Source organism: Apodemus sylvaticus, chromosome 3 (genome assembly GCF_947179515.1).
Source record: "Apodemus sylvaticus chromosome 3, mApoSyl1.1, whole genome shotgun sequence".
NCBI lineage: Eukaryota > Metazoa > Chordata > Mammalia > Rodentia > Muridae > Apodemus > Apodemus sylvaticus.
In genome coordinates this window covers 158,572,581-158,716,759 of record NC_067474.1, presented here as the reverse complement: position 1 = coordinate 158,716,759, position 144,179 = coordinate 158,572,581, and the positions used below count along the sequence as shown (strand labels likewise).

Below are 144,179 nucleotides of genomic sequence, written 5' to 3'. Positions count from 1 at the left end.
TGTAATAGGTGCACTGAGAGACCCAAAGTACCCTACAGTACTCTGACCACAAACTGGGACTCATTGCCGTTAGGATGGATCATGGAGAAGTCTCTTCCACTTTCTCCTTCTTGCCAAGACATTAAAGTGGAAGTTACATTGTATCCCACAGGGCACTGTAAAACTCAGGGTGATTATAAAAGACACATCACACCCTGATTCCACTCACCCGACTAGAATGTTCAAAAGTCAGATGGGCCTGCCAGAATGACTATAGGTGATCTTAAAATTACTCAGAAGGTAAATACAATTGCAGCTAATCACCAGCTGTAACATCTTCTTTGAATCATGTAAACATTGCCCGTGGCATATGGGAAGCAGTCATTTATTTGTCTGATGTCTTTTTCTCCAGACCAGTTAGGTGACAGAAACCAACTTCCTCTAACCAGTAGAAACAACAGGAAATCTTTGAAGCCTTAGCTCAGGGCTTTCTGGTTTCTTCCCTAATAGAGTGTAGTCCTCAGAAATCTAATTGCTTTGACATTGCAGAGGGGACTACTATAATCCACTATGTTTGAGTTGTTGGCTTACAGTGTACATTATTCATGAGTACATGAGTATAGAATGCCATAGGGAGACTTATGCAAAATGAAAGAGGTGAAGTCAACCACAACTCTCAGGGGATAGTGAGCACAGTGAGGCTTCTTGTAGTTCTACAATGTAAGCAGCATTGAGACACATCCTCAGGGCAGAGGATGAGCCACTGGACATAGTACCTCTCATAAAAATAAGTGCCAAGTGCTGTGTGTGTGCACACACATACATGTGCATGCATTGTATTAGTGTGTGAGTATGTTCAGATTTAAGTGTGGGTACACTCACCCATGCATATGTATGTGGGGAGTTCAGATGTTGGCATGGGGCATCTCCCTCCATCAGTTTCCACCTTACGTTTTTTTCTTATTTAGTTTTATTTTCCTTATTTACTTTTTATTCATAACCATAAATTAACTTTGCAATCCAGCTAGACTTGAAGTGGAATGAGGAAAAAATGGAACCCAAAGAACTTCAGCGAGAGCAGAGATTACAGGGTATTGTGAGCAGATGGGGTGGGGACGCTCTCCTGAGCGATAGAAGGAATGGTATGATGGATAAAATGCCCACAAGTCAAAAGAAATTAGAGTTGTCCACAGTCGGAAATGGTGATCTTCTTGCTGGTCTTGCCATCCCTGGATCCAAAATGCCCCATGGCTTCCACAATGCTCATGCCTTCTCTCACCTTCCCAAAGACCACACACTTGCCATGCAGCCTTTCAGTCTTGGCAGTGCAGATAAAAAAAACAAAACAAAACAAAACAAAACTAAGAACCATTTGTGTTTGGCCCAGAATTTGCCATGGACAAGAGTCCAGGACCTGTATGCTTCAGGATGAAGTTCTCATCCTCAAATTTCTCTCCGTAGATGGACCTGCCACCAGTGCCTTTATGACATGTGAAGTCACCACCCTGGCGCATGAATCCTGAAATCATTCTGTGAAAGGAGGAACCCTTATAGCCAAATCCTTTCCATCCAGCGCTCAGGGCATGAAAGTTTTCTGCTGTCTCTGTAACTTTGTCTAGGAACAGTTTGAAGGAGCCAGCCATGGCCCAAGGGCTCATCATAGGCCATGATGTCGAAGAGCACGGTGGGGTTGACCATGGCTGCAGCAAGTGGCAAAAAGCAACAGTGGCGTCAGCAAAGCCCACCTTACTTTTTGAAATGGGCTCTCTCACTGAACCTGGGACTCACGGTTTTGGCTAGACTAGTTGTTCAGTGCAGCTATGGGATCAATCTTTCTGCTTACTGCTCCAGTGGCATGGCTACAGCCATGACACTGCACCAGATTTTTTTTTATAGGTGCTGAGGATGTAAACTCAGCTCCTCATGCTTGTTTAGCAAGCACTTCACCTAATATGCTATCTCCCCAGTCCTCTGATAAATGTTCTTTACACCTTTATAATACAGGCACAGAAGGCATGTTGGCTGATTCAAGCCAACAACAAATTGCAGTCTTCCTGCTTATTTCAAGTGGGAACCAAATGAACACCAGGCTCTGTGTCTGGTTCTGAATATCACAGAAGCAACACAGCTCCCTGAGAATCCTTTAGTTTCAGACAAGCCAGTATGCTTATTGGATGCTCTGTCAACCTGTATTCTCCAAGCAATGTTCCCACTCTGTGAATGCCATAATCTCAAAAATCACTTCTTTCTCAAGGCTTGTGTATCTCTGAGCTTGTACTGGTTGTATGGATATGGTGCTGTAATATTCTGACAGTATCTCTTACAACCTAAGATACTGGAATTTTTGCTGGACCTCACAGCCAGAGTTAATAGTACCCCTTGAAGTTACTTAAGATTTAAGAGTGCTACCCTAAGCCGGGCGGTGGTGGCACATGCTTGTAATCCCAGCACTCTGAGAGGCACAGGCGGGTGGATTTCTGAGTTTGAGGCCAGCCTGGTCTACAGAGTGAGTTCCAGGACAGCCAGGGCTATACAGAAAAACCCTGTCTCGAAAAAACCAAATCAAAAAAAAAAAAAAAAGAAAAAGAAAGAAAAAAGAAAAAAGAGTGCTACCCTACTGTGTACTCAGAATGTTTAACCTGCCCTTAAGAGAACAATCTAACAGGCATTTTACTTACCATAGATTTCCCATGTGGTCAACTTTTATATCCTATGTTAATGCATAACTAGAATCTTAAGTTATATACTCTTCTTGCTCTTAACTCAGGAAACTCATATATATCATTTACTAAAAGCAATAAGTATAGAAGTTGAAAGCAACTTCCCAAACATCTTCTATAAAGGTTGAAAACAAACCAGTCATGGATACTAGTTGTTAAACAGTCATGTTTGTTGTCTGTGTCAGTTGGTATCAATTGGATCTAGTAACTTAATCCCTTGTAAAACTCTGTTAAAGATTTCTGTAATGTTTCCCCTTCCTTCCTCCTGTGATGTTTTCTGTGCTGTCCAGTAAATACGAAGTGAAGCCCTTTATGAGGAACAATCTCAACATTGACAGAGACTGCACTCACATTTACACACACACAGTTCATACAATAGCTAGAAACCCATAGAGATAGATATGCAGACATGGGCCACTATGACCATCTGGATAACTTTTTATATAGTTCCAGTATCTATGTACTATTGACTGGTGTGTGTGTGTGTGTGTGTGTGTGTGTAGACAACTGTGGCTTCCTTCTCCAGGGAGTTCACAACCTGAGACTACCTTCAAACACCTCCTATGGAGACTAACTAAACCCTCCTCCTCGATATACCTAATAAACATGCTGAGGTTCCAGGTTCACAAAATATCAGTAGTATTAGCAGAACGCTATCAGATTTCAGCTTTGTTGTACGTATGTCTCCTTTCTTCGTGCCTTCTCTTCCCCTAACCTGAGTTCTGAGACTCAAGACATGTGGGTCTTAACATTTCGTCTATAAGTAAAAAGAAAAAAATGCTTTGAATCTAAGCTTGATGTCCATGTATTCTCAATGTGTCTGTGAGACTGGAGTCTAATTTGGTAACTTTCAAGTCAGTTAAAAAATCTCAGATTCATTTTGAGGTTCTCCCTTGACATCCAGAACATTGTTGAGTTTCCTCTGGAGAGGAAGCTGAAGGAATACTGGGAGGGGTGGGATATTCTTTCTGATTGTGGTGTGCTGATTTCCCAGGCACCTGTAGTACATGATTCTACATGATTCTCTAGCACTGGGATCCTGCTGCATTAGCTTCTCCAACTGTAGGTCCTACATAATTAATTCCTTCTAGTGTCCAGCTCCTGAAGCATACTGCAGACATGACATTCAAAACTGAACAGCCTCCCTTGTGTGATGGTTAGTGTTAATTGTCATCTTGACATGCTCCAGAAGCATGTAGAAGCTGGGCTTCTGGGCATGCCCATTTGGAGGGTATCTTAATTATATGAATTCATGTGGGAAGATCATCTTAATTGTCATGCCCATTACTTGGGGAGGGAATCCTGGACTCTGCAGAGGAGATAATTTGAGTTCTAGCATGGATACATTCATGACTCTCTGCTTCTTGAGGAAACATGGCCAGCTGGCTGAAGATCCTGTTGTTTTGTTTTCTCTGACCATGATGGGTTTGTACCTTGAACTGTGAGTTAAAACAAGCCCTTTCTCCTTTAAGTTGTTTTCATTAGAGTACTTATCACAATAAGGAGAAAAAGTAAGATGCTTGAGTACCACTCAGCCAGGTTTGCTGCAAACTGAAACTACTTTCCCAAGGCACACCTAATTCTAGATGACAGGATGTTGACTTATTGATGGTCATGATCCTTTTTTCCTGAGAGTAGCCCCTGTGCCTTGTATCCAAGAATCACTGTCTACATATATCTTCTGGGTGGAGTCTAATTATTCTTCCATCTAAAGTATTCACTATTTTCTCTTTATATAATGGAAACCACATAAGGTCTTCAGTGCAGCAGAGTGGTATAAGGCTTGATAAAGGGCCATCATGGATTCTGCGCAGTTTTTCATGGGACAAAACAGGACAGACAGACTATATCTACAAGTGATGCAAGACTATGGTGATGCAAGACTGCAAAGACATGCTTCAAGGTCTGCTATGGAGAAGCAGATAGTTTTTCTCTTACTAACTGATCTAGAGAAAAAAAGCACTGGACAGGTGGCCTGGTGCTTTTCCAAATGCCTTGCACCATATTTACCTGACTCAGTGGAGACACCACAGCTGGAGAGCAGCTGTAATTGGAATCACTGCATGAGTATCTCCAGGATCATCCACACTGATTCCCCAAGGTCTGTTAGACTTATGAGCATTGCAGATAGATGAGTTAGAACAAGGAGTGATGTGTGCTCTTGTGAAGATTTTGTGGTGATCTTGACGTTTGCAGTGCTTTGTAGGATACATCACTGATTTTCTTTATCATCTGTGCAGAGAGGGTGAGACCCACATGACTCCTCCACAGTGACTCCCATTCCATGACCAGAGTGTTAGTGTGCCATTCTTTGATTTTCCCAGTATACCTATTGTATGGACAATACAGCCAGCAGATGAGCACACCTATGAATTCTGTCTGTGGGTCAAGAAGACCAGTTGAGGCTAGAGGTTGCCCATCACCCAATCACAGTAAGCCCTGCCTTCATCTCAGTAGACTCAATAGCCATGTTATTCTTCAGGATTAATATCCATTCAAAACAGATGCCTACTGCTTCCTGGCAACTGGAGTATCTTCTTTTTTGCCTATGTACATTCAGTCTCTAAACTTCTCAGGATTTTCACTATGGAGATTTGGAGAGGACTGAAAACAGAGGGAGAACTGGACAAGGCAGTCACTACATGTAACAATATTTCCCAAGAAAGCAAAATCAAGAGATCCCCAAGTTCAAGGCCAGGCTTACCATCATAGTAAAATGCTGTCTCATGTAATAGATCAGTTAACTAAAAAATAAATTCATTATTGCTGCAAAGATTCAAGGCCTTCCCTTATGGAGATTTGATTTGTATTCATCTGTAGGAAGTTGAGTGTCATCTCATGGCTGAAGTGGAAACTTCTGGCTTGTTTGGAAAGGCAGTTATATAAAATGATGTCTTGCTGAGGCACACAGGTGAAAGGATGCCTTGGTAAAGTAACTCTGAAACAATGCTTTTGTGAAGCAGACACAGGTGAAAAGATGCGGGATGAAGGAGTATAAATATGACCCCACAGACAGCGGTGCAGTAGCATTGAGCATTGGTTTGGTTTGCCCTGCCTTGCTATTCTTTGCTAACAATATGCCTGTATTGGTTCACCTTACATAGCATTGGTGAGCTGTACTTGTAATGTTGCCATTGAGAGAAACTTGCCAAAGAACTGCTTGTGAGGCTCCTGCAGCAGCTTGCCCTCTCTATAGCTTCAGGCTGGTTGGCGAGCCTTGCTGTTTCTTTGGGATTGAACTACATCTGCTGGTTCATGCCTGGCGTACTGGTCTGCAGCTGCTGAGTTGTATTTGCTGTTTGCTATGGAACCGAACTGCTGCCAAAAAAGATTGAATCTCAACCCCGAAGCACTATTGCTAAACAGGTGCACTTCCCTTATATCCTACTAACTTTTCTCTCCCATTCCCTCTGTTGGGTGATGGGCAAGAAGAGAAGTTGGACCTTATTAAAGTACACTGCAATTTATACCTACACAAGGTACTTGATTTTTATCATGTTTTCTCTTATATCCAATGATCCTCTAAAAATTTGCTAATAGAGTTCATTCATGGACACTATGGCTCCTCACTCACAACCACAATCCCGGATAGCAGATCACAGTGACTGTTCATATATCCTTCCTGCCCTTTCAAAGCTAAATGCCTCGAATTTATCCTAATCACTCTCAGTTTTACTCTAAGACCTCATCTTATTTTGCTCTCTGTATTCAGTAAGGCAAAAGATGGAAGCTGCAGGTTAGTTGCACCTATTGTAGTGAGAACAGGGGCTGGCATGTAAAAATAGGTTACTGTGGTGGTACATGCATTTGGTTCTAGCACCCAGGAGGCAGAGGCAAGTGTGGCAGCATCTCCAGTGTCTGGATACTATTAAGGAGCATATATTAATGTGGCATTATACCATGATTGCCCCTGACTTACAAGGATGAGCACCCAAAGCACAGTTTTATTAAGGATGTAGGTGTCCCAACCATTATGGTAAAAGCATATTTCTATGAGTTTGTGCCAAACCTGGTCTAACAGAGAGTTCCAGGACAGCCAGTGCTATGTACTGAGATATTGTCTCAAAACCAAATCAAAACAATGATAACAACTAAGAACCTTGTTTTTGTCAGCCTGGAGAGATGAATAATAGGCTAAGAGCACACAGTACTCTTACAAAAGACTCGAAGTAGCTTCCCTGCTTTATAACAACCACTTATAATTCCAGCACCATGAGATCCTAAACCCTCTTCTCGTCTCCATGGGTGTGGCATTCATGTGCATTTGTACACATTAATATGCAGTCCTGAACACACATAATCAAAAATAAAAATATATCTTAAAAAGGACTGTGCCATAGGAATAACATAGAACTATAGCCATCTCACCCAAAGGAATCCTCAAATTCAATGCAATTCCCCATCAAAATTTCAACACAATTCTTTTTGGAACTTGAAAAACATATTCAGGCTGGCGAGATGGCTCAGCAGTTAAAAGAACTGACTGCTTTTCCAAAGATCCTGAGTTCAAATCCCAACAACCACATGGTAGCTCACAACCATCCGTAATGAGATCAGATGCCCCTGTCTAGTGTGTCTGAAAAACAGCTACAGTGTTTAATAAATAAATAAATTAATTAATAATAATAAATTAATTAATCTTTTTTTAAAAAGGAAAATAAAAACATACTCAGCTTCATATAGAAAAAGAAAAACTCAGGATAGCGAAAAAGAATTCTATATAATAAAAGAACTTCTGGAGGTATCACAATCCTTGGTTTCAAGCTATACTACAGAGCTATACTAATAAAAAATTGCATGATATTGGCAGAAAAAAGACAGGTTGATCCATCAATGGAGACAAATTGAAGACCCTGGTGAAAATTCACACATATATGGACATCTGATTGTTGATAAAGAATCCAGAAATATACAATGGAAAAAAAAGAAAGTATCTTAAACACATGGTGCTGGTTTGACTGGATATCAGCAGATAGAAGAATACAAATCTACCACCCTCTACAAAGCAAAAGGTCCAGGGGAATCAATGAGACCTCAGCATAAAACCTGATACACTGAACCTGATAGAAGAAAAAGTAGGGAATAGCCTTGAACACATTGGCGGAGGAGACAATTTCTATTTTTTTAATTCTTTTACTTATTGAATATAATCATTTACATTTTAAATGCTAAAACCTTTCCAGGTCCACACCCCCTACCCCACCTTGAAAACCCACAACCTCTCCTCCCACCCCCTGCCTCCAAGTATATGCCCCTTCACCTGACCCACTCCCCCTCCCCCCAATTTACCTTTCTTGAGGCATCTATTGAGCCTTCACAGGACCAAGGACCTTTCCTACCACTGATACCCAACAAGGCATTCCTCTGCCACATTTTTGGGTAGAAACATGTGCACCCTTTGGTTGATGGTTTAGTCCTGGGAGTCCTGGGGCATCTGGGTGGCCTACAACGTTGTTCTTCTCATGGGGCTGTAAACCCCTTGAGCTCCTCTAGTCTGCCCTCCAACTCCTCCATTGCCCACGCTCAGTCCAATGGTTGGCTGCTAGCATCTGCCTCTGTATGGGTAAAGCTTGGCTGGGTCCCTCTGGAGCCAACTAACAGGCTCCTTTTGGTATGCACTTCTTGTCCTTCATAATAGTGTTGGGGTTTGGTGACTGTTTATAGGATGAATCCGTAGGTAGGGCAGTCTCTGGGTGGCCTTTCATTCAGTCTCTGCTCCACATTTGTGAGGAGACTATTTCTTAAACAGAACACCAATAGTTCAGGCACTAAAATTGACAAATAGTAAATGGGGACTTAAGAAACTGAAAAGATTTTCTGAAAAGGAAAAAAGGGAAAACACCATCAAATGGCAGCCTACAGAATGGGAAAAAGTTTTCAGCTCCACATTGGACAGAGGACTAATTTCTAAAATATATAAAGAACTCAAGAAACAAGACACCAACAAACCAAAAAATTCTATTTAAAAAATGAAATCTAAACAGAATTCTTAACAGAGGAATCTCATATGACTGAGAAACACTGAAAGAAATGTTCAACATCCTTAGCCATCATGGAAATGCAAATCAAAATGACTCTGAGATTCCATCTTATACCTGTCAGAATGGTAATACCAAAGACACAAGTGACACTCATGTTGTCAAGGATGTATAGCAAGCAGAACACTTCACCATTGCTAATGGTAATGCAATCTTGTACAGCAACTTTGGAAATCAATATGGCAGTTTCCCTGAAAATTGGGAACCAACCCTGCTATACCACTCTTGGACATATACCCAAAGGCTGCTCCACTATACCATAAGGACACTTGCTCAATTATATTCATAGCAGCTTTGTTTGCAATAGCTAAACACTGGAAACAACCTAGATGTCCCTTAAAGAAACAATGAGTTAAGAAAATATGGTATGTTTACACAATTGAATATTGCTCAGCTGTTTAAAGTTAAATAATATCATGAAAATTTCAGGCAAATGGATAGAACTAGAAAAACTTATCATGAATGAGACGGCTTTGACCCAGAAAGACAAACATGGTATATACTCACTTTTAAATGGATATTAGCTGTAAATTAAAGGATAATTCACAGACTCAGAGAGACCAATAAACAAAGAGACCTCAAGGGGGATGAATGAATCTCCCTGGGAAGAGAAATTGTAATAAATATCTTGGGAGGACTGGTGGTGTGTAGGAATGGAACAGAAGGAATCAGGTTGGGAGAAGATGGAGGGATAGAATACTGGGGAGAGACAACTGAGACGGGGGTAGGGAACATCTCAGGGACAAGCTAGAAATATGGTGCAAATAAAATACCCAGGAATATACATGGGTGACTCTAGTAAGAAGTTCTAGTAATGGGAAATATAGAACCTGAACCAGCCATCTCACATAACCAGACAAGGCTTCCAGTGGAGGTGTTGGGACACCAACCCAGTCACAAAACCTTTGACCTACAAATAGTACTGCCAGAAAGACAAGATGGGGTAAAGGTGGAGCAGAAATTGTAGGAGTGGTCAACCAATGACTGGTTCAACTTGAGATCCATGCCACGAGAGGGAGCCCACTCCTGACACTGCCTAGAGTACAGAAACCAGAGGCCAGATAGCCCATGGAAATAGGGTAAAATCAAAAACAGCCAGGAAAAAAACCAATAAAATTATTCCTAATGATACTCTACTATACTCATAGACAGGCACCTAGTATAACATTCAGTAATTAATGGGAACAAATGCAGAGGCCCACAGCTAAACATTAGGCAGAGTTCTGGGAATACTTTTGGAAGATGGGAAAGACAGATAATAGGATACAGAAAGGACAAGGACACCACAAAGAACCCAGAGAATCAACTAACCTAGTCTCATAAAAGCTCACAGAGTCTGCACAGCTCTGACCAAGAACTTCTGCATATATGCTATGGTTGTGTAGCTTTGTCTTCTTGTGGTACCCCTAACCGTGAGAGCAGGCCCTGTCTCTGACTTTTTTTTTACTTGCTTTAGGATCACTTTCATCCTACTGGGTTGCATCATGCAGTCTTAATATGAGTGGAGGTGCCTAGTCTTATTGCAACTTGAGATGCCATGTTTGATTAATTTCTATCAGAGGTCTTCCAATTTTTGAAGGGAAAATGAGGAGGAGTGGGCAGGGCAGGAGAGGAGGGAGAGAGAGGAACTGGGAGAGTAGGCAAATAAGAAACTGTGGTTAGGACATGATACATGAGAGAAGAATAAATAACAAAGGTAAAAATAAAAAGAACCAAGACCACCACTTCTGCTCAAATACCTGGCCTAAGAGGACCAGGGTTTAGATTTAAAATCACATATCATGATGATGTTAGAGGACCTTAAGAATGACATAAATAACTCCGTTAAAGAAATACAGGAGAACACAGGTAAAAAGGTAGAGGCCCTTAAAGAGGGAACACAAAAATTCCTTAAGGAATTATAGGAAAACACAAAGAAACGGGTGAAGGGATTGAACAAAACCATCCAGGATCCAAAAAGGAAAAGAGAAACAATAAAGAAATCACAAAGGGAGAAAACCCTGGAGATAGAAAACCTAGGAAAGAGATCAAGAGTCATAGATGCAAGCATAACCAGCAGAATACAAGAATACAAGAGATAGAAGAAGGAATCTCAGGTGCAGAAGATACCATAGAAAACACTGACACAACAATCAAAGAAAATGCAAAATGCAAAAAGCTCCTAACCCAAAACATTCAGGAAATCCAGGATAAAATGGAAGAACCAAACCTGAGAATAAAATGTATCGAGACAGTAAAGATTCCCAACTTATAGGGCCAGTAAATATCTTAAACAAAATTATAGAAGAAAACCTCCCTAACCAAGAGAAGGAGATAGATGCCCATAAACATACAAGAAGCCTACAGAACTCCAAATAAATTGGACCAGAAAAAGAAATTCCTCCTGTCACAAAATAGCCAAAACACCAAATACACAAAACAAAGAAAGAATATTAAAAGCAGTAAGGGAAAAAGTTCAAATAACATATAAAGGCAGATCTATCAGAATTACACCAGACTTCTCATGAGAAACTATGAAAGCTAGAAGATCCTGGGAAGATGTCATACAGACCCTAAGAGAACACATGCCAGCCCAGACTACTATACCCAGCAAAACTCTCAATTACCATAGATGGAGAAACCAAGATATTCCATGGAAAAAACAAATTTACTTAATATCTCTGCACAAATCCAGCCCTACAAGGAAAATAGATGGAAAACTCCAACACAAGGAGGGAAACTACACCCTAGAAAAAGCAAGAAAGTAATCTTTTTTTTTTAAAGTAATCTTCTTTTAACAACCCCAAAAGAAGATAGCCACACAAACATAGTTCCACCTCTAACAACAAAAATACCAGAAAGCAACAATCACTATTATGGCTGAGAAGCACCTAAAGTAATGTTCAACATCCTTACTCATCAGGGAAATGTAAATCAAAATGACCCTGAGAGTCCACTTCACACTATTCAGAATGGTTAAGATCAAAAACTCAGGGGACAGCAGATGTTGGCAGGGATATGGAGAAAGAGGAACACTCCACCATCACTGGTGGGATTTCAGGCTGGTACAACCACTCTGCAAATCAGTCTGGCAGTTCCTCAGAAAATTGGACATAGTACTACTGGAGGACCCAGCTATACCACTCCTGGGCATATACCCAGAAGATGTTCCAACATGTAATAAGGACAGATGCTTCACTAAGTTCATAACAGTCATAGCTATACTAACCAGAAGCTTGAAACAACCCAGATGTCCCTCAGGAGAGGAATGGATACAGAAAATGTGGTACATTTACACAATGGAGTATTACTCAGCTATTAAAAACAATGATGATGAAATACTCAGGCAAATGGATGGAATCTAGAAAATATCGTCCTGAGTTAGGTAACTCTGTCACAAAAGAACACACATGGTATGTACTCACTGATAAATGTTAAAGAGCATGGAATACCCATGATACAACTCAGGGACCACATGAAGCTCAAGAGGAAGGAAGACCAAAGAGGGGATGCTTCAGTCCTACTTAGAAAGGGGAACAAAATAATCAAGGGAAGTAGAGGGTGGGTGTGACTTGGCATGAGGAGAGTAAGGGGAGGAGAAAAAGAGAGGCAGAAACATCTTGGAAGGAGGTAGAGGAGATGTACAGAGAGTCAGGAAATTGAACAGAGGTGTGTAGCAATGGTAAATGGTGAACTGGGGGTAGCAACTAGAAAGTCCCAGATGCCAGGCAAGCAAGAGCTTCCCAGGACCCCACAGGGATGACACTAGCTGAAATACCCCACAAAGAGGAGGGAGAACCTGTCGAGACCATACCTTGAGGTTAGGCATGGCTCATTGGTTGAGGGATAGGGTCTCCCACCTATCTCCAAAATTTTAACCCAGAATTGCTCCTATCAAAAGGAAATAAAGGGACAAAGAGTAGAACAGAGACTGAAGGAAAGGCCATCCAGAGACTGCCCTACCTGAGGATCCATCCCACATGCAAACACCAAACGCAGACACTATTGCTGATGCCAAGAAGTACTTGCTGACAAGAGCCTGATACAGCTATCTCCTGAGAGGCTCTGCCAGATCCTGACCAATACGGATGAGGATACTTGCAGCCAAACATTGGACTGAGCACAGGGACCCCAGTGGAGGAGTTAGGGGAAGGATTAAGGGAGCTGAAGGGGCCTTATCTGATATCAATGGGAGGAGAAGCCCTTGGTCCTGTGAAGGCTTGATGCCCCAGAGTAGAGGAATGCTAGGGCCATGAGGTGGGAAGGGGTAGGTTGGTGGGAGAGCAGCCTCATAGAAACAGGATGAGGGGGGACAGGATAAGGGATTTGCAGAGGGGAAACCGGGAAAGGGGATAACATTTTAAATGTAAACAAATAAAATATCCAATTTTTTAAAATCCAATTTTAAATATCCAATATTTAATAAAAAAATAACCATGTCATCAGCATCTTTTCCTCTCTTCATGGATGAGAATAAACAGGCCTGAGACATTACTATTAACTAGAAGGCAGTAAACCCAAAAATATTGTCTGGGGATAATGAATATTTAAGTTTTTAAGGAGTGTTTTAAAGTTCTGCCAATACCCAACAAATACAGACGTGGGTGCTCCCAGCCAACCATTGGACTGAGCAAAAGGTTCCCAATGGAGGAGCCAAATAAAGGACCCAAGGAGCTCAAGGAGCTGTCAGCCTCATAGGAGGAAAAACATTATGAGCCAACCAATACCCCCAGAGCTCCCAGGGACTAAACCAAAGAATACATATGGAGGGACCCATGGCTCCAGCTGCATATGTAGCAGAGGATGGCCTTGTTGGACATCAAAGGGAGGAGAGGCCCCTGGCCCTGAGAAAGCTTGATGCCCCAGTACAGGGGAATACCAGGACAGGAAATCAGGAGTGGGTGAGTTAGCGAGCAGGGGGAAGGGGGGATAGGATAGGGTGTTTTCAGAGGGGAAACCAGAAAGGGGATAACATTTGAAATGTAAATAAAGGAAATATCTAATGAAAAAATAAAGTTGATCTTGTAGCTTCAAATGAGAAGTAGCAACATCAAAATGGCAAAAGTATATAAAACACAAGTTTGAAAATTAAGGTAACACATAGAGAATTAAAGTTTAATTGGCTGAGGATGGAGCAGAGTTTGATGAGAACAATCCTGGTGTTGTATCAAAGTTTAACAAGGGGTAGGGCAAAGTGTCCTAGGTAAGTTCCCAGTCCACAGTTTTGTTTAAATCAGCTAAGTTTGATATGGGCGTTTCTCTTTCTTTTGAAAAATATTTATTTTATTATTTTAATGAATTATTATGTGTATGTGGAGAGAAGATTATATGTACATAAGTACAGATGTTCAAAGAAGCCAGATGGGTCACATCCCCCTGAAATTATAGACCACTATGAGCCTACCAATATGGATACTGACAACCAAAATCAGCTCCTCTGCAAGAGCGATGTTTGTTCTCAACTCTTAAGGCATCTCTCCAGCCCCACAGGAAATTATCTTACTGTAACAGTAGCCCCAAATATTATCAAGCATGAGCTTTCTCTTGTCACTAGACAAAATGATCACAGAGCAACTTATGATGATACAGCCCAGTTGCAAAATCCACATAGGACATAGAGATAAGAAAGGGGAAGGAGCAAAGAAGTTACCCTGTGTAACATCAGGTGCTGGGGTGAGAATTCACACCCACACTGCCTTAGTTACATAATGTCCTCATGCCCTCTGCCTCTGTCTTTCCTTAGGTTGGGGTGTATAAGCTGGCCAGAGTTGAGACTGAATAAGGCAGTCTGACAAATGGTGAGGCCTTCCCCACTGGAGACACAGAAAGGCCATTCTACTACCTTAGTAGGAGATCCCTCACTTACTCACCTGGTGAATTCCTGTGAGTTTTAACTGCATCCTTTTGGAGATGGGATGCAGGAACAAAATATCCCCAGTGGATATTGACTGATGAGCAACCAGTCAGATACAGCATCTCGATGCTTAGGGCTTAAACATTTGAGGTCTTTTATCAGATGGATAACACCCTAATTGGTGTTATCATTGCTAACATCTCTTAAGTTATTGTACTTTTCTTTTATTTTTGAGATTACAATATAATTACATCATTATCCCTTTCCCTTCCCTCCCTCCAAACCTTGCTGTATTTGAAATTTATGTCTTTTTTACATCATTTTTATAGTTGTAAATGTAACACTCTAATATCTTTAATTAATAAGTGGTTGCTAATTATAAGCACTTACTGCCTAGATTGAAAATGTCACATGACTTTTTTTTGTGTCACCAAAGTACTTTTTGATTTACTGCCTAAAGTTCCTTGTCTTGGGGTTTCTATTGACAACAAAATACAATGACTGAACACATGTTGGGGAGGAAAGGGCTAATCTGGCTTACACTTCTATACTCCTGCCCATCATCAAAGGAGGTCAGGACAGAACCCCACACAGGGAAAGAACCTGGAGGCAGGAGTTGATGCAGAGGCCATAAATGGGTGCTGCTTACTGGTTTGCTCCTCATAGTTTGCTCAGCCTGCTTTCTTATAGAACCCAGAACCACAAGCACAGGGGTGGCACCATTTACAAGGGGCTGGGCCATCCCCCAATAATCACTAGTGAAGAAAATGCCCTGCATCTGGATCTTATAGACATTTTTTCAATTGAGGTTCCTTCCTTTCAGGTTAACTCTAGCTTGTGTGTACGGGACATAAAACTAAGCAGCACAGTATCACTCCCCAGACATTTTCCTTTTTTCAAGCTGCCAGTTTACTTTTATGTCTGTACTTATTCTATCTTTTCACCCACCCTCTCTCCTTTCTTAAAGACGAGAATCAAGTATTCCTTGATTTTTATTTTTATTTTTTTGTGTATGCATGTTTTTTTGCCTGTGTGTGTGTCTGTGTACCATGTGCATACCTGGTGTTTGTGGAGGGCAGAAGAGGGCATATGTTCCCCTATAACTGGAGTTACAGATGGTTGTGGGCCACCATGTGGGTTTTGGGAATGGAGCTTGTGTCCTCTGCAAGAGCTCTGCAAAGAACCAGTGCTCCTAACTGCTGCGTCATCCCTCCAGGCCCCAGAATTCAATATTCGTAAGTAATAAGGCAAATATCCACTATATCAGCCTTCTGTTTTCTCATCTGTCCAGAGGGCAAAATCCTTTGCCCAGTCTGTCTTACAAACATGTAATTCCAGATCCTTCTAAGAATAGAAAACTTGTTAAAACATGAGTGGGTTGGGAGATGTGGACGGACAGGTGTTTGGTGGCTGACATAGACTAATGGCATGTAACTGTGATGATTTCCTGCAAGACGATGGACTTGGCCTCAGAGTCAGGTTTGAACAGAATTAGATTTAAACCAACTTGAATTTGAATTAAATGGCATTTTATCTCTGTGATGCAACCCTCTTGACAACTGACTGAATGTAGCCAGATTGCTTTATATGCATGGTTTCTGCCTCTGATTAAGACATCAGACTAGAAGCTGCCTCTGTGTGGCCAGGTGACAAAGAATCAGAATAAATATAGAGAGAGGCTCTATCCCAATGAAAGAAAGCAAGTAAGAATCTCAGAAATTCACAAGAGCAACCCAAAATTATGGCAAGAGATAAGCTGACTTGGACAGAAAAGAAGCCAAGCTGGACATAGTTCCAGAACCAGGGTTCCACAGCAGGTGGAAGGGGAGTGGACGTGGAAGCCTCCGCCAATAGAAGCCAGGCAGCCCTGTAGAAAAGGCACTACTGGTCCTTCCTTTGGACAAGCCAAAATCCTCACAAGCCTCAAGACTAGTTGAGGGTCTTGAGACCTTGCGAGACTACAACCTCTGAATGTCAGTAAGACTACTTCACACCCGCATAGCATTCCCCCCTGGAGATAATATCTAGGAAATCTTGAAAGGATGAAGACAGACAGGCCCTCCCTGAGTTATACTTATAACCCGCTTAGTGCTGTGGCTCCTTTCCACACTGCCAATGCACTTGGGAGGCACCCTGATGCACACACCAGTAGTAGAAGCAGGGGAGTCTCAGGTGTAAGCACCATTATAAAACACAGGAAAAGTGTCACAAATCTAACGTGCCCCAAACACTGGCAGCCTCCAGGTTTTGAATATCCAGACTCTGTCTTATGCTTTGTCTTTTAGTTTCCTTTTGATTTTTCCCTTTTAATTACTTTTTCATTGCTATATTTTCTTACCAATTTTTTTAAATAAAAAGTTTTCTTTTTTCAAACTTCTTTTTCATTTGCAAACTAGTTGACTGGATAAAAAAAAAAAAACTAGATCCAAGTTCATGCTGTCTGTAAGAAACAGAGTTCACAGCTAAAGACATCCACAGACCGAGAGTCAGAATATAAAAATCCACCAGGAGACTTGAAAAATGGCTCAGTGGTTAAGAGCACTGGCTCCCCTTCCAAAGGATGGGAGTCAAATTCCCAGCACCCATGTGGTGGCTCACAACTGTCTGCAACCCCAGTCTCAGAGGATTGGATGCGCTCTTCTGACTTTTGCAAGAACTGCACGCATGTAATGCACAGACATGCATGCAGGCAAAACCCCCATACACAAAATGTAAAAGGAAATAAACCTCAAAAAGTAAAAAAAATGGACCATTTAAGAGGGCTCAGGATAAGATGAAATTACTACCCAATCCCAGTAGACCTTTAAAGAAGAGCTAATGTCAAAGATCTTCAAGTTATTCCACAAAGTGGAAAGAGGAACACTCCTCAGCCATTCTACAAAGCCAGCCGCATTTCAAATCCAAATCAGGTACAGAAACAATAATAGCAACATAAAAAGTCTCTACCAGACAATCTCCTCAATGACCACAGCTTAAAATAAATCAGTAAATTTCCTTCAAACCACATTCAAGATCGCATTAAGAAAGTCATCCCACAGATTCAAACTTGGCTGAATATATACAAATCAATAAAGGTGATGCAAAACATAAATAGACTCAAGGAGTGAATTATACAATTATCCCTACAGGTACAGAAACAGCCACTTACCCTCTTCTACACAGAGGGTTATCTACATAAGATAGGTTCACTCAGTTTCAAGTGAGTGAGTTTATTAAGCATGAGGGGAGAGAAGAATAGATAACAAGAAGATAGAAACAGCTGTCAGACCACAAAATATCAAAAGAGATGCTTACAACATCCACTAGAAGCAATTGGAGTAGGCTGATCAGGAGAGCAAGCGAAATCACATTATCAAATCAGGCACTTACATATCCTGTATGTAACTGCTGAAATCCTTGGAAATGGCTGAAATAGGACAGAGTATCTGATTGAGAAATTCCCAGCCAGAGGAGAGCATTTCTCCACTGATGAAATCCCAGATTCTTATTCCCACCACCAGTGTTTTCCCCGCGGTGGGATAAATGACAGTAGCCTCTGTTGGAAAGGCTCTTTTTAGATGTTCTCAAGGGTGCAATGTTTTTATTCAAACTCACTTTCCTTCTATTATCAAGAGAACACTATTTTTACTCTTGAGCGGTTTTACTCTTCTCCTTTCTTTTTGCCACAAACAAGGTCAAGGGACAGCCCATTCCTAAACAAAGATGCTTGGAGAACACTTTAAGACAAGGTGTTTCCGTCTGAAATGGAAGTGGTATGGGTCTTATCTCCAGATGTAGCATTTTAGTGAACTTAAACAGCTCATAGAACTGACCCGACATTTTATATTTCAATCTTCCTGATAAAAGCTCCGAATGAACTAAGAACAGATGGATGCATCTCGGCACACCAAAAGCTGCCTACAAGAGACCTATTGCCAACATTATTCCAAATGAGGAAAAACTGAAAGCATTTTATCCTAAGGAATAAGATGCCCTGTCTTTACTTAACATAAAGGCCAAGGTCTTAGGAACTGCACTAAGACAAAGAAGCAAGAAATCAAGGTACACATGGGAAAAGAAGACACCAAAGTATTTGTGGACAGATGGTGTATATGTACTTGAAAGACCTTTATGACTCCAACAGGAAGCTCTTTTTTTCTTTGTTTGTTTGTTTTCTGGGTTTTTTTTTTTTTTTGGATTTGGTTTTTTCTTTTCTTTTCTTTTCTTTTCTTTCTTTCTTTCTTTCTTTCTTTCTTTTTTGTCTTATGTTTTGTTTTGTTTTTTGGATTTGGTTTTTTTGAAACAGGGTTTCTCTGTATAGCCCTGGCTGTCCTGGAGCTTACTCTGTAGACCAGGCTGACTTCAAACTCAGAAATCCTCCTGCCTCTGCCTCTGCCTCCCAGAGTTCTGGGATTACAGGTGTGAGACACCACTCCCAGCCAACAGGGAGTTCTTAATCTTGATATATATATATATATATATATATATATATATATATATATATATATATATATATATATATATATGTGTGTGTGTGTGTGTGTGTGTGTGTGTGTGTGTGTGTTTCGAGTTAATAGAATATGAAATCAACACACAAAATTAAATAGCTGTTTTATATACCAATACAAACTTGTTGAGAAGTTAAGTGAAAAAAAATACCACTTACAATAGCTAAAAAAAATACCTAGTAATGCCTGGTATGGTAACACACGCCTTTAATCCCAGCACTTGGGAAGCAGAGACAGCCTTATCTCTATGAGTTTAAGGTCAGCCTGGTCTACATTGTAAGCTCCAAGCCAAGAGAGACTACAAACTAAAGAAAACCTTGTAATATGCTGAGCATGGTGACTCATACCTTTAATCCCAGCACTTGAGAGACAGATGTAGGTGGATTGCTGTATGTTCAAGGCCAATATTACAAAGCTTCAGGTCAGACAGGGCTATATAATGAGATCCTGTCTCAAAAGGCTAAATATGTTCAGTGCAGTCTCCACTAAAATTCCAATGGCATTCTTCACAGAGCTAGATAAGCAAGTTCACACAGAAGTATAAAAGACCCCCAACAGGTAAAACATTTCTGAGCAGAAGAGCAGTAGTGGAGCCATCACAATTTTCAATCTCAAGCTATATTACTGAACCATGTCAATAAACAGATACTGCAGCAGGCTTAAAGAGTACCGACATAGAACAGACATATAGATTGCAGTGGGTATGCCTGGAACAGCCTACAGAGACAGGAACCTAGCATAACTATCCACTGAGAGGCTCTAGCCAGCAACCAGTGGAAAGAAATTCAGAGACTCACAAAGAAACATTAGATGGAGCTTGGGAAGTCTTGGGAGAGTTGGGAGAAGGACTGAGGAACCTGAAAAGGACAAGGACTCCACAGAAAGTGTAACAGAGTCAACTAACTTGGACACTTCGGGACTCCCAGAGACTGAATCACCAACCAAAGAGTTGATGAACCAAAGAGAGATGAACAGCTTTGTTTTCATGCAGGTCACCCAACAACTGAAGCAGGGGCTGTTGCTGACTCTGTTGCCTGCCTGCCTGCCTCTGGACACCAGCCCCTAAATGAATAGCCTTGTCAGACCTCAATGCGGAGGGGATACAGCAAGTCCCACAGCAACTTGATGTGGGGCTTTGAGGTTGGGGGGTGAGGGTAGTAATCAGAGGAGTAGAGATGGGTGATAAGTAGGGGGTGACACCCAGAATGGGGCTTCCTTCCCCTTCCCAAAAAAGAAGGGGAAGATAGACTGGGGAAGTAAAGAATGTATTATAATTATAAAAGTCATTTATGAATAATATACTCATTTAGGATTCAGATTTTACTGCAAGATATTTCCTTTATTTATAAAATTTTCTATTGTACCTTTTCTCTTTACTTCATTTTCACAATTGCTATTCTTTCAGTTAACATGCCTTTTCTATACTCTAGTATCTCCTAAGATCACTTGCAGCTGGAGGAAGGAACAAAGGAGTGGTGACAATTCCAAGGGAGAGTCCTGTGAACCCCAGTTCCCTCCTACTAGTGAGCATCGATACTCTCATCACCTTTATTGTAGGCCTTCCTACCTTTGCATAAGGTAATCTCTAGTCCAAGGTGGCAGTAGGAGACAAGGGGAAAGCCGTACCTGAGATGAGGACATTATCCTGGGTTCTCTAAAAGACTGATGCAATTATACAGGCCCTTATAGGAAGGAGATTGGAGAGACAGAGAGGGGATGTAATCGTCAAAGCAGATGACAGAATGATTGAGGGATGGGATCACAAGATGAAAAACGAAGATGGACTCTTGAACTCGGAAAAAGAGAAAGATCTGAAGATACTATGCTTTCTACACTGAGTCTGCAACTTCTACCTCCAGAATTAAACTGCTATGTTTGTGGCAATTTATTACAGTATCTATAGGGAACTGATACAGATCACCCCTATTCTTCCTCCATAGGAGTGTGTTAACTGAGATGTACCATAAAGTGTAGTGAGCTGCCTGCCAATCAAACCATCCCAGTGCTGGATATTGTCCCCCGGTCCTCTTCGTGTGCCCTCCACCTTCCTTCACATTTTCTGTGACTTTGGAAATGGGTTTCATGAGTCCATTTGTAAGTCTCTTTGTCCTCTGTCACCCTGAAAGGTCTGGAGAATGAGGAGTACAGTGACATGAGAACATTTAGGGAGGGTAAAAAGGAATGCTAGACTTCATTATTAAGCCCAGTAAGATTGCTTCCCTAGAGGGCACGTTGAATACTTAGGTCAAGTTAGAAGCTATCTTCACACAGCTCTGGGATCCACTTCTGTGACTGCAGTGGAACTCTGAAGTTACCAGCTATACTATCCATGGTGTCTACATAGTTCCTTATGAAGCTCTTCTCAGATCCTACCTGAGTGTCCATCTGTTTCCCATGCAGGCTCCAATCACATGACTGTAACATTACCCTTCTTTCTGATTAAGCCTATGAGAAGAATGTGTAACTCAAGTGTGTGGGTAGGCATGTTCGCTGAAATCAGGAAATTGGGCCAGGTGGCTCTGGACACTGAGTACTTCCACCTGTGGCCATGAAGAGCAGGGAGGCAATTCCTCCAGACAGCTGTGCGTGCTTGGACCATTCCCTCATGACCTTACTGGGAGAAGCCAATGCTCCCTCACAGAATGGTGAGGCTAGAGGATGGGAAGAGTCTGGCCTCCCTCTTTGAGAGAACCTTTTACTGGGGGAATCTTCACTTTAAATGATTCATGCCTTCTGAGATTGCTTAAGTAGAGTGCAAATCAAAAAGAGAACAGAATCATTTAGCGTTGATGATAAAGGATACTACTTTAAGCAGAATCTTGTCCTTGCCCTCTAATCTATATCTAAACTCCTAACCCCTAAATATGCTAGAATGAGACATTATTTGAATTTCGGGCCCTAGCAAGGCTGTTCCAGTAAGGCCCTGTTAACTGTGACTAGTCTACATATCCAAAGGGGAAAATTTGGACATGGAAACAAACAGAAAAATGAAGGGGAGAGAACAGCCTTCTCTAAGCTAGAGACTGCAAGGACTCTTCCCCAGAAGGAGCCAATCTTGCTCCCACCTTGACCTTGATCTTGCACTTTCAACCTCCCCTGAAGTGTTAGAGACTAACGTTCTGCTCTTTAACCCTCTCAGTCTGCAGCATTTTATGACGGTCTGTGCAAATACTACTAAAGACACCTGTAGTGATGATACATTTGCAAGTGCTTGAAGAAAAAAAACAGCAGCACAATACATGAGATAAAATATAGTTAGAAATTCTGGACAACTCCAAAAATAATAAGTGCATTGAGTGGCAGGCACTACATGGATCTATAATATAGGAACACTTAGCCTCAGGCTTCTGGAGAGAACATGGCTGAGCCGCAGGGATTCTGGCTATTGTGGTCAAGTTAGTGTGTGTTCTTGTGTGCCAGAGGCTGAGCAACTCTTGGCTTTCCTGTGCACAGGAAAACCCATTTGAGAGTAGAACAGTCCCTGACCCGTTTTTTTTTATTTTTGTTTTGTTTTGTTGTTGTTGTTGTTTGAATAGCACTAAAGTAGGGAAATAAAGCATGGGAATTATTTGAAGGGGTAGGGAAGCATTTTCAAGGGCTCAAATCTTCTGGATTACAAAAGATACTTTGAAGCAACAATTTGACAATATTAAGGGCAATATTCATTCAGAGTTTAAAGATAATTATTAGGCAGCTGTTCTTGAAGGGAGAGTATGTGTGCATGCTTGTGTCATGTGGAGTTTGTGTGTGTGTGTGTGTGTGTGTGTGTGTGTGTGTGTGTATTAAGTTGTGGTGGCCTTTGGGCAAGGAAAATCTTTTGCAATAGTTCCAACCAAGTAATCTGTGATAGTGTATGCAAAACCTTCCTTTATTGCCACCTGGTTTTATTTATTGTGTTAGCAGTGACACAAAGGACTTCCTTTTGATCCTGAGAACATTCAAATGAGCATCCTTCCAAGTTTAATCTTTTCCCTGTTTGAAACATTCCCATAAAGTACAGAAGCCGGTCTTTCACAACTGCAGCTGAGGAGACACACAGGATCATCCTGGAAACAGGATATGTCATTTTACCCACAGTTTCCAGGGTCCTCCTTGGGGATTAAGAGCAAACTTTGCTCTTGCAAAGAACCCACATTCAGTTCTCATCACCCACCTGGTGGCTCCCAACCTTGGTAACACCAGTTCTATGAAATCCACACCCTCTCCTGACCTCCTTGAGTACTTTGGGTACATAGTACACAGACATACATGCAGGCAACATACCCATACACATCACATGAGAAGCAAAGAGAAAAAACTGAGTCAAGTCTGTTAAACTAGACTTAGTGCTGAAATCTCAGAACTTGGGCAAGAGGATCAGATTCATCGTCAGTTCCAGGTCATCCTCAGCTACATAGTGAGTTGAGGGACAAATCAAAGAATAATGATACTATTTAGTGTGTTGAGAGTATAGGAATGATCACTTCCGGCCTAGCCTGGATTGCAATACAAATTGACATAGCGGTTCTGAGGGATAACCTGTCTCTATATAGCAATAATGTGGACATATTCTCTCTCTTTAACTTATCAGTCCTTACTTAGAGTTTATTTTCCTCCTACAAAGATAACTATTAACCAAAAGTTGAGGAAAATTGGAGACAATCTAGATGTCTAGCAATAATTAATCAAATCAATTACGGAATTGCATTTTGTAGACTGAAAATTATTTAAATAAATTTATCAGTATGGAGAAGAGAAGAGCAGGTTAAAATGTCCCAAGTAAATTTATGTGCATCTGTGCAAACACTCACACACATACACACTTCTAGGATTAGTTTGGTTTGAGTTCATACAATTTTGAGGATATTAGTTAAGAAAACCATAAAGTTGTGGATCTGACTCAAATTCAAAAGAAGGGTAAGTATTGTGCTACATATCAGTAATCATGACACTTGCAGCTGAAGGCAAAGAATTGCCACAAGTTTGAGGCTAGCCTGGAACATATAACAAGTTCCAGACCAGCCTGAGCTACTGTTGCGAGGCCTTCTCTCAAAATAATAATAATAACAATAACATTACTAATGAGAGCACACTTAATACTGGCTTCTTTCTTTCTTTTTTACTGTGTAGTGTAACTTATTTTTTAATTTTTTTTTTTTTTTAGTTTTTTCGAGATAGGGTTTCTCTGTATAGCCCTGGCTGTCCTGGAGCTCACTCTGTAGACCAGGCTGGCCTCGAACTCAGAAATATCCACCTGCCTCTGCCTCCCAAGTGCTGGGATTACAGGCATGTGCCACCACCACCCGGCTTTTAAATGTTATTTTTAATGATGGTTTTTAAACACTTTAACCTCTCTTTTAGCCCACCACCCACCAGATTTAGTGGAAGAGAAAGGATACGAAGGAAGTGGACCTGTTTAGAAAGGGTTTTTTGGAGCAAATCTTATCTGTGTTGTCAGGAAATCTGCAGTTTAGTTTATAGGAGTCAGCAGTGGCAGCTCCATCCTCTCACAGACACTTTACAGATATAACAACAGTCTAATTCTCTCTGTCACAGCTGACATCACTCTGTCAATTAGCCTGAATCCACAAAAATGACAAGAAGCCACAACTCGCTATCAGTTTTTGGTCTATTTTTCCGCTATGGATTCCCAACAAATAGAACTCGACTACACAATGTAAGGTGAGCCAATATATGTATGTCATTAATGAAAAATCCTTTATCATGTATCTTTTGACATGCTTGTTTTAACAGAACATCTTCTCTCCCATGCCTGGTTTAATAAAATGTTCCTTCACCAATATTTCTTAGCCTTTCACATATATCTACTTCAGCTAAACATTCCTTCACATGTTTGCCCAGGCAGCACACCATCAAACTGATTGTCAAAAAAAAAAACAGTTGAGTTTCCACTTCAAGTCTAGTTTCTTGAGATTTGATCTTATGATGCAGCCCAGGTTAGTCTTGAACTGGTGGACTTCTCTTGCCTCAACTTACAGATTCAAGCACCATGCCCAGTTCTCATTCTTTAATTATATTATTATTATTATTATTATTATTTATTTATTTATTTATTTTTACTGTATTGGGTCTTATTTGTTTGTTAAGTATTGATTTCGTTTTGGTTTTTAATCCCATCACTCAGGAGGCAGAAGCAAGTGGATCTCTGTGAGTTTGAGGACAGCCTGGTCTACATAGTGAGTTCCAAGAAGGCTGAAGAGAGAGAGAGAGAGAGAGAGAGAGAAAGAGAGAGAGAGAGAGAGACTGTCAAAAACAACCCATTAAATAAATAAATAAATAAATAAATAAATAAATAAATAAATAAATAAGACTGCTACGGGGAATTTGGGAATGGTTCAATAGTAGAGTACTTGCATAGCAACACACAGCCTTACCGTTAGTCCTCAGTGCTGTGTACTGCCCACCATGGCACACACAGACAATTTTTATTTATTTGTAGTATGTGTTTGTGAATGTGAATGTGCACACTCCAAGACACACTTGTGAAGATGAAAGGATAAGTAAATTTCTGGAGTGGTTGTCTGCTTCCACCATGGGTTCCCAGAGATGAACTCAAGACGTCAGATTTTGCCGGGCAGTGGTGGCGCATCCCAGCACTCTGGGAGGCAGAGGCAGGCAGATTTCTGAGTTCAAGGCCAGCCTGGTCTATAGAGTGAGTTCCAGGACAGACAGGGCTATACAGAGAAACCCTGTCTCAGAAAAAAACAAATCCAAAAAAACAAAACAAACAAACAAACAAAAAAAGACATCAGGTTTTCATGGCAAGTGCCGTTACCTGCTGAGCTAGCTATCTTGTCAGCCCCACAGAATACATCTTTACATCAGTATATCTGCCTAGATAGAACAATATTTTTTTTCTGTTGCTGTGAAACTAACTTTAGCCTAAAATAGATTTGCAACCAACTGGGTGTTGAGAAACCCACAAACAGTTCCTGCTTAGATTGCACCCTGATTACGCATCTTTCTGATTGGAGCTGGATGGCGGACTGCTAACCTGGTAAGGTTGCTGAGAGTTCTCTTTGCTAAATGAAATGTTGTCATTGCATAAGATAAGGGGGCACAGGAGGACATTCCTTTGTCTATGAAGTGCCTTTGGGCTGTGATGTTTATTTAGTAGTTTCTGTAAGCTTCTGAAAGCTGCTTAATTGATCAAGGCTAAATCTCTTACCCATTAAACTGGCACAAGACTTGAATTGACCGAAAGTCTAACTAGAGGAACTGAGCATGTGACGTTGTTTCTCTTCTAACTGGTTTTAAGCAGTTTGGAACAGGGATACCCTCTAGCCCTGTCCACATAAGATATTGTCGTGGTCATGAGCATAATCTGTTTTCCATGGTACCTCCCTTAATCTTGTCGTGACTTCTGCTGGATGGTCTGATCTGTAGCTGGAAATGTGTTTGTAAAGACAGGCTGCCTTTGTGATTCTTATTTTTTGCCTGACTTTTTTTTTTTTTAAATCAAGAAAGCTATTTGCCAGGAGACTCCTGAGCAGGCTGAAGGCCAAATTTAGGGTGCTGTTCACAAGAGACAGGTAAAGATGACTCAATGGGACACACACAGTAGCAGAATCACAGTAGTGCTCATAGGTTCCAAAGAGCCTCTTCACCCAGCAGTGCCATCAGAGAAGGCAGCCAACAGCTGGGCTCACTGGGAGAAGAGTGCCCATGAGCCAAAGCCTTTGTTGGAGATCTAGGATGTGGTTCACAGGCTTGACACACAAGGCTAAGGACCTGAATTTGGTCCACAAACCATGGTAGAAGGAGAGAATTGACTCAAAAAGTCTTCTGAGTCCACAGGCCTACCTACAATATCCCTCTCTCTCTCTCTCTCCCTCCCTCCCTCTCTCTCTTTTTCTCTCTCCCTCTCTCTCTTTCTCTCTCTATCTCTGTATGACTGCCACTGATTCTGTCTCTCTCTCTCACACACACACACAACAATAACAATTAAATTTTAATTAAAAAATGAAAACATTTATTCAAGTCCAGAGCATTATTCATACAGGAGTTATTCAAACAGTGATTTAATGTGTGAGTGTGTGTGTGTGTGTGTGTGTGTGTGTGTGTGTCTGTGTGTGTTTATAGAGTTGAAGGTTGATGCAATCACTTCTGCACACTATGTTTTTCTTAATTTTAAGATTTACTTTTGTGTATGACTCCATGTGGGCCATGCGTGTGAGTGCCTTGCAGAGGTGTGAGGAGGACGCCAGATCCCCTGGTGTTTGACTTACAGGTAATTGTGAGCTACCTCACATGGGTGCTGAGAACTGAATGTGGTCCTTCTTCAGCAGCAGGACATACTCATAACTACTGAGACATCACGCTAGCCACTCTTAAATTGGTTATTCTGTCTGTCTGTCTGAATGTCTGTCTGTGTGTCTGTGTGTCTGTATGTCTATGTGTAAAAGCATGCATGTGAAGATTAGAGGGCAACCTGTGGAAGTTGGTTGTGTCCTTCCTCGGTGTTGGTTTCAGGGCTCAGACTCGGCTTATCATGCTTAGTAGCCAACTCTTTTACCCACTGAGCTTTCTTGACAGCCCTCCATCTTATTTCCTGAGATTGGTCTATTACTGAGCCTTGTTTTGCACATATTCAGTCAGACTCGTAAACTAGAGAGCCTCTGCAAGCTCCCTGTACCCCACTCTACACCACTCCAATGCTGATTATCACAGGTGGGTGCTGCTATGCCTGGGGGTTGGGGAATCCAAACTCAAGTCACCATGATTGCAAGCAAACATTTCATCGACTGAGCTGTCTCTCCATCCTTAAATCGGGGAGTTCTGAGTGATGACTTAGATATGTAAACATGAATTTTGTGACACACCGTGCCAGAGTAGTTACTACAGCTTTTCTATGAAGTTCATATATGTGGAAATCAAAGCGAGCCTGGGATGGTATGCTGAGATATTCCATAAAGGCGATTCGTAGGCTTTCGATTGCTGTCCTAAAGCACCATGTCCAAAATCAATTTGAGGAGGAAAGGGTTTATTTCAGCTTACAACTCTCAGATCACACTCCATCACTGGGGGAAAGTGGGCCAGGAATGCAAGGTGGGAACTTGGATACAGGAACTGAAGCAGAAGCCATAGAGAAACAATTAGCCTTGCCAGGAGCCAGCCCCTAACACCAAGGACAGGTTCTCTCTGGAAAGCAGCCATGGGGATGGAGCATTGGTGGAGGGCAAAACTTTGTTTACTAGAGTAAAGGTTGCTTAGTATAAATAATATTTACATCCTTGATTCTTCATTATTCTGGGGCTAGAAAACAATGGCTTCAGACAAATTAACACTCTGCTTAACTCTGGGGGAATGAAGTAAAGGATTTATGGTGGTGCTCCCTTCTTTGTCCAGACAGCCAGGAGTCCCTCCCAGGCCAAGCTAATTAACTGTTTGTGAACCAGCGAGAAAGGAAAGAAAAGGAAGTAAAATCCTTTATACAGGCAAATATGCACATATATACATATATTCATATATACATATACTTTGGCTGAGCCCAGCCACCAATCTCAATCAACTCCACAAGTGTTTATGCATGTTTATTTATATACATATATATATACATACATACATATATATATACCTATACATGTACAAATAAACAGACATATAGACATTTGGATGGATGGATGGATGAAACAGAGCTCCCCAAGTCGACTCTATCATCTTTATTTTTCCCCCATGGCCTTTTTATAGACAAAAGTTCTTAGAAAATTACCTCATAGATAAAATGTTACACAAAATGAAAGTTACAAAAGGTTATGGATATTGTTCAAATCAGTATTTCATTATGTCAGCTCATTATAAGTTCAAAGCAACAGTTTCACATGGCCTTGTCTTATCATAGGGCAAACCTGTAGCTTCATCCTTGGATCTAACCTAAAATGAATGGTTTCCCTTGTACATGAACTTGTCACACACCTACTTCTCTTTTTGGTATAATTATAAAAGCTCATCTTATTTCTTATTATGCAGCTTTTATTTACTATTATGAGGACTAGGCACATTCTATTCTTGGTGTTGACTGTATTACATCCTTTTAGCAAAATAGCTAAAGACATCTCTTAAAACTTTCTTCCTAAGATTATCTGCATCAAATCAGGAACTCTATAAAATCATTAATTCTTCTAAACAACATTAATTCATGGAAGTTCATTTTTATGTTATCTGCAGAAAATGTGCTCAATAGGGTGGGCTAATGCCCACAGATTGTTATATTAATTTAACAATGATAGGAAAGGCATATCAGCTGCAAGAAGTAATCCTAAGATGAAGTCTCTTTGGGACCTTGGCTCGCAGAGTTCACCCATCTTAGTCCATGCAAAAAGGTGGGCCACTTCCAGGAAGGTCAACTGCTAGTCTTAGCCTTTCCTAGATGGCTCCTGGCATAGCCTAGATGATCCTCCTGACTTGCTCAGTTTGCCTTCTTATACAACTCAATGCCGCCTACCCAGAGGTGGCAGTGTTCACAGTGGTCTGGGCCCTCCAACATCAATCATTAATCAAAAACAAAAAACCAGAAAAACAAAATAAAACAGCATTGTAGATTAGCCTACACGCAAATTTTTGGTGGCATTTTCTCAATTGAGAGTCTGTCTTCCCAAATGACTCAAGGTTGTGTCAAGTTGACAAAAGGCTATCCGACACAAATGAGTTCACAAAACTAATATTTGGCTTAATGTTAGTGAGCAATTAGTGGCAGCAGAGCCTTGGAACAGTGTCAAGGATGAATGAGCCCTGGTTTATTTACCAACAAGTTAAACCTGAATTCATTGTCATACCTTAACACATGCAAAGGATTTGGCCCAGGGCTTGCCACAAAGAAATGGACCCTTTCTTCATTTACAGATGAATAAAATTTCTGGTCTGCGGTCCTTTTCCCACTGCAGCTCTCCGTACAGACTATGGCTGGGTTTGGGGCTGGGGCTGGGGATGTGATGGGGAAGGGGATATGTACCAATCAACTATCAAATCCAGCAGCTTTGTGTAGAAGCTTGATCCACAGGTTCAAAATATATACAAGGAATAAAATCAGAAAGAAATATGCAAGAGTAGCTTACTATTAAACTAGAGTTAGAATCTAGTACCACTGAAGCCTATGATTGTCAAAGTAGCCACCACAAAAGGTGGTTGCTAGAACAAGTAACTTGCATCGCTTTGGCTTCATGTATTTTCCCCACAACATCCTATATAAATGCCCCTGGCGCTGGGCAGTGGTGGTGCATGCCTTTAATCCCAGCAATTGGGAGGCAGAGGTAGGCAGATTTCTGAGTTTAAGGCCAGTCTGGTCTATCGTGAGTTCCAGGACAGCCAGGTCTACACAGAGAAACCCTGTCTGGAAAAAAACAAAAAGAAAAAACAAAAACAATAAAAATGCCCCAGGCAACGTCCTTCACTTCCCAGACCACCTCATGGCACTCTAAGACTGGCTCAGGGATATGACCTGGTAAGAATCACCCTAAGGGGCCCTTCCTTTCCCAGGAGAAAGAGCATAAGGGACTCTGGATGCTCTAAAGCGAGGCATTTGAGGACTGAGCAGACCTTCCATGGCTAGGCATGGTCTCTAGCATCCCTACTCACACCCTACTGGCCAGGATGCACCCCAAGCTTGCATGCCCTTGTAGCAGGGGCCAGAGCATTGCTTCCCTGTGTGTCCATGAGGAACATGAATGTGTCTGGAGAACATGAAGGAAATGTGTTTGCCACTGTTTCTATCTCCATCTATTGAATGTGTAGCTTGGCACAGTCATATTTTGCATTTGCTGATGTGTTTGGTGCACTAAACCAACCCATGAGGAAAGATTTAGAAACTGTCAGTAAGTTTCTCATTATTAGAATGCTGGCATTGAACAGACCCAACATTCAAATCCAAATGGCCCTGATCCAAGTTTCTTAACCTCAGCTGTTGACATGCTAGACCAGATACTTCTGTGTTGCAAGAGCCAACATATGTGTAGAGATGCTTAGCAAGATCTCTGGCATCTGTCTATGAGATGCTATTATCCAGCTCACCTATCACCCATAATTCTCCAGGCATTGGCCTAAAGTCTCTTGGGTGGTAAAAAATCCCTTTGTTTGAAAGTTTCTGCTCCATTACCAGCTGGGGAATGTTCTTGTTCATTTGAGCAGCTGTAATAAAATACCCTGATAAAAAGCAACTTGGGGGAGATAGAGGTTTACTTCAGCTCATAATTCCAAGATACAGTTTGTTACTGTGGGGAAATCAAAGCAGGAACTTCAAACAACTAGTCACATCACACCCATAGACAACAGCACACAGGAATTCATGCATGGATACTTGACTGCTTGCTTCCTTGTGTTCATCTTCATTTTTCAATTCTTACATAGTTCAGGACCACCTTGCCTAGGGAATGGTACTGCCCACAATGGCCTGGATCTCACATCGAGTAGTTTAATTGAGACAATCCTGAACAGCTGTGGCCACAGGCCAACCTAATGTGAGAAACCCCCAATGGAAACTTTCTTCTCAATTGATTCTAGGTTGTGTTACTTTCACAATAAAGTCAACCACCACAAGGAGCTAGGAAATGGGACCCATGTCCCCATTGGCATGATTACACAGGTCCTCCTTGCTAGGAAACGCTATGAAAACTGCCTTAGCCTCTGACCTGACCTAGAAAGCAAGCACACCTAAGCTTCTCTGCTTTACAATGGAGAAAGCAAGCTGTTTATCAATCCCTAAGTTTAGTGAGCATTTGCATAGCCCTGATAGAGACCCAGACCCTGATCCATCCTCTAGGCTTAAAGCTACAAGGTTCAGAACTAGAGAGATGGCATAATAGTTAAGACCGCTCACTACTCAAGCAGAGGACATAGATTCAATTTCCAGCACCCACACGGTAGGTCACAACCATCTATAACTTCATTCCAGTGGATCTGATGTCTTCTTAAGGCATCCAGGACACCAGAAAGGCATGATGCACAGGCACACATGCAGGCAAGATACTCATACACATAAAATAAAAAAAAATAAATCAATAAATCTTAAAAGAACAACGTTTCTATATTCACAAAGATTTGTTCTACAGTCAAGGGACAGACATCCTGGGGGATAATAAAAAGCCACAGATGAGAAGTAATGAGTATGGTGGGACAGGGCCATGGGGCTATTGGTAGTGAGGCACTGCCATTTTAAATATCTAGGTAGGCAGAAGATGACATTTGAACAGCTACAGGCAGGATAGGAAGAATTGAGTCCAGTTGCTATCTGGTATTTGGCAGGAGGCGGTTGCACAGAAAAACAGCAAGCTTAAAGGCCCTGGAGCTATTCCTCATCTAGTTGAGGAATAGTGAGTGTTGCAAGACTAGAACTAGGGTGTGGGCAATGAGCTCTAAGGGCAAGTGACTAATGACTACAGTAACTCTTTGGCTTACCCAACACCCTATCTAGTAACAATGCCAGGATTCAAGTAGGAGCTCCTGAGATCTCTTTCCATCTGAATAAGGTTATAGGAATAACTTTCTCCTCTGTATGGGCCCTGGCCAGGAACCACACCTTCCTCCTGGATCAGTGACACATTGACTGGGCTGGGACAGTGTTTACAGGAAGCAGGGAGGTAGTGTGGGAAGCTGGTGATGTATAAGATACCTGCGGATCTGCTTTGTCTTCCATGGCCTGTGGCTGGTACAGATAGAGGCATCATGGTGGTTCTGGCCCTGACACTCCTTGTAGGTGCTGTTGCTGTGATCTCACTGAGCAGTCTGCTGTGGGTGATTTTCAGACAATTCTGGACTGAACACATCCCTGAAGGCATCACTAACCCCGTGAAGCTGAGAATCCTCAGTTGCTTACTCCATCTGTCAATGACATGGGTGAGTCTCTGCTTGCCTCTTTTGCCTGAAGTAAGGACAAATCAGATAATGGATGCTACAATAGTACTTACAGTTCAAAGAATGTTGGCTTTCTAGATGTTTCTATGACTGTAACAAAATATCCAAGACAATGGACTTAGTAGTGAAAAGATCTGTTTAGGATCATGGTTTTTGAGGTTGCAACTTGTGATGTCAGTCTGATTATGTTAAGAGAGAAAGACAGAGAGCATATAGCTGAGGAAAATTGCTATGTCCCAAGGAACAAAAAATGAAGAGCTGACGTACTACAGTGTCTTTTTAAAAAAATCATTTTGTATTTATCATACAAACAAATTGACTTCTCCATGTATTTTAATGTGTGTATAACATTAAACTTTGACCCTTTTTTGTTTTTTGTTTGGGGTGAGTTGGTTTATTGTTTGTTTGGTTGGTTAATTGGCTTTTTTTAGGGAAGGTTGTTTGTTTGTTTGAGATAGAGTTTCCCTGTGTAGACCAAGCCTGCCTCTGCCTCCAGAGTGCTGGGATTAAAGATATATACCACCACATCCTGGCTTGGGATTTGTTTTTATACTATACCTTCTCCCATCAACCTATGTCCTCAGTGACCACTCAGTAAGCCTTTGTTTTCCAAAGGCTCTAACACTTATAACTAGCATCACCCTGGGGCCTTTTCCACAAGGGTCTCAGAGATACAGAGAATATGCAAACTATGGTACTCAGAGGAAAAAGCTAATCTTCTTTGTTAGCCCTCAGTACTTTGCTGGAGGTAGAGATGCATTTTTGAGCTCCAGTGACTACAGATCTCTTAGGTGAGAGTCAGTGAGCAACAAAATTAGGAAAACATGAAACAACCTAGGAAATTAGCTCAGAATGTGAGCAGAACCACAGAACACATCCTTTTAAAAACAGTAAGATTTACTTATGTGCATATGTGTTTTGTCTGTATGCATGACTGCCCACCATGTACTGTGCAGTACCTGCAGAGGCCAAAAGAGTGTTGTAGGATCCCCTGGGACTAGAGTTACAGATGGTTGTGAATGGCCATGAGGATGCTGGGATCTGAACCTGGGTCCTCTAAAAGAGCAGCCATTGCTCTAAACTGCTGAGCTTCATAGATCAGAACGTTAACAACTTTTTCTTGCCTTTTTAAAAGCTATTTTTAAGGCTAGGTGTGGAGGCACAGTTCTTTAATCCCAGCAGAGTGGAGGTAGAAGCAGGTGAATCTCTGTGAGCTTGAAGCCAGCTAGATCTACATAGTGAGTGCCTGGAAAGCCAAGAATGCAAAGAGAAATCCTGTCTCAAAAAGAAACAAAAGACAAAAATATATCTATGTTTTAAATAATTGTTATAGAAAATATTGGGTTTTCTTAACAGCATTTTTAAAGAAAAAATTGTTAGATTCCCCTAATCTGCTCTCCCTTATACTCTTCTACCCCCTGTACCTTTGATCTATCTTCATATTCCATAGGTCTTGTTGCTCTGCTTCCCATTTTTAACTCCCCTCCCCGCCAATTTCTCCATCTCATGGCCTCCTTCTTATTTCATAACTCATAACTACATACTCAGAACCACTTTTACACATACATATTAAAAATCATACGCTAGGGTCCAGATATCAGAGAGAACATGATTTATATTTTTCTGAAATCTGAGTCATTTCACTTACTATAACAGCTACTCTACCACAGAGATGTTTGTGAATTCGTGTTCACTGCTGCTCTATTCACAATCATCAGGAAATAAAACCACCCTAGACACCCATCAACAGATGAATGGATGAAGAAAAGACACAGTAGGAAACACACAATTAAAAAAATGAGGCAAGGTGTCACTATAAAAGCCAAGCATGCCTTATACTTGAGAGAGCTGTCTGCTGGGGTTGGAGAGCTGGCTCAGCACTTAAGAGCACTGACTGCTCTTCTGAAGGTCCTGAGTTCAAATCCCAGCAACCACATGGTGACTTACAACCATCCATCATGACATCAGATGCCCTCTTCTGGTGTGTCTGAAAACAGCTACAGTGTACTTGCATATAACAATAAATCTTTTTTTTTAATTTACCAATAAATTTGACAATTTTCTACTTTAACAATTTCTCAATATATTTCTTAATCTTTTTTTAATTTTCTATATTCTTTGTTTATGTTCTGAATGCTTTCGCCTTTCCAGAGCTGACTGCTTCTGCCTCATGAGTGTTGGGTTTAAATGTATGTATTACCACACCCAGATACTATGGAATTTTACCCAACCATGAAAGATAAAAGAAAAGAAGAGAAAGTATATTTTTTAGGAAAATGATGGAACTGGAGATCATCATGTTAAGCAAAATGTACTACACTTAAAACAGTACCGTATGCCTGCTTTTACAAATGGCCTGGCTAGAACCTTGGTTTTTCCCTTTGACATGCCCTTTTGTAGTCTATAGTTCAAGTTCCTAGTTACCATGACTCAGTTTCCTTGTCTGTTAAATAGGAACTCATAACAGCCCCTTACTGCCTGGCATTTCTCAAGGATCTGGGAGGTAAACTATTCAGAAAGTGTATTGCAGGATCCGTGGTAGGGTAAGCCCTCCTTACACATCATATTCAGTCAGTCACCATTGATTCTTTCTTTAACGGCATGTTATACAACCATTGTGTATCACTGCCCAAGATCTAAACTCAGGGATGGGTGGGAAAAAAACAGTGCTAGGTAGAGCACCTTGATGGAACTTGCCATCCATGGTAGCAGAGGCAGAGCCTGGCAAGGTTTAAGGAAGCTCACAAGGAATCTAGCTACAGATAGCTTCATGCAGAGGTGGGAACCAGGAGTAAAGCACAGCAAATCAGCAGGGAGATCAGGGCTTGCTTACTCAGGGAGCAGAATGCAAGGGCCCATAGCTTTGATGAAGAAGATAAAAATTACCTTATTTTCACTGCTAATCTCTGATTGTAGGGTTTCCTGCCATTGGGGATTGGAAACTGGGAGGTTAGCAGAGTGTAGTCCCACAGGGCAGAATTATAACCATAGAGGAAGTTCAGGAGTTCTTTGTTCCAGTCTCATTAATATTTCCCAAGATCCTCCTTGGCACCTGAGGAGGGTAGATGTGGCTGACAGGTTGTAAGCTGCATGCTAAGTGATTGATGCATAATCAGTCACAGCTCATTGCTTCTTCTTTCTTTGACAGGGGATGATTTTTGAGAAACTGGGACTCTGTTATGCACCCCAGTTTGCCAGTTTTATACATGATCTGAAACCACTCAAGAGAGATCCTGATGTTGTGGTCAAAGATCTTCACTTCGGGACAATCCCTGTGAAGCTATACAAGCCCAAGAAGCCCTCCTCCATCCTAAGGATTGGAATCATTTTCTTCCATGGTGGTGGAACCATCCTAGGGAGCTTGAGTAAGACAGAACCTTTCTTCTGGCCTCTTTGAGTCCCCTGTCACCCTGCTAAATATGATTGTAAGAATGGTCATTCTGTGGGGACTAGAGAGATGGCTCAGTATTTAAGAGGACTTGATGTTCTTCCAGAGCATCCACATTTGGCTCCTAGCACTTATGTTGGGCATCGTACAACTGCCTGTAACTCTAGCTCCAGGGGATCTAATGTCTTCATCTGCTTTCTGTAGATACCTTCATACATGTGTGTATAACACATACACATAAGTAAATGTAAAATAAATATGTAACAAAAAAACATTCCTCCTGGTAGCCAGTCGATGCTAAGACCAAGAAAACCTAGGACAATTAGTAGACACAGAACATTTGGTAGTATGTTAGGAAGAGGTCTAACCTCTTCCTAAGCTCATATGAGAATACCACTCATACACCAAGTCACTGTACTGTATTCATTTTGGGGTGTTTCTGATCAGTGGTGGAATGCATCAGTTCATGGGCATCTTGGAGACTGTTGTTCTGGCAGCTCACAGAAGCAAAAGAGGAAGAATTTGGAAGGATATTTACTCTACAGTCAGCAGCTCTTACACGACCTGCTCAGCCTGCTCAGCTACTTTAGGTGCTCTGCTTACAAGGAAAGGATAGCCAAAAATACTGGAGAAAGGCAAATGTCCTAGTAAATGTGACATTTGATTTTGTTTTGCAGGAACCCACAACAGCATATGTTTGCGTTTGTCCAAGGACTGTGACGCTGTTGTCGTTTCAGTTGGGTAAGATGGGATCATATAAGCAGACAACCCTAATTCATAGTAAAAGGGTCTGAAATTTGAACCTGAAGTTGATAGAACTGGAAAGGAAAATGGGGGAGGTCTGGGCTGTGAGGATGCAATGAGAAGAAGCAGGGAACAGAGAAAAACGGGAACGCGGGCTGGAAACCTTTCTTTTGGTGCATTTGTGGATAAAGATATCACTGAACTCTGTCATTGAGAAGCTAATGGGAATGGTCATGGCACTTTGCTTTTGGATGGAAGAGCTCGTTAGGTCTAAAAGCCCTGCCTGTGACAGACAATTAATATCTTCTCTGCCTAAAATTAGCAGTGCCCTGCATGACCACTGAAACACCTAAACAATTACATGTATTCCCAAATGCAATGGCAATTCCTCCTTCTGAGCCTAAGTGGCAGGTGTGAGGGCTTTCCATCTTCTATGTAGTTGTGGCCTTGCCTATATCTTTCTATTCAGGCTTCAAAGGAGGATTTGAGATATGAGATGTTAGACAAGGATACTTTGGATTTGACTGAACATTGAGCATAATCAATGGCCCTCGATTCCTCTTTAGATACAGAAAATCTCCCGTGTACAAGTACCCAGTGATGAAAGATGACTGTGTGGTAGCCACCATCCACTTTCTGGAATCATTGGATGTGTATGGAGTAGATCCAGCTCGAGTGGTGGTCTGTGGTGACAGTGTAGGAGGAACTGCAGCCACTGTGACTAGTCAAATGTTAATGCACCGAACAGATCTCCCCCGGATCCAGGCTCAGATTTTGATCTACCCCTTACTGCAACTGATAGATTTTGCGAGCCCTTCTTATCAACAGAATAGCAACATCCCACTGCTCTCTTGGAATCTGGCCTTCTACTGCTTCTGTTGCCACCTAGATGTGAACTCTTCCTGGGAAAGTGTCATAAAGAATGGTATGCATTTGCCTCCTGAAGTCTGGGAGAAATACAGAAAGTGGTTGGGTGCAGAAAACATCCCAGAGAGGTTTATGAAGCGAGGCTACCAATCTGTACCCCGGGGACCAGTAAATAATGATGCTTACCAGGAGACAAAAAATGCACTGAATTATACCTGCTCACCCCTCATCGCAGAAGACAGTATTGTGTCTCAGCTTCCAGAAACCTGCATTGTTAGCTGTGAGTATGACCTTCTCCGGGACAATTCTCTTTTATATAAGAAGAGGCTGGAAGATCTGGGGGTGCCTGTGACATGGCATCATATGGAGGACGGCTTCCATGGAGTGCTTAATACCTTTGACTATGGATTATTGAGCTTCCCTTGCTCCTTTAGAATTATGGACCTGATTATTCAGTTCATTAGAAAGTTCTGACCCTTATTCCTTCCTGGGGGTGCTCCACTAATGTAGTCTGTGTTATAAAATAATGCAATGTATATTCTTTATGATGACTAAAGAGGAGGCAGGGTGAGAAGGATGGAGTGAGGCTCTCTGTCTTTGTTCACTGTTGAGGAAAATAAGAGCTGAGCTAACAATTTTCAGAATCCATTTGAGAAAATGAACCTGTGCCTGAAGTTTGTCCATAATCCCCTTAGCTAGAATTCAGGCGGTCTGGGCTAATTGAGACTGTATGGTAGGTGTATCTGGTTGAGTTATTCTTAGAGAAAACAGGTGTGTCATGTTATGGTCTTATTGAGCTTTGCCAATGTGACTCAGAATGTAGAGCTTTGAAGCCAAGTCTGGTGGGTGGTGAGTGGTGGTGACAGTCTCTGGGTACCCAGCTTGCTTGAGTTGAAAGTTATGAAACAGTGGAGACAGATTTCCCCCATGGTACATGGCTCCTAGATAGAGACAAGGGAAGACAGCCAAAGTTGCCTGCCTAAGAGAGCTTAGGCATTCTGGGTATCAGAATGAGTTCCCAACAAATGGCTCTAAAGCAACATCACAAATATTAAAAGAACAGAATTAATGGGAAGTCAAGTTCAATGAAACTCAGATAACATTCCCAGTGGATATTCTAGGGAGAGCCAAAGGGAACAGATGTGTTATTGTGAGATATTTGTTCTAAGACAAAGAATCAACACATTTTGCCCAGAGTAGATATAAAATGGATTGGCATATGTAGAAGCAAGTTTTAGGTAAATCAGGTGTGGTCTTATATAGGGACTCAGAAAGGATTACTGGCTTACCCTCTCTTCATATACCCTCTGCCCATCTCTGCTCCATGCTGATGTATTTATTCTTTGTATGGTAGGCCTAAACAATTCCCTGCTAAGGTCTGTAAGAGCTATGCTTACTTGTATGGGTATATTCATGTTCCTCAGCAGTCTCAACAAAAATTTCAAAGCAATTCACTGTTTCTACCAGTTTTCTGAGCAGTAGATGGTGGTTACAAACAAGAGAGTAGAAATTTCTGACTGTTCAGTCCAAGGTCTATGCTACCCTTGGAGGAGAGTATAAAATAGCCTCCCCTGGTGTTTGGTCTGAGTCAGGTTTGAAGAGAGTAGAGTAGTGAATACTTCCCTCATCAAAGACTAGATGGATGTTCATTGAACATTAATATTCACCCAACAATGAAGTGAAATAGAGGCCCAAATTAATCAAGTTTCATGGAGGTGGCAAGAAAATGCTGGAGCCATGATGACCAACTGCCCCTTTGGAGTAAAAATTCCTTTGAAAGAGATGACCATATGGTTCTCCTATCTTCAGGAAGATTTGCCTCTTGCTGACCAGCAGCTTTCAAAGACCCACATAGAAACACAGACATGCCTTAACTTGTTCTCAAATGATTCTGTTGAAATATCGTCAAAGAGGCATTGTCATGGGTGGCTTCTTGAGCCATTCATAGTTATCCAGCAGATGGCTTTGGTAGAAAAATAGGAACTAGCTACTGAAAACATATATTGTAGGAAGCAATGGAACCCCAAGAGTATGGTCCTCTCTGGTACAGGTCTCTGAGTTTAACTGAGTATATCTTCAGCCTAGACTGGGTTTTGTGTAGTGTTCCTACAGCCACTGGAGGCTGGAGGGATATGGACTGACCTTCCACATAGAGGGGTGCTTGTCTCTTTGACTGTGAGGTGGTAAAATTGCTAACACTTCTGGAAGACTGTGCCTAGTGTGAATGGCTGTGGACATCTCAGAGCTGAAGGTGCATTTTCACAGCGTCTCCCTTCTGTAGATTAAGAGAGAAACAAAGGACTTTTAACTTAGTAGCTGGCTGGGGTCCCCAGGAGCAAACCTGTATACCTTTCTGTTAACACTTTCATTTCTATTAACCTTGAAACATATTCATAACAGCCAACTCCACAGGTGCAGAACATTGATCCTCCTTGTTCTCTACCTGAGTTCTACAGAGTATTGTCATTTTTCTTTCTTGTTTATTTTTCTTGTTTAATTTTCGAATTAATTTTAATTTGAGACAGAGTCTCACCACATAGCCTAGGCTGCCCTTGCATTCATGGCGATCCTCTTGATTTATGCTTGGCTTCAAAGTGGATATTATTTTGGAGAGACAGACTCATACTCTATACCCTAGATAGGCATAGAACTCACTATGTAGCACAACCTGATCTTGGAAGTGATTATAGTGATGTTTCTGCCATAGCATCTTGATAGCAGATATGAGCCATTGAATACAATATTTTCAAACCCATCTTTAAGAGGAGGGAACTAAGGCTCTGAGAAATAATTAACACTAATTTCTCAATTCTTCCAAGTCCAACTCAAAGCCAGATGGTTGATTCAATGCCCAAGACAATGTGACTCCCCACATTGTACATCGTGGCCTGACAAGAAAGCTTTTGGTTGTAATCTATAGCCTGTTAGCCCAGAAATGAAGTTTTTCTTTCCTATTATTCATATAAAGGAAGATACCAAGTCTGTCATCTTACTTGAGTCATTTCCCATACGCAGATGTCAGCTTCTATGTGACCTGAATCAGGAAGAAAACATCAAGTATTTTTTTTTTTGTCTGTGGGTCCTCTGCTTTCTTGATTATAGGTGTTTTTCAAGTCTGAATAGGTTTGGCCAGTGTAGAAATCCCCTTGGAGGCACTACTGAGGTGGCCAGCTGACAGTGCTTTGTAATCATGGGGAAGAAAACAATTCATGTGCTTTTAGGCCCAGACAATTTGAGCTGCGAGTGTTTTCTCAGTAAATTCCCAGTACGTATTTAGAAACCCCTATCTTTTAGTTCATGGACAGAACAATCTGAAAAAGGGACAGAGAGCTGCATCCCAAGATGTTACCCCCTGAGACAGGGTCTTATATATCCTAACCTGGCCTTAAACTTATTATATAGCCAAGTATAATCTTGAACTTCTGATCCTCCTAGCTTGAGCAGAGATTACAGGTGTGTACTACCATATCCAAGTTATATGGTGGTGGCAACCAAACCCAGAGCTTAATGCATGCTAGACTAGCCCTTGACCTGCTGAACCACATTCTGAGCCAACCATATTGCCTTCTTTGGCCAGCAAACGATTGGGAGAGGAAAGTTTGGGCCATATTGAAACTACTCATATTTGTCTGTGTTGTTCTTCATCTCATTTCGCCTCCACAGTCTATGACGAATAAGACTCCCTGGCCCTTCTCTCCTTGTCCCTTGACCTCTGCTCCAAGTGACTTCTCTCTCACTCATCCCTAGGCTAGCATAGATAAATGGGGCTGTGCTAAGGGCTCTACAGTCCCATCCCTGGGGCTATGACTGCAATCCATTTCACACATTTCATGGTCTTCTTACGTCAAAAGGGACTTCCAACCCACTTCTAATTCACCCCAATAAGGTAAAAGGCAGGCTCTAGCTAAGATATCTTTGGTCCTGTGGCAAAAGGAAAGAGTAAGGTAACTCTTACTCACTGATCACTCCAAACTTGTGATATGAGGAGCATGCACAACTTCTGCTCACATTCATGTCAGGCACATGGCCAAGCCTAACTGCAAATGAGACAGAAGTGCAAACTCCTCCCCAGGGAACAATTTTAGATCTTGGTATATCTGAAATCAGGAAATGCCTTTCTTTGCTTTAAATAAGATATAACTTATGGCTGAAGTTGTGTCTCAGCCATAGGAGGCTTGTCCAATATGCATAAGAACCTAGGTTCAGTACCCAAACTTAACACTTTCTGATTACATTAGTGACACACAAACACATCCTCCTTTTAAGTAAAAGTTTAAGATATTAGAAATAGGGCTAATCCTTATTTTAAAAAGGATTGACTTTATTTTATGTGTGCGGATGTTTGCCTGCACAAGGTATGTGCACTACATGGGCAATGTCTGGGAGAGGGCACAGAAGACAACATCAGATTCCCTGGAATTGGATGTAAAAGGCAGGTACAGGCAGTTGTGCACTGTCCAGAATTAGTGTTGGGAACAGATTCTGTGTCCTTTGCCAAAGCAAGCAGTGCTCTTAACGGCTGAGGCCTGTATCCTAACTCAATATTTCTTTATTATCCTAGTTTCATATCTATTCTTTTAATTATGTATAGCCACTGTTCCTGCTTTTATTTTATTTTATTTTATTTTATTTTATTTTATTTTATTTTATTTTAAGACAATTGTCTCACTATGTAACTCTCAGTGCCATGGAACTCACAGAAATCTGCCTGCCTCTGCCCCCTAAATCATGGGATTAAAGTCTTGCATAACTATGCCTGGCTCCTGCTTTGATTTTAATTTAATTTATTTGCTTTATTTATTTATTTATTTATTTATTTATTTATTTATTTATTTATTTTTGGTTTTGTTTGGGTTTTTTTGAGACAAGGTTTCTCTATGTACTATCCTGAAACTCTATAGATCAGGCTGGCCTTGAACTCAGGGATTTGCCTTTGTCTGCCTCATAAATGTTGGAATTAAAGGCGTGTACAACCACCACCACCTGGCTGCTTTGAATTTTTTAATGTGATGTTGCAAATCTTTTAAAACCATAATTCTCCATATCTACCTATAAAAATATAGATATATTCTTTTGAGATAGGATTTCTGTAAATACTACTTGCCAAATATATCATTCTCTACATGTTGTCCATCTTGTACTATTTCAGTCAATCTATGTTAGAAATCTAATCTAGTAAAGAAATTTATCTTAGTTTTCTTTATTTTATTAGTTTTTAAATTATGTATGTGTGTTGTATGTATATATGTATGTATGTGTCTTTGTTTGTGTGCCTGTGAGGCCAGCCATTGGGTTCCCCTGGAACTGGAGGTACAGGCTGCCTGACATAGGTGCTAGGAACCAAACTCAGGACTTCTGAAATGGCAGTCCTGATGCCCTTTGCCTTTCTCATTCAGTCTAGATCCCCATCTATGGCGTGGTCTTATTTGCTCTCAACGAGGCTAATCCAGCAATCCCCCACACAGACATGTCCAGATAGTTCTTTACATAGTTACTCTAAATCTCATCAAGATCAATGGTCAGGTCTGGTTAGGTTGCTCAGTGGGTAAAGGTCAGTATACCAAGCCTTCCAAGCTGAGTTAAGATTGTCACAGCTTCCCAACTCACATAAACAACAGTCAGCATCTCATCTCTGTTATCCTCACCTTCATCATACAGAGCAAAGGGTGCCTGGAGTCACTGAGCCAGCTTCTCCCTGCATAAGCTACCAAGGCTTGTTCTGTTTTCCACACAGAACTACCAGCCCCAATGCCACAACAGTTTGTCTTGTTTGGAAAATTGCTGAACCTGGGGTTCAGTTTCTTAGCATTTCTGTCCCTAGAGAAATCCTCAAAGAAAGCCAGAGGAGTACTGCTTCACTGGCAGAGCACCAACCCAGCACAAGCAAGCCCTAGGTTCAGTCTCCAGCACAGAAAACAAAAACCACCAAAAGACAAGACGGGGATGGTCTTTATTATAAAGTAGCAGAGTTCTGCTCAGGTCATCACTACAGAACCATTTCTTTAGAGATGTATTCTTGTTCTTTTTGACTGTGTGTGTGTGTGTAAGGAGAGGCTCATGTGCCTGTGAGTACAGGGACCATTGGAGGCTAGACACATCAGATTCCCTGGAGCTACAGTTTCAAGTGGTGCTTGGGCTCAAGTCCCCTGCAAGAAAACTACCTGCTCTTAACCACTAAGCCATCTATCTCTCCATCCCCAGAAGAACCAAGTTTATCATAAAGTGAAGCAACACATTCTGGTACTGTGGAAGTGAATGGGTTGCTAGAGTATTTGCCCATTATGCACAAAAACTGGGCTTAGTGGTCCACACCTGTAATCCCAGCACTCAGAAGGTAGAGGCAAGAGATTCCAGGGTTCAAGATTAGCCTTGGATTTATAATGTACTAAAGCCATGCAAGAGGGAAAGAGAGAATGGTGCAAGTCAAAACAGACTTTGGTCTCCCTTACTGTTTTTGCAAGGCCTGATGGGAGGCAGTTGATCATTTGCTTGCCTTCCTAATCTCTTAGTTTTCCTGCTTAGCAATGTAGGGGCTCATCTCTAATACACCTGGGTGTTCATACAAGAAATGCTTACTTCCTTAATGGGAGCTGCTATTAGATCCATGCTTCCATCGGACACATCGAGAGAGGTACTATCTGTCACATTGGTAGCAAAACCCCTGGTAGGGGTAATGGCTTCTTTTCTTGGTGCTGTGGAGTAAAAGCAGAAGTTAATGCAGTTCTCAAGCCTTAGTTCTTTTTGTCGATGTTATGTTCTCTAAATTGCCTCTGCACTAGCAGTCGTAGGCACTTTTCCTATGGGATTTGCACGGCACATTGGAATTCCTCTGTTGACAGTCTTGGGTACATGCTGTTCTGATTACACAATGACCGGATTGAGTGAAAGTGGCTAACTCCTCATACGCACAGATATCTGAAAAAATATCTCTGGAGGAAGATACTATTGTTCTGTCCTTAAATCACTTTCAGCATTGTGGGAGGAGAGATATGACTCCTGAAAGTTGTCCTCTGACCTTGTGTTACTGTGGCATAAATGAACTTATCTTGTCCATGCATTCTCTCTCTCTCTCTCTCTCTCTCTCTCTCTCTCTCTCTCTCTCTCTCTCTCTCTCTCTCTCTCTCTCTCTCATACAAACACATACACGCACATGCACATGTGTACACACACACACATTTAAAAACAATTTAAAAACACAGCTGCCTTAAAAAAAATAACAGGACCAGGTGAAATAATTCGGGATAAAATCATTTGCCACGCTGGGCGGTGGTGGCACACGCCTTTAATCCCAGCACTTGGGAGGCAGAGGCAGGTGGATTTCGAGTCCAGCCTGGTCTACAAAGAAACCCTGTCTCAAAAAACCAAACAAACAAGCAAAAAAGCATTTGCCCCAAAATATATAAATCATATACACAAATTAAAATAATAAAAGAAAAATTAAAATAATTAGTTCTTTGACTGTTGGTTATTTTCTCAGAAGTATTAATAAAAACCAGGAAAGATGGACTGGAAGATGACTCATTGGTTATGGTAATCAGAAGATAAGCCAAGATAATCATGATTTTTTCTTCCACCAAGGACAGAACTCAGGCCATTGAGTTTGTTGGCAAGTGCCTCCACTCACTGAGCCATCCTACTTTCTGGTCTTTGTTTGAAACTCTTCTCCTCATGGACATGGGCAAGGGATTTGGGAATGTCCCACTTTTCTAAAAACCAGATCTGCTTGCCAACCCAGAAGCTCTCTACACTTAATCTTAGCCAAAAGGCTGAGAAGCTATCCAAAAGTTCTCTAAACATGTCCATGTCTAGTTTTTCAGGCCTCTTATAGAAATGACTGAAATCATCATTAACTTCTTGTGATTAATTCTGCCTTCGACCTCTGCCTCCTGGCTCTGACTCTATCTAGGAGTGCACCTAGACTCAACTCCTTGGCATGGTAAAAGGGAATTCACCATGAATAGTGAGAGAGGCTTCTTTCATATGTTTTAGGAGGTAGGGATCTATGCATGTTTATATTCCACAATGTCAAAAAAGAACATGCAATGGTCCAAGCCTTTAATCCCAGTTAGAAGATGACGGCAGATGGATCTTGGATTTTGAGGCCAACCTGATTTGTGTAGCTAATTCCATGGCATCCAGGGCTGCACAGAAAGACCCAGTCTCAAAACAAAACAAAAATTTCACAGTTAGCTACAAAGGGTATGTAAAGGCATCTCTCTGTTCCGATTATGTATGCATGTAAGGGTATGAGGCTTGCTTTTCTTCTTTGAACAAAACACTGTTATGCTGGCTTGTGATGCTGTGTGCCTTTAATCCCAGCATTACGGAAGAAGAGGCATGCAGATCTGAGCTCAAAGTCAATTTGGTCTACATAATGAATTCCAAGATAGCCAGAGCTATATAGAGAAACCCTGTTCCAAAAACAAAACAAAATGAAAGCGCACGCACACACACACACACACACACACACACACAAAAGCAAACAAACAAAAATCAATCACAACAGATGAATGCAGATGAATGAGAATTCCACCCACTCTTATCAATGTAGGGAATAAACACATTGGCAAGAAATAAATACATAAAACCATGCCATTCTTCTCACACATTTTTGTTTGGGTGAGTAAAATCAATTATGTGATTTGCTATTATTACTTCAAAATTAATAAGTCTATTTAAGTTTTCTATTTCAGTTTCTAATGTGGCAAGGGTAAAGATAAGTATCTGAGAAACAGTCAATCAATATACTCTAATATACAGCTCTATTAGGTGAGGACAGAACCAGTATGTGTTTCAAAGGGGATTTATCAGTTTGGCTTAGACGTTAAAGGCTGGGTAGTCCCGCAATGGCTGTCTACATGCTAAAAAGGCTGAGAACCTGTTGGCCATATTGCAGGATGCTTCAGCAGTCCTAGACTGGTGCTGAAGGTCTTGAGGACTCCGGGTGGGGCCACTGGTTGGAAGCCTGAAGACGCTAAATTCTGCTGGTAGCAGAGAAGAGCAGCAGCAACAATGGACAGAAGCAAGAAGTGAAGGCAGTACTCCATTGTGTAAATGAACCACGTTTTCTGTATTCATTCCTCTGTTGAGGGACATCTGGGGTCTTTCCAGCTTCTGCCTATTTTAAATAAGGCTCCTATGAACATAGTGGAGCATGTGTCCTTATTACATGCTGGTGAATCCTCTGGGTATATGTACAGGAGTGTTATAATGGAGTCCTCCGGTAGCATCATGTCCATTTTTTCTGAGGAATCACCAGACTGATTTCCAGAGTGACTGTGCCAACTTGAAATCCCACCAGCAATGGAGGAGTATTTCCCTTTCTCCACATCCTTGCCAGTACCTGCTGTCCCCTGAGTTTTTCATCTTAGACCTTCTGATTGGTGTGAGGTAGAATCTCAGGGTTGTTTTGATTTGCATTTCCCTGATAACTAAGGATGCTGAACGCATCATTAGGTGCTTCACAACCATTCAAGTTTCCTCAGTTGACAATTCTTTGTTTAGTTCTATACTACATTTTTAATAGGGTTATTTGGTTCTCTGGAGTCTAACTTCTTGAGTTCTTTGTATATATTGGATATTAGCACTCTATTAGAGGTAGGGTTGGTAAAGATCTTTTCCCCATTCGTTGGTTGCTATTTTGTCCTATGACAGTGTCCTTTGCCTTACAGAAGCTTTGTAATTTTTTGAGGTCCCATTTGTCAAATTCTGATCTTAGAACATAAGCTATTGGTGTTCTGTTCAGAAAAATTTCCCCTGTGTCCATGTACTCAAGACTCTTCCCCACTTTCTTACATTTGCACAATGGAATATTACCCAGCTATCAAAACAATGAATTCATTAAATTCTTAGGCAAATGGATGGAACTAGAAAATATCATCCTGAGTGAGGTAGCCAAATCACAAAAGAACACATTTTGTATGCACTCATTGATAAGTGGATATTAATCCAGAAGCTTGGAATAACCAAGATACAATTCACAGACCAAGTGAAGCTCAAGAAGAAGGAAGACAAAAGTATGGATACTCTGGTCCTTCTTAGAAGGGGTAGCAAAATACCCACAGTAGGAGATACAGAGACAAAGTGTTGATGAGAGACTGAAGAAAAGACCATCCAGAGATTGCCCCACCTGGGGATCCATCCCATATACAGTTACCAAACACAGACACTAATGTGTATGTCAACAAGTGCTTGCTGACAGGAGTTTGATATAGCTGTCTCTTGAGAGACTCTGCCAAGACATGACAAATACAGAGGGGGACACTCTCAGCCAGCCATTGAACTGAGCACAGGGTCCCCAATGGGGGAGCTAGAGAAAGGACCCAAGGAGCTGAAGGGAGTTTAGTTCTATACTACATTTTTAATAGGGTTATTTGGTTCTCTGGAGTCTAACTTCTTGAGTTCTTTGTATATATTGGATATTAGCACTCTATTAGAGGTAGGGTTGGTAAAGATCTTTTCCCCATTCGTTGGTTGCTATTTTGTCCTATGACAGTGTCCTTTGCCTTACAGAAGCTTTGTAATTTTTTGAGGTCCCATTTGTCAAATGCTATTTTGTCCTATGACAGTGTCCTTTGCCTTACAGAAGCTTTGTAATTTTTTGAGGTCCCATTTGTCAAATCCCATAGGAGGAAGAACAATATGAACCATCCAGTACCCCCAGAGCTCCCAGGGACTAAACCACCAACCAAAGAGTACACATGGAGGGACCCATGGCTCCAGCTGCATATTGTAGCAGAGGATGGCCTTGTTGGACATCAAAGGGAGGAGAGGTCCTTGGTCCTGAGAAGGCTCGATGCTCCAGTATAAGGAAGCGGTTAGGTTGGTGAGCAGGGGGAGGGGGAATGGGTTAGGGGGTTATGGGAGGCACCAGGAAAGGGGACAACTTTTGAAATATAAATAAAGAATATATCTAATAAAAAATTTTTTTAAATGAAAAAAAAAGTGAAGGGAGGGAGGACTGCTCATACCTTCCTTCACTTCTTCTTTTTTTTTTTTTCATTTTAAAAAAATTTTTCCTCTCAGATTCCCTTATTTCTGGGACAAGGCTGAAAAGTGTTGCCCACTGTGGGGGATGGTCTCCCACATTGTTAATCCCTCCTATACACACCTTCACAAGCCCGCCCAGAGGCGCGTTGCTTAGTGGATTCTGATCCCATCAAGTTGACAACCAAGATTAATCCTCACATCTGCATTTGCCAATTCTGTGTTGTAAATTAGTCCCATGATGACAGCAACTAGTGAGATTTCACAGCATTGGTAAAAGGTAACAGCCGTCCTCACATGGGATCTCAGCCTGGTTGTAGCTCCACTCAACATAATGTTTATAAAGAGACCCCATGTGGGGAGGAGTGATAGCCCAGCAGTTATGGACAGTGGCTGCTCTCATGTGGGTCCCCCAACAACAGGCGCAGGAGCTATCCCTAAAGATGTTGTCTAAATTTGGATCCCATTCCCCTAACTTGACTGCCTTGTCTGGTCTCAGTGGGAGAGGATGCACATAGCCCTGCAGAGACTTGATATCCAGGGTTGACCCAAGGCCAACCTCCAAGCTCTCAGAGGAGAAGCGGAGGGGAGTAGGGAGAAGGACAGTGTGAGGGGGTTCTCTTCTGGTCTCCATGGGAAACAATCATGTATGTGGTACACAGACATACACGTAAGGATAGCACCCATACACACAAAGTAAAACTAAACTCAAGTTTAAACAGTTTCCTTTATTTATTAGTGCCTCTTTTGGGTTAACACTGGTCCCTTTTTCTGTCTCCCTTTTTTGCTTTGCTCTATGCTCTTCCTCTCCTAGTCAGCCTCTTTCTTCCTTCCTTCACTAGGGTTTAAGCTAAGGGGCTTTTCACATGTTAAGCAAGTGCTCTGCCACTGAGTTACATAACGTGTCCCTAGACCAGGCTTTCATAAGAGCTGTAGAACATTACACCATAAAGCATCCTCCACTATACTGAAAAGCCCTCTGTAGATAGTTATCTCAGTGACTTATGATCCTTTGGCCTAGAGAATAATCAAGATATTGGCATCTGTCCCATTGAACTGAGCCAAGGTGTGTTCATTTATGCATTGCAACTTTACCATAGTACCTGTTTTAGTTTGGGTTTCTATTGCTGTGAAGAGACACTATGACCATTCATTGTTTCAATTAATTAATTAATTAATTAATCACTTTACATCTCTCTTTTTCCAGTCCCCTCACACACACACACACACACACACAGAGAGAGAGAGAGAGAGAGAGAGAGAGAGAGAGAGAGAGAGAGAGAGCTCCTCCCTGCACTCTCTGTTCCCTCCTCTGAGAAGGGGAAGGTATCCCCCGGGCACCTACCCACACTAGCATCTCAAGTCACTGCAGGACTAGGCATATCCTCTCCCACTGAAGTCAAACAAGCCAGACCAGTTAGGGGAACAGGATCTACAGGCAGATAATAGTCATGGAAATCCCCAGCTCCAACTTTGAGGGGACCTGCATGAAGACCAAGGAGCACATCTGCTAAATATGTGTCAGTGGGGTGGGGCTAGGGGTTAGAACCCATGTATGCTCTTTGGTTGGTGGTTCAGTCTTTGGGAGGCCCCAAGGGTCCTGGCTAGTTGATTATGTTGGGACTTCTTGTAAAGTTTCTATCTCCTTCAGTTTCCTCAATCCTTCCCCCAACCCTTCCACAGGATGTCCCAAGTTCTGTTCAATGTGTGTCTTATGCTAAGCTCCTGTCTACAAACATAACAGAGCATCATGGTAACTCTCAAAAAGCACAGCATTTAATTGAGGCTGGCTTATGATTCAGAGGTTTAGTCCATATCAATATGTCAGGACACATGGTGACAAGCAGACATGTTGCTGGGGAGGTAGCTAAGAATTCTACATCTTGATCTGCAGGTAACAGAAGGAGACTGTGAGACAGTGGCCTAGTCTGAGCATCTGAGACCTCAAAGCTAGCCCTAAGTAACAGACTTCCTCCAACACAGCCACTCCAACAAGGCCTCACCTCCTAACAGTAGCATTCCCTATGGGCCTATGAGAGCCGCTTTTAATCAAACTATCATGACACCTAAAATGGAGAATGTGAAGAGCTTATGGAATTAATGAATGAATGACTGAATGAATGAATGAATGAAAACTGAATGAAGGAGTGAATCAATGGTTAGATACAAGCATGATACAGGATTTTTTGTGGAAACATCTTAAGCAGAGTTATCAGAAGGCAGTGGACAGAAGCCAATGAGTTAAGCTCAAGTTGGAATAGATGAAATTCTCAGGTGTTCCCCCCACAGGTAACCCTGTGATTTTAGGCAGATGAACCTCTCTATGTGCCTCAGTGTTCTCAGCTACAAAGCAGATACCATTACAGTACCAGCCTTCACGGGATACTGTGAGTGAATGCCTGTTAGTATGTTAGCATAGGTTCACATATCAACACCAAGTAGTACTACCATTTGACTCGCCTTCAAGAAAGTATCCAACTCACTCCAGTTGTCGAGAAAGAGGAACACTCCTTCATTGCTGGTGAGATTGCAAACTGGTACAACTACTTTGGAAATAGATCTTATGGTTCCTCAGAAAATTGGAAATTCTTCTACTTGAAGATGCAGCTATACCACTCCTGGGCATATACCCAAAAGATGCTCCAACATATAACAAAGACACATGCTCCACTATGTTCATGGCAGCATTATTTGTAATATGCAGAAAGTGGAAACAATCCAGATAATCCTCAACTAAAGAATGGATACAGAAAGTGTGGTTCATTTGCACAATGAAATGCTATTAGGCTATTAAAAATGAGGACATTATGAATTTTACAGGCCAGTGGATGGAACTGGAAAATCCTGAGTGAGGTAAGCTAGACCCAAAAGGACATGCATGGTATGTAGTCACTGAAAATAAGTGGATATTAGTCAAAAAGTTCAGAATACACATGATACAACTCACAGACCATATAAAGCTTAACAAGAAGGAACACTCAAGTGTAGATACTTCAATGCCTCTTAGAAAGGGGAACAAAATAATTTTGTGAGGCAGAGGGTGGGAGAGGGGAGAGGGAGAAGGATCAGGTTTGGAGGGAGACAGGAGGCCAGGAGACTGAATGAAAATATGCAGCAGTGTACTGTGGGGGCAGGGAGGAAGCTCTACAAAGTTCCAGAGACCTAGGATGTGAGAGGTTCCCAGGACCCAATCGGGATGACCTTAGCCAAAATGCCCAACAATGTTGAGATGGAACTTGAAGAGACCACCTCCAGTAGATAGCTATAGCCCCAGTTGAGGCATGGGGCCATCTACTGATGTTCAAAATTTTTGACTCAGAATTCTTTCTGTCTAAAGGAAATGCAGGGACAAAAATTGAGTAGACTGAAGGAAAGGCCATTCAGTGTGACCTATAGAACTTGGGATCCATCCCATGTGCAGACACCAAACCCTGCCGCTATTACTGATGTCATGTTGTGCTTCCAGACAGGAGTCATGCATGGCTATCCTCTGAGAGGCTCTAGCATCAGCTGACTGAGACAGATACAAATACTTATAGCCGACTGTTGAGCTGAGGTTTGGGACCCCTATAGACGAGTTAAGGGAACAACTGTAGGAGCTGAAGGGCATTACAAACTCATAGGAAGAACAACAATATCAACTAACCCAGACCTCGCAGAGCTTCTAGAGACTAACTCACCAACCAAAGAGCACACATGGGCTGGTCTGTGACCCCTGGCACATATGTAGCAGAGGACTGCCTTGTCTGGCGTCAGTGGGAGAGAATGTGCTTAATCCTGTAAAAAACTTGATGCCCTAGGGAAGGGGGATGTTAGTGGGGGTGAGGTGGGGTAGGTGACTAGGTATGGGAGCACCCTCTCAGAAGCAAAGGGTAAGGGGATGGGAGGAAGAACTCAGGGAGGGGGAACCAGAAAGGCGGGCAACATCTGGGATGTAAATAAATATAATAAAATATAAGATTGCAGCAAGTGTGGTGGCCTTCTTGGCATGACAACAGAGACCTGGCCTTTCACTGCTGTTTTCATTATGGTGCCTTTTCACTTTGGATTGTGCTGTGGGGCCAGCTTTGCTCCTCCAGAATCAACTGTGTCTGATACAGAATATTTGTGCCGAGAGTCTGTCACCATGGAGACAGTCAACAAAAGAGAATCCAAGATCACATCACTCTCCCCAGAGGAAAGTGAGCTCTCCCGCTTTGTTTTGAATTTCCCAAGCTTGACAGAGTGTCACCTGCTACCTACTCATAAAGGGTAGATGAGGAGATGAATAATCTAACTACCTCCTAACGTCCTTCCCGCCCCTGAATCTGTCAAGGTAAAGAGACGTGGTACAGATCACGGCCATGTTTTCGACCTCAGTGGTTCCTGAGGCATTTTCTACTCCAGGCTGGCAGATTGAAAAGAAGTATTCAACGAAAGTGCTCGTTGGAAACTGGGTAGAAGAAAGAGGGAAGGTAAGGAGGAAGAGCCACTTGGAAAATAACTCAGAAAGAGGAGTAAAGTCATTGCTAATCTGAAATGTGAAGCAGGAGGTAGTGAGTGGTTCAACTTAAGATCCTGGTTGTAAGGCAGGGCCTTCCTGCTCTACATAGGAAAGATGCATTCAAGCAATAATTAGGTGTACTAATACAGTTGTAACTCAAACATTATTGTTACTGGGGAATTTCAAAGTACCAAGAGATCCCCAATTTGTTTGTACTTTTAAATTTTATTATTGTTTATTTATTTGTTTATTTGGTTTTCTGAGATAGAGTCTCTCTACATACTTTCTCACTGTTTTTGAACTCACTGTATAGACTAGACTGATCTTGAACTCAGAGTTCCTGCCTCTGCCTCCAGAGTTCTTGGATTAAAAGCATGTACTACCAGCTTTAGAGTTCTTTAAAGTTTCTTTTTTATTAAACCGGGCTGGACACAAGGCTCAGTGGATAAGAGCGCTTACTGTTGTGGCAGGGGACTGGGTTTAGAGCTTGGCTCCCAGTTCCCATAGCAGCTCACACACAACTCCAGAGGATCCAATGTTCTCTTCTGGCCTCCTCATGCTGTATAATCATGGTACATGCACATACATGTAGACAAACACATATATATGTTATGTGTCTTGATCACATGCATGTATGCACTTGCATGCAGATGCCTGCAGAAGCCATAAGAGGGAATCCTAGCTATTGGAACTGAAGCTATGGGCAATTATGCGCAGCCCATGTGGGTGATGGCTACCAAAGTTCATCCTCTGCAAGATCAGTAAGCACTTTTACCCCTGGGTCATTATTTGCATGTCTATTTGAAGAATGTCTGCTCGTCTCAGCCTGGCCCTTCTCTGTTCATAGCACCTCCTGCAGCAGGTATAGCTCTCCCTGCAATGTTATTAATAGTTATGTTGCTGCTCACTGCACTAGTTCCACAAGCCCCCTGGCCATGTTCACTGTTGGTGTTGGCTTCAACTGAATAGGACACTTGAAACTGAACCTTTACCTTTTTGGCCAGCAAAAAGGAGCCACTTAAAGAGTTTTGTCACAGCACTTGTTGAGCATGTATGAGACCTGCCCAGGGTTCAATTCCCAGAGGTGCATAAACTAGGTGAGTTGCATGCTTGTACTCCAGAGCACTCAGCATTTATAAGCTAGTGGCAGAAGGATCTATATTTTAAGGTCATTCTTGATAACACATCAAGTATAAAGCCAGCCTAAGATTGTGTGTGTGTGTGTGTGTATGTATCTATGTATGTATGTATGAATGAATGAATGTATGTATGTATAGTATGTACGTGTGTATATATGTATATGGTTTCTTCTTTTCAGCAATTCCGAGACATCCTCATACAATCTTGAGAAAAGAAAAACAAAAGAGGTTAAGACAGAACTGCCAGTTTTGATATCAGGAGAAAGGGGAAAGTTAATGGTAGCTTTGTGTCATCCTTCAGACACCTATGCAAATCTCTCTGAGACCTAGGGTTTGAGGGCCTTAAAGAATGGGGTGGACTACTATCTAATGCTACAAACTTTACTCAGTTTGAGTGTACTTTTACACATGAAGCTCACAAAAACAAAATGATCCAAGGAAGGTTGTTAGAGTTCAGAAAAACATGTAAATAAATGCCAGTAAGTACACTCAATATTAACAACACATCCCTTTCCCGTAACTTTCTCAGAACAGACCAATTTAAATACAATTGCCTAGCACATAGTATAGGTTATATCTGGGAAAGCATGAAAGCAAAGCAGAAGGCCATATCCAGATTGAGCGTATCCCGAGGACAGCACTCATAACATCCCTTCACCAGATTGGGTTCTATAGCTAAGTTCTGACATCCAATAAGAATAAATATGTCTTATAAGGTAAATGGATAACATTGTCCATCATTCTTTGTTTACTTTTTTTGTTTTGTTTTTTGAGACGGAGCCCTGGATGTCCTGGAACTCACTCTGTAGACCAGGCTGGCCTCGAACTCAGAAATATGTCTGCCTCCACCTCCCAAGTGCTGGGATCAAAGGTGTGCGCCACCACTTCTGGCTGTCCATCACTCTTTTAACCGTGTTCCATCACTTTGGACAACTAGAAAAGATTGTTTCCGTGGAGAACATCAGTCATCACCAGACATAGCACGAGTCATCCTTAGCTTCAGTTGTGATTGATGGATGGTGAGGAAGAGGAACACTAAGGGGTGCAGGGAAAGGGACCAGATGGGCAGTCAGTTAGGGTTCCTGTTGAAAAAAGCTACAAAGGACTCCACTCTATAAGTAATCAGTCACAATTCCTATAGGAGAAAGCTGCAAGGGAAACTGGACTGTCTCAAACAGAAGATAGTGGGTAGAGAAAGCCAAAGGAGGCACATACCATATCTCAGCACTTGGAAAGCAGTAGAGAGATCTCTATGAGTTGAGGCCTGATCTACATGGGGAGCCTTAGGCCACCCAAGGCTGCATAGCTGCTTAGTGAGACTTTGTTGAGTGAGTCTAGGGAGAGGGGTAGAATGAGGAAAGGGGTGTGCAAGTAGAGGAATCCAATACAACACATGAAGAAAAAAGTTGGGGTTGGTGACACATGTCTATGATCTCCACATTTGAAAAGGCTAGGTGAGAGGTTTGCGAGTTCAAGGTCAACATAGGCTATATATTAAGAATGTACCAAGAAAAGAAAGAAAGGAGAAGGTGAATTTTTAAAGGGAGATTGAGGCATTTAGTAGGAAGTGTGTATGTGAATATGATAAACTATAGAAAAACCCAGGCAAGGTATGTTCTAAGGAAAGGCTTGATACTTAAGTCAGCCTTCATTAACAGCTGACTCTGAAGACCAGCTAGTTAAAAATGAAAACAGGTCTCTCCCTTGAATATATCTGGTCAACAAAGAGTGAGAAAGTTGGTGTTTTTAATTTTTCAGCAATGAAATTTTTTTAGACATCCAAAGAATATGGAAAGCATGCCAAAGGAATAAGCAAAATAACTGAGTTTCTCTAGATAAAGAAAGAGTATCAATGTGCATGGTGGCACCTTTAATTCCAGCACTCAGAGGTAGAGGCAGGCAGACCTGCACAAGTTTGTGCATCTCTGTGAGTGTGTAGCCAGTCTGATCTATATAGTATGATCCTGTCTCAAAAAAAAAATGTTTATGGCCGGATGGGGTGGCGCATGCCTGTAATCCCAGCACTTGGGAGGCAGAGGCAGGCAGATTTCTGAGTTTGGGGCCAGCCTGGTCTACAGAGTGGGTTCCAGGACAGCCAGGGCTATACAGAGAAACCCTGTCTCAAAAAACCACACACACACACACAAAATCAAGAAGTTTGAGGGATTGCAAGGAGAATAAATGCAGAGAGAGACACATTGATGTTAGCCACGGCATCAAACTATTAGAAGCCAAAGGCACAGGGGCTCCTAAAAATATGAGAAGCATGGGTGGGAGAGGTGGCTCAGCAGTAAGGACGCTTGTGTGCTCTTGCAGAAAGGCCCACATTCAGTTCTCTGTATCCACACGGTGACCCACAAACACCTGGAACTCCAGTGCCAAAGGGTCTCAAGCCCTTTTCTGACCTCCAAGGCAACCAGGCTATTATGCATAAGATACTCAGACATGCATGTAGGCAAAACACTCATATACATGAAGTAAATAAATTTACAGAATAAAGGAGAAGGAAGAATGAGGAGGAGGTAAAAAAGAAAGGAGGAAAGAAGGAAGGAAGGAAGGAAGGAAGGAAGGAAGGAAGGAAGGAAGGAAGGAAGGAAGGAAGGAAGGAAGACAGAAAGACCATGAACAATATGTCAGGTACAGTAACGATAACTTACCAGAGTATATGTCAGTGGAAGTTTTTCATCAAAAAACATAGAAACAGTGGTATGATATATTCAAAGTAAAGTTAAGAGTAAGAACTGTCAGCTGAGAATTCTATAGGTCACACAACTGTCCTTCAAAAATGAGGAAGTGATGAATATATTTCCAGACAAGCAAAAACTAATGGAGTTTATCAGCTGGAGCTCTGGAGATCCAGAGAACTGCCTTCTAAGCTAATCATTCAAGTCCAGATGAAGGGATGTTAACTCATTTAAATGAAATACACAAACATAAAAACCAATATCAAGTAATTTAAAATTTATGCCTTTCATTTTCTACACAATTTAGGGTATATATACATACCCTATATTAGGGTATATGTATATATATATATATATATATATATATATATATATACACATGCAACTTCATGTATGCAAATGAAGCATATGCAAATGAGCACAGATACGTATATTATATAATAAATCTATGCAAATGACCACAGAACTCATATTGATGTCATTCGTGACAGCAATAAAATAAAAAACAGGATATGCAAGATGGTTCAGTGCGTCGAGGTGCCTGTCCCCAAGCCTTATGGCCCAAGATTGATCCCTGGAAGCCCCATGGGTGGAAGGAGAGAACTGATTCCCACAAATTGTCCTCAGAGCTCCACGTATACGCCATGGCATGTTCCACCACAGCCACCCCGGCTCCCGTGCATTTAAATAAAGAAAATGTGACAAGTTTTGAAAACACACACACACACACTTGTTTTCATCTTAGGAAACCTATCTAATAACAAATTAAATCAGGAACTAAACGTTTTTAAATGTTGCTCTTGGTGACTGCATGTTGTCTCATCTGTACATCTAACTAATTGTAGCTATAGAAAGTTAGAAGTTTATAGTTTTAACAATCCTTATACTGTTCATGTTTCTTCTTATAAACTGTAGGTATGGGCTTCTCTAGTTTTTTGTTTACATTGGTAGAATGCTGGCATTGTGGTTAGTTGGGAAATTCACTTGGATCGCTCTGTGCCCATCAGATAGGCCCCCACTACACTGGTGAAGAGGCAGACATGAAGGCAGATCTTGAAGTGTGTGGAAGGTAAATATTAGAGACAGATTATTTTTGATGCTGGAGGTGTCAAATGCAGGGTCTTGTGAATGCTAGGCAAGCAGTCTGACAAGGACCTACATTCCCAGAGCCCTGAAAATAGAATTTAAAAGTTTTAGCTGAGCATGAAGGTTTATAGCTTGGATCCTAGCACTGTTGAGGCAAAAGTGGGTGGATCTCTGAGCTCAAGGCCAGCCTGATTTATAGAATGAGTTCTAGGGTAGTTAAGTCTTACACAGAGAAGTCCAGCCTCAAACAAACAAACTAACTAAAAAATGCTATTCATTTATGGGTATTTGGGGCTGGTGCCCGTGCTGATGCACTGTGGGGGTGAAAAGACAACTCTTGGAAATCAGTTCTTTTCTTCTACCATGTGGGTCCCAGTTGTCCAAGTTCTGGTCATCAGGGTTCATGGCAAGCACCACCTCTGGCTAAACCATCTTGTGTGCTCTGTAATTTTAAATTGTAGAGATTTCCTTCTTGAATGGAGCTCAGTTTTCCATGGCCTTGAGTGAAAACACGGGCAGAAAACCTAAGAGTAGATTGTGTTTGTTCGATCTGAGGCTCTGGATGCTAATTACATTCTCGTTAAGCGTGTGATGGTCCACTAATGTTACCTTACACTTTGTTGATTGCTATTGCTGTGGGAAGTTTCATGCCGTATGGTTTGGGGCTTGATTGTCCCGATTTCAGAAACTTTATATTAAGTGCATGCATATTTTAAGAAATTACAGTATCATCTTGTTTGGTCTGAATCTGTTTCAGGCCTTGAGATAAATCTTCACTAAGTGATTAGAACAGGGTCTCCTACTTCCTGGGCTTCATTCCCAGCGCCCACATGGTGGCTCACAACCATCTGGAATTTGATGGCCACTTCGAACCCCCACAGGCCACAGACACATACACAGTACACATAGACACATGAAAGCAAAACACCCTTACACGTAAAATAAAAACAATCTCTTTAAAAAGAAAAAACTATATCAAGTGGCTAGAGATGGCTCAGAGATTAAGAGCACTGACTGCTCTTCCAGAGGTCCTGAGTTTAATTCCTAGCAACCCCATGGTGGCTCACAACCATCTGTAATGGGACCTGATGCCTTCTTCTGGTGTGTCTGAAGACAGTGACAGTGTACTCACATACATAAAATAAATCTTAAAAACACAAAACAAAACAAAAAAACCCAGCTTATCTCAAGCTGGGTGGTGGTGGTGCCTTTAATCTCGGTGATCAGGAAGCAGATCTCTGAGTTCTAGGTCTACAGTGTAAGTTCTAGGATAGCCAAGGCTACACACAGAAACCTTGTCTCAAAAATCTAGGAAAAGAAGGATCTCAATGCTACACATTTAATACTAGATCAGATAGAGGTCCACATGGGGAAAAAAAGTGTTTGAGCTCCATCACAAACTGTTTAAACATAATATATGCATGTATCATTCCATCTGACGGAAAGAGGATACACATTACTCAAGCACACGTGACAAGTTCTTAGAACCATGTCATAGGTCACAAAACAAATCTTACAACTGAAAAACAAAACAAACAAACAAAAAAACCTGAAATCAGACAAAGATCTTTTTTTACAGATTTATTGATTTATTTTATGCATATGAGTGCACCACCATTGCTCTCTTTGGAGACACCAGAAGAGGGCACCAGACCCCAACACAGATGGTTGTAAGCCACCATGTGGTTGCCAAGAATTGAACTCAGGACCTCAGGAAGAGGATGCAGGGCTCTTAACCACCGAGCCATCTCTCCAGCCCAAAAGATCCTTTTCTGACACCATGATTAAATAAGAAATCACTAGCAAGCCTGAAAAAATGGCTATCAGCTAAGAGCAGATATTCTCTTGCAGAGGACCCAAATTGAGAACCTACCTCCAACTGCTCTGGTACCTCTAACTCCAACATGTTAACACCTCTGGACTCTGTAGGCACCTGAACACACACACACACACACACACAGATGGGGAGAGTGAGAGGGAGGTAGCAGGATGTAGTAGCTCCTATTATATACTCTCAGCTTTCAGGAAGCTGGAGCAGATGGCTAGGGAAGAATTCAGGCCAACCTGGACTATGAACTAAACCTGAGGCCAGCCAGAGCTATATATGATGTCTTTTTTAAAAGGAGATGGGCAGAAAACTATGAAAACAGGAGATGGCTAATTGAAACATCCACAAGGGGCTGGAGAAACGGCTCAATAGAGGAAAGTGCTTGCTGGCCACGTGCCATAGCTTACTTTCTGTGGTCGTGACAAATGTCTAGCCAAAAACAGCCTAGAGAGGAAAGGGTTTATTTGGCTAACACATCCCAGTCACAGACAAGTCAGGGCAGGAAGTGGATCAGGAGAGAGGGGTGCTGCTTGTTGGCTTGCTCCCCATAGATTGCTCAGCTTCCTATTCTACATGGCCCAGGACCACCAAGGTCGGTATTGCCCACAGTGGCACGGTCACCCACATCAATCACTGATCAAGAAAATACTCCCACAGACTAGTCTACAGGCCCGTCTGAGGGATCCATTTCCTCAATCGAAGTTCCTTCTTCTCAGTGTCCAGATGACAACACCTAACAAGCACATCACGTGAGACTGCTGACCTGAGTTCAGATCCCAGGAATCCTTGCTGTGGCAGCAAGTGTGTGGTCTCAGCACCTATACCCAAAGGGGATTAAAAAGGACATTTTCTGTAGCCTGAAGGGCAGCCCAGGGTGTCCAGTGCAGTGGCCAACAATAAGAGACAATCATGGAACAGAGGGGAAGGCAAAGAGTGACACCAGATGTTGTCCTCTGACCACCACATACACAACATGCAAACATGGGACAGCACGTGCCTTACACCTCATATATACAAACTACATACACTGTACACAACACACTCACACTTACATAAAGCCTAGACAAACTATACACACTACACAAACCATAAAACCTCCACACACTGTAAATTCCACACACATACCACACAGACTATACATATCATGTACATTGCACACACCAGACATATTATGCACATGCACCATATATTAGACACATCATATACTCTACACAGACATCATACATTTCACACATGTATACATATCACACTCACAAGCACTTATAAATATTTTTAAAACGAAAAAGTGGACAAAATTCATATCATATTGATAGACTAAGAAAAAACAAACTTTGGTAAAATGAAAGTGGGGAATCACTATGCTAAAGATTATTTTCTGAGATTTGATTTTCATCTATATATACGTAATCATATGGCACATGTATGCAATGACGTGGAGGTCAGAAGAGGCCACAAGAGCCCTGGGAACTGGAATCACAATAGGTTGTGAGTCTCTGGGATGGGCACTGGAGACTCCTTTCTTCTGCCACAGCAGAAAATGCCCTTAACCACTGAGCCATCTCTCCAGCCCCTAGAAAAACTGGAAAATCAATATTTAATGAACAATTTCCTAGAAACGTGATCTATCAGGCTGAATTCTAAATAAATAGAAAAGCCAGTGATAGATATATAATTATCAGGAAACTGGATTTGTAATAAAAACCTTAAAGAAAACTCCAAGACAGAGAATCTACTGGGGAACTTCATCAAACAGGGAGAGAGAAAAAAAAAAAAAGAGGAGGAAAGAAAAAAAATAACACTGGGGTCTGGAAAGAAGACTCAGCAGTTAAGGCAGCTCCAAGAAATCCAGTGCCGCCCTCTGCTGGTTGCTGTGTACACTGCATGCACATGGTGAACAGATGCATTCAGGCAAAAACACTTAGGTGTTTTATGTTATAAAATAAGAATTAAAAATTGCCGGACGGTGGTGGGGCACGCCTTTAATCCCAGCACTTGGGAGGCAGAGGCATTTCTGAGTTCGAGGCTAGCCTGGTCTACAGAGTGAGTTCCAGGACAGCCAGGGCTACACAGAGAAAGCCCTGTCTCAAAAAAACCAAATCCAAAAAACCAAAAAAGAAGAAGAAGAAGAAGAAGAAGAAGAAGAAGAAGAAGAAGAAGAAGAAGAAGAAGAAGAAGAAGAAGAAGAAGAAGAAGAAGAAGAAGAGGCCATGATTTCTAGAGTACACAATGTGGAGTACACGGTAGGGGTTGGAGAGAGGAAATAGGGGACATTTTGTTTCAATTAAACAAATGAAATAATAATTTTTTAAAAAGAAAAGAGAAGGTGGTTACCAAGATGGTTCTGTGGGTAAAGATGATTGCTGCAAAGCATTGTGGTCTGAGTTTGATCCTCAGATCCCACATGATAGAAAGAGAGATCTGATTCCCAGATTGTCCCCTAACCCCCACCCATGCATCAGGCACATGTATACACGACATGCCCCCCACTTTACCAAACAAGTACACGTTAAGATTGTTTTTAAGAGGCTAGAGAAATAGCCTAGCAGTTAAGAACGTGCGTCGCTTTTCCAGAGAAAGCCAGTTTGATTCCGGGCACCCATATCAGGCTGTTCTCCCTGCCTCTGCATCTCTAGCTCTAGAGACATCTGATACTAATGGTCTCTTCAGTCACCTGGACACATGCACACCCAGACAGACGCACAATTATTATAATGAATAAAAATTTAAAATTATTTTTTTTAAATGGAGCTGGAGAAATGGCTCAGCAGTTAGATGCATACTTGTTCTGAGGACCTGGGTTCAGTTCCTAACACACACACAGAGGCTCACAATTACCTTCAACTCCAGTATCAGGGGATTCAATGTTTTCTTCTGACTTCTAGAGACACTGGGGACACGTGTGGTAAATGCGGGCAAAACACTCATACACATGAAATAAAAATAAATAAATCTATTAAAGAAAGGTGTTTTTATTTGTTCTTTGAGAATTTTTTTCAATATAATTTGATGATAAGAATAAATCTTAAAAAATAAGTTTTGAGGAGCCGGAAAGATGGCTCAGTGGTTGAGAACCCAGGTTCAGTTCCCAGGACATAAATGTCAGCTCACAACTGCCTGTAATTCCACTTCCAGGGGAATCTGATGGCCTCTTTGAAAACAACCATAGATAGATAGATAGATAGATAGATAGATAGATAGATAGATAGATGATAGATAGATAGAGACAGACAGACAGACAGACAGACAGACAAAGATAGAATAAAATTATTTTTAAAATATTTTTAAAATTAGATAGGGGAGGAATAAAGAGAATTGATCACAACTTGACCACATGAGCTGCCACCTCTTCTTCTGTACATAACCTGAAAAGAATGAAGACAGAGGGCTGGAGAGATGGCTCAGTGGTTAAGAGCACTGACTGTTCTTCCAGAAGTTCTGAGTTCAATTCCCTGGAACCACATGGTGCCTCACAAACATTTGTAATGGGAGCCGATGCCCTCTTCTGGTGTGTCTGAATATAGTAACAGAGTACTCATATACATAAAATAAATAACTCTGCTTAAAAGGTGAAAACTGAGACTCAGAAGGACATTGCTGTACCCGCATGCTGAGCGACATTATTCACATTTAGCCAAAAGAGAGCCCCACAACACGTGTACTCACACATGGATGCATGGATAAACACGATATGCCAGGTCACACAGTCTTTATGAGGAAGGAAATTCTATATAACCTTACACGTGGATGAATCTCCGAGACATAAGTGAAATGACCCAGGTGTAACAGGACAGACACTATGTGAGCCCTTTTCTGAGTTTCTAGAAACTAAAAGTAGTATGGCCAGGGTAGCAAGAACCAGACGCTGGTGTTTGGGATGTGGACTTTCTGGACAGGAATATTGGGGGGACTGAATAATAATGTGAATGTACCTAATATCATTGCACCGTATAGTTAAAAATGACTAAAAGTGAGCCAGGTGGCACAAGCCTTTGATCCCAGCACTGACGAGGCAGAGGCAGGAGGATCTTTATGAGTTCAAGGACAACCTGGTCTACAGAGTGGCTTTCAGGACAGGGCTACACAGAGAAACTGTGACTCAAAAAACCAAACCAAGCAGGGAAAAAAAGGAAGGAAGGAAGGAAGGAAGGAAGGAAGGAAGGGAGGGAGGGAGGGAGGGAGGGAGGGAGGAAGGAAGGAAGGAAGGAAGGAAGGAAGGAAGGAAGGAAGGAAGGAAGGAAGGAAGGAAGGAAAGGGTTAGAAAATGAGGAACAGAAAAGACAAAGGAAAGAAAGAGACAGCACCGAGCAGCAGTCAGTCATTGTTGAATGGCCCCTTTCACGGAGGTCACACACTAAATAACCTGCGTGTCAGATACTTAGGCTATGATTGAAAAAAGTAGAAAAATTACAGTCATAACATAGCAATGAAAATAATTTTAGAGTTGGAGGTCATCGCATATTATACATATTGATGCAGTTATAATCATAATTGTACTAAAGTACTGCAGCATTAGGAAGGCTGAGAACCACTAGCATGAAGGAAACGTCCCAAACAAGACGAGAAAGGGCAATCTGGGCTGGGGAGATGGCTCAGTGGTGAAGAGCACTGGCTGTTTTTTCCAGAGGTCTGGGTTCAGTCCTCGGCTCCCACATGGTAACTCACGAATGTCTGCAACTCCAGTTATGGAGGACCGAACACCCCCTATACACAGACGTGTAGTTATAACATTAAGGCACATGAAATAAAAACAAAAATTAAAAAAAAAAAATAAAGAAAAGAAAGCCGGGCAGTGGTGGTGGCACATGCCTTTAATCACAGCCTTTGGGAGGCAGAGGCAGGGGGAATTTTAAGTTTGAGGCCAGCGTGGTCTACAGCGTGAGTTCCAGGACAGCCAGGGCTACACAGAGAAACCCTGTCTCGAGAAAAAACAAACAAATAAACAAAAAACCAAACAGTGAGTCTGAGACAGGCTCTGAGTCCCTCAGCTCATGCCTTTCCTGTGTTATTTGGTGTCCTAAACATGTGTAATTCACTCTCTAGCCTGCTTATCTTCCCATGGGGGACAAAGCAGGGCTAGGAGAGGCAGCATCACAGACATTCTCATGAATATATGTTCTTTTTCCAGTTCACCAAAGCCACTGACTGCACTCCCCAGTGCATTTACAGGAAGGAGTATGTCCCCATCCCAGACCACAGACCAGACTACATTTCCAGGTGGTATTCGAAAAGTAAAGTGGAGGTAAAGTGCCATTTATTAGCAGGCGGGAATATTCCAGAAGCTCTGGGCTGCCAGCACTTCCGGGTACAGCAGGGCGGGTCATCTCCTGTTAGACTTTCCATGGGGACAAACTCGTCACCATAACTCGGGTAGGACATAGTTGTGCTGGTGCTGCCACACGCTGAGAATCCCCTGTGAGACTCCTGAGTGCTTTGTTTTGCCAGCCTGCTGTCTCTCCATCCCATATGCCTGGCACCCGTTCAAGCTCCTGCGGGTAGGAGGAAGGAGTGAAGTGTGGCTCCTGAGAATCAGAGTATTTTAGTTTGAGGAGGGACCCTGTGTGCAGGGTGGAGGGGCATATACGTGGAGGCAAGAGGAGGGAGGAAGGGTTGGGGGTCTTTGGAGAGGGGGAAATCATCGGGAAAGGTTTTACCTTTGGCAATGTAAATGAAGACGATATTCAATAATTAAAAAAAAAAAAAAAAGAATTCAAAGGCAGCCAAGCAGTGTGGCGCACACCTTTAATCCCAGCACTTGGGAAGCAGAGGCAGGCAGATTTCTGAGTTTGAGGCCAGCCTGGTCTATAGAGTGAGTTCCAGGACAGCCAGGGCTACACAGAGAATCCCTGCCTCAAAACAAAACAAACCAACCAACTAAACAAACAAACAAACAAAAAAAAAACAGAATCTAAAGGCAGGGAACAAACTCTTAAGTTGTGTGGCTTGATGGTCAAGGAACAAGTGAGTGGCTTCTTTAACGATTAGACTGTGCATGTATCTCTTCTTAGTTTGTAAGTTTAAAGAATTATTTATCCGCATGCTGTGGGACACACCCATGGATGCGTGCATGTGCGGAGATCAGAGCACAATCTACAGAAGTCAGTTTTCTCCTTCCACCACGTGGAACCTGAGGATTAACCTCCAATTCCCAGGCAAGCAACTTTACCAGCTGAACCATCTCTCTAGCATGACTTAATTTTATCTCATCACGAACTGAAATTCTTTTCATTTTAGTCTGAACTGAAGTTCCTGGGACAGGGGGCAGGGGGTGGGGCATGTCACACCTATGTTAAAGGTTCTACAAGCCTGATTGACTGACCTGAACTTTCTGATTGTAACATTTCGGAATGTTACAGGTATAAAGCCAACTTATTTGGGGCTATCTTTAGTCCCCTTAACAGCCACTCATTGTACTTGTGTCTGACCGAACATCCTTGGAGTTATCTGGAAAAAACCTTTTGAAATGCATTAACTTAGCTTCCACCTACCCAAAGCTGAGAAATTGATCAGAGAGCCCCTGAGACATATAGCAGAGATTTTTCTACTTTGTTATAACTCACCTACATGATGTTCCAACTGATACATTTGGAAAATACTTTGTTTTATGGCTTCGTTTTGTTTGGTACCTATAAAAATAAATAAATAAATAAATAAATAAATAAATAAATAAATAAATAAAACTTCAGGAGCAGACTGGAGAGATGGCTCAGTGGTTAAGAGTACTGACTGCTCTTCCAGAGGTCCTGAGTTCAATTCCCAGAAACCACATGGTGGCTCACAACCATCTGTAATGGGATCTGATGCCCTCTTCTGGTGAAGACAGCTACACTGTACTCATATATATAAAATAAATAAATAAAGTCTAAAAAAAAAAAAAAAAAAACTTCAGGAGATGCTAGGTTTGATGATGTACACCTTTAATCCCAGAACTCAGGACGAAGAGACGAATTTTAGGGCAATACGGTCTACGTAGGGAGATCCAGACCAGCTGGGCCTACACAGTGATGCACAGTCTCAAAAAATAAAAGCAAACAGCACCACTCACAAAACAAAACAAAACCTTCATGAGGGCCAGTTGGCAAAGTAAAAGGCTCCTATTCACCCAGCCTGACATCTCGTCCCTCGAATGTTCTTCAGTGAAAGGAGAAAATCTAAGGTTTCCAGGTTGACCTCTAATCAATGAGTAAGGAGATACTCATGCACACACACACACACTCCCACACACCCACATACCCACACACTCATACACACTCTTGTGCAAACTAATGTTTGGCTTTTTTCACATAAATGCAAAAAAATAATTTAAAATATAGAATCTTTTTTAAAAATTCATGAAACTGTTTCTATATACGACCTACTATTCTTGGCAACTTGAAATTGTGCTCCCAAACCCTGGTCACTCCTAAGGAGTTCAAGCACAAACTATCTCTTATTCCCTTTGAGATGAGAGCTGGGTTTTGCAAAGACACTGCCAGAGATGACTGTCTTCTGCCTTTGGGAAAGTCACATCGTGATAAACGGTATCAGGCTCTCTGTTGCAATCCGTGAGATCCACAGAGTATATGGACTAAACTGGCATCTCCGGTCGTCTGTGCTGCCATCCCTAGCTGTGTGGCATCCCTAGACAGTGTGACATCACTGGTGCATGTTGATGCTCCTGGGCTCTTGTCCTTCACCACTGCTTTGTGTGAGGAAGACACAACAAGGTACTTTAACTGAAGGAAGCCAGAGTCAGAACCCACAGCCTGGGGCTCCCAGTCCCCATCCACCCTTAGCCTTGCTCTTATCAGATCATTACAATGTAGCTTCTCGGCCTTTAGATACGATAAAGTGTAGCGACAAAAGAGACTTTTGGGAGGCAGAGGCAGGCAGATTTCTGAGTTCGAGGCCAGCCTGGTCTACAGAGTGAGTTCTAGGAGAGCCAGTCTTGAAAAAAAACCAAATCCAAAAAACCAGAGAGAGAGGAGGGGGGAGAGGGGGGGGAGAGAGAGGAGAGAGAGAGGAGAGAGGGGGGAGGAAAGAGAGAGAGAGGAGAGAGAGAAGAGAGAGAGAAGAGAGAGACACTTTTAGACTCATTACAAACCTTGGATTCCCCCCCTCCAACTAATGGTTTAATACAGCTAAAAATTAATAAATCCCAGGGGCATGAAAATTAATAAAGTCCAGGGGAGGGAGAGGTGGCTCAGTAGTGAAGAGACCTTGCTGCTCCTGAAGAGGACTTGATTCTAGTTCTCAGCACCCATGTCTGTCGACACACAACCCTCTGTAACTCCTGCTGCAGGTGGAAAGAGTTGGCTTTCTCTTCTGAAGAGCTTGGGGATTCTCCTCCTCACCCTCAACACACGCCCATGCACACCACACACACACACACACACACACACACACACACAAATAAAGATAGAATACATATTTATTTAAAAGTTCCGCTGAAGGCCCAGCAGTGATGGTGCACGCCTTTAATCCCAGCAGTTTGGAAGCAGAAGCATTATGTGAGTCTCTGTGATTTCGAGGGCAGCCTAATCTACAGAGTGAGTTATACGACTGCCAGGATTGTTACAAAGAAAAACTGTTTCCCAAAAAAGTTCCCTGACACCCCACTACTACCACCATGCACCCACACACAACCAAACAACCAGAGATTCCTTCCTCGAGGTTCTCTTTGTTCCTAAGGATTCACCACACTCCATCCCTTTCTCAAGGTTAATAAGCAGTCCCTGGCCTGCTCTCTGCTTCCTCATGTGGCCATATGTGGCATTGCATGCTCCCTCCTACTTAGAACAGACTGGTCTAAGAAAATGGTTTGCCACTGAGCCATTTTTCAGACAGCAAGGCCGCGCTCAGAACCCAAAGAAATGCCAATGAAACCCCTGATAGCCCCGGTCCTGTAGCCCTCCCACCCAGGGGATAGCACCAGCTCGCTAGCTAGATTACAAAGGCCCTCCTAGCCCCAGGTGGTGCAGATCTTGGGATCCTGCAGCATATCCCAGTCTAACCCAGTTGTCTCTCTTTGGTGTTGTGCTCTGATGTATTTATGGAATCTCCTTTTGAAGTCTTGGGTACAGGATCTCTATTGCCCATGACAAACAGACCTCCCTGCAATCGGTCCAGCTCCCTAGGATTCCCTTCCGAACTAGAAGGATTTCCTTAGGAAAACTCTGGTTTCAGGCAGGCTTCCCAGAGGGAGAAAAAAAAAAAAAAAAACTTTCTCCTTCGTGGTAAATAACTCCTCACCAAAGAAAGGGCTTCTTGCTTTGAAGCTGAGGGCAGCAATTTACAGAGACATCTCTCATTCCTCCAACAGTAAATGAAGTTAAATATGAAGTCTAAAATGCCCCCTTCTTTGCCTTGGAAATAGGCAGCTAGGGTGACAAAGCAAGATTGAACCAAAGGGTGTAATATCAGATCCCAAAGCTGCACCCTGAATGGCCCTGACTGTTTCCATTCTGTAGAGCATCCAGACCTTAATCTTAATTTACCATTGCAGTTTACCCTGGGGATGACTGGACTTGGCCAGAGAAGTGAAAGCAGCTAACTGGGGTATATAACTGAAAGAGGAATGGTCCCAGTGAGATAGTTCTGTGGCCCTTGGAAGTCTCTGGTGATCAGTGGAGACTTCCTTTCCACTGGAGATGCTTGAGAGGTGATCACTGCCCTCACCCTTGGCTGGAAGGGACACCTTGCTCTGATGGACAATGTGGCAACTGTGTGTTGTCCTTCCAGGGTCTCCCCTACAAGCACCTGATCACTCATCACCAGGAGCCCTCAAATCGCTATCTGATCAGCACCTACGATGACCACTACAACCGGCACAATTACAACCCAGGCTTGCCTGCCCTGCGTACCTGGAATGGACAGAAATTGCTGTGGTTACCAGAGAAGTCTGACTTTCCTCTTCTCGGTACTTTGATAATTGGAGATTTTCCCCTGTGTTTGATCAATAAGGGGACCACAGAGGCACAGGGGTGAGGTGTGCTCCTATCACAGACAAAGCCCTACATGAGCAGTGGGGTGAGGTCACCAGAAAAGGAGCCCTGTTTGTTGCTCGGGACTACACCTGCCTCCTTTCCTCAACATCAGGGACAGTCCTGAAATGACAACCTCACCTGTATGTCACGGGGCCTATTTACCAGGATCTAAGGTGGTCAGAAACAACACACTGTCTACTCCTCTGCTGGGCCTTCCCTCTATGCACAGTAATTGACTTTTCCTTGGGGTACCTAGGGGACAGGGTGATGACAAGCACACATTTTACCTTCAGGGTGCTGACGATCCAAGAAGGAGACAGATTTATCGTATTAATAAATAAGATAGAATAAACAAGATAGGGGTGTGTACTGTACAAAAACGTAAAACAGGTAAGGATAGAGCTTTTGAGAAGTTCTTTCATGCCCTCTCTGGACTCTGCTCACTTTACTAGCTTTTGTCCTTTTATAACAGCTTGGAAAATGTGACAGGAATGTAGACAATTGTGCTTCCTATCTGTTGTCCCTTGTGCCTCACCCCCCACCCTCCCTGAGAGCTCCTAGAGATGTCTCCATTAGCACAAACTGTTGACAATGCAAGGAGGAGACAGATTTATCTTATTAATAAATAAGACTGAATAAACAAGATAGGGGTGTGTGCTGTACAAAAACATAAAACAGGTCAGGATAGAGCTTTTGAGAAGTTCTTTCATGCCCTCCCTGGCCTCTGTTCGCCTTGCTGGCCTTTGTCCTTATATAATGGACTGGAAAATGTGATGGGAGTGTGGGCAATTGTGCTTCCTATCTGTTGTTCCTTGTGCCTCACCCCCGGCAGCTGCTAGAGATGTCTCCATTAGCACAAAACTGCCATGGTGTGCAACTATTGTGCGATTCCAGAACTAGATGGATTTGTTGCTCTGATGGGTGATGTGACTGCCAAGTGTGTTCTCTGTATACCAGGCTGTCCTCAAACTCACACGGATTTATCTGTCTGTCTCTGCCTCCCAAGTCCTGAGATTAAAGGTGTGCCTATCACTGCCCCTTGCATGTGTTTTTTTATTTGTTTCAAATGGGGATAGTTTCATTTTGATTCTAGTTTTTCTCCTTGTGTTATCCTCATTTCTGTTACAATGTTTCATGTTTCTTTTTTTTAAGATTTATTTTATTTTATGTATATGAGTACACTGTAGCTGTACAGATGGTTGTGAGCCTTCATGTGGTTGCTGGGAATTAAATTTAGGACCTCTGCTCAATCTGGTTAACCTTGTTCGCTCAATCGCTGCTCACTCTGACCCAAAGATTTATATATTATATAAATAAGTACACTGTAGCTGTTTTCAGACACACCAGATCTCATTATAGATGGCTGTGAGCCACCATGTGGTTGCTGGGATTTGAACTCAGGACCTTCGGAAGAGCAGTCAGTGCTCTTAACCGCTGAGCCATCTCTCCAGCCCCTCGCATGTGTTCTTTATAACCACTTTGTACAAGACTCCTGGAAGCCCTGTGTCACCCAAACCTGGTTTCTCTTTCAGCGCCTCCCACAAACTATGGACTATTGGAGCAACTGCAGCAAAAGTGGCTTGCTTCCAAGACTAGCCTGAGAGAGAGCATTTATATGACATCCTACCCCAGGCTGCCTGTGTGCGCTATGTCCAGGAGGGAACATGCCATCCCAGTCCCGCCCCCTCGATTGCACCCCATCCCACGCTTCTGAGAACCACCACTCCACTTGTAGTCTGGCCAGAGCCAGCAGAAGACCCACAGCCTCTCTGGACTTGACAGACAGCAAACATCTGCAGAATTAATTATGCACTATTGTTTTGGGTGGGATATGGGACCCTCTTGGAATCATGATTTGTATTTTATGGTACCTTCTCTCTAAATTTATTGTTTTTTCCATGCCATAATTAATTAAAGTTTCTTTAATTGACTGCAAAGTCAAGTGTGTACATGGGACAAAAAGACACTGTTGGAGAAAAGCAGAAGAGCTCCGAGTCCATTGCGCTGATCACTGTGATCTGACAGATAAATGCTTCAAGGGAAGAAGGGTTTGTTCTGGCTCATAGTCCCAAGGTACAGCTCATTAAGCTAGGGAAGGCATGGGGACAGAAGCAGGAGATAGCTGGTTCCTTGCATCCCAAGTGAGAGGTGGGATCAGTAGCTCATTTCTTTTTGTCTCAGAATCCTAGTCCGTGGAGTGGTGCCACCTACAGTTAATTTGGTCTAGATCATCACCTGTGGGCATGCCCAAGCTTGTCTCCTAGGTGAGTCTAGAGCTGTCAAGTCAACCATCAGTATTCACACCATCACAAAGCCCTTTAAAAAATGTGCTTGTTTATGTGTCTGCATTCCTAAACATGGAGGTCAAAGGACAACTTGTGTGAGTAGATTCTCTCCTTCTACTATGTGGCTTCTGTCACTTGAACTCAGATCATCATGCTTGGCAGCAAGTGGCCTTACCCACTGAGTCATCCCAGCAGCCCCCATCACGAGTCCTTATGCTTGATTTTCCCATTTTCCACATAAGGGGAAACTGAGGCATAGAGAGGCCACAGACTCCCTTAGATCTTTATAAGTTGGTGTGTACTTTCAAGGGATATCAGGTCCAACAGGGAGAAGAAGCATTCTTGGGTCTGAGGCCCATGTGGAAATGGCAGAGAATAGGGACAGTGACCTGAGGAATATGTTTAAATAGCAGGTGGCAGGAAAGAAGTCCATCCCACTGATGTTGCTCACATCAGGCCACAGAATGGGTGAGCTGGCACAAAGGGAATCATGGGGACATTGTCCTCTGCCCTTGGGATTCTCAGATCTTTGTGGGGCTCTGGGGAGGAGAGATCTGTAAGGATGTTAGAATAAAGTGGATTTACTGAGGAGGGGAAAAGTCTTGTTCTCACCCAGAACAGGAGTCCACCCACTGTGGAGACTTGTCACAAGTTGAGGATATGATTCTAATTTGGTGCCTTTTCCCAGCATATTTTTCATATTTACTGAGGGGAGGGGTGAGCCCACCCCACAAAGTGCTATGTGATCAGAGGACAACTTACAGGAGTCAGTTCTCTCCTTTTACCATGTGGACCCCAGAGGTTGAACTCAGGTCATCAGGCTGGCAGGACAGTTACAGCCCAGTCTTTCTCTGAAGAGCCTTTCTCTGCTGTGGGCCCTCATCCAGACTCCAGCTGTTGGCATCCATTACTGTGGGTACAATGCCCTGTATATAGATGGCTTAACTGAGTGAGTGTGAATAATCTCTTGTCTTTGGGGACACCTCTCAGACCCAGCACACTATTCCTTTGAGTCTCTGTCATGCTGTGCCTCCAGTGGAATTCATAACGACTGGTTAATCCCAGTCCCAGAAGACTCTGTTCTTCCCTGAACTCAGATCTTCCTACCAAGCATCAGAGCAAGTGTTTCCTTTGTATCTCTTTTGCCAATCTGAGAGAGGACTATACCTCACAGTACCTCTATACTTAGCACATCTACTATCCATCCATCCATCCATCCATCCATATCCATCCATCAATCCATCCATCCTTCCCATCCATCCATCCATCCATCTACCCATATATCCATCCATATCCATCTATCCATCCATCCATCCATCCATATCCATCCATCAATCCATCCATCCCTCCATCCATCCATCCATCTACCCATATATCCATCCCATATCCATCTATCCATCCATCCATCAATCCATCCATCCATCCATCCATCAATCCATCCATCCATCCATCCACCAATCCATCCATCCATATCCATCCATCCATCCATCCATATCCATCCATCCATCCATCCATCCATCCATATCCTTCCATCCCATCCATTCACCCATACATCCATATCCATCCATCCATCCATCCATCCATCTATATCCATCCATATCCATCCATCCATCCATCCATCCATCCATATCCTTCCATCCATCCATTCACCCATCCATCCATATCCATCCATCCCACCATCCATCCATCCATCCATCCATCTATATCCATCCATTCACCCATCTATCCATCCATATCCATCCATACATCCATACATCCATCTATCCATCCATCCATATCCATCCATCCATCTATATCCATCCATCCATCCATCCATATCCATCCATCCACCCATATCCATCCATCCACCCACACATCCATCCATCCATATCATCCATTCACCCATCCATCCATCTATATCCATCCATATCCATCCATCCATTTATTTATACACACATCCTTCTATACATACACATAACTCTCTATCCATCAGTTCACTCATCTCTCTGTAATAGACATTTTTCCATCCATATATTCATTCATACATGCATACATACTGTTTGGGAGTAGACAAAAGGAACTTGTGCTGCTATTTGACTTCAGACTCCTTTTTACCTAAGCTGATCAATTCCCTTTCTAAGCAACAATAATCACCCAAAACATAATGCTCGTTTCTAACAACAGGAAGAACAAATGAATTTGATTGGTTTGGCAAAGATACATTCAATTTCAGTTGACAATGATGGAGCATTGGGAAAGTCTCTAATCCCCCAGTTCTGACTGGGTAAAAATTTCAACTGTACCTTGACTCAGATGCTTTTGGGATTTACACCTATAAAACCCTTCAGTACTACTCAGATCTGGCCTAAGAAATAGGCTCCTGAGTCCTTGTCTAGTGGCCCTGGTCCATTAGTGACCCCACTTTTGTGGGTGGGGAATAATAAAAGGACTTTGTTTCATGATCCCACTAGTGTATTCTCTCCCTTTCTTGTGGCATACAATGGACGTGGTGTAACAATATGTATGTATATCTCTCGGTCCATCCATCTGTCCATCGTTCATGAATCTCAGCAATGTCAGAGCAACTGCATCTACTTGATTATCTATGTATTTTACCACCCATAACAAACAGCAACTATTTATCTGTCTTGCATAAAAAATAATGAATAGGCCAGGCAGTGGTGGCGCATGCCTTTAATCCCAGCGCTTGGAAGGCAAGGCAGGAGGATTTCTGAGTTTGAGGCCAGCCTGGTGTACAGAGTGAGTTCCAGGTCAGCCAGGGCTACACAGAGAAAACCCTGTCTCAAAAAGCCAAATAAATAAATAAATAAATAAAAATAATGACTAGAAACTCATTTTCTTACATTTTCGAAACAGAGAGAAGAGAGAGGGGTTAGTTCACTGAGTGTAACCTTTGTTAAGGATTGAGCAGAACAGCTGCCTGGGGCTGGACTCTCTCACTGACACCACCACATTCCAAGCTGCAGAATCATCGGAGACAGTCCTCTTTTACCGGGGAGGAGGAGGAGATAATGGCCTGAGGTTACATAGTTGTTGAGGTTACATAGAACCAGATACTGGACCCAAAGAAGTGGCCACACGTATCTTCATTTAAGTCCTCATCTCCACAGGACATCTGGGATTCCCTCTATGCTTGGCTCTCAAGGCCTATGTGTGTGATTTTACATGGTAGGCAAATAATGAGACTCAAAATTTAGAGCCTGAGTTTGTGTCATCCCTTTCCACAGGAAACCTGCTGACCTCCAGCCCTCTGTTCCAGGGTAAACCTCTGTACCGACTCCAGCTCCTTCCTTACTTTTCCAAGTTCCAGAACTTTAGACACTGACGTGGTATACTAAAGGCTTGGCAAATGTTTGTTGAATGACTAAAGGGGAGGGAGGGATGACAGAAGGGGGAATCAGGTGACAAAGAAAGGTTACGTCAGGAAAAGCTCTTGGAGACAGGGCTGGCCTTCCTCTTTCCTCAGACACCTAGACTGTGAATCCATAAACATCCACCGAGCTACGAATAATCTGGCGCTGCCTTCTCAGAACCTCGGTCCAGCAGGGAGAATATCTACAGGACACAGAAGAGTTGGGGAACAGGTCTGGAGACCTTGGAAAGATACAAGGGTGTGCCAGAGTAGTAGAAGCCGTGATCCTCCTACCCCCTAGTCCCCCCAATCCCCCCAATCCCCCAACTCCCCCAACCCCCACCATGAAGGAGAGATCTGCTCCAGCCAGGTAGAGCCAATGAAGGTTTTAGCGAAGAAAGACGTTTAGTTCAAGTCATCAATGCTGAATGGATGGGTAGTGGGGAAGGGTGGTTCAGGCCACAGCAAGAGTATGTGGGGAAAGCCAGCTTCAGGTACTTAGCAGCTGTGAAAACTCAGGATTACTTTGCTGTAGCTGCCTGTAACAAAACACAGCCCAGTTATATTAAAGGGGCGCACACCTATGCTCTTACAGTTCTGGAGATGAGACAGGGACAAGGGATCTGGTCTAGAGGACTTCCTTCCTTCTGTGGGGTTTCAGGATGAATTCTTTCTTTGTGGGTTTCTTCCTTCCTTCCTTCCTTCCTTCCTTCCTTCCTTCCTTCCTTCCTTCCTTCCTTCCTTCCTTCCTTCCTTCCTTCCTTCTTTCTTTCTTTTCTTTCTTTTCTTTCTTTCCTTTCTTTCTTTTCTTTCTTTCTTTCTTTCTTTCTTCTTTCTTTCTTTCTTTCTCCCCAGCTATGACACCTCTACCACACTTGATGTTTACAGTTCCATTCCTATCTTCTCTAGGCCATTATACCATATCCTGTCCAGACAGCTGAGATGGACCTGGGTGGGGCAAGGAGACTTAGCCTTAGGCCCTGGAGACTATGACTGCGTAACATATACATATGCAGTGTCTTGGGGTTTCTGTTGCTATGATGAAGTCCAATAACCAAAGCAACTTGGAAAGGAAAAGGTTTATTTGGCTTATTTTTTTCATATCACTAGATGCCAACTTTGTCACCAAAGGGTAAACTGAGGGCAGCTGGTTGATGGAGGTGGTTCCAGATACCTCCAGGAACCATTGGCCTATGGCAGCCAGCAGTTAGAGAAAAGATCACAGGGTGTGTGTGTCTCACACACACACACACACACACACCACACACACACAGAATGGCTGAAACAAAGACAAGTTTCAGCAAGTTGTTTCTTTTCTTAACCCCTTTTTTATACCTCTTGAGACAAAGTTTTTTTTTTTTTCTTTTGGGAAGAAACTTACCTCATAGTCTAAAGTTACATATTTTCTAGAGATGATCACCACAAAACCTTATTATTCAAAAACAGATTAAAATCATTACACTAAAGAAAACTACAACAGGGACATTAAATCTGTCTCAAACAATCTGTGAGATGGTTGACCAGGTTGAGATTTTTTTTCTCTAACTCTCTCCCGGGGAGGCCTTTCCTCCAGCCACTCCCAGCCCTGGGGGGTGGAGGGAGGGGTCACTGGCCCACTCCACAGTTTCTAGCTCAGTAGGATAAAGGAGAGGAGTCACTGCCATTGCTATTCTAACAAATTTTCCAGAGGCTGTCACTGCTGCGGTAGCTGGAAATCCCTCCTAGAGGCTCTGCTTTCTTCTATTTATATGATTTCTCTGATAAAATGGATTCTACAGTGAAAAGGGAAAGGGCTAGATGTGGAACTATGCTAATGGAGTGCTTGCCTGGCACATGTGAAACACTGGGTTCCATTCCCAGTATGACTTAAACTGAAAGATGTGAGGTACATCTTCAGTCCCAGCACTCGATGGCTATAAGCAGAACAGTAAGAAGCTCACGATCATCCTTACCTACACAGTGAGTTGAAGGCTAGCCTGAGCTACATGATGCTTTCAGTAGGCCAACAGAGATGACCTTTATAGCCCACACACTTCATAGATGGGATTTTAAAGGCAGAGAAACCACATCCTGGTATCTTGCTGGGTAGCTGCAGGGGTCTGCACAGAAGTAAGCAGACTGAAGAAAAGAAAATTTTAACATAAGCTAAAATAAACAGTTAGCTGGAGGAAGTTCGGAATGGATAGGCAGTTCAGCAGAAGCTGAGACAAGATAGATAGGACATACTGACCTTTGGGTTTTAGAGTTGGAAAAATTTCTCCATCAAGGAGATCAAATTCTAGTTAAACCTGAAATGGACTCAGCAAGAATACAAGATGGAGGAGCCTTTGCATCTTCTTGCCCCTGTCACAGGAAAAAAAAAAAAATATATATATATATAATATATATATATACATACATATATATTAAATACTAAACCAGATCTCCTTTAAAGGTTTCCCTAGGTGTAATAGGCCATAGGTCTACAATGTTACTGTGTCTTCATTTATTAAGTGGGCACAATAGTAATTCCTAACTCAGATAAAAATACTAAGTCTGTGGTGATTAATATCGAATTGTGAACTTGACAGGATCTACAGTCACCTAGAAGACATCTGTGAGTACCACTGTGAAGTACTTTCTAGAAGACATCTGTGAGTACCACTGTGAAGTACGTTCTAGACTAGGATAACTGAGGTAGTTAAATGATCCCTTTCTTTCTTTCTTTCTTTCTTTCTTTCTTTCTTTCTTTCTTTCTTTCTTTCTTTCTTTCTTAAGTTGGTTGTCTTAGATATTTCATCAGATCAAGGTACAAGGTAATTAATACAGAGTCCAAGGCTGGGTAACAATAGCTGCTAATGTTTGATATATAGAGACTATAAGCATAGTTAGGAACCTGGGTGGGAGTGGGGCATACATTTTAGTCCCAGCACTCTAGAATCAAACAGATGGATCTTGGTGAACTCATGGCTAGCCCTAATCTATTAAGTTTCAGGCCAGCCAGAGCATTGTGAGACCCTGGGGGGGGGGGGGGGAGAGAGGGGGGGGAGAGGGAGGGAGGGGGGGAGGGAAAGGGGGGGGGGAAGAGGGAGAACAAGCACCAAAACAAAAAGTGGCTCAGGTCTAAAGTAGAATCCATTCACAAGTAGCTGTTGCTGTTACAAGGTAAAGGCCCAAAGACCATGGCCAAAGTTAGAACTGAGAGTCTGTAGTGGGCTGGAGAGATGGTTCTCGGGGCAAAGAGGACTGACTGCTCTTCTATAGGTCTTGAGTTCAACTCCCAGCAGTAACGTTGTGGCTAACTACCATCTGTAATTGTTTCTGATGTATTCTGGTATATCTTAAAATGAACGAATGAATGAACAAATGAAAGAAAGGAAGAAAGGAAAGAGAAGAGAAGGGAAGGGAAGGAAAGAGAAGGGAAGAGAAGAGAAGAGAAGAGAAGAGAAGAGAAGAGAAGAGAAGAGAAGAGAAGAGAAGAGAAGAGAAGAGAAGAGAAGAGAAGAGGAGTCTGTAATAAGCCAGCTGGTAACCGTGACTGCCTGAGGAGAAGCATTTCTCACAGAGCAGCCCTAATGCATAGTACAGGGAAAATTTGAAGATAGAGAACATAGAAAAACTACAATCTGTTCAGGGATTGCAAGGGAAAGCAAGCAGATGAGCCGCTTAACAAGGGCCAAGAACACGTAGTTAGCTGGGGCCTTTTGACCGGGAGTTTCTAGAACAGGGTTGGGTGTTTTTCCTCTTTTCCAAGGCACCTTTCACAGCAGGAGGTAGAAACTAAAGCTGGTTTCAGCCAAGACAAGATGAAGAAAACTTTGCTATTACATTTCTCTCTGCCATGCTACAGTGGCATCTTGATTTTAGAGCCCAGCTAGAAAAAATTGCTTGGGAATCAGGCCATAGGAGGTGGAAGAGAAGGAGAACCCTAGCAGAAGCCTGCACTCCCACTCTCCGTAGCCATTTGACACCACTTTACAGGCTATGTGGTTTTTGACTCAGAATCTCTCTGTGCTTTGTCTTCAACACATCCGTCATCCCAGCCCTCTGGAGTCAGAGGCAGGAAGATCAGGAATCCAAAGTCATCCTTGATTACCTTGCTAGTTTGAGGACAGTCTGGGTTATCAGGGACCATTTGAAACAAAACATATTTTTTTAAAAAAAGTGCAAAGCCGGGCAGTGGTGGCGCACGCCTGTAATCCCAGCACTTGGGAGGCAGAGGCAGGCGATTTCTGAGTTCGAGGCCAACCTGGTCTACAGAGTGAGTTCCAGGACAGCCAGGGCTACACAGAGAAACCCTGCCTCAGAAAACAAAAACAAAAACAAAAACAAAACAAAGTGCAAATTGGGAAAAAAAAGAAAGAAAAAGAAAAAAATCAAAACCAAATTCTTAATCTCACCTCCACCTTGGTGATTGTTTTGATCTTGAAAAGTATATGTGGTTGGTTGTAAACTTAAGAGGTGCTGATGCTGAACATATTCCTGTTAGCATTCTGTCTAAGCTCCACACCACAGTTACCTGGCAACAGCCACGTAGGCTCGCCCACTATAAAAGGGGCTGCTTGACCCCCCCCCCCTCCTTCCTCTCTTGCTTCTCTCTTACCTCTTGCCCTCTTGCTCCCACCCCCTCTCCCCATTCCCTTCCCCCCTCTCTCCATGTGGTCAGGGCCAGCCTCTACTTCTCTACTCTCTCCCTCTCTCTGCCTTTCTCTGCCTCTACTACCCCCTTAACTCCCCTCCTCATACCCTGAATAAACTCTACTGTGTACTATACCAGTCATGTGGCTGTTCCCTCAGGGGTCAGGGATGCCTTGGCATGGGCCTGTTGAGGCACCCCCTTCCCCCCACACCTCACCACACCCCATAGATCATATCTTATACCACTTTATCTTTTTATAAACACATCATGATATTCCTGCATGGATGCTGAGGCAAAATATTGGTATCCACAGGGCATGACTGGCTGCCACGTTGGTTGTTCCCCTCCATTTTGTCACCTGAGAAAGGAGATATCTCAGAGATCCCTGAAACATAAGGTGGAAGATTGAGCCCAGTCACTCCTACCAGCTTGCTGGGCTTTGATTTCTCCTAGACTGGACCTTCAGGGTCCCCAGAAGGGCAAAGCTTAGTGGCCTGTGCTGCAGGAGCCCAGATCCTCATGTTTGCCCCTCTCCTGGGGACATTTGCCTGTTCCAGGAATCTTCCCACCTGGTAGAGGGTTTTATCTACAAAAACCATCAGTCAAGTTGCCTCACCAGTCGACCCTCTAGATGCTTCCAATGCTTCCCCCAGGGCCATTTAAGTGCAAAACAGGCTCTGTCCACAGCAAAGTAGTGCAGAGGTTGAGCAGGGTGTAGGAGGTTCTTGTGCTCACCTATAAGCATCAGGGAAACCAGGAATGTTAAACAGCTAGGGCTGTCTCTTCAAAGTGAGAGAGGTCTAACCAGTTTTCTGCCCAGAAGGCTAGAGTCCGAGGGGTGGCTAACAATACCCTGATGCTCTTTGCCCTAGCTGTGTGACTTGACCACACCATAGCTGTGTGACTTGACCACACCAGATCCTCCCCCCAGACCCTTCCGATGTCACATGTAGTCAATCTCCAATACTTGTCTTTATGGATGATGTCAAAAGTACTTCTACAAAGAATTTCAATGCAGTCGTGTCATGCGCGTTATTGGGCACACAGGATTATGGTAATTAATCACCAGGAAGCTTTCCCCATCAACTCCAACTGTGCTGTACTTAAATATGCCTAAAATAAATAAACTACCAGGTGTCAAAGTTTGAACTAGGCTACTGAGTCTTGTTGACCTGGACTTTCTTCTGGCTTCTCAAGGATCTTTGATCCACACTCTGCTGGCACGGTGTTTGAAGAGACCCTCCCGCCGCCTGCCCCCCCCCCCCCCACACACACACGTGAATTCAATTCTGTGTGAATCACTGTGTAAAGATGGCGCACACCTGTGATCCCAGCATTTTGCTGAAAGCAGAACAATCTCGAGTTAAGGTCACTGGCTATATAGTGAATTAGAGGCCAAGCCTGGGCTGTAAGAGACCCTATCTCAAAAAACAAAAAGTAAAAAGTAAAACTTGTGTTGCTCCTGCAAAAACCCAGGAACACCACCGGGATTCGAAGTGAGTCTGCTTCTGTTCCTTTCAATTGAGTGAGAGGCCTTAGTTTTCTTTAGAAGGTTAGTTACAATTGTACACTTTAAAACTTTGGCATCTTTGAGTTGACCCTCAAGTCTGGAAAGCCTTTGGGCTAGAAACAGTATAGCTAACAGCCATCCACAGACCAGCTGCCTTTTTACGGAATGCGGGAGAGCAGGGGAAAGGGGAGGGGCTAGAAGGAGGCGGGAAGAGGAGGAGTCTTAGTCTCCCTTGGTCCGGGAGTGCAGTTCACGGGAGATTTTCCTAGGCTTGCTGCGGCAGAAGATCTCCGGCCTCTGGAGTTCAGCAGAGACTTCATTGCAGGTATTTATGACTATCCAGAGGCAGTCACGACTCTCCAAAGTAATACAGGTGGCAGAGTAAACAGCCCTTATGTCTCTAGCAGTTCGGGAACAGTCCGGGGTAGATCGGTGTGCGTCCTGAGAAATGGGTCACGAACCTCAAGCACGCTTCACAGAAGGCATTTACACAAACCTGAAGGATTGGTGTAAGCCAGTCACTTGCCCGGCTCCTTTGGTTGGTTGGATTTTTGTTTGTTTTGAGACAGGGTGCCACTGTGTATCTCCGGTTGCCCAGAGATCTGCCTGCCTCTGCCGAGATTGTGTGTATGATCTTGCCCAGCACTTCCAGGCTTCTGGGGTTTTTTGTTTGTTTGTTTGTTTGTTTTGTTTTGTTTGCTTATTAATTTACTTATAGAGACAAGTTCTCATGTAGCTCTGGATATCCTGGGACTCCCTTTTGTAGACCAGGCTAGGCGTGAACTCATAGATATCCATATGCCGAGCTCACTAAGTGCCCAGATTAACGGTGTGTGACTTTCCTAGTCTCCATCTTCTTTCCGTCCTTCCTTTCTGCCTGCCTTCTAGTCTTTTGATACAGGATCTCTCTATTATGTAGCGCTGGCTGTCCAGAACTTCATATATAGACCAGGCCGAGTTCAAACGCCTAGAAATCCTCCTAGCCTCCTGAGTGCCGGAGTTAAAGTTGGCCCACCACCAGCTGGCGAGGCTTCCTGTTGCAATCAATGCAGTCTACGTGAGGCTGGCACAACATTGTTTTACATTTTACAACCACCCCCTCCTTTTTTTAAACTATTTTTATTTTATATACTAAGTGTTTTGCCTACATACCTCTTATCCACCCAGTGAGTGCCTGGTGTTTGCAGAGGACAGAAGGGGGCAGCAGAGCCACTAGAACTGGTTCCAGCCAGTTTTTGTTTGGTTTTGAGGCAGTTCTGACTTTGAAACCACACGTGGCTCAGTCTCGGAGAGACTGGAGTGCTAGAATTACCCTCACAGACTGCAACATGTAGCAACTTTAGTATAAAGAGAAGGAATGTGCTCTAAAATAAGGATAAAAGAGCCGCGGAGGGGAGGTGTCTCAGTAAGCAGAGCAGTTGCCTAGCATACACAAGCCCGGGCTTTCATACACCATCATCATCTCCTCCTCCTCCTCCCCCTCCTTTTTAACATAGGGTCTCTCGGGGTTCCAGGCTGGCCTCAAATTTGCCATGTAGCCAAGGATGACCTATCTTTACCTCCCAATTGCTAAAATTACATGCATGTACCAAGATGCCTGTTTGTCGGGCAGCCAGGCCTACACAGAGAAACCCTGTTTCAAAAAAGCAAAACACAGAATTATTATTATTATCACGATGATGATGTTGTTTTGTTGTTGTTGTTATTTTTATTTTTAAAAGGTTTTAAAGAGCTGGGCGGTGGTGGCGCACACCTGTAATCGCAGTACTCTGGGAGGCAGAGGCAGGCAGATTTCTGAGTTCGAGGCCAGCCTGGTCTACAGAGTGAGTTCCAGGACAGCCAGGGCTATACAGAGAAACCCTGTCTCGAAAATACCAAATCCAAAAAACAAAAAACAAAAAACAACAAAAAAAAAAGTTTTTAAAGAACCAGGTGTAGTGATCTGCACTTTTAATTCCAGCACTCAGGAGTTGGAAGCTTGTGGATTCCATAAGTTTAGGACCAGCCTAAGCCTCTATAAGGAGGCCCTAACCTCAAAAAGAAGAAAAAAGAAAATAAGGAAAAAAAAAAAAAAACAGGGTACAAGTGAGGAGAGAGGCAGATAGCACAGGTCTCAGAAAAGTGGCTCAGCACCTGATCAAATGCAATGGCCGCTGGTGAGGGAGATGGAGAGTTAATTTGCCTGAGTTTCAGTGTCTCCCTGGGAGCATTAACCCTCTGCCTTTTGCAGCTTGCTGGCTTTCTGAATAAAACATAACTGGAAGACTCAGTTCCTGGCTTCGTTCTCTGAGGAGTGGTGTCTCTTCTCTAGAGCCTTCTGGTTACGTAATCTGGTGGAACTCTCTGGTAAGTGACTGAGTTAATCAGGTGTCCTGCTCACTGCCAGGACTTTGGGGTTCACAGGGGTCCTTGCTGGGAAACTCCTGGCTCAGGTGGGATAGCACTTGGCCCAGCCCAGCATACAGAAGCCCTAGGTTTGATCCCCAGCACAACATAAAACCAGGTATGGTGGCACAAGCCTGTCGTCTTAGCAACTGGGAGGTAGAGGCAGGATCAGAAGTTCAGGATCACCCTTGGCTACATGGTGTAGTTCAATGCCAGTCTGGAACCCAGGAGAAGTTTTAATAATAGTAGTAGTGGTGGTGGTGATGATGATGATGATGATGGAGGAGGAGGAGGAAGAAGATGATGATGAAGATGATGATGATACTAATTTTAAAAGTGATTTAAAGAGCCGGGTGTAGCAGTCCACGCCTTTATTAATCTCAGCACTCAGGATACAGGTGCAGGACTTTAAATGATGGCCCATGGCTTTAACTTTCCTGCCTCCCAATTCTCTCCATCACTGTCACTCAACACCTCCTAGTTTTGTTCCAGATTAACAGCTTTTCCTGCCTGTGGTTTAAAAGAACATTGGGAGGCTAGGAGTCGTGGTGAATACTTTCAATCCCATCACCCAGGAGACAGAGTCCAATATATATATTATATATTATATTACATATATTATACATATATTATATTATCTCAAAACAAACAAAAAAGAGAGTTTCCTGAAAGAAATGTATTTTGTTTCATTTTGGTTTTGGTTTTTGGTTATTTTTTTTTTTCCAAGACAGGGTTTCTCTGTATAGCCCTGGCTGTCCTGGAACTCACTCTGTAGACCAGGCTAGCCTCAAACTCAGATCCACCTGCCTCTGCCTCCCAAGTGCTGGGATTAAAGATTAAAGGCATGTGCCACCACTGCCCCACAGAAATGTATTTAAAAAAAAAAAAAAAAAACCTTATGTCTACTTAAGAATACTATCTGGGTGGTGTTAATTGTTTTTGGTTAGGATGTAAAACAGTGATTAAAAAAAGAAACAGCCGGGCAGTGGTGGCGCACACCTTTAATCCCAGCACTTGGGAGGCAGAGGCAGGTGGACCTCTGTGTTCGAGGCCAGCCTGGTCTTCAGAGTGAGTTCCAGAACAGCCGGGGCTATATAGAGAAACCCTGTCTCAAAAAAAAAACAAAAAAACAAAAAACAAAAAACAAAAAAACAAAAGAAACTTAATTTGACCTTGAAATTCCTAGATAAAGTCAGAGCTATAGAGAGAAACCTTGTCTCAAAAACTGAATCCAAAAAATTAAAAAAAAAAAAAAAGGAAAGAAAGAACTATTAGCATAGTAAACCTCTGTTAATTTCAGAATTAGGGTTCCTATGCGATGTATGGCTTCTCTTTCAAAGATTTTACTTATATGCACGCATGCCTGCTGCCTGCAGAAACTAGAAGAGGTGTCAGAACCCCTGGAATCTGAGTGGCAGTGGTTGTGAGCCACTATGTGGGTGCTGTGAACTGAACCCAGGTCCTCAGCAGGTGGGGCTCTTAACTGCAGAGCTATCGCTCTTGCTCCTGGTGTGTCTGGCCTGGTCTCCTAGGAAACTCTAGCTGCCTGTTGTCACCCTGCTTCTTCAGGGAAACAGATGCCTTTGGCATCATCTCTGCACCTGCAGAGTTAATTCTTTTTTTTTTTTTTTTTTTAAGAACTAACTTTAATAATAAGCCCCTGGTTTATGTTAATAAGCCTATAACAAGAGCAGATCTAGGCCATGATGTCCAAAGGATGACTTTGATAACACAAATGATGACAGCCAACATCTAGTAAAACACTTAAAGCTTAATTTTCCCTCCCTGATAATCTGCTAGAATTAGAGGCCACGTCTCTTTTTTCCTAATGTTAATGCATATTTTTATTTTTTCAATTTTCCTCAGCTTTATTAAAGTAGAACTGACTGATAAATTTACAGTGGACATGTCTTGATACAGATAAACATTAAAAAATGACTAAGTCAAGGTAACAAGACATCACCTCACATGCTTATCAGTTTTTATTATAATTTTCAAGTATAGATTTTTCTTATTACTTAAAAAGACTTATTACTTAAAAGGACTTAATTTTTCATTTAATTGGCCTTTGTGTTTATTTAGCTTTCTAATTCTAGGCTACAATATTTTCACAGTGATTTCTGATCCTCAAGAGGGAAAGCATGCTGAATCATGTCATGAATTCATTTAGCATATGTGGATTTAATATGCAGAGTTAATTCTTAAAGATGTTGTGGCTCTCTGTATTTTCTCCACCTTCTTGGTTATACAATATCTTCCACTGACCAGGGCACAGGGAGTTGTAAGGCAATGCCGTATTCCTTTATTCACAAGTTTTGTGAGATATAGAGAGGAAATATGTAAAAAGAGCCTTACACTTTATAGTGTGTGTGTGTGTGTGTGTGTGTGTGTGTGTGTGGTGGTTAAAATTAATTGTGGCTTCCTACCTCACTTTAGATCACTTAGTTCCCAAATAAAAGATATAAAACTTTTATATTTATAATAAGCCTTAATATTACTAGAGCTGGGCAGATAGCAACCCTCTGTGCTATTTTGTCTACCTCCTCGAGCGCACTCGCTCATTCATATGGTACGTATGAGGTCAGAAGATAACCGTGGGAGTAATTGCATTCTTCCCCTCCCGTTCACTCAGGCAGCAGGTAGTAACCTCCTATCGGGTTGTAGTAGCCTGGGATTACAGATACATGACACCACATCTGGCTTTTTGTGGGATCTGGGGATCTAATTGAGGTCTTCAGTCTTGTCTTTTGCCTTATTTTGACCACTGATTTTTTTTTTTTTTTTTTTTTTTTGGTACAAGTGGGAGTAAAAACCCCTTAGGATTACAACGAACAGTACCTGTAGCTTCACACTATGCATAAAGGAGAATCTTTTTCGTTACTTTATATATTATGCATGTAATTAGATTCAATTCTCTTTTAATAAATTAGTAAGTTTGTTGTGTTGCACTTCCCAGTGACAATAAAAAGGAAATAAAGGGCTGTGGATGTGGTTCAGCTGGTAGTACTTGCCTGCTGTGAGTAAGAGTGCATAAACAGGGTTTGTTGGTCCTTTCCTCAAATCCCAGCATTCAGATGGGATCAGAATTCAAGGCCGGCCTGTGCTGTAAGAGACTCCATTCTCTCTCCCCCGACTCTCCCAATAAAAAATGCGACCCTGTCTCAAGAAAGGAAATAAAATGAAAGGGATTGATGAAATGGGTCCATTAAAGTCAGATTAAAATATGTATAAATGCAGGTTTATTAGGCAACTGCTCTCTGGCAAGCAAGCTCCCTGGCCCCAAGGAAAGAGGCTGGGGAAGACACCATGGGGGCGGAGGGGGGGGGCACAAAGGAGAGGAGAGAGAGAAAATGTATGCTTAAAGAGAAGGAAAAAGGACTGTGTGTGGGTGATGTGGGGGAGGGCAAATTGTCTGGATTATATATGGAAGAGCTCCTGGGGAAAGGGCATCTGGGCCCCTGGGCTGAAAGTTCAGGATTAGGGGTGGGGTGTGCCCAGTAGGGACTGAGGGAAGTTGGTGAGAACCTGGAGGCCAGGGCTGCTTTGGTATATAAAATAGGTACCTTAGCCCCTTGGGGCTGAAACCAAACAGGGCAGAGAAATATTAAGGAACATCTAAGGATGAGAATATATTTCTTATAACCTTAAAAGAGACATCATTTTAATAAGGAACGACTTCCTTTGTATAGTAGAATTAAAAAATGTCGCTTTATTATTTTCAGACTAGAAAAGGAAAGATGAGGGTTTGACAGTGCCAGAGAACTTTAGTTTAATGCAGAAGTAGGTCAGGCAAGAATAGCGGAAGACACTGCTTGAAGATGGTTTATGTGGAGAAAAGAAAAAAGCAGGGGGCCAGGGGATGGATACATTTTCAAAAGATGGTGGGGCTAGAGAGATGCCTCAGTGGTTAAGAGCAGTGACTGCTGGCTTCCAGAGGTCCTAAGTTCAAATCCCACCAACCATGTGGTGGCTCACAACCATCAGTAATGGAATCCTGTGCCTGATTCTGGTGTGTCTGAGGACAGCTACAGTGTACTCAGATACATAAAATCAATAAATAAATATTAAAAAAAAAAGATGGTCGATGAGATTATAAAAAAATCATTAAAATTCTTAAGGTAGAGAGGGCAGAAGAGGGTGTCTGATCCCTGAGACTATGTTACAGATGGTTATGAGTCCTGTTATGGTTGCTGGGAATTGAACTCAGGACCTAAGAGTTCTCAGTGTTCATAACTGCTGAGCCATCAGTCATCTATCCAGCCCTGGTTTTGGTTTTTGGTTTTTGGTTTTTGGTTTTGTTTTTGTTTTTTAATTATTTATTCACTTTACATCTTGCTTGTTCTTGCTCTCCTCTCCTGGTCACCCTCTCCCATCCTTCCACAACCCTTAACTGCCCCCCTTCTTTTCCACTTCTCGGCAGGTGGGTCCCACTTGGGTATCACCCCTAAGCTGGTACTTCAGGTACCCCCCCCCCCCCCCCCCCACTGAGGCCAGGCAAGGCAGCCAGCTAGAGGAACATATCCCATGTGCAGGCAACAGCTTTTGAGATAACCCCTGCTCCAGTTGTTCAGGACCCACCTGAAGGTCAAGCTGCACATCTGTTAGGGTATGGCAGGGAGGCGTAGGCCCAGCCCCTGTATGTTCTTCGGTTGGTGGTTCAGACTCTGAGAGCCCCAAGGGTCCAGATGGTTTGCTGGTCTTCCTGTGGAGTTGCCTGTATTTTCAGCCTTGTGTTTTCAAGCTAGTTTGAATAATATTTACTCTCATGGGTAGTTTTCTATATCTCCTCGTAAACTTTTGCAGCTATGATGTTTCTGCAATTTCTAACCCAAACAGAACAAAACAAAAAAGTCTCAGCCAGGATGGAAAACATCTACCCTGTTTGGTTATGAAACTGAATAGGACACCCTAAGAAGAGAAAAGGGGCAAAAGCAGGCAGGTGGGCAATAGATTGTGAGACTTGGAAATACAAAGGAGGGTATAGATGGGGATTGGGGTGTGTGTGTGTGTGTGTGTGTGTGTGTGTGTGTGTGTGTGTGGCGGGGGTTGGAGGAGCCAGGCAATAGGGTAGGGGTTGGGAAAAAAAACAAAATCAAATTATACTTGAAAAGTAGTACTTCCTATTTTCATATCAAAAGAATTAAGGCAAAAGAAGAGGAAGAAAAGGAAGGAAGGAAGAAAACATCTACTCAAGAATGGAAGTTTGGGAGCTTAGGTGCTTCTTGGCTTCTTGATGCTGTCTAAAGAGCAAATATGGGCATCACCAGATTAGAGGGACAGCATGAATATTCTTCAGGAGTTGTGCAAAATGCTCCCTTTCTTTGTGTCCTCCTTATGGTGCAAGGGGGAGCTAGAGAGGATCTCAAGTAGACTAGGCTGTTCCGAAAGTCCACGTGTAGCTTGAGGCTGACCTGAAATGCTTGATTCCCCTGCCACTACTTTCCTCTAAGCTGGGACTGCAGTCATGGGGCCCCCAGGATCTGCTGTAGCAGATGACCCTGGGTAGATAATCTGGCCTTCAGCCTCACCAAATCCCTCAATCCAAGATGAGGGTTGTAGCTTTAATTAGTACCACTAGCCAAGCATCAACGGCCAGTGTGCAGTTATGAGCCACGTTTACAGAGGCAGAAGGGTTGAGTGATCTGACCAAAGTCACAGAGACATTGGAAAAAGACTTGACCACCGCTTTACAAAGCTTCCAAAAACATGGCCTTTCTCCTTTTTAAAAATACAACTGAAGTCATCCAAATATAGCCTCCACTTTCCCTTGCTCCTCTCATCCTCTGCCCACTCCAACAGCTCCCAGCTCCTTAGCTTCTCTCACACCACCCAATACTGTGCCTTCCTAACCTTGTGACTTTGTAAGGCTGTGTACCCCCAGGGAAGAGAGACAGGGGAACCTGTTGCTGTGTATGCCCAGATCTCATCTATGAGAACAAGTGAGCACAGTCTTAAGATTTGTGGTTGTTTTTGTTTTGAAGACAGGCTTTCTCTGTGTCGTCTTGGCTGTCCTGGGACTGATCTCCCACCCCTTCCCCATCCCCATGATGGGGAAGCAATCCTCTTACAGCCTTCTAAATTGTTCCCAGCCAGGTGCATTGCAAATACTGAGAAGCTGACTGTTGGTCCACAGGGCATTCTCAGTCCTTGTTCCAGGGCCCCGGGTGATTCTTTTCTAAGAGGCAGAATAAGCTTCTAGGTTCTTTGGAGTGTATTTCAGGGGGAGAGGGCACAATGCAATGGGTTCCTGTCTGGAAGTGGATGGGTAAAGAGAATCCAAGGCAGAGCAGTGACTGTGGCTCTTAATTGAGATTTCTGGATTGAGAAAGGACTTCCTAATCCTTGACAATCCTTGACGCCCAGAAGGTATTTTTTCTTGGACATTTTCTCAGGACCGTCTTTCTCCCTACAGATCTTCAAGGATGAGCTTACAGGCTACGCCCACACTCCTGCAGCTAGCAATGCAAAGTCTGCTGAGGGACGAGGCCCTGGCCATCTCTGCTCTGCAGGACCTGCCCGTGGAGCTCTTCCCGCCACTCTTCAAAGATGCCTTCACCAACAAACGATTTAACATTCTGAAGAAGATGGTACAGGTCTGGCCTTTTCCCTGTCTCCCACTGGGTGGTCTGATGAAGATGAAGGCTCCGTACCTGGATGTCTTACAAACCATACTGGATGGGATTGATTCGCTGCTTGACCAGAATATTCACCCCAGGTAAGGGAGACCTAAGTACTCTGAAGGGAGGCCTGAGAGTCTAGGGTAGAGAGACAATAGAGAAGGGAAGGAAGGTTATTGGCTTATGTTGGCCTCAGTGATGAGGTTTTCACAGGCCATTGGGCCATTGCTGGGCATCTAGGGAAAGAATTTGAGTGTTTAGGGCTATTTAGGACAGACATAGCTATGGCTGAAGGTGCCTGCCCCTGCCATTTCCCATAGTAGTGGGACCAGACTGGATTCAAGAGGAAGGGATGAAGAACATAAGCATAAATATTATGAGCATAGAAGGAGGAAAGTGATGTTGGGAGTAAGGAGTCCTTGCAGAGCTGGATTGGGAGTGCTAGCCTGTAATTCCAGGCCTCTAACTTTTTGAAGCAGTGGACCTGCATTGTGATGCCAGTCTGGCCTTTGTAGTAAGAGTGAAACCCTATCTCAAAATTTGGAAACAAAGCGTAATGGGGAAGGATGAATTCCCGTCTTAAGTCTAAGACTTCTACATTCTCCCACAGGACGTACAAACTGCGAGTTCTGGATCTACGAGCTTTGCACAGGGACTTTTGGACTGTATGGGCTGGAGATACGACAGGAGTCAAGTACAAGAGAAGAACACAAAAGAGGTGTCCAAAGATAGTAGCCAAGCCAAACTCGTTTAAAGTGTTTGTAGACCTGTGCCTCAAACGAAGACCCTTGGATGCAACCCTCGCCTATGTCTTCCTGTGGGCGAGCCAGAGAAAAGCTCGGCTGCAACTCGGCTGTAAGAAGCTGAAGATCAACACGGTGGCCATCCAGAGCATCTTGAATGTTCTGGACATGCTGGACTTGGACTACATGGAGGAGGTAGAGGTGTGCTGCAACTGGAAGCTGTCCACTCTGGCCACCTTTGCTCCTTACCTGGGCAGAATGAGAAATCTTTTCTCGTTCATTCTCTCTCACATTCATGTGCCTACCTCTATTGACCCTGAGGAGGAGAAGCAGTTGGTCAGCCAGTTCACCTCTCAGTTTTCCAACCTGCACTGCCTCCAGGACCTCTCCCTGGACTCCATCGACTTCCTCCAAGGTCAAATGGATCAGCTGTTCAGGTGAGGGAGGATGGTGAGCATTTCCCCGATGACCACAGCAAAACCTTTTTCTGGTTGGAGCAGTTTAATGATGTCACCTGAGCTAGGGTTGTCTATATTGCAAGTGGGGAAAGGATATGCGGGGCTGTGGGCTGAGCTAGTCCTATAGTGATAGTGTCATGCCTCAAGTTAGAATGGCTAACTTCAGTGAGCAGATGCTTTTTTTTTAAATTGAATTACTTTATTTATGTACATTCTAAAAGTTGGCTCCCTTCCGGGTCCTCCCCTCCCCATACCCCACCACCACCTCTGAGAGGGTGCTTCTTCACATAGCCACCTGCCTGAACCTCACCCCCACCAGCATCCCTCTTCCCTCGGGCATCAAGTTTCCACATGATCAAGCTTATCCTCTTCCACTGATGCTATCCAAGGCAGTCCTCTGCTATACATGTGTCTGGGGCCACGAGCCATGAGCCAGCCATGTAGGCGTGTTCTTTGGTTTTTGGCTTAGTCTATGGGAGCTCTGAGGGGTCTGGGTTAGTTGCCACTCTTGTTCTTCCTGTGGGGTTGCAGTCCCCTTCAGCTCCTTCAGTCCTTCTAACTCTTCCATATTGATCTCTGACCTCAATCCAATGACTGGCTATAAGTATTTCATTGTGTATATTAGCCAAAAAGTTCAGAATACTCATGATATAGCTCACAGACCATAGGAAGACAGAAGAAAGACCCAAGGGTAGATGCTTCAATCCCACTTAGAAGAAGGAACAAAATAATCATGGGAGGGAAGGAGGGAGGAAATTGTGTAAGAGAGGGGAGACAGGAGGGGAAAGGAGGGGCAGGATCAAGTATGAGGAGAGACAAGAGAGATGCCCAAAGGGCCAGGAGAATAAATTGAAATATGCAGCAGTAGGGATTAGGGGGCAGAAAGTTCCAGAGACCTGGGATGTGAGAGGCCCCAGGACTCAATGGGGATGACATCAGCCATCGTGTCCGACAGTGTGGAGATGGAACTGGAAGAAACCACTTCCAGTAGATAGACATGGCCTCCAGTCGAGGGATGAGGCCACCCACCCATCTCAAAATTGTTAACACAGAATTGTTCCTGTCTAAAGGAAATATGGGGACAAAAAAAAAAATGGAGAAGAGGCTGAAAGAAAAACCTGACTTGGGATCCATCCCATGTAAAACATACCAAATCCTGAAACTATTATTGAGGCTGTATTGTGCGTGCAGACGCAAGCCTTCCATAACTGTCCTTTGAGAGGCTCTACCAGCAACTGAGTGAGCAGACTCTAGGAGGCAGCAATATTACGAATTGATGCTTATCAGGTGGCCAGAATGACCTTAGAGAAAATGATCCACTCTACCCCAGGACTCCCTAACCTAACCATTACTACTTGTAACCCCTAACTCCTTGGTGTCTCCCTAGGTGCCTGGAGGCCCCCTTGGAGATCCTCTGTATCACCGATACCCAGATGTTAGAATCAGACTTGAAGTCCCTGTCCCAGTGTCCAAGCATCCGACAGCTCAAACACCTGAACCTGAGTGGTGTCACTCTGACCGACATGAGTCCTGAGCCCCTTCGAGTCCTGCTGGAGAGAGTTGCAGCCACCCTGAAGACCCTGGACTTGGAGAACTGTATGATTATGGACTCCCAGCTCAATGTCTTCCTGCCTGCCCTGAGCCAATGTGTTCAGCTCATCATGTTCAATTACTTACGGAATCCCATCTCAGTGCCTATTCTGGAGCGCCTGCTGTACCACACCTCCGGGCTGAGCTGCTTAAGCTTGGAGATGTATTCTACCCCTCCGGAGATTTATGGTGCCCAGGGTGCTTCCTACCATAAGAGGCTTGATCAGCTTCGAGAGGAGCTGAGCAAGACAATGATGAATCTAGAACACACCAGAACGGTCTGGTTCAGTGTTGCGCCCTGTTTTCCTGGAGGCAACCAGGCCATATGAGTCAGAGCCCAAGCTTCAGGCAGGGCTGTTTCCCTATCTAGATACTTATATGGCAAGTGATTCCTTCTAGCTCTTGGGAACAGAATCTTCTGGTATAGATGAATCCTGTAGAAAAACATATAACTTGGGATCTCAGGGTGGGGGTGGGGATGGGGAATAGGTTGAGCAGCAAAGGCAACCTCAGAAATGTTGACCTGAAGAGTTGATGTCCTTTGGGTCATGTGTATTCAGCAATAAGAGGTGACATTTCTAGATGAAGAAACCCTGGAGGGTGTTTACTTCATGGATGGAGGGAAAGAAGTTGCCAGTGTGTTCTTTCCTACTACAGGCTATAGGGTCAATGGAATGCACCATGTTACAGCTTGGCAGGCCCAAGTAGCCACTGGCAGCCACCACTGTAATCTCCAGCTCTGAGCTCTAGAGAATTTGCCCACCAGCAGCCCCATCAATCCAAGAAGGCCACAGTTCTGCTCAGAGGGCAGTGTCAGTGTAGATTCTAAACAACTTCACTGAGAGCATTGCAGAGAGCTTCAAGATGGTGCTGCCAGGTGCTGAGGACCACCACAAACAACGTGGGAAGCGATAGGCTTAAACTCTCAAGTAGCCACCAATCATACACCACACCTGAAAACCAGTAAAGCCGACACACAGTAATGTGTTAGTCCTAAGGTACCTATGCTACAACTGACTACCAAGCAGAGATTTATCGCCTGGCCTTTGCTCTACAGATGACTCAGACTTCTTGATTTAAGTGACTGGCCCTATTGCACTGTAGGTGGGTGACTTTATACTACTGGGGATGTTTGCACTGCTGTGTCTGTGTTGGATGTAGGGGAATTTTCAGTGTTTGAATAAACGTGTGACAAGCCTTTTTGTTGTTTGTTTTTCTGTTTGTTTTTTGGGGATGAAGTCTCTACATAGACCAGGCTTCCATGGAACTCGATGTCTGGATCAGGCTGACCTCAAACTCCCAAAGATCCTCCTGCTTCTGCCTCCCAAGAGCTGGGATTAAAAGCTGCACCACCATGTAGGTATATATGTATGTAGTATGTATGTATGTATTTATTATACGTGAGTACACTGTAGCTGTCTTCAGACGCTCCAGAAACGGGTGTCGGATTTCATTGTGGATGGTTGTGAGCCACCATGTGGTTGCTGGGATTTGAACTCAGGACCTTCGGAAGAGCTGTCAGTGCTCTTAAACATCTCTCCAGCCCCACTAGAAGTCTTAATATATGTAGTCCATTCCAAACTCCTGATAAACCTCCTGCCTTGTCCCTCACTACTATCACGTGTGTTTGATTATAAGAGTGATCCAGCACATCTGGCTTGGAATGGTATGCTTTCAACAATTCTTTCCCATTCTTTTTGTTTGTTTGTTTTTCAAGACAAGGTTTCTCTGTGTAGCCATGGCTGTCCTGGAACTTTGTAGACCAGGCTGGTCTCAGAAATCTGCCTGCCTCTGCCTCCCAAGTACTGGGATTAAAGGCGCGCGCGCACACACTGCCCGACTCTTTCCCATTCTTGACATCTCTCCTGGACCTCTGTGGCCACTCTTTGAGTTCTTACACACAAGGTGATGCGCCTCGGATGTGCAATGAAGATCTACTCTCCAGAATACAGTTTGTTTGGAAATGACAAGAGTGCTGCATCTTGGGATGTCTGTGCTTGGGCAATATGAGTGTATGCAAGGGGATGAAGGGATGCAGTTAAAGCGAAGCAAACCGCAAGTTTCCCACTTAGGGGAAGGTTCATTGGTTGCATGGATTTGTGGCAGGAGTTGATCCTAATTCTTTGGTGACTGCAGCTCTGATCAGGCACACAACCCTCCTACACACAACCCTCCTGCATATTGCTTCTTTGAAACAGGGTGGGTATGAGGAATCCTCATAGGCACAGTGCTCTATTCGTACATCCTGTCTCAAGTTTAGGAGAGTCTGACATAAATCAATCCATGTGAATATAGGTAACTTCCATAGGGCACACACCAATCCTTCCCTTACAGAGAAGGAGGCTCCTAGCTAGCTAGAGCTCTAGACTTCCTCAAGCCATGTCTACAAAACTACTGGGTTGCAACCCTTCGCCTAAACTAGTTGTGGTTGGTATAAAGAACTCTGTTCCCTTTGAGTCTAATACTAAAATCATACCAGCATGGAACACTTTATTTAAAGTTCTAGCATATTGAAATTATTGTATCCTTTTGGGCCTCGATCACATCAAAGAAAAATCTTTCTACGCGATGAGTTCTCCCACTTCCTATAAGGAAAATCAAACTATTTCTTTCTATTACTGCTAATAAGATGTCAAATAGCCCAGACTGGCCTTGAATTCCTGTAGCCGAAGACGGTCTTGATCTTCTGACATCTTTTAATCTCTACCTCTCAAGTGCTGGAATTGCAGGCATGTGCCACCACATTAGGATTGTGTGATGCTGGGGACTGAACCTATGGAATCACACACACAATTAAGCTGCATCTCTAGCCACAGAGCAGGTTTCTCTTTTCTTTTAAGATTTGTCTCTTCTCTTTAACTTGTCTGAGAGTTTTGCCAGAATGAATGTGCACCATGTTTATGCAGTGCCTGCAGTAGCCAGAAGAGGGCATCAGAATCTCCCGGAAACCAGAGTAACAAGATCTGCCTTGTGGGTTCTGCTAACTAAATCTAGGTCCCCTGAAAGAGTAGCAAGTACTCTTAATTACAGAGACATCTCTCCAGCTCTTCCACTCATCCCCATCTAGTTTTTGGATGCTCTTGTGTTCCAAGGATGAACAATAACAAGGTGCCTGTGGGCAAATGTGGCTCTAAATAAAAGATTACTACTGAGTCCCTCAGCAGAGGTCTGAGGATCTGAAGTATGAACCCCAGTCTCAGCATCAACTGAAGATATCAATCTACACCTCGATGTTGTGGCCCTTCTAGGAGCCAATGTACCACCATTAAATCTAAGTTCAGCTCCAAAGCAGAGCACACATTTAGTGCTATTTAGTGATCTTAAGAAAACTTGACAAGCGGTGAGGTTTGAGTGCCATCTGCTGGTAGGACAAACCAAAACGCTAAAGTTAACATTAGAAGTAAATGGTATTTAAACAAAACAAAACTATCATTTTATAGGACATGGAAACCTGTGCCTTTAATTTCAGCACTCAGAAAGCAGAGCCAGGCTGATCTCTTTGAGTTCCAGGCCAGTCTGGTCTATAGATGAGTTCCAGGAGAACTATAGTTTCTCTCTCTCTCTCCCTCCCTCCCTCCCTCTCTCTCTCTCTCTCTCTCTCTCTCACACACACACACACACACACATTATTAAGTAAATGCTGTTCGGTGAATAGATGTGCTTTGGTTTACATTAAAAACTTCTCTTTTAAGTGGGAACAGGTGGATGGGAAAACAGGGGGATGGAAGGGGGCTTATGTGACTTTTGGGGAGTGGGGGAGCCTGAAAAGGGGAAGTCATTTGAAATGTAAATAAAAACTAAATTGAATAAAAAAAATTGTTTTGAGACAAGATCTCATTTTGTATCCCTGGCTGGCCTGTAGACCAGGATACCCTTGCCTCTGCCTCCTGAACACTGGGTTAAAGGGATGTCCGTGCCCCCTCCCAATGTTTCCTTTTAAAATTATAAAGGTTTACTGATTTTTAAATAATGGGTGTGTATGCCCACCTAAAATTATAAAGTTTAGTTCTCTTAATTCAATGCATATTCTTCATTTAAAACAAGTGGGACATTAAAAAACAAAACAAAAATAGATTTTATATACCAATGTACAAGCATTGTTCCCATCTTAGAAAGCAATCTGGGTGTGGTGCTCACAGCTGTAATCCCAAAAGGCTCTAGAAACTGAAACCAGAGGCTAAAGAGTTCTAGGTCAGCCTTGGCCCAAGTGAGACTCTCAAACAAACAAATGAAAGTATTTAGAGATAGAGAGGAGGGGTTAGTTCAAGGGAGTTCTTAGTGCAGTCAAGCCTGGACTGTATTAGACAGCCACAACCAAACAAAATCTTCAGTGGGACCACTGACCACTGATGTGGTACAGTGGCTAAAGGCTTGCACTCCCTGTGTACAAGCCTGGGAAACAGCGTTTGATTCTTAGAACCAATGGGAGGGCAGGAGAGCATACCTGATATCACACACACACACACACACACACTTACACACATACACACACATAGTACATGTACATTCAAGAGGCAGGCACAGGGAAGCATATGTTCCCAGTTAGCCTGAGTTGTGTAATTAAACTGACTCGAACTGGAGAAATGCCTCAGTAGATAACAGTACTGGTTACCACCCTTGCAAAGGACACAAGTATGATTCCCAACACCCACAATGTAGTCTCAGACAGCCATAACTCCAGTTCCAGGGCATATGATATTCTCTTCGGACCTTTACAGGCACTAAACATGTATATGGTACACATACATGCATTGGGCAAAACAGCCACATATAAAATAGCAAATAATAATAATAATTAGTAAAAAAAAAAAGTCTGTATCCAAAATACTACAAAAGAAAGGCAAGAGGATAAGAAGAAGGGGGTAGCCGGGCAGTGGTGGCGCACGCCTGTAATCCCAGCACTCTGGGAGGCAGAGGCAGGCAGATTTCTGAGTTCAAAGCCAGCCTGGTCTACAGAATGAGTTCAAGGACTCACTCTGGCTATACAGCCAGAACTATACAGAGAAACCCTGTCTCGAAAAAACCAAATCCAAAAAAAACAAACAAAAAATAAATAAATAGAAGAAGAAGAGGAAGAAGAAGAAGAAGAAGAAGAAGAAGAAGAAGAAGAAGAAGAAGAAGAAGAAGAAGAAGAAGAAGAAAGAAGAAGGAGGAGGAGGAGGGAGTAGTAGGGAGGAGAGAGGAAGAAAGAGAAGGGGAAAGGGGGGGAATAAAGGAGGACTAGAGATGTAGGTCAGTTGAGAAAATGCTTATGTGCACGCCTGTAATCTCAATATGCAGGAGGTGGAAGCAGCAAGGAGCAGCCCCCATGACACCGAGAATTTGAGACCAGACTCCAATTTTAAAAATCAGTGAAGAGCCTGGTGATGGCGGTGCAAGCCCTTAATCCCAGTGAGTGCAAGGTCAGCCGGCCTACATAGCAAGCCTAGCAAAGAAACTAAAACAAAACAAAACAAAACAAAAAAAAAACCAAAAAAACAAAACAAAACAAAACAAAGCAAAGTGAGACTCTCAAAAACTGAAACCGAATCAACAGGGATTATGGTGGCACATGCCTATCACCTGAGCTTGGGCACTCAGGCGTGGTGGCCCCGCCCTAGGGAAGTGGGGACAGGTGGATCTCTGTGAGCTGCAATTCAGCCTGGTCTACGTAACCAGTTCCAGAACAGCCAGTGCTGTTTGTGGAGACCTTGTCCTGTGCCCACTTCCCTCCCAAAAAAGGGGGAGGGAAGAGAGAGTGAGACAGAGAGACAGAGACAGAGACAGAGACAGACAGACAGACAGACAGACAGACAGAGAGGGGGGAAGGGGGAAGAGAGAGAGAGCAAGCAAAAACAGTAGTTTCTAGCTTCTCAGACTCCTAAATGCAGAGATATTTAGCATTTTAGGTCTGTATGTAGAACACCTGCTGGACCTTTGAGCCCCTGAAGACTGTGCTCATTTAAAGGAATAACTCAGGCAAAGGGCTAGCAAGGCAATCTACTCAGGTGGTAGCTAGCCTCTTTTTACGATGACCTGGACTGTCCTAAGCAGAAAGCCTTGTGCCTGCATCAGTAACCAGAAAGCATTTAAGGACCCAGTAGGATGGCTCAGTGGGTAAAGGAATGAGAGCATTCCCAAACCTAATGACCTGATGGTCTCCCTGGGACCTGTTTGGTAGGGACCACAAAAAAAAAACAAAAACAAAACAAAACAAAAACAAAAACAAAACAAAACCCCCAGAGATCTGCCTGCCTCTGCCTCCTCTCTAGGGCTGAGAAGCCAGACCTGGAGCAGATGCATATCTAAAAAGAGATAAGAGATTTGGAAAAAAACAATAGTACTAACTTTGCCCTTGTCCTATTCAAAATTATCAGAAAAATTGGATAAACAGTATTCTGAAACCTAATTTACCTGAAGTGAGTTGCCTCAGACAGCAAGACAGCTCTTGATAAAGGTGCTTCCTGCCCCTCAGTAGGACCTTAGCTGGATTTCTAAAACCAGTATGGTGGAGATCAGCTCCCACAAATTGTCTTCTTGCCTAACATACAAATTAAATATGTAATAAAACCAAGTTGACTGTCTTATGTTGGACAAATGTGCTCCAACTGGTCTTAATGGTCTCTAGGTCTACGCCGGTACTGACAGAAAAAAACTGGTCAGGTGTTGTGGCTCAGGCTTTCAATCCCACCTCTCGGAAGACAGATGTATAGATCTAGATGATGAGTTTCGGGCCATCTTAATCTTCATAGTTCAGGCCAGCTGGGGGTGAAGCAAACAAATACCTAAATGGATTTATCCTGAAGACCTGTGACTTGGATAACTCCCTGTCTCTCCTGTCCTTGTTGGCTCTCCTATGACTGTCTTCTAGGTAGACTAAACGGGCGGGGGGGGGGGGGGGGGGGAGGGGAGGGTCAGATTTTTAACCAGCTTAATGACCTACCAGCAAATATGCTGCTGTTTGTGACCTACAGCATGGATCAAAGATTTCTTTACTTCTTTGGGGCCAAGGATCCAATCCGGGGCTTTGAAATACAGAGTCTGTTCATTATCATCCAGCTGTATCCAAGCCACTTTTCTCAAGTCAAGTCATATCATATATGCCATGCCAGCTGGTATAAAATATGCACTGTGTACCAGAAAGCCTTCCCCTGGGTGCAGACCATGTCATTCAGTAGACACATCCCCAAGATGATAAAACGAGACTCCATGTGACTTAGATTTTGTTTTGTTTTGGATGTGGATGAACAGGATCAGTTTGTAGAACCGGGCTGGTCTCGAGCTCACAAAGATCTACTTGGCCCTGCCTCTCACTCAGGTGCTGGGATTAAAGGCCTGTACCGTCACACCATTTGTTTTGTACTATTCAAACTTATGTTTTTACTTCTGTTAAACTGAACATGACATAGTCCCATATTAAGTTTGGGGCTACCCGAGAAACAAGAAGTATGGTCTCGTATGTCTTAAGACAAATGAGCTGGCTGTGTTGGCACAGGATGGCGGGATGTGCTTGAAGAGGAGGAATCTGGAGGAAGGCGAGAGGTGGCTCAGTGGGGAAAAGTCTTGCTCTCAAGCCTGAGTTCAGTCCTAGAACCCACATGCTGAAGGGAGGAACCAGCCCCTGTGAGTCCCATCTGGATGTTAAGGCAGGCATGGTGTGCTCCCACAGCCCTGCCCCAATAAATAAATAGATAGGTATAAATCAATAAATGAACAAGTAAATGTAATCATTTTCTTCACAAGACGAATGAGAGGAATTTAGAATCAGGCCCAGCTCTCACACACATTTGGAGAATGATTTAGGAAACTGGGTTTAGAAAATGCCCGTTTCCTCGACAGAATGCTTAACACTGGGAGGGAGCTACCGAAGAGGAGGATGGCCTCTGATATCTGATTCTGTTGCTTTCATTTAAGGTCTTTTATCTATGCTCTTAGAGGTCCTTAATGCTAAGGCTATTGGAAATAGGATAATAACAAATTCAACATACTAGTGACTCTATGATTCACTTACAGGAGCTGTGGTACGGGCACACACACACACACACACACACACACACACACACCTATACTTACACACACAGGCACATAGAATAAACAAATGTTATTAAAAAACAAATAAAGAGGACCAGGTGTGGCGGTGTGGTAGCACATACCTTTAATCCTAGCACTCATGAGGTGGAGGAAGGAGGACCCCTGTACATTTGAGTACAGCCTGGTCTACATACTGAGTTCCAGGACAGCTAAAGTTACAAAGAGAAACCCTCTCTCTCTCTCTCTCTCTCTCTCTCAAGAAAAAAAAAAACCCTAAATAAATGAATAAAAGCATTCAAAGCTGGTCGTCCCTACATAGTGAGTCGTAGTCCAGCCTGGGCTGTATCAGATCCCATATCAAACACCAAAAACAAATATTGGAAAGGATCCTTAAACAAGAGATTGTGATACAACCCTGTAGTGTAACAAGGTTCTGTCTGACCTTGAACTCATAGAGGTTGCTGCTTTAGCCTCCTGGGTACCGGGCTTAAAGCTGTGAACCACCACACCGGTAGGAACATTGTTGTTTATTCACTCATTGTTTTTTGAACCTCTTCTGAGGTGTAAATCTCTCAGTGGTGGCTGTGGTTTTTCTAATTAAAATCTGCTAACACCAGCAGGGTGTGGTGGTCCCAGCACTGAGGAGGCAGAGGCTGGCAGATCTCTGTGAGGTTGAGGCCCTCCTTAGATCATCATCAACATACACAAGAGACATGGGTCTCTGAGTTTCAGGTTTCTTTTTTGAGCATAAACAGGTCACAGACAGTCAGGATTGTTACCAGAACCTGCTGGGCCCAAGAAAACCCCAGGGGATAATGACAAACATCGGCCACACGCCAAGTAAAGTAAACAGCCTAACCATTCAGGCCCACTGTCAAACCTAGCACTGGCCCCACTCCCCTGGCCTTCCCAAGACTCGTGGCATTTCATCTTGTGTTCTCAAGACATTAATAAAGCTCAGGTCAAATTTCCTGCAGGATACTCTAGCTAGCTATTTGATGATGGTCTATTTTCACAAACATGTTTAGATTTGGGGATAAATTATACCATAGGTCATTTTAAAGTACAATAGCCTTCTGGAAGTCCCTTTTTTTTAAAAAATTTGGTTATATTCTTTATTTACATTTCAAATGTTGTTCCCTTTCCTGGTTCCTCCCCTCCTCTGAAAATCCCATAAGCCATCTCCCCTTCCCCAATCAACCCATCCCTGCTTCCCTGTCCTGGTATTCATCTACACGACCACATCAAGCCTTTCCAGGATCAAGGGCCTCTCCTCCCTTTGGTGTCTAACAATACCATCCTCTGCTGCCAATGTGTCTGGTTGAAAATGCCCCCCTCTGTATTTGTCATGTGCTAGGAGAGCCTCCCAGGTGATAGCTATAACTGCTTCCAGTCAACCAGCACTTGTGGGCATCCACAATAGTGCCTGGGTTTTGTAACTGTATATAGGATGCATCCCTGGGTGGGGCAGTCTCTGGATGGTCTTTCCCTCAGACTCTGCTAAAGGAGACTTAAGATAGGAAGGGACCAGGGCTGGAGAGATGGAGGGCTCAGTGGTTAAGAGAGCTTGCTGCTCTCTGAAGAGCCAGAGGTTGGGTCTTGTCATTCACATTAGGTAATGACTCTGGTAACAGTAGTTCCAGATAATCCAATGACCTCTTATGGCCTCTATAGGTACCTTATGTGTGCACGAGTTCATGCGTGAACACACACACACCACACACACACACACACACACACACACCACACACCACACACACACCACACACACACACCACACACACACACCACACACCACACACACACACACACATACACCACACACACACACACACCACACACACACCACACACACACCACACACACACACACACACACACACACCACACACACACACACACACACCACACACACACACACACACACACACACACCACACACACACACCACACACACACACACACACATACACACACACACACACACACACACACACACACACACACGCGCGCGCGCGCACATATAAAAGCAAAATAAACCTTTTTTTTTTTTTTTTTTTTTTTGGTTTTTTGAGACAGGGTTTCTCTGTGTATCCCTGGCTGTCCTGGAACTCACTCTGTAGACCAGGCTGGCCTCAAACTCAGAAATCCGCCTGCCTCTGCCTCCCAAGTGCTGGGATCACAGGCGTGCGCCACGCCACCACTGCCCCGCTACCTTTTTTTTTTTTTTTAAAAAACTATTGGGACCAGAACTTGAAGGCCGCTGAGAGGTTGAACGTCGTTTACTGAGACAGAGTGCTGGGCCTGGAGTTTTAATGGTTCCTCCTGCCTGTTCCACACTCCCTAGTCCTGGGTATAGGAACATGCACAGATAGTTTTTTATTTCCTTTATTATGTAACTTTCTGTCTTAGCTTTTAAACTCTTCTAATTATCCCTCTGGTAAATGGAAAGGCTTTTGTTTCACCCTGATCTGGTCTACTTGTTTGTATTAAGTGATTGAAACCTTTTGATGTGTTTGACCAACTTTCCCAAGGTTAAATCCTTCTAATCCTTTTGACCTTGAACTGAGAGTCTCAGGATTTCTCAAGAGAATTTTAAGAGTAACATTAAGGCTAAACCAGGCAGTGGTGGCCCATGCCTTTAATTCCAGCACTTGGGAGGCAGAGGCAGGCAGATTTCTGAGTTCGAGGCCAGCTTGGTCTACAGAGTGAGGTCCAGGACAGCCAGGGATACACAGAGAAACCCTGTTTCAAAAAACCAAAAAAACCAAAAAAAAAAAACAAAAACAAAACAAAAACAAAAAAACAAAAAAAACAAAAAAACAAAAAAAACCAAAAAACCCTAACCAACCAACCAAACAAACAAACAAACAAAAAACCCAAATATTAAGCTAATTACCTTTATTATATATGATGGAAATGGTGCTAAAAGCCAGATGTAGTGGCACACTGCTATAGACCTAACACTTGTAAGGTACAGGCAAGAGGATAAGGAGTTCAAAGTCACCCCCAGTTACTTAGTGACTTCTAGGACAGTCTGGGTTACCTGAGACGTGACACACATTTCCTGGTCAGAGAGTATGTGCCCAGCATGCCTGACACCTGGATCAATCTTCAGTACTAAATAAAAAAACCCAGCATCTCTTAGCATCTAATCCTAGCATGTAGGGCATTGTTTCTTAACCTGTGGAGGGCACAACTCCTTTGTGATTGCATGTCAGATGTACTGTACATCAGTTATTTACACTATAATTCAGAACAGTAGCAAAACTACAGTTATAGAAAGTAACAACAAAATAGTTTCATATTTGAACATCTCCACTACAGTGGAACTGTCTTAAAGGGTTGCAGCATTAGGATTGAGGAGGTGAAAGTGGAGGTCAGGGCATGAATCAGGAATCTGAAGTTGTCTTGTCCAGGTATCAAGTTTGAAGGTGGACTGGGCCACAGGACATTCTTCCTTTGGCTTGGTGGGTGAGCGGGGTAATGAAAAGAAAATCATGAGTGTGTAGGTTAATCTTGTCAAATTCTGTTCTTGGATTAGCTGAGATAATATTTCATTTTTTTTTTTTTTTGTTTTGTTTTTTGAGACAGTGTTTCTCTGTGTAGCCCTGGCTGTCCTGGAACTCACTCTGTAGACCAGGTTGGCCTTGAACTCAGAAATCTACCTGCCTCTGCCTCCCAAGTGCTGGATCAAAGACGTGTGCCAGCACTGCCCAGCAATTCAATTGTTTTTGTTGATATGATTATGTATAGAAATGGATTTCCTTTGTTTGTGGTTTAGTTTTGTTTTGCTTTGTTTTTCAAGATAGAGTTTCTTTGTGTAGCCCTGGCTGTCTTGGGACAAGCTCTTGTAGATCAGGCTGGTCTGGAACTCACAGAGGTCCAATTGCTCCTGCTTCCAGAATGTTGGGATTAAAGGCCTACACCTGACAACCCGAGTGAAATCTCAGGAACCCAAGTGACAGTGGAAGGTGCAAGATACGCGTTGATGCCTATTTTCATTCAGTGACAGGATTATCATTCCTACCTGACCACCAGGCAACATGCATATCACACAGAATGCATAGTTTAGGTAGTTTTGTTTTTAGACAGGCCTTCACTATGTAGGAAGGCTTGGAATTTACTATGTAAACAAGCCTTGAATTTATAGATCCACCTGCCTGTTGAGTGCTGGAATTGGGATGCCTATGCCACTATACCACACTGGACAATTTTAAAAGAGAGAGAGAGAGAGAGAGAGAGAGAGAGAGAGAGAGAGAGAGAGAGAGAGAGAGAGAAAGGGGGCAGGCCTCCATAACTAAATCAGATGTTAAACATAACTTCCCCTTTGCACTTTCAGGCTTAGAAACCATGGTTCAACATTTTGGCATAACAGGGATAAATAGGAAGAGATGTTTTGTTTTGTTTTGTTTTGTTTTTTGGGAAGAGATGTTCTGATCAGGGTGGCAACCAAAATGTCAGCAAGGCTGAGTGGCAATGCTGGAAGACAAGCAAGCACTTTACAGAGCCACCAACAGACATTCTCTATTTGATAGCAGCTGCTGAGATCTAACAGCAAATGCAAGTCTGTATATAACAAAGTCCTCTCTGAAAGGAATCAAAATGCCATATGGCTATCTTCATAGACCTGTTTCGCTATGGAATGTTTTTAACCTTTTCGATGTCGAATAATAATGGTGAAAGGTTTGGGGTTTTGTTATTATTATTATTTAAATTTATTTCTTTTTTGCGTAGAAGTGTTTTGCTTGCGTGCATGTGTGTCTGTGCATGGGGTGTGTATGTGTTGTGTGTGTCTGCAGAAGAGAGAGTCAGTTCCCTTGAAACTGGAGTTATGAAAGGTTGTGAGCTGCCCTGTGAGTGGTGGGAACTGAACCTGGGTCCTCTAGGAAGAGCAGCAACTGCTCTTAACCATTAAGCCATTTCTCGGCCTCTATTTCTCTCTCTTTCTCTTTCTCTTTTGCTTTCTCTTTCCCTTTTTTTCTTTTTCTTTTTCTTCCTCTTTCTTTTTCTTTTCCCTTTTCCCTTTTCCCTTTCTTTTTCTTTTTTCTTTTTCTTTTTGTTTTTCAAGACAGGGTTTCTCTGTGTAGCCCTGGCTGTCCTGGAACTCACTCTGTAGACCAGGCTGGCCTCAAACTCAGAAATCCGCCTGCCTCTGCCTCCCAAGTGCTGGGATTAAAGGCGTGCGCCACCACTGCCCGGCATTTTTTAAAATTTATTTATTTATTTATTTATTTATTGGCCTCTATTTCTATTTAAGGGAGTTTTGTTTGTTTATTTTGTTGTTGTTGTTGTTTTCTTTTACCATGTGAGTCCAATTTTGGTAATGAGGGTTGACATAAAGTATCTTTACCTGCTGAGCCATCATCTTCTTGGCTCTGTGTTTGAGACAGGATCTCATGTAACCTAGGCAGGCCTCTCACTATGTAGCTCAGGCTATCCTCAAACTTCTACTCCTCTAGCTTTAACATCCCAAGTGATTGTACTACAGACAGAGGCCTCCAAGTCTGGTGTTGTTTGGTATTGGCCTTGGTTTGGTTTGGTTTGCATTTTCAGTCTAGATAAACAGACTTAATCCTTGGCTTGGTAGGTTCCCTAAGGCAAGGTAGGTAAGCCTAAGGCTGTGCTCACTAACTGGGAAGTCTCAGTGTTTGTGGCATGAATTCCCAAAAGTTTTGAAATTCATTTGAATTTTACAATTGGATTTCACTGTTTCCTTTTGAATTACTTTGTCCAAGGAAAACAGGGTTGCTGGGCGGAGATTCAAATATCTAATCAGCTAGCTGCTTTTGGAGTTCCAGCTGTGAAGGGGAGGCTTGGGTGGTAGTTAAAGGTGGCTGTTAAAGCTTCAGCAGAGCCAGAGCAGACACTACCTGGGAACTTGGAGTCACCTGAGGCCTGGCTTGGATAGAAAGCTCTCAGTCTCATCTGGTAAGTTGCTCACCTCCATCGAGACACTTCTGTTTTCTTCCCTCTAAATGAGGCCCTTGGTGGTGCCACCCAGAATCCTGCTCCACAGAGGTTGAAGGGTTAGGACTCTTCTTGAACCCAGGATTCTAAGCTAGCCTGAGCAATATAGCTGGGTTGGAAGGGGTGTGGGAGGATTTCAGCCCTGTTTACAGCCAGTTTCTGGGTCACCAAGGGTGTATACACTTGATATTTTATGATCTTGGTTCAGACTCTTAGGTGACCGGAATAGTTTCCTGGTTTTGTAACTGACTTGTTATGTATCTCTGGGTGACCTGAAACTCAGAATGGGTGTTTTGCCTGCACTCTGTATCACATGAATCCCTGGAGCCTGTAAGCCAGAAGAACCCTCAAACTGGAGCTTCGAACCCTCATGTGACTGCTGAGAATTCAATCCCAGCTCTCAGAGCATCCAGCTCACTTGGGCACTGAGCTTCTCTACCCCTACCCCTACCTCGTTTTTGAGACAAAGTTTCACTATACCTGGCCTTAAATTCAAAGATATCAGCCTGCCTCTGCCTTCCAAGCATGGCTGTGGTTAAAAGCATTTACGAACATGCTCAGCCTTGCCTAATCATTTTAATTTCTGCTTTTTTGCATATTTTTACGTTAATTTTTTTTTTTTGTTGTTTGTTGAGAACACAGTCTCTACATAGTCCTGGTTGTCCTAGAAATCAATAGGAAGATGAAGCTGGCCTTGGTGAGATTATCATGCTTTTGCCTTTGGAGGGCTGGGACATCAAAGGCGTGCATCCCTACAGCTGGCTATTTACATTCAATTTAAAGTAAGACTTTGGTGGCATAGGCTTGCAAACTTAGAAAATCGAGGCAGGATGAATGTGGGTTAGAGGCCAGCACAAAGTAAACAGGGAGACCCTATTTGAAAGGAAAAAAACCAAACAGTGGGGATATGTTGTGGAATACTTTCCTGGTCCCCAAGAGTTATTATCCTCTTCATCATAGCAGCTGTGGTTACTTGGTCTTGTCTATTGACCTTCCACTTTGAGAGGGACATTAGACCCTCACCTGAGGCTCCCCCATGCCAGCTGTGTGCAATTCTGCCCTAACTGCTCCAGGTCTCAGGAGGCTGAGCATATTGGAGGGGCCGATTACCTGAAGGAAGGATTCTGTGTTTGCAACTATGGGGATGTCATGTTACAGTGTTGGGGTGGGACTGTGTTGTTACTATTTTGGGGTCACTTAGGCTCCTGTATGTAACCTCATTCGTGATCCTGTATAAAAATCTGTTAAGTTCATTGGCTGGCCAAGTTGACCTTGGGTGGGAAGCTCCCATGTCACCATTGGTGGTTTACCTGGGGTGACAACTTTAATAGTTCACATCTACCCAGGGATTGTTCATAGAACTGGATTGACCTTAGCATTGTACACATTAGGAAATTGGTCCATCATTGATCCATATTCCCAGCCTAATTCACTGTTTGCACAGTTGCCAGAAGAGGGCCCTGCATTCACTGGAACTGGGGTTATGAATGACCTGAGCTATCAATGTAAGTGTTGGGCATCAATCCTGGGTCCTCTGTAGCAGCATGCAAGCTTCATCCTAGTCTTAGGACTAATGTGATGACCTTGGGCAGCGTTTGGTTCATGTTTGGTATATACCTGGTGACAAAATGGCATTTCCTAATTATACTCCTTTTCAAGAAAGAAACCCTAGAAAGGAAGAGGGTAATGACTTTGCAAGTTTGTAGAACAAAGCTGTTTAGGGTTGGGGAGTTAGAGCTGTAGAGTTGAAAGCTCAGTGAAGTCAGGAACCAGGTCATTGAGAGACTTATAACCTGGAACTCTGAACTTTGTTTTCTGAGATGGGGGCGGGTCTCACTTTGTAGCCCTGCATGGGAATCATTATGGAGCCTGGGCTAGTCCTGCCTCAGACTCATGAACTAGTATTACATGTAAGCAGCAGCAGTAAAAAAGTACATTTTCATTAAAACCTACAGAAAACTTCCAGATGTGATATCAAACATCTTTGATACCAGCCTTTGGGTGGCAAAGGCAGGAGGATCTCGAGTCTGAGGCCAGCCTGGTCTACATAAAGAATTCCAGGCCAGGTCTACATTAAGAGAGACCTTGTATAAAAAAAAAATAAAAATAAAAATTTACAGCCGGGCAGTGGTGGCGCACGCCTCTAATACCAGCACTCTGGAAGGCAGAGATTGAGTTCAAGGCCAGCCCGGTCTACAGAGTGAGTTCCAGGACAGCCAGGGCTATACAGAGAGACCCTGTCTGGGGTGAGGGGAATCCAAAAGACCAAAAAAATATTTACAAAAAATCTGAGGCAAACAATTTTTTTAAAAAAATTATTTTAGCCGGGCGGTTGTGACACACACCTTTAATCCCAGCACTTGGGAGGCAGAGGCAGAGGCAGATGGATTTCTGAGTTTGAGGCCAGCCTGGTCTACAAAGTGAGTTCCAGGATAGCCAGGGCTACACAGAGAAACCCTGGCTCGCTCTCTTTTTTTTGATTTTTGGTTTTTCCTAGACAGAGTTTCTCTGTTGCTGTCTTCAGACACACCAGAAGAGGGCACCAAATCTCATTATAGATGGTTATGAATCACCATGTGGTTGCTAGGAATTGAACTTGGGACCCTCTGGAAGAGCAGTCAGTGCTTTTAACTGCTGAGCTATCTCTCCAGCACATGGGGCAAACATTTTTAAAGTTTTCTCTTTTGGGAGCTGAGAATGTAGTAATGCACAAGTTATATGACCCTACATCTATTTATTTATTTATTTATTTATTTATTTATTTATTTATTTATTTATTTATTCATTTATTTATAGTACTGCACAAGTTATATGACCCTACATGTATTTATTTATTTGTTTATTTATTTATTTATTTATTTATTTATGGTTTTTCTAGACAGGGTTTCTCTGTTTAGCTCTGGCTGTCCTGGAACTCACTCTGTAGACCAGGCTGGCCTCGAACTCAGAAATCCGCCTGCCTCTGCCTCCCAAGTGCTGGGATTAAAGGCTTGCATCATCACCACCGCCCCCAGCAAAGCTAAGTGTTTAAAAGACCTTAATTCAGATGGGTGTGGGGACAAATGCATTTAATCCCAGCACTTGAGAGGAAGAGGCAGGTGGATCTTTGAGTTTGAGTCCAGCCTATAGAGTGAGTTCCAGGACAGCCAGGATTACACAAAGAAAAACAACACAAAAAAAAAGCCAACCTTAAAATAAACACACACCTTGATATTGGTTCTGTGGTCTGGGTTTGAGAATACTGCTTTGTTAATCAACTTTATAATATTAATAATATTAATAGTAATAATATTATTAATATTATCTATTAGTAGTTGATTTCTCCAGCTCTAGATCTCATATCTTTCAAGTGCTGGGAATACAGGCCTGTGCCACTCCTCCCAGCAATACAGGATCTTGAATGGTGAGAAAAACTACCCCAGGGATTTAAGGCAGCTGTCAGGATCCTCAGGACTCCCTTCCAGCTGGGAATGGCTGAGAATGAAGTGAGCTGTGGCCAATGATGCTTAGGAGGAGATAAGCCACTTCAACCAGCAGTGAGCATTATGGCTTTGTGCTTAATGGAACCTGGAGTGGAATGCGCAGTGACTGTGGCCTTGCAACGGATGAGAAGGGTTTTCTAAGCATTAACATAGAACTAGATGTTCTTTTTCTAGATGCTTCTCCAGGACCTTGACCCCTGAAGAACCACCAAGATGAGCAGCAAGCCCCTACTCACTCTCCAAGAGCTGGCAGGACAGAACCTTCTGAGGAATGAAGACTTGGCCATCATTGCTTTGAAGAACTTACCCATAATATTCTTGCCACGGCTATTGAAGCAAGCCTATGACGGTAATCATCTTAAGGTCCTGAGAGCAATAGTGTCTTCCTGGCCTTTCCCCCGCCTCCCGCTTGGAGCGCTAAAGAAGAGAGCACCCTATTTGGAGACTCAATTACAAGTTGTCTTAGAGGAGATTGATAAGCTGCTTATCCAGGAGGTTCGCCCCAGGTAAGGAAGATATGGTACCCTCAAGTGTAGCCCAGGAAGTCTAGAGCAGAGATGAAGGGAGTCAGTGTGGAATGGTGCAAGGATGGGGTGGAGGATTCTGATGCCATCAGCTTGGAGAACCACAGAGGTTTTGGCTATTATTGCTGTGCCATCTTGGGAAGGGCTGTGGAGTGTGCAGGACTTATGGTGGATACAGCAGTGGCTGAAGGACTGTCTCTTAACTTCCACAGATACTAGAAGTAGGACAGGGACATACCGTAAGTCTATGGAAAAAAAGACACAGAATGGAAGGCCAACTTCATTGCTAAAGGCCAACATGCTTTAGATATTGTCTCCTCGCCTAGCTGCTGAGACTTTTTTTTCTGTTTTACCCACAGGAATTACATACTAAGTGTGCTGGATTTACGGTCTGTAAGACAAAACTATTTGGATGTGTGGCCTGGGTCCATGGATAACTGGTTACCCAAGATCACCCAAGAAGATCCTTGCTGTTCTAAGACGATAATGACACATCCCTTGAAAGTAGTCGTGAACTTGAATCTCAAGGATAGAGGTCAGAGTAGGTTGTTCACCTACCTTGTTCAGTGGAGTGATAGGAGGAAAGGGTTGTTACAGCTGTACTGTAATGAGCTTCAGATTTGGTCACCATTCCTTCAAAACTACAGGAGGCTCTCACAAAAGGTGAACCTGGAGTATGTAGAAACGCTGGGCCTGTATTCCTCCTGCAGTTCATCCTTCTTGCATTACTTGGCTCCTTACCTGCGCCAAATGAGGAACCTGCGTAAACTTGCTCTCTCCGACATCCGTGAAGAGAACGTTATCTCCCCAGAGAAGAGGAGGCGTATCATCACCAGGTTCACCTTGCAGATCCTTAAGCTGGAGAGACTCCAGAAGCTGCATCTAGATGCTGTCTGCTTCCTTGAGGGCTACATGGACCAGCTGCTTGGGTAAAGATATGCTCTGCAGAGCAAGGCAAAGCCTTATGCCTTTACATTAGTGGGCTCTTGGGTCCCTGCAGCCACTGTAGATTGACTGTACTGAGGCATTAGCATATCAGCTTGAGATTTTCTTGTCTGCTCTGGCCTGGAGAGAAGTCTCAGATAATTACTTACTGTTGGAAAGATATAGGACTAACCTGGCTTTGGTGGTGGTCTTCAAAGAGGTGCATGCTGTGAAGCCTATTAGAAGTTGAGATCTAGTGAGTGGCTTCTAGTTTCTTAGCTAGTGTGTTTCAACTAAGAGGGGAAGAGACAAGTGAAGAGGGCATTGTTACAACTAACTGTATTAAGTCACCATCTCTATTTAGCATGTGAATGAACCCATCAGCTTGCCTAAAATTTCTCATATAGGAAACCCTGGAATTTTTCTTTAAATGTATTAGTGCTTTTTTTTTTTTTTTTTTCATGTTATGCTATAGAAATGGATGAAAAAATTCCAAGAGTTCTTAACAGGAATTTCCCTTGGAGCCAAGCTGAAGTATGAATCATTTTGCCTCTCTTGATTCTGACTGGTCTACACATTTTCTTTTTTCTCATAACTGGATTTATTTACATATTTATTTATTTATTTATTTATTTATTGGTTTTTCAAGTCAGGGTTTCTCTGTGTTGCCCTGGTTGTCCTGGAACTCACTCTGTAGACCAGACTGGCCTCGAACTCAGAAACCCGCCTGCCTCTGCCTCCCAAGTGCTGGGATTAAAGGCGTACGCCACCACTGCCCAGCCTACATAGCTGGATTTATATGATTAAATAATTCAATCAAAAACTGTATGTCTGAATAGTGCAGGCTTATTCATGTTGGTAATATCTTAAGTCTTTTAAAGTTTACTCATTTTGAAGAAATAGGGATGTGTATGTGTGTGAGCCTGAGTGTAGGTTTGAATATCATTTGCCTGTGGTGATCAGAAGAAGGAATCATCAATTTGATCCCCAGGCGCAATTTCAGGTTAGCCACCATGTGGGGGCTGGGAATTGAATCCACATCCTTTCTAAGAACAGCAAATGCTCTTCACTACTCTAGTTAGGCTCTAGCACCTAACTTTGTTTTATATTGTTGTTTTTTTTGTTTGTTTGTTTTTTCAAATAGGGTTTCTCTATGTAGCCCTAGTTGTCCTATACATAAGGCTGGTATCAATTTTACAGAGATCCACTTAACTTTGCCCCCACTCCCAGTGACAAAAACCTTTGCTCGTACTCCCAGTACTGGGATTAAAAGCAAGGGTGGAATGGGGAGGGAGAACTACAGCTCTTGTGGCGGTCAAAGGACAACCTGCAGGAGTCTGTTCTCTTCCCTTTACCATGTAGATCCCAGGGATGAAACCACAGATGGTCAGCCCCTTTGGGGACTTGTATATTTCTCTGCTAAGCAATCTCACCCTGGAATGGGCTGGGTTTATTGTTTGTTTTTTGGTTTTTGTTCTGTTTTGTGTGTGCGTGCGTGCGTGCAAGTGCATGTGTGTTTTCTCAACAAGTTTTCTTCACATAGTCCTGGATGTCCTGGAAATCATTTTGTAGACCACTGTAGATGTTCTGGCCTCTAACTAGCAGCTCTGCTTGCCTCTGCCTCCTGAATGTTGTGATCAAAGGCATTTATCACCACCACCCAGCAAGAATGGGCTCTTTTAAAAATGACTTCTTATCCCAGCACTTTGGAGACAGAGGCAGGCAGATTTCTGAGTTCAAGGCCAACCTGGTCTACAGTGTAAGTTCCAGGACAGAGAAACCCTGTCTCAAAAAAACAAAACAAAGACTTCTTACTATGTGGCCCAGAATGGCCTTGATCACCTAGTTTGCTTTGTGTCAGCTTCCTGGTATCAATATTACAGTTAAGAGTTTCAATATTCAGCTTTTGTTTTTTCAAGATAGAGTCTCCCCTTGTTACTCTGGCTATCTTGGAATTTACTGTGTAGACTAGGCTGCCTTTAAACTCACATATCCACTTGCCTCTCCTTCCAAGTGCTGGAATCAAAGATGTGCACTACTATGACCAGTTCTCATACCAGTTTTGATGGCTTTTAGCCTGGATGGGTGATGGGTAGTTGGGAATGTGTAGCAGTGAGGTTGGGGAGGAGCAAAGGCATGAAACACAGGACAAAGACAGGATGTGCTGAGGGTGTGCTTGGTCAATGGGAGATGCAAGGCTTTTGCCAGATCTTTGTTGGTTGCTTCATTCTGTGTGTGTCCTGCTCACCTAGCCATCACTTGGGTCTTGCTTGACCATGAGGGAAGTATGTGCAGTTAAGGATGGTGGCAGACCTTAGTATGAATTTTAGTATGTAGACTCTCATGTAGCATCATGGATGTTGATCTGTCACACAGTTAAAGATTTTGGCCCACATGGTCTGCTATATCATATCATTCTTGGTCATCCTCCTGTATTCACCATCAATTCCAAAAACTGTCTGCTTCTTTTCCTCATTAGGTCCGTGAAGACCTCCTTGGATGACCTGGCAGTGACTCACTGTAATCTCTCAGTATCAGAATGGAACCATCTTTCAGAATTCCCATGTGTCAGTCAGTTGCAACAACTGAGTTTGGAAAATGTCAGATTGACTGGTTTAAGTCCTGAACCCCTCCGAGTTCTGTTAGTAAAAGCTGGGCCCACCTTGGTGGGATTGGACTTGGAGGACTGCCACCTTGAGGATGGACAGCTTCATGCCATCCTACCTGCCCTGAGCAGGTGCTCCCAGCTCACCAACTTCAGCCTCTATGGGAACCAAATCTCCATGTCTGCCATGAAGGACCTACTACACCACACGGCCAGCTTGATACACCTAAGGCTGGAGCTGTACCCTGTCCCCCAGGACAGCTATGACTACAGTGGGACTCCCCACATGCAAAGGATGCAACAACATTGTGATGAGCTTATGAATCTACTGAAAACCATTAGGGAGCCAGGCAGGGTCTTCTTTGGTACTGACCGCTGTGATCAGTGCTCCAATCGTTATATCTATAACAAAACCATTAGGTGTACCTGTCGGAGATTTTACTACTAACTGTATGCAAACATCAAAAACCTTGGTGGGCACTGGGAGATGAAAGGCAAGGAACAGGCGTCTAGTAAGGGGACACACAACATAAGATTGCTTGTTGACAGGTATCATGAGAGGATTTGGGCAAGATCAATAAACAAGGGCATTCCATCAGCATGGTGATTATAAAGTCTTATTTGGAACAGGGAAATGTGTTTTTCCTATCTGTATAATTAATAGGGTTTGTATTTGTAAAGCTAAGAAAGGTCTGTGAACAGCCACTTGAAATAAAGTAGTAAACTGAAGATACTCATATATTCTCTCCCTCGTTTTTTTGTTTGGAGGATTTTACTACAACTTCACTGTGTGGCTGGTTATGACAGATACATGAACTCAAAGTAGTTGTGATGGTTTCTATATGCTCATCCCAGCGAGTGGCACTATTAGAAGGTGTGGCCTTGTCGGAGGAAGTGTGCCACTGTAGGATTGGGTTTAGAGATCTTTCTCCTAGATGCCTGAGGATGTCCAATCTGTTCCTGGATTCCTTTGGATAAAGATGTAGAACCCTCAGCTCCTGCACCAGGCCTGCCTGGTTACTGCCATGCTTCTGCCTTGATGACAATGGACTGAACCTCTGAACTTGTAAGCCAGCCCCAAGTAAATATTGTCTTTTATAAGACTTGCACTGGTCACAGTGTCTGCTCACAGCAGTAAAACCCTAACTAAGACAGCTGTCATCTAAAGTAAACTCTAATGGGAGTGTATTGAATATGAAATCCAAGATACTCAGAACACAAGGGACAATAGGCACATCGAAGGAATTGACATAAGAGGAAAATAATTTTAAATTTTCTATAGATTTATTTTCAAGTATCAGGTCTTGCCTGCATGTTTATATGTAATGCCATGCATATGCCTGGTCCCTGCGGAGGCTGGAAGAGGGGATCAGATCCCATGGAATGGAGTTACATGGAGTTGTGTGCTGCTATGTGGGTACTGGGAACCAAACCTAAGTTCTCTGTCAAAGCAGCAAGTGCTCTTAACTGCTGAGTCATTTCTATAGTTCCATAACATTTTAAAGTTCCATTGTGTATGTGGGGCATGGTGTGTTATAGCCTTTTCAGGTTATTGAAGAGTGCCTATTTAGGCTCTATATCATCCATTACTAGAAGTCCTGCTAGGGTCACCAGCATGTTCCAGGAAGTTTCCACTGATCTAGGTCTCCACATTGCTTACTAAATGTCTCCCTATTCTAGTCAGCTCCCACCACTACTCTCTCCCTCCCCACCTGATCACCCATGTTCCCAAGTCCACCTGCCCCCAGCCAACCCAAAACGTCAATTCCATTTTCATTTCCCAGGGAGATCCATGCCTCTTAGAAGAGCCTTCCTTATTACTTAACCCCTGTGGAAATGTGCATCGCAGTGTGATTATCCTTAACAGCTAATATACCCTTATAAGCAAGTACATATCATTTTTGTTTTTCTGAGTTTTGGTTTCCTCATTCAGGATGATTGTTTCTAGGTCTATCCATGTGTCTGCAAATTTCATGATGTTATGTTTTCTTCTTTCTTTCTTTCTTTCTTTCTTTCTTTCTTTCTTTCTTTTTCATTCATTTATTTAAGACAGTTTCTTTAAGTAGCATTGGATGCTCTGGAACTCATTCTGTAAACCAGGCTGGCCTAGAAATTGCTTCCTAAATGCTAGGATTAAAGCTAAGAACCACCACCACACAAATCATACTTTTTAAAGAGAGCTTAGTAGTACACCCTTGTGTAAATAAACCTCATTTTCTTTATCCATTTATTTGTTGAAAACATCTATATTGTTTCCAGTTTCTTTCTATTATAAATAAAGCTGCTATGAACACAGTTGAACAACCATTCTTGTGGTTGGATAGATTGTCCTTTGGGTATATGCCCAAGAGCGGTATAACTGGGTCTTGAGGTAGATTAGTCCCAATTTTCTGAGGAACCATCATATTGATTTTCATAGTAGCTATACAAGTTTGTACTCCCACCAGCAATGAAGGAGTATTTCCTTTGCTCCCCATACTCTCCAGCATGGGTTTTCACTTGTATTATTGTTCTTAGCCATTCTGCTATGTGTAAGAATCTCAGAGTTGCTTTGATTTGTATTTTCCTTATGGCTAAGGACATTGAACATTTATGTGTTTCTTAACCGTTAGAGATTCATCTATTGAGAACCCTCTGATTAGATATTTACCCCATTTTTTAATTGGTATGTTTGTTTTGTTGATGTCTAGTTTCTTGTGTTCTTTATATATTTTAGATACTATCCCTCTATGGATATGGAGTTGATGTGGTCCTTTGCCTTACAGTCATGAGGCCCCACTTATTAATTGGCAATCTTAGTACCTGCATAATTGGTGCTGTTTAGGAAGTTGTTTCCTGGTACAATGTGTTTTCTATCAGGTTTAGTGAGTCTGGTATAACAAGATCTTTGATCCACTTGTATCTGATTTTTGTGCAGGATGATAAATATGCATATATTTGCATATTTCTACATAAAGACATGTAGTTAGAACAGTACCATTTTTTGAAGATGCTTTCTTTTTTCCATTGTGTATTTCTGGCTTTTTATCAAAAATCAGATGCCCATAGACGAAGCAGAAACTTGTAGTTTCTTTGAAAAGTTGGTTATGTCAAATGATGTTTTGCTAGGGTACACAGGTGAAAGGATGTCTTGCAAAAGCAGACATGTGAAAATGTTTTCCTGAAGCAGACACAGGTGAAAGGATGTTTTGGAGAAGCAGACACAGGTGAAAGGATGTTTTGGAGAAGCAGACACAGGAAAGAATGTTTTTCTGAAGTGGATACAGGTGAAAGGTGTTTTGATATAGCAAATACGTGAAAGTATTCATGATGAAGGACTATAACTGTGACCTCACAGACTGTGAGACCAGCATTGACATACCTGTATTGTTTTGACTTACATAGTATTGTTGAGCTCAACTTGTGACAATGCCACCATTGAAAGACACTCACTTACCCACGAATTGCTCATGAGGTTCCTGTGGCAGCTTTCTGTTTCTGCAGCTTCACCTCAGATTAGTTGTGGAGCATGGTGGCTTTTTCAGGATTGATTTACAGCAGCCAGTTCATACTTGGCCTTTGCCTGCCGAAAGGAGTGGGCTTTAGCTGCTAACAGTTCATGCCTGCTGTCTGCCTGCTTAGAGGACTGGTCTGCAGCTGCTGAGTCATAGTTGGTGTTTGATATGGGACTGAACTTCTGCCAAAGAACTATTGCTGAATAGGTTCACTTCTGCCACATCCTAATGACTTTTCTCTTCCACTACTTCTGGGTGCTGGGTTAGAGGAGAGGGTTGAAGCCTTGTTAAAAGTAGGTTGCAAAAAAATTTGTACCTGCACATAGATCCATCTTTAATCTGGGCCATGCCTTCTTCTAGCAGTCTAAGTAAAGGCTATAGAAAGGGAAGGCTTCCTCTTTGCCTGCTTGTTCTTTCTAGCAAGTCTTTTCCTTCACTGGTATTAGAAGTACTTCTTTGGGATTCCAGCATATACTAAAAAGCACCTGAGACATCTAGCCTCATGCACCGAATGACTACTGACTCTTGGAATTTCAGTTGGTAGAGAGCCATTGTTGAATTAGCTGGACCACAGCCTGTAAGCCATTCTAATAAATATATTCACTTTCTTGCCACATGGCACTGATCATCCTAAAACTCCCTATATACGCTAGGTTATCATGTAACTCACAGATCCATCTGCCTCTGCCTCCCCAGTAAAGGATGAAAGGGTACACCATCATGCCTGTATAAACTCCTTTTAAAAATTTCTAATTATCCTCCATGGTAGTGAGTTTCTAAAAGGATTTTTCATATGCCCCTGTGATCCCACTGCCTCAGCCTTCAGAGTAGCCAGGGTTACAGGCTTTTACCAACAGTCCTTGTTCTTCCTTGGTCTAATGTTCGTTTTCAGCCCTTAACTCAAGTCATTATTTTGGTCTTATATTTCTTTTGAGACATGGTCTCAATCTGTAGTCCAGGCTGGTCTTGAACTCCTGATTCTCCTGCTTCTAACTCCTATGTACTTGGATTGTGGGCTTGAGTCACATGTGCTTGACTTGCTGTAGCTTAATTTGGATGTTTTGGAGGTCACTCTGTGCTCCTTTCTGTTAAGTAGTTTTATATTATATGGTATCTTTTAGCCTTGTAGTGGCTTCATTTTATAAGAGCTTTTAATTTTACTTCATTTGTGTTCAAATGGTGGTGCTAAATAATTGGTCCTATCTATGAGTAAACTTATCTTCAGTGATACATGAAACCTGCCACCAATGAGCTGAGCAAATTGAATCAGGAATATATGGGTTGTTAAGCATTGTACAGAGATGATTTTAAATATTTATGTGCATTTTTCTTTGTTTTGAGCAGAGTTTCATTATGTAGCCCTAGCTGGCCTGGAACTCACTATGCAGACACAACTGGCCTTAAATCAAAGATTGACCTGCCTCTGTTGTCAAGTGCTGAAATGAAATACGTGTGACTCCATATTGTTCTCATGTATACATTTATTTTTAATTTAAAGGCTCACAACTTCAAGTACTACAGAGTATTAAAATCATTTTTTTTAATTTTTATGTTATTAAGTCAGAGTCTCATGTATCCATGGCTGGCCTCAAACTGACTAGATAGCCAGTAATGATCTGCCTATACTTGTCAAGTGCCACATTGTTCTGGTTTTTCGATTATTTCAACACTCCTGTTCAAAATGTTAAGAAATGGCCAGGAGCTATGGCTGAGTAGATGAAAGCACTTGCCGGAGAAACCTAAAGGATCTGAGTTTGATCCCGTCTGTGGGAAAGAGAACCAAAGCGCCAAAGATGTCCTCTGGTGTCTACATATACTTCATGACATGCATATACCAACACTCAAAATGCATTAAACACACACACACACACACACACACATACAGAGACAGAGAGAGACAGAGAGAGAGAGAGAGAGAGAGAGAGAGAGAACATTACACTCATGAGGTCAGGAGGTTAGGATTGTAGTCTTAATATCCATTACATTGTGTGGAAGGCAAATGCCCATTTTCTTCTTTTTTTTCTTTTACTTTTTTTAAACTTCTCAGGTTGTGATTTTATTTATTTATTTTTATTCGATATATTCTTTATTTACATTTCAAATGATTTTCCCTTTCATTGATCTGCCCTCCCTGAAAGTCCCATAAGCCCTTTTCCCTCCCCCTGCTCCCCAATCAACCCCTTCAGCTTCCCTGTCCTGGTATTCCCCTACACTGCTGCATTGAGCCTGTCCAGGACTAGGGGCCTCTCCTTCTGCTTAGGCATCATTTGATATATGAATTGTTTCTTGAGTATTCCGAGATGTCCCTCAACAGAGGAATGGATACAGAAATGTGGTATATCTACACGATGGAACACTACTCAGCTATTAAAAACAACGAAAGCATGAAATTCTTAGGCAAGTGGGTGGAACTGTACAATGTCATCCTGAGTGAGGTGACCCAATCACAAAAAAACACAGATGGTATGCACTCAGTGATAAGCAGATATTAGCCCAGAAGCTCAGTAATGCCCATTTTCTAAAACGGTCCCAAGTATCGAAAAGTCACTGGTTCAGCAGCAATTCATGAAACACCATTAACATGACTACCTCAATATAAGGACAGTCAAACCATCTTTCCTACTACAAGGATGGTTCACACATCAAGCCAGCAAAACAGTACCAACACCAGATTACACAGCCACCATTAAAAAATGAACTGTGGAAGCTAAAGAAATGGGCTAGTGATTAAGAGAATTGGCTGCTCTTCCAGAGGACCTGGGTTTGATTCCCAGCACCCATATGGAAGGTCAATCATCTTTAACTCCAGTTCTAAGTTATAGGGGATCCGACACCTTCTGTACAAACAAAGCACCCTTGTGGAACATTTACATACATACCAAAAACACTCATACACATAAAAAATCTCTATCTGTCCCTGTCTCTGTCTCCAGATCCAGTGAGAGAGGAGTGCCTTGGGGATCTGTGAGAGAGGCTCCAGGAAGTAGGCAAAGTATCTTTTACCTAACGTGCACCTAAAGTGCATTCTGTTTTCTGGATTGTTCTTGGACATAATTTCATGTCTTCTGCAACAAACATTTGCATTCAGCTTACAATATAGGTTTATTCTTATTGAAAAACATTTGCATTCAGTTTAGAAGACAGGTTTATTCTTGTTGAATTTTGGAAAATAGCTATAGAACCCAATCTGCGGAAGGCATATGCTGAGTGCTCTCTTCAGTGTACCCTGAATCTAGATATAGCCTTGTACCTTGCTTTCCAATATATAATCTATAGTATGTGCCAGGCAATTGTATTTAAATTGATCTGTCCTGAGACAGTTCTGTATACAGGATTTAGTATGTGCTTATTGATGTTTATTTACATGTTCTTTGATTGTGTTTTTCTGAATCCTTGTGTCATTGATTTCTTTATTATGTTTGTGCATAAAACTACCCTGAAACTGGAATAAAGTCTGCAGCATTATACTGCAGTCTGCTTCATTCTTTAAGGTCTTCAATGTCCAGGTCTTGCAGATAGAGCAGCATATCTCTATCTCTATCTCTATCTCTATATCTATATATATATCGGTGTATAGATATATCTGTGTATATATATATATATGTGTATGTGTGTGTGTCTGTATATATACACACATATATACACACATATAAACACATACATATACACACATACACACACACACACACATATATATATGTAAAGAAAGAGAGGAGAGAGAGAGAGAAAGAGAGAGAGAGAGAGAGAGAGACTGACTACTGGACACAGTCTAGGCAAAGTGAGCTCTAGGTTCAGTGAGAGACCCCATCTCAAAAAAACTTAGGTGGAGAAAAAATGTCAACCTCTGGACTCCACATAAGCATTCAAACATGCACATTGCACACACTCAAACCCTTCTTCCAGCACAAAATACCTTAGTCTAACAGTCTATATGACACCGCTAAGAAGAATGAGAGAATGCCCTTTATAGAGAGAGCAAAATGTTTCATCTAGTCCTGGACAGATCTACATTTTGAAATGCACAACTGTATCCTTCCATTAGTCATTTCTCCTCACATTTCCACTCTCTAGATGTCAGAGTCAGCCCCTTTGTTTCCAACACATTGAGCAGTGTCAGAAGACATGTGCTTAGGAGCCCCTTGATCATAGACTTGTCTCTAGACTTTCATTTCTCAGTAACCAAAAGCAACCTTCTTTTATTTACTGCCAACAATGGCAAAGTCTGGTCTACAGGTCATAGATATGGTGCTGTAAACACTGAAGGCATAACTGACAGGCAAAGGAGACAGACTGGGGCTGCCTTACAGTGCAAAGTGTCCATGAGCTCAGAAGAAAGCTGGACAAATTTCTCTGCTCTGACAACAAAACCAGTTTCATAGCACTCAAGAGGGGCAGGGTAAGACTCGATGATTAGCTGTCTTAGGTTGGCTGTGTGATGCAGAAGTTTCTTTAGGATAGCCATGGAGATGTCATTGTCATAGAAGCTGACCTCGATGAACTGAGAGCACTGACTCAGGGCAGGGAAAAGAGCACTGAGCTGAGAGTCTGTCATCCTACAATGTTCTAATTCCAGTGTCTTCAGAATGTCTGTAAAATTTTCTAGGACAAAAAGACTCAGATCACACAAAATGATACCTGTCAAATGCAGATGTTTGAGATGTTGGAGGCTCTGACACTGTGCAAAGGACTCTAAGTCTGACTGTGAGTACTTGCAGAGGGTGATGGACAGGAACTCTAAGAGGGTCTTCAGACACTTAAGGAGAGACCATGGGGTTAATTTGGCATAGAATGATGTGGTTAACCTAGAGTAGGGGAGACCACATATCCTGAGTCATTGTCACTGTGGGAGTCTGCACACTCAGGTCAAATCATTCTAGGCTGTGACCAGATGCCATCCTAGTAAGACTCCATTATTATTGGTAAATCTATAATGGCCACTAGTCTGAATGGGAAACAGGAAATATTTGCTGTGGAATTGGAAAGAGCTCTCCCTCCTTCCTTACTTGATCAATTAATTCAAGTAGATGACAACTCAGTCGAGATGCTGGAGACAGTTACATCTGGACAACACAGAAATTATTTTGGTGACTCTAATGTCCTGTGTGTCTGTTGACATATGTAGAAGCTTGAAGAAGAGTCACCTATTGACTTTTCTTAGAAGGAATTTACGAAGATTTTTTTCATACAAACAAGGCAAGGTGCAAAGGTTAACAGTTTGGTCAGAGTATCTACTGTATTCATGTTTACTTCCAACTTCTCAATGCAATCTGGCTGAATAATCTTTAAGACCTTCATGACAGTGTACATAGACAATCCACTAATTTTCGTCTTTATACAGCACAGGTGCAGGGAACCCCTTCCATGCCCACTGCAAGAAATAAGTTTGATGTTCCCTTAGAGCCAAATCAATGAACACCTTCAGTGAACACCTTCAAATATTGCCTCAGTGCATATCTATGATGGTGTGTTGGTATTTGATTTTTATACCCAGTTTTTGCTGATCAATCTCCATCCTCTGGTCCACAGGAAATATCCCAGAATTCATGGTGCACATTTCTCAGGTCCAGCACTTGAAGCTTCCACCTTTTGTGGGTAAAACAGAAATGTAAGAAGATGCAAAAGACCGAATACATTAGCCTGCTTTTTCTAGGCATCTTTTTTGTCAGCTGCTCTCTGCTCTGCTCTATCTCCTACACATTTAAGTTTCCAGTGCTGGGTCTCCACATAGGAACTCAAGCCTTCTGAGCAAGGGCTCTTTGCCTTAACTGCATCTGGAAATCTGCCCTGCTTCCTCCATTTGTTACTTTGGACTTCTGCTGTTCCTGTTTCTATTGGTAGAGACACAGGGCCAGGTAACTACAAGGGCTCCAAGCTGTACCTTATTAATTAATGGACATTTGTTACAAAGACTCAACTGTGTAGGACTATGTAGCTCTTCAAGGTGATACCAACAGAACCCCCTGATCCACCTTTGACCCCATTCTCCATGAGGCCATATGTCCTTCTCCTTACACTTAAATGTAAGCCATTTGGCATTACATGGTTATTGCTTACCTTAAGTGAAAATTTCCTGTCAGCAGCATGTCTACACCTTCCAATACAGCTTGCAATGTCCTCATGTTAGGGACTTTGATCGGTGCCCCAACAGGGAGCCAGGGAAAGGGCCAGGCTCCCACCATTTCTTTCAGTATCTTTGTGTGTTTGTCAGTGAATGCTGCCTTGAAGAGTGGTGGGAACAAATCCCTGGGCAGCTCCTGCAGAGCAGAGATGGCCACGGTTTCATTCTTCAGCAGGCTCTGTACTGCCAAGCTCAGCAGTTTGTCTCCCGGTATTAAATGTATGTACCACCATGCCTGGGCCTAAGCTTTTCATGGTCACTGTTCCTCAAGATCTATATCAAAAGATTGTGTCTTCCAGTTTTAAGACCTGGGTGACATGTGTGCCCTCCATTTCTGGATTACAGTTCTTTCCAGATTAAAAGTCCAAACTACAACTTGTTCAACACAAACAATAAGTTTAGCTGAGTGGGTTCTTGCCCTGAAATCACAATTCCCTTAATCTCTTACAGGATTAAGTTGCATTTCATTTCCTGGTGTCCCTTTATTATTACTTGAACTATGTATTTTGTGTTTTTCCTTTCTAAACTTGCTATACTTGATAAAAATGCTCCTCATGATAGGTAACCAGAGGGCAATGTCTATGCAGCCTTTGTTGATACTTCCTTTGTCAATACAATTAATCTGATTCTCTCCTTCACCTTAGTCTCAACCTCAGGGAGACTCTTCAGGAAAGGGCAAAAGGCAACCACATTCTTCACCAAAATATCATTAAAATGGTCTCTATGCCACAAATTCTTCTCCACCGAAACCTCTTATGCCAGGCCTGCACAGTTCAAATCACTCTCAATCAACTCTTCCATATTCCTACTAGGTTAGCCCATTAAGCCCCACTTAAAGCATTCCATGATTTTCTAGATCCAAAGTCCCCAAACATATACTCTTCAAAACAAATGCATGGTCAGGGTTATCACAATAATACCCTAGTTCCTGGTAGCAACTTAGGGTCTTTGCATTTTACTGTTGTGAATAGAAACTATGACCAATGCAACTCTTATCAAAACAATATTTAGTTGGCTCTGTCTTACAACTTCAGAGGTCCAGTCCATTATCATCAAGGCATGCATGTTTCAGGAGGAGCTGAGAGTTCTACATCTTCATTTGAAGAGCACTAGGAGAAGACCAGGCCACGTCTTCTTATAGTACTAATCCCTGGACCAAGCATATTTAAACCACCAAAGGGTTTGATCCCATTACAATAGTGCCCTGGTACAGAGCCACTTCTGCAAGTCATCTATTTGATTGTTTTGTTGTTGTTGTTGTTTTGATGTAGATTCAAGGAATCTTTATGCAGCCATGTCCAGCCTGGATCTGGGATTGTCTCTGCTCAGGACTATAATTCTAGTTTCCAAGTGATGAGGCTGTGTCCTACCTGGATCACCTATACATGTTTTTGTTATGTTTTGGTTTTTTTAATTTCCATCTTACACAATTTGTTAAACAATCAAGGCTAAAGTAACACATTATTAAAGCTCCAGTTCTCTGATCAGCTGAGACACGTGGCTTGTATTACAAAACTGTTAGTATGTATCTTCCATGAAAATTGTCAATTTTAATGTGTGTTTCTATATATTTTTTCAGTTTTATCAGAAATAATTTTCTTCATTTCTCACTGTGTTGCCTTGGGCGTCAGCTGTGGATTTCACCAAGTGAGTAAGGTCTAAAAGCAAGCATGGAATGGGGAGCAGCCTTAGAGCTTCCCTGAGCCTCTGCTGTGCCTCCTCAGCCACGAGGAATTCTGCCCCAGCTGTGGCTGCTCTCGGGGGGTGCTGGAGCATGTGGAGAGTGGAATGGGAGCTGTATGGAGGACGCTGTCTTTCATAGCAGGGACATCTGCAGGGTACTGTAATTCCCCATAACCAACAGGGTCTGTTGGTTCCCCATAAGCAAACCCATTAAATAGTGAGCCATCCAGCTCTATGTGGGTAGGACCATTACCTTGCTCTTTCTCTGGGGCTAACAGACTTCTTTGAAAAACTGAGGTGCAGAGCTAAACAAAGAATTTTCACCTGAGGAATATCGAATGGCTGAGAAACACCTAAAGAAATGTTCAACATCTTTAGTCATCAGGGGAATGCAAATCAAAACAACCCAGAGATTTTACCTCACACCAGTTAGAATGGCTAAGATCAAAAACTCAGGAGACAGCAGGTTCTGGCAAGGATGCTGAGAAAGAGGAACACTCCTCCACTACTGGTGGGATGGCAAGCTGGTACAACCACTCTGGAAATCAATCTGGCAGTTCCTTAGAAAATTGGGCATGATACTATCAGAGGACCCTTTTATACCACTCCTGGCTTATACCCAGAGGATTCCCCAGCCTATAATAAGGACACATGCTCCAGTATATTCATAGCAGCCCTATTTATAATAGCCAGAAGCTGGAAAGAACCCAGATGTCTGTCAAGGGAGGAATGGATACAGAAAATGTGATATATTTACACAATGGAATACTACCCAGCTATTAAATACAATGAATTCATGAAATTCTTAGGGAAATGGGTGTAACTAGAAAAAAATCATCCTAAGTGAGGTAACCTAATCACAAAAGAACTCACATTGTATGCACTCACTGATAAGTGGATATTAGCCCAGAATTTCGGTATACCCAAGACACAATTCACATATCAAATGATGACCAAGAAGAAGGAAGAACAAATTATGGATGCTCTGGTCCTTCTTAGAATGGGGAACAAAATACCCACAGACGGAGATACAGAGGAAAAAGTGTGGAGCGTAAACTGAGGGAAATATGATCCAGAGACTACCCCACCTAGTGATCAATCCCAAAGACAGTTACAAAACCCATGCACTGTTATCAATGCCCACAAGTACTTGCTGACTGGAGCTGGATATAGCTATCACCTGGGAGGGTCTGCTAATGCATGACAAATACAGAGGGGGACACTCTCAGCCAGCCATTGAACTGAGCACAGGGTCCCCAATGGGGGAGCTAGAAAGGATCCAAGGAGCTGAAGTGGTTTGCAGTGCCATAGGAGGAACAATGGTATGAGCCACATAGTACTCCCAGAGCTCCCAGAGACAAAAATATCAAACAGATAGTACACATGGTGTTACCCATGGCTTCAGATGCATAGGCAGCAGAGGATGGCCTTGTTGGACATCAAAGTGAGGCGAGGCCTCTGGCTGTGGAAAGGCTGGATGCAGCAGTGTAGGGGAATACCAAGACAGGGAAGCGGGAGGCAGTTGATAGGGGATCAGGGGGAGGGGAGATGGCTCATGGGACTTTTGGGAAGTAAAAGGAAAATCACTGGAAATATACATAAAAATATATCTAATTAAATAAATAAATGGGTCCTTATTTTCCACTCTTTTTGTTTGTTTGTTTGTTTGTTTGGACAAAGTCCTAACTGAATTGAACATAATCTACTACATATCCTCTACCGAGGCAGGAGGATTCCAGAACTTACAGCTGAGTGCATTCAATGTAATGCATTCCAGATAGGACTCAGATACAGTGTGTGAACTTTTTTTGGAAAAAAAATAATAATTTAAGTAAGATAATGTATTCCAGAGTTCAGTGTTTGTGGAAACATGTTATGGATGTGTCTGGGACTTTGACCATAACCTCAGAATTTATTCTTACCCACATCTGGTCCACTCAGTCTACAAATGTGAAAATGTAAATAGAATTGAATATGTGGATGATCAGTTATCCAATCAGATGGCAGCTTTGGCTCCAGGGGTGGGACTACAAAGGGAAGGTGTTAAGGGAATAGAGGATATAAGGGTCAGAATGACCAGACAAGACACTCTGTGGCTTGGAGCCTGGAGTGACTATATGTTCTTGCTGAGATTGGAGCACCCTATTGCATATTGTAAATCAGATAAGTCATTCACCTCCATCAGGATGCTCCATCCACCAAGGCTTGCCAGTCTCATTTCACCCGAATGTTTCTTGGGTATTTGTTTTCTTGCTTGATTGGTGAGTTTAAATTCAAGCAGCAAATCTCACTTAGCCCAGGGTAGTCAGAACTCCATATGTAGCTAAGTGTCATGAAACATTGAGTGTTCAGCCTCTATACTCTGAGTACAGGCCTACAGTGCCTTGATAGTTTATATAGGGCTGAGGATACAACTTTCAAGGACCTAGACACACAGGGCAAACACCTTATCACCTGCCCTTCTCTAGTAGACATTACAAAAGTATTTAACTCAAAGTGATTATAGATTTATGAAGTGAAAATAAAGAAAAATCTATAGGAGAGAACACTTGGCTATGAGTCCTAGGAAAGCATCAAACTGACAGTTCTCATATTCCATATCTTAAATGTCAGGCTAGAGCTCAGCATGGCTCCTGCTTATAAAATTAATGAAAGTAAAAGTAATTATCCACTTTACATGATATTCCAAATAGCTCCATTGATCATACTCAAACCCTAGTTATGGGTGTGGGACCTTTAACTTTGCTCTTGATGTAAATGAGAGATTTTTTAAGAGGGTTTCCCACAAAAGTTCAGCATTCAGGTTTGTATCTCTATTTACCTGCTTCCAAGGGGAGTAGGATTCAGGGAATCAGTTGTTGTGATTGGGCAGAATAACAGGGAAGATCAGTTCAAATGGGTGTTTATGGATCTCTAGGAGGCCCTACAGGGAACTGTGTCATTGAGAAAGGCACACATTGAGTAATGGGAAATACAAGGTTTCCAACCCTGCAGGAGAAATGACTGGGACTCTGAATAATTGTTTTTTGTAATGATATGGTAAAGAGGTTGCATTTTGTCTTAAAACAATTCTTTCATTAAATGTTTCTGTAGCATGTGACTACCTGAAGGTCATGATGAACTTCAAGTCACCTCCCCCCAACTCCCCACTTCTGTAGCTGGTAAGAAGAAGCCTAGTAAAAAATGAAACCTTAGTCATCTTGGCTCTGGAGGCCCTGCCCATGAATCTCTTTCTACCACTGTTCAAGGATACATTCACTGGCAAACAACATAACATCTTGAGGGTGATAGTGGAAGCATGGCCCTTCTTTGGTAGCCATGATAGAGACTCCATACCTGGAGACCTTGAAGCTGTGCTGGATGGCCAAGGAGGCAAAAGATGTACTACAGGAAATCTATCAGAGGCTGGAGTTTGGGCCATCTCTGTCTATAATCCCTTAGTGCTTCTTGAGGTATTTGAGCAAAGCTCAATCCAGGAATTGGAAAGAAAGACGCATTGGGACCTGGGAACCCTTGCATTGATAGGCCCTGGGCTGGGCCAGATGAAAAACCTCCAGAAATACCTTCTCCAGAAAATCTGCATCCCTGTGGAGTAGCTTGTGAACTGAGTGATGAAAGAGAGGTATATTACAGAGATTATTCCCCAGTCCAGTTTCCAAACTCTACATGCTTTAGCATCACTATTTGAATGATATCTGCTTTCTGAATGAATGCCTAGACCAAGTTCTGGGAATTTTCTCTATAGGCAAGAGCAAAACTTTTTTTTTTTTTGTATTTCATGAAACATTAGTGTACAGCTATATCTTCCCAGTTACTGTTGCATTTATATTGAATTCAATTGATCTTAGAATAATTGATTTAGTACCCTTCTAATATTCTAGCATCCTGAGTTGTAATCTCAGTGAGTTCTGCCTGTCACAGATGTGTTCATAATTTAGAAAGTGTCTCTTCTAGAGGACACTTTCTTCTAGGTGGAGGGAAAACAGGTCTACAGAAGGTATGAGACCTTACACCATATACCCTCCATGTCTGCTCTCTACTCAGAACTATATGAACAGTTTTCATCTGCCTCTGATTCCTCCATGGCTCCAAGGCTATTTGAGCACAGGTAGGGGCTGAAGGGATGAGAAACAAGCTAATAATCATGGTCACAGTGAAGTCCTATGAACACAACAGAGGCTATGCTAGGAAGGTGGGGCTCATTGAGCTCAAGGTTTGCACAGCAAGCAGTAGTTCTAAATGTTCCATGTTTGGTCCTTCTGTGTTCTTCTGTTCACATCATCGATCCAATGATATGGTTTTGTGCTTGCCATTTCAGAAGGAATTTTCGAGCTGAGGGAAGAAACTGTCATAGTATTGGAGTGTGTCCTCTACGTAAATTGACAAGACTGGAGGTGGTCCTTCAGGGAGCATTCTAGTCTAGACATGAAGTATTGAGGATGATCTTGGGCATAACTAGCATCTGATACCTGAAAGTTAAAATCTTCTCTTTATTATTATCTTGAACTTTCTTGAGCTGAACTCCTTTGCTCTCACCTCATGCTTAGAGAGTCCCTTAGAAATCCTTGTAATCCCCTGGTGCACACTGTCAGAGTCGAACATGAATTACCTGTCCTAGTACCTAAATGCCAATCAGCTCAAACTCCTGGACCTGAGTGGCATTACCTTTTTATATTTAAATCATCCACTTCTAGGAAGATTTATAGTCTACTATACTGCAGACTCTAAAATTGAAGCGATGCATGATTATGGATTTTTGAATCAATGTTCGCCTGCCTGCCCTGCTTCCAGGCAGTGCTTCCAGCTTCCTGAGGTGAATTTGGAGAAGAACTTCCTGGCCATGGGTGGTTGATCTCAGCCAATCATTGGATAAGGTCCCATGGGGGATCTAGAGAAATGATTCAAAGAGGTGAAGGATCTTGCAGCTCCATAGGAGGAATAACAATATCAACCAACTAGTACCCCGAGAGCTCCCAGGGACTAAACCACCAACCAAAGAGTACACATGGAAGGACCCATGGCTCCAGCTGCATATGTAGCAGAGGATACATCAAAGGGAGGAGAGGCTCTTGGTTGGAGAAGGCTTGATGTCCAAGTATAGGGGAATGCCAGGAGAGGAAAGTGGGAGTGGGTCGGTTAGTGAGCAGGGGGAGGTGGGGATGAGATGGGGTGTTTTCTGAGGGGAAACCAGGAAAGGGAATAACATTTAAAATGCAAAGAAAGAATATATCTAAAAAAAAAAATCTGTTTAAGGACACTGCCAACATGAGGCAGCTGACGCTAGGAAAGTTCCTTGCCCACCATGGAGACATTGATGATATCCTGTCACACGGATTTGTACAACTTTGTTGTGAGCTTATGGACACACTCAAGGTTATAAGGCAGCCAAAAGAAGTCTGCTTTATGAGTAAGAGATGTCTAGATTATCAAAGATTCTGTCTACACATTGGAGACCAGGCCATGTTGCTGTTGGCGATAAATATGGAGAGGTTACTGCTAGGCTCTGAGAAATAAAAGGCATGACTCAATGACTCATTTGTGGCACATATCATGCATATTCAAGCATTTTTGTATGTATGTGGGTAAAAAAGATTATTTCTTTTGGTATGAATTCAAATCAAATCGTTCAGATTTGAAGTAGCAGTGTTGACATGGTGAACCAGGCAGTTATTTTTAGCCCAAGTTCTACAGTACAGAGCCAGCCTTGGGCAGACAAAGATATTTGCAAATTGTAGGGCTTGCATCCCAGCACTGTTTGTTATTATTTTAAGACTTATTTATTTTATGTATATGAATCCACTGTTGCTGTCTTCAGTTACACCAGAAGAGGGCATCAGATCCCATTACAGATGGTTGTGAGCCACCATGTGGTTGCTGGGGATTGAACTCAGGACCTCTGGAAGAGCAGTCAGTGCTTTGAACTGCTGAGACATCTCTCCTGCCTGAATTCCAGCACTTTCAAAGTGTGAGGGACCATAGAGGAAGGAAAGGGGAGAAAGAGTGAAGCCATTCTAAAGAGCAAAATAGACTAGAATATGAGGGCTCTGTGTCATTCTGCCTCTGGATGGCTTCCATCTTTTGGTTGTCTCTTCATTTAAAGATCCTGACTCCCGGCTGGGCAGTGGTGGTGCACGCCTGTAATCCCAGCACTCTGGGGGCCAGAGGCAGATGGATTTTTGAGTTCGAGGCCAGCCTGGTCCACAGAGTGAGTTCCAGGACAGCCAGGGCTATACAGAGAAACCCTGTCTCGAAAAAACCAAATTAAAAAAAAAAAGATCCTGACTCCCATGACGCTGGATAAAACATATATGTTTTGTAAACTGTAAGATAGTCTGAATGCATGAAGTAGTGTTGGATTTAAAGTACTACCACTGTTAAGTGATGTCTTTTCTTGCGTGGGATACCCCTGAATATTATCTTCCCCACAATTCTTAGCATTATAATTTCCCATAGGTTTCAATAAAGAACTCTTGAATGAGAACATGTTGTAAAATTTTACTGAGGAAGATTTTTTTAAAACCTCATATTTGCATGCAGTGCATTGTGGTCAACTTGTCCCAATACCCTTGTATTATTTTGCATCTGCACCTTCCTCCTAGATCTTTCAAAATAAATAAAGACCCAATACGCCTCTTCTCTTCTACTACTGCTTACAAATTGCTTTGAGTAAAACCGTTTTAATAGCTAAGGCTGGATTCAGCCTTGAAGTATACCCAAAGAAAATCTTGAAATTCTGATCCATAGGCATCAATATCTTGATTCTGGGATGACACATGTGTCCACCATGTCTAGTTCTTGTAATGTTGATGGGAGTGCTGGGCATTTGTGATTCTAGACAGAAAGTGTTCCAATGCTGATGGATCTCCCAAATCTTTGCCTAATATTAGTGGATGCATACCATCTCTGTGCCTCTGCCATATGAGCAGCTAATACAGAAGATGTCTGAAAGAACATCCTACTCAGCTCTTTATTCCAGAACAGATTTTATGATGACGAGAATCTGTTTTTCAGGAAGTCCTTAGAGAATATTTTGAGGAGAGTTTTGGGAATGTCTGTTGTCAGGAACAGAATAAAGCTATGCTGACTCATAGTCAGAACCACCTGGGTCACATGTGAATAAAACTCATCAAGGTATGTTGACTTACAGCAGTCATTCTACAGAAGGGGAGTCAGGAGGATTGCTGGGAGTTGGAGTTTCAAATAACTTTATGGGTTTCTTTTAATCCAACGCAACTCAAACACCAGGTCAAGACAAAACAAAATTTTGTGTTCATCAAGCCACCTCTGATTGATTAGGGAATCAGATCGGACTCCAGAACTAAAATGTACCCCACCTCTCTCCACTAAGCCATAATGTTATAGAGCTTTGAAGCTTGAAAACCACTAACATCTTTGGAAAGTTACAGTTATGTTCTTTTCCACTAATCAGGATTCAGAAATAGGGGACTTTACTAGGAACATTTCTTTTTGTGGTACATTTATCCTTTTCTCATTGATTGTTTTGTTTAACTGTGGTGACTGACTTGCCTGGTATTCATGTTCCAATATGCCATACAGCTTGTCATTTATCTATGTACATTTCTCTGTATGCCAAGCAGGATGTCTGTTACCAAGGGAGGTCTTGAGACCTTAGACTTTATTTGACACTTATTCAAAATGGAAGCTTTATTCAAAATTACTTCAGGGTGTTTTCTTTTTCTTTCTAAAAGGTTTATTTATTATTACATGTAAGTACATTGTAGCTGTCTTCTGATACCAGAATAGGGCATCAGATCTCATTATGGATGGTTGTGAGCCACCATGTGGTTGCTGGGATTTGAACTCTGAACCTCTGGAAGAGCAGTGGGTGTTTTTAAACACTGAGTCATCTCTCCAGCACCCAGCTTGTTTTCTTTTTACAAACATAAGCTTCAGGGGGGGGGGGGGCAGAGAGATGGCTCAGTGCTTATAAGCATTGGTTGCTCTTCCAGAAGTTCTGAGTTCAATCCCAGCAGCCACATGGTGGCTCACAACCATTTATAATGGGGTCTGATACCCTCTTCTGGCATGAAGGTGTACATGCAGATAGAGTACTCATATACATAAAAAATAAGTAAATAAAAAATGAATTTGAACAAGCTTCAGAACATGACCATGTTTCAAAAACAAATTCCAAACTGAATACACAAATAGCAAGTAAGTAAAGAAAAGAAAAGAAAACAAAGTTCAGTGCTTGGAAGTCATTCAGTGATCAGGCCTTTCCCTTTCAGGGTAGCCTCAGTTGTTCTCTTTTGCAGAAAATGAGCTCCAGTAACTTGGACACTGAAAACTATCTTATTATTTGGTGAGACCGAAGCACCCTGCAGATGGCAGTATTGGGTGAGATGTAGAGTTGGGAGGTGGAGCTGGGAGTCAGAGTTAGGAGGAAACTCTTCAAAGTGAGAAGACTTTGGGAGTCCTGAAACTTAGGGTCAAGTATCTGGCTCCATGAGGCTCAGCTATTTTTAATTAGCACTCGTAATCAGTAAGCATCTTCTCTTCATTGTGTTAATCTGTCATGTCCAGAGATATCAGATTAATGATGACACAGGAAATTTTGATTTGTGGGTCTTCAGGGGCGTTGACTGAAAACATGGTCTTGAGTCTAAATGATATTTTTAGTGTATGTATGTATGTATGTATGTATGTATGTATGTATGTATGTATTTGTTTTGGTTTTTGTGATATGGTCTCAATGTGTAGCCCTAGCTATTCTGAGAATCCATGTAGACCAGGCTGCCTCAAACTCACTAATATATGACTGCTTCTTCTACTTGGGTGATGGAAAAAATGTTTTGTCCCACTGGATTGTAAACGGAGTTTTGAACTCATCTTACATAATTTTTGAGTTTTTGTTTGTTTGCATTGAAGGATTGGAATTTTGATTTTTTTCTTTTTTTTTTTGATTTAGATTTATTTATTTTATGTATGTGACTAGACTGTCACTCTGTTCTGACACACCAGAAGAAGGCATCAGATCCCATTACAGATGGTTGTGAGCCACCATGTGGTTTCTGGGAATTGAACTTAGGACCTCTGGAAGAACAGTCAGTGCTTTTAACCTCTGAGCCATCTCTCCAGCCCTGGATTTTGATTAGTTGTTCACAGCTGGGCCTTTATTTTGTAAATGAAATTATACTTTACTTTCTAACATCAGTGTATGAAATACTCTCAATCAAGTTTAATGGAATATTTCCTATTCTTTCTCATCAGAAATTCTATATCCACGTACCTAATGAAAGCAACAACTTTTCACATGAATCTTATGTACTTTTAGAGTCCAATAACATACAATGTACAGGGAAATCCAGAAGAGTTCAGTGAGAGGCCCTGTCTCCAAAAAGCTTAGGTGGAGAAAAAAAAATGTCAAACCCTGGACCTCACATAGGCATTCAAACATGCACATTTTTCATACTCAAATGCTTCCTCCATCACAGGAAATCTTATTAAATGTTGCTAAGCATTGTAGTGAACAGCTGTGCTCCCATAAGGGTGAGGCAGAAAGATGATAACTTTAAGACTAGCTTGAGGCCAGATAGCCTTCATAATTCTCCATTTAAAATATTAAGGATTTTATAATATATATTTAATAAACACATAATGCCACATGTCAAAAGAAGCGCTAGCCTTCTTAGGAAAGCATCTCTATCATAGAATAGATGCCTTCTCTGAACCAAGGTTCCCTGCATAAACACCTGAGCTCTCAGGACTTCTTCAGTTTACATTTTTTTACTTTTGTTCACATAAAGTGGGGAGGGGGTACTTTAGAGAGCCTCCTGTTTTATGAAAATCAGCTTCTGCCAAAGTTGCTGGGACTACTACCATATATTTTTATTTATTTTATTTTGTGGACACCTGAACTTTACATAGCATACCCACCATGACAGATTGATGGAGGTGAAAGGTCAACTTTGGGAGTCTGACATTTTCTTCCAGTCTCTGTGAGCACTTGAAGTCATCTACACACACACACACACACACACACACACACACACACACACACTTAAGTCATAAACTTATAAAAGCTGTCGCAATTCGGCACTCGGGGTCCATAGTCCTCTAATCCTGCATGGTGCACGGCTATGGAACCCAGAATTCTGGAATAAAGAAATCCTCATGCTATTGCATTGAGACCGTTTCTCTCGAGTGATTTGGGTGTCGTCTTCCGGGGTGTGGGGTGCTGGGGCACCCTCGGTTTTTGGGGTCTTACACTCACCTGCTGGTTATTATCTTGTCCTATGATGGCTCTTGACACATACACAACCACTCTGGAAATCAATCTGGTGGTTCCTCAAAAAATTGGAAATAGTTCTACCTGAAGACCCAGCAATACAGCTACAGTGCATAGAAAATGCTTCACAATACCACAAGGACAGGTGCTCTTCTATGTTCATAGCAGCCTTGTTCATAATAGTCAGAGACTGGAAGTAACCCAGATGTCCCTCAATAGAAAATGTGGTTCATTTACACAATGGGGTGCTATACAGCTAGGACATCATGAATTTTAAAGGAAAATGGATGGAACTAGAAAATACCATCCTGTGTGAGGTAATCCATACTTAAAAGCACATGCATGGTATATACTCATCAATAAGTGTATTATCATCCAAAAAGTAAGGAATACCCATGATACAAGCCACAGACCCGAAGAAGTTAAATAAAGAGGAAGGCCCAAGTGAGGACACTTCAATCCTACTTAGAAAGGGGAACAAAATAATCATGGGAGGCAGAGGGTGGAAGGGATCAGGGTGGGAGAGGGAAGGGGAAAGGGGTGCAGAATCAGCTATGGGGGAAACAAGAGAGAAGCCCAGAGGGCCAGGAGAATCAATGGAAATATGCAGTTGCCAGGGGTGGGGGTGGGGTGGGGGTGGGGTGGAGAACATCTAGAAAGTTTCAGAGACCTGGGATATGAGATAATCTCAGGTCTCAATGTGGGGACTAAGCCATCAATCAAAGAGAATGTATGAGAGGATCTGTGACCCCTTTGTCCACATGTAGCAGAAAACTGCCTTGTCTGGCATCAGTGGAAATGGATGAGCCTAATCTTGTAGAGACTTGATGCCCCTGGGAAGGAGAATTGGGGGAGGTAAGAGGGGCTTGGGGACAGTAGCTCAGAGAGGAAGGAGAGAAGGGATTGGCTAAATAAATAACTCTGAGAGGGGGGGCTCTGGATGGGACCAACATTTGGGATGTGAATAAATAAAATAATTAATTAAAAAAGATTGAGTCGTGAGCATCAGAATTTTGAGATCATCTTTGGCCATCTAGCAAGTCTGAAGCCATCCTAGACTGTACAAAAAGCTGTGTAATAAAGGCAGGAGGCTGGATGGTGGTGGCCACGCCTTTAATCCCAGCGCTTGGGAGGCAGAGGCAGGCAGATTTCTGAGTTCTAGGTCAGCCTGGTCTACAAAGTGAGTTCCAGGACAGCCAGGGCTACACAGAGAAATCCTGTCTCAAAAAACCAAAATAAATAAATAAATAAATAAATAAATAAATAAATAAATAAATAAATAAATAAATAAAATAGATAGATAGGTAGATAGATAGATAGATAGATAGAGCAAGCAAGCAAGGCATGGGCCCTTGGCTCTTTCAGAAAAGGGTGTTTTAGAAAAAAAAATCAACCTAGCATACAAAGTACAGGAAAGAAAATTAAAAAATGGTAGCTGAGCAGGGCATGGTGCTATACACCTTTAATGTCAGCATTTAGGTGGCAGAAGAAGGCTCATTTCTTTGAATCTGCAGCCAGATCTACATAAAAAGTTTCAGGATACCCAAAACTATATAGTACCTGTTTCAAAAACAGAATGGGATTTGAGACAGGATGGTGGCTCACCCTCATACAGATCAACATGAAGCAGAAAAGGTATTATCACTTCCGGACAAACAAAAAACATTAAAACAAACAAATAATTAGCCAAGCATGGCTGTATACCCCTTTGATTTTAGTGCTCGAGGAACTGAAGAAGCCTGAATTCTGTGTGTTCAGGCCTAGCCTGATCTATATAGTGGCTTCCAGGCTTGTCATGTCAATGTAGTGAGATCCAGTCTTCATATCTGTGGGCTGGAGGGATGACAGTTCAGGTCTTTAGAACACAAACTGCTCTTTCAGAGGACTAGAGTTTGGCTCCCAGCATCAATTTCAGGTAGCACACAACCATCTCAACCTCCAGGTCCAGAGGCCTTTGTAGTCACCCTCATCCCTGTGAATATTCCTTAACACAGACGACCACAAATATATTACTAAACATAATAGAAAACAAATCTTTAAAACATGGAATAAATGAAGCTAGCCCTACATAAGTTTAATGAATAAATAAATTTATAAGTGGGTACTTATACTAAATAATTTCTAAGCAGTGCTTTCAATGGCATTATCTTGTGATTAAGGGTGCACAAATGCTTTAATATCTTTAAAAGTGTATCCATTTTATGTGCTAGGAGTGTTTTGCCTGCATGTATGCCTACAAACCCAGAATATAAGTTGGAGCTTATGGAAGCCAGAAGAGGGCACTGGACTTCCAGGACTTGCAGTGGCAGAGGAATTTGAGCCAACGTGTGAGTCCTTGGAATTGAACCCCAGTCCTCTAAAGAGTGTTCAGTAGGAGCTGGAAGGATGGCTCAGCAGTTAAGAGCACTGGCTGGCTGCTCATCCAAAGGCCCTGAGTTCAATTCCCAGCAACCACATGGTAACTCACAAACATCTGTAATGGGATCTGATGCCCTCTTCTGGTGTATCTGAAGACAGCAACAGCATACGCAATAAAAAATAAATAAATAAATAAATCTTTAAAAAAAAAAAAAAAAGCCGGGCGGTGGTGGCGCACGCCTGTAATCCCAGCACTCTGGGAGGCAGAGGCAGGTGGATTTTTTCTGAGTTCGAGGCCAGCCTGGTCTACAGAGTGAGTTCCAGGACAGCCAGGGCTACACAGAGAAACCCTGTCTCGAAAAAAACCAAAAAAAAAAAAAAAAAACAACCAACCAAAAAAAAAAAAAAAAAAACAAAAAAAAGTGTCCAGTGACTTTAGCTGCTGAGACACTGCTTCAGTCCTTCATTTAAAAAATTTTATAATCTCTTATTTTCTATGATACATGTATGAAAAATGTAAACACTTCCCCATTAAAACATATCCCAAGCCCTTTCATAATTCCATGAGTAATTATTTGTATATTAGTCCTATATAAGTATATTCATTCATTTATTCATGTTGATGTTTCTCTGTAGTACAGGGTGCTCAGGGATTCTTGGAGTAGACAGGCTAGTAGCAAATATAAGGAAACGTGAATGCCTGACTTAGAATTTGGTTGTAGGCATGAGACTACATAATTGGTGGTTTTTGCTTTTCTGAGTAGGGACTAGACATGTATCCAGAACTAGCCTCTAATTCATGCTGTGAACAATGCTAGCTTCCAATAAAATCCACTCCATCCTTAACATCATAGTGTATCAGCAAGACTAGCCCACAAACAAGGTATGAAACATTCATGTTGGACAATACAAGCATCAATAATTTTGTGGTGCCTTAAGTAGGGCATCGCCTCTTAAGATTGCTGGTAGGTAGACTCAGTGGTAACTGCTTGGGGTAACAAAATCTCCAGGAATTTAAGCAGTGACTCTAGGATTCTTACATTTTCCATTCCCTACTCTGAGATTGATTTTCATTAGCTTAACCGATTTATTTTTTTGTATAGTTTTGATAAGGTAGGCTATCAAGATTCCTAAGCTATCAGTTAACACTATAACAAAAGATGACCTTGAACTTCTGGGTCCTGTGGCCTTTCCCTAGCAAATGCAAGAATTTCAGTTATGCGCACTATGATTGTTCTGCATTACAATGTCTAAGAGCCTTTAGCTTTTATACACCCTTTTCTAAAAGTAGCTTCCAGTCAGTCATGACCAGATTCCTGAATCCCCACCCAGCTCATTTTCTTAGGATCAAGGCCTGCTTGGCCTCTATGAGATCATATTTCACAAATGATTTTTGAGTGAAGTGCAAGATCAGCAGCTACAAACAGATGAGCAAAGAGGTTCTATGGCTCATATTCATGGTCTTCAGCCCAAGCTGGATCTGGCAGAGATGAAACAGATGTGGAGGAGGACTCAATCTCCTTTAATGGGAATGTCCTCATGAGCAAGTTCTACTTAGCAACTCTATTCTCCTTTAGAAACTCAGCATCGCAGGAAGGTGGGCTCCTTCCTAGGTGAGAGCTTGCCATTTAGATCTGGTTAGAGTGTCATTGTCTTTCTCCAAGTGATGTATAGCAGAAAACCATACAACTATACCTGATTGTATATGAGACCTACTGGACTTCCTGAAAACACGCTGGGCTGTAGTTCCTGACCTTCATAGATAAGTTCTACTTCAATTTAACTCAGACTTCCCCAGTTTCCTGGTCAAAGTAACCTTTATTCTCTGTTTGATTCATTAGTAATCTACAGTGAAATTGTGTGCACAATACACTTCCGGAGGAAACTATAGCTGTTTCAAATTATGTCCAACTGATAAAACTTTCCAACAAGTGTTAAAATGTGTCAACTTGCAGAGTGCATATCTACCTGTGGTTGTTGACTTCTGAGGACTTTTGTGCCGTAATAATAATGCATAACTTCCTAAAAAGTAATTTTCTTTTATAATTGTATGGTGTCTGAGACTCTTGTTATGCCAGTAGTCTCTTACATTCAGGTTTCCTTAGACTTGATTTTGTACATTAAAATTTTAATACAGGTAAGTGTGTGTCTTCAGGGTGGGTAGATATAGCACCTAAGTGTAGGTGCTCAAGCAGGCCAAGAGCTTCAGTTACCCTAGGACTAGAGATACAAGTATTTCTATTTTTTTTCCTGAGACAGGGTTCCTCTGTACAACCCTGGCTGTCCTGGAAGTCACTCTGTAGACCTCAAACTCAGAAATCTGCCTGCCTCTGGCTCCCAAGTGCTGGGACTAAAGGCGTGCACCACCACCGCCAGGCTGATACAAGTATTTCTGAAGTATCTGACCTGAGTTCTGGAAACTAAACCCAGGTCCAAACTCTCTAGGCTTTTTCTGTCTACTAACTTTGGATATTTGTTTTATTTTGTTGTGTGTCCCAAGTGCATGCAGTGCCTGTGTATATCACAGGAAGTGAATGGTTCCTTGGAACTAGAGTTTCGGAGACTTATGAGACACCATACGGTTTCTGTTCTTCTGAAAGATCAAGTGCTTTTGAATTTTTCAATAGTCCCTTCAGCCCTGTATTCAGATTTTAACTTGTGGCCAGATGTAATAGGTGACCTGAAACCACACATTCAATTGACACTATACTGATGGAGTGGGATATTTAGGAATATTTATATATGTACATATATGCATAGACACTTTTAAAAATCTCAATTTTGTACAGTAGCAATGATGGGTACATGGCAGTTTTTAAGAAATGGAAGGGAGAAATTTATAACTATATCATAACATAAAACAAAAATAAAAGTAATAAAGGATTTTCACATGTATGTTTTTAGTCAACATCCATTTAAAATATTTAATCAAGCCAGGCGTGGTGGCGCACGCCTGTGATCCCAGCACTTGGGAGGCAGAGGCAGGCAGATTTCTGAGTTCGAGGCTAGCCTGGTCTACAGAGTGAGTTCCAGGACAGCCAGGGCTACACAGAGAAACCCTGTCTCAAAAAACCTAAATAAATAAATAAATAAATAAAATATTTAATCATGAGATCATTGCAGTTTATTTTGTGTCTGCACACATAATACAACATTCCTGCCATTTTTCTGACATCCTACTTGTGGGTGTCAGAAATCAACACTAGGAATCAGCCTTATCCCTCCTTTTTAATTCTAATATTGTCAAGCTTGGCTCCAAGTATTCTATGCCCATTGAGCAATCTTGGCTACCAATATTTTTATAAAGAAGTTTACTAACAATGAAAAAAAACCTGCCAGGTTGTGATGGCACACGCCTGTAATCCCGGCCCTCTGGGAGGCAGAGGCAGGTGGATTTCTGAGTTTGAGGCCAGCCTGGTCTACAGAGTGAGTTCCAGGACAGCCAGGGCTATACAGAGAAACCCTGTCTTGAAAAAAACCAAAAAAAAAAAAAAAAAACCTTAAAAGTTTTGGCACATTCTTTATTGATACATGATTACACAGATGCATTTCCTAGGGACTGGCAATTTTTGAGAGGACAAGGACTTCTGTCCATCTCTTGGAACCATTAATGTGCAGGACACTGACCAGAGGTTGGGAGCCCTGAAGAACAGGGCCTCTGGGTCAGGTGGTCTACAAGCCAACCTTGGAGGTATCTGTTAGTCACCTCTTGATTCTGTAAGTGGGGGTAAGGGAATGAGGAGTTTGAGGCGAGCCTAAGCTGCAATGCACCATTAGAAGAAATAAAAAGGATTAAAAACATTGCTGAGCCTCCATCCCTTTGCTCTTTGTTTTCTTCTGCTTCAGCTCTCTTTGAGGTTCCCAGAGCTCCTATCTGTGTGACTGTCCTAAATTGCAATCTGCTGCTCATTCACCAAAACTCCTTCTCAAGCTTTGGCTTTGTATACATTGCTACCTTGAAGACTACTTGAACCACAGGGCAGATGCAAATGTGGGAATGTCAGAATAGCTTTATTGCTCATTGATTGTTCTTATAGAACAAAAGCTTAGACAAACCCAGTATCCCCCCTCCCATCCCTGTGTACAGTCAAAGAACAGTCCTGACTATAATCTTGAGAACCAATTAGCTGAGCACACTATAAAGAGAAGATCAGGTTCTCAGGATCTGACCATGGCTTCATATGTAGGAAAAAGCCAGTGAGGAAGTCAGTCCTGACAGGGGTTTGGACCATTGTTTGCACCACACTGAGAAATGATCCTGTGTTCTGGGGTCCTCAGGACAAGAGACCAGTCCCTAGACATTCATTTCATAGTACCCAGAAGGAATATTCCTGTCGTTACTGCAAGCATTCACAAAATGTGGTCTTCTTTTCATAGATACAACGTGTATCACAGTCATAACAGGAATAGGTCCCAAAGCAGATTGATTTGGGCTGCCTTACAGCCATGAGTGTGTTCATGAGTTCAGCACATTGCTGAGAAAATATCTCTACTTGAACATATCGCCACTCATTATAGACCTCTACTGGAGCAGGGTATAGTTCCGTGCTCAGCTGGCTCATGTTCGCAGTGTGGCGCAGAAGGTCTTTCAGAGCCTCCATGGAAATGTTATTGTCATAAAAATTGATGCTAGTGAGATGGGTGCATTGGATCAGGGCAGGCCTAAGGATATTGAGGTGAGCATCATTCATCCTACAGTCTTCTAACTCTAGAGTCTGCAGAGTGTCTGCAACAGTCTCTAAGAAAAACTGGAGAGGTGTGACATTCAGTGTAGTTAAAGGGACACCTTTCAAGCACAGATGTTTAAGCTGACCATAATTCCAACGCTGGGCAAATGACTCCAAATCTGACTGAGAGATCTGACACAGAATGATGGTCAGGGATACCAAGGGAGACTCCAGACACCTAGGGAAAAATCACATGGCTGGGGTCAGAGTGATCTTGGGATGACACTCAGTGTAGTCTGTTGAGAGTTGGCTTACTCAAACTATACCATTTTGACATGAGGGTATTATCTTCATGGTGGGACTGGCTCATTCCACAGCTACCTGTCCTAATTTTCAGGGACAAGCAGAGGCTTAGAGTTACCCATTAGGCTAAGAGGGCCCTCAGGAAGAGGAAAGTTGGAATCCGTAT

General features: G+C 42.5%; 5 protein-coding genes and 2 pseudogenes across 6 annotated transcripts in view; 4 read left to right on the top strand and 3 right to left on the bottom strand.

Annotated features, from left to right (window-relative positions):
- Positions 1-1,134: 1,134 nt before the first annotated feature.
- Positions 1,135-1,677, bottom strand: LOC127680176 (peptidyl-prolyl cis-trans isomerase A-like; annotated as a pseudogene).
- A 31,036-nt stretch (positions 1,678-32,713) lies between these two features.
- Positions 32,714-38,375, top strand: Aadacl3 (arylacetamide deacetylase like 3). The gene is made up of 4 exons (XM_052175740.1): positions 32,714-32,884; positions 36,051-36,267; positions 36,968-37,031; positions 37,601-38,375. Exons 1-4 carry the CDS (start codon positions 32,714-32,716, stop codon positions 38,373-38,375), a joined length of 1,227 nt encoding a protein of 408 aa, XP_052031700.1.
- A 14,855-nt stretch (positions 38,376-53,230) lies between these two features.
- On the top strand, positions 53,231-71,783 carry Cfap107 (cilia and flagella associated protein 107). 2 transcript variants are annotated; one of them, XM_052175738.1, is made up of 4 exons: positions 53,231-53,341; positions 65,233-65,346; positions 69,825-70,002; positions 71,602-71,783. In XM_052175738.1, exons 1-4 carry the CDS (start codon positions 53,231-53,233, stop codon positions 71,781-71,783), a joined length of 585 nt encoding a protein of 194 aa, XP_052031698.1. The 2 variants fall into 2 exon arrangements, with proteins under 2 accessions (XP_052031698.1, XP_052031699.1); XM_052175739.1 differs by lacking the exon at positions 65,233-65,346.
- An 18,858-nt stretch (positions 71,784-90,641) lies between these two features.
- Positions 90,642-93,956, top strand: LOC127680429 (PRAME family member 12-like). Its single transcript, XM_052175884.1, has 3 exons — positions 90,642-90,934; positions 91,447-92,016; positions 93,425-93,956. The coding sequence occupies exons 1-3, from the start codon at positions 90,642-90,644 to the stop codon at positions 93,954-93,956; spliced, it is 1,395 nt and encodes a 464-aa protein (XP_052031844.1).
- Positions 93,957-111,301: 17,345 nt separating this feature from the next.
- LOC127680428 (PRAME family member 20-like) lies at positions 111,302-115,589 on the top strand. The gene is made up of 3 exons (XM_052175883.1): positions 111,302-111,594; positions 111,972-112,541; positions 115,016-115,589. Exons 1-3 carry the CDS (start codon positions 111,302-111,304, stop codon positions 115,587-115,589), a joined length of 1,437 nt encoding a protein of 478 aa, XP_052031843.1.
- A 7,246-nt stretch (positions 115,590-122,835) lies between these two features.
- On the bottom strand, positions 122,836-126,529 carry LOC127680427 (preferentially expressed antigen in melanoma-like protein 7; annotated as a pseudogene).
- A 16,851-nt stretch (positions 126,530-143,380) lies between these two features.
- The window catches only part of LOC127680173 (preferentially expressed antigen in melanoma-like protein 7), a 2,963-nt gene continuing 2,164 nt past the window's right edge, over positions 143,381-144,179 (bottom strand). Inside the window, exon 3 of the mRNA XM_052175736.1 lies at positions 143,381-143,948. Within this exon, the coding sequence (XP_052031696.1) occupies positions 143,381-143,948 (568 nt within the window). The remainder of the gene's footprint in view (positions 143,949-144,179) is intronic.

Coding starts and splice junctions, on each gene's coding strand:
- Aadacl3 (XM_052175740.1), top strand. CDS start 32,714: ATGGTGGTTCTGGCCCTGACACTCCTTGTAGGTGCTGTTGCTGTGATC. Junction 36,268..36,967: donor AACCATCCTAGGGAGCTTGA/GTAAGACAGAAC, acceptor TTTGTTTTGCAG/GAACCCACAACAGCATATGT. Junction 37,032..37,600: donor GCTGTTGTCGTTTCAGTTGG/GTAAGATGGGAT, acceptor ATTCCTCTTTAG/ATACAGAAAATCTCCCGTGT.
- Cfap107 (XM_052175738.1), top strand. CDS start 53,231: ATGTTTTCGACCTCAGTGGTTCCTGAGGCATTTTCTACTCCAGGCTGG. Junction 65,347..69,824: donor ATTCGAAAAGTAAAGTGGAG/GTAAAGTGCCAT, acceptor TTGTCCTTCCAG/GGTCTCCCCTACAAGCACCT. Junction 70,003..71,601: donor GTCTGACTTTCCTCTTCTCG/GTACTTTGATAA, acceptor TTTCTCTTTCAG/CGCCTCCCACAAACTATGGA.
- LOC127680429 (XM_052175884.1), top strand. CDS start 90,642: ATGAGCTTACAGGCTACGCCCACACTCCTGCAGCTAGCAATGCAAAGT. Junction 90,935..91,446: donor GACCAGAATATTCACCCCAG/GTAAGGGAGACC, acceptor ATTCTCCCACAG/GACGTACAAACTGCGAGTTC. Junction 92,017..93,424: donor CAAATGGATCAGCTGTTCAG/GTGAGGGAGGAT, acceptor GTGTCTCCCTAG/GTGCCTGGAGGCCCCCTTGG.
- LOC127680428 (XM_052175883.1), top strand. CDS start 111,302: ATGAGCAGCAAGCCCCTACTCACTCTCCAAGAGCTGGCAGGACAGAAC. Junction 111,595..111,971: donor ATCCAGGAGGTTCGCCCCAG/GTAAGGAAGATA, acceptor TTTTACCCACAG/GAATTACATACTAAGTGTGC. Junction 112,542..115,015: donor TACATGGACCAGCTGCTTGG/GTAAAGATATGC, acceptor TTTCCTCATTAG/GTCCGTGAAGACCTCCTTGG.